At 43.2% G+C, this 101565-nt stretch overlaps 5 protein-coding genes across 7 annotated transcripts; 2 read left to right on the top strand and 3 right to left on the bottom strand.

Moving 5' to 3' along the window:
- The first annotated feature begins 13469 nt into the window (after positions 1 to 13469).
- Positions 13470 to 18788, top strand: LOC110505560 (iron-sulfur cluster assembly 2 homolog, mitochondrial). The gene is made up of 4 exons (XM_021584858.3): positions 13470 to 14172; positions 16651 to 16825; positions 17038 to 17153; positions 18188 to 18788. The coding sequence occupies exons 1-4, from the start codon at positions 14069 to 14071 to the stop codon at positions 18360 to 18362; spliced, it is 570 nt and encodes a 189-aa protein (XP_021440533.3). The 5' UTR covers positions 13470 to 14068; the 3' UTR covers positions 18363 to 18788.
- Positions 18789 to 20206: 1418 nt separating this feature from the next.
- On the bottom strand, positions 20207 to 85917 carry LOC110505559 (echinoderm microtubule-associated protein-like 5). The gene is made up of 44 exons (XM_090220800.1): positions 85360 to 85917; positions 64646 to 64805; positions 59944 to 60042; positions 59443 to 59511; positions 52752 to 52937; positions 51024 to 51159; positions 50176 to 50377; positions 45924 to 46061; positions 45451 to 45707; positions 44777 to 44989; positions 44514 to 44681; positions 43749 to 43855; positions 43487 to 43605; positions 43110 to 43296; positions 42747 to 42852; positions 42234 to 42327; positions 39969 to 40069; positions 39676 to 39869; positions 39293 to 39404; positions 38966 to 39093; positions 38061 to 38202; positions 37786 to 37938; positions 37133 to 37264; positions 34742 to 34830; positions 34208 to 34384; positions 33564 to 33765; positions 33141 to 33267; positions 32749 to 32763; positions 32253 to 32261; positions 31972 to 32050; positions 31544 to 31673; positions 31237 to 31335; positions 30775 to 30795; positions 29725 to 29898; positions 29386 to 29594; positions 28796 to 28953; positions 28484 to 28598; positions 28180 to 28368; positions 27864 to 28036; positions 27568 to 27730; positions 27354 to 27457; positions 26552 to 26705; positions 25924 to 26024; positions 20207 to 25719 (listed from the first exon to the last, which is right to left on the bottom strand). Exons 1-44 carry the CDS (start codon positions 85554 to 85556, stop codon positions 25683 to 25685), a joined length of 5925 nt encoding a protein of 1974 aa, XP_090076926.1. The 5' UTR covers positions 85557 to 85917; the 3' UTR covers positions 20207 to 25682.
- Positions 85918 to 86522: 605 nt separating this feature from the next.
- LOC110505556 (tetratricopeptide repeat protein 8) lies at positions 86523 to 92791 on the top strand. 2 transcript variants are annotated; one of them, XM_021584853.3, is made up of 14 exons: positions 86592 to 86891; positions 87293 to 87322; positions 87506 to 87626; positions 87850 to 87913; positions 88094 to 88343; positions 88485 to 88529; positions 88751 to 88836; positions 88932 to 89019; positions 89743 to 89853; positions 90108 to 90247; positions 90419 to 90593; positions 90784 to 90906; positions 91200 to 91283; positions 91438 to 92791. In XM_021584853.3, exons 1-14 carry the CDS (start codon positions 86778 to 86780, stop codon positions 91552 to 91554), a joined length of 1548 nt encoding a protein of 515 aa, XP_021440528.2. In that variant the 5' UTR covers positions 86592 to 86777; the 3' UTR covers positions 91555 to 92791. The 2 variants fall into 2 exon arrangements, with proteins under 2 accessions (XP_036818574.1, XP_021440528.2); XM_036962679.2 differs by lacking the exon at positions 87293 to 87322 and having other exon boundaries at positions 86523 to 86891.
- A 3896-nt stretch (positions 92792 to 96687) lies between these two features.
- Positions 96688 to 99052, bottom strand: LOC110505557 (asialoglycoprotein receptor 1). The gene is made up of 6 exons (XM_021584854.3): positions 98831 to 99052; positions 98531 to 98647; positions 98166 to 98429; positions 97796 to 97959; positions 97169 to 97308; positions 96688 to 96973 (listed from the first exon to the last, which is right to left on the bottom strand). The coding sequence occupies exons 1-6, from the start codon at positions 98955 to 98957 to the stop codon at positions 96805 to 96807; spliced, it is 981 nt and encodes a 326-aa protein (XP_021440529.3). The 5' UTR covers positions 98958 to 99052; the 3' UTR covers positions 96688 to 96804.
- Positions 99053 to 99166: 114 nt separating this feature from the next.
- LOC110505558 (C-type lectin domain family 12 member B) lies at positions 99167 to 101294 on the bottom strand. 2 transcript variants are annotated; one of them, XM_021584855.3, is made up of 6 exons: positions 101057 to 101294; positions 100614 to 100730; positions 100161 to 100424; positions 99912 to 100075; positions 99554 to 99693; positions 99167 to 99434 (listed from the first exon to the last, which is right to left on the bottom strand). In XM_021584855.3, exons 1-6 carry the CDS (start codon positions 101211 to 101213, stop codon positions 99269 to 99271), a joined length of 1008 nt encoding a protein of 335 aa, XP_021440530.3. In that variant the 5' UTR covers positions 101214 to 101294; the 3' UTR covers positions 99167 to 99268. The 2 variants fall into 2 exon arrangements, with proteins under 2 accessions (XP_021440530.3, XP_021440531.3); XM_021584856.3 differs by having other exon boundaries at positions 99167 to 99423; positions 101057 to 101228.
- Between the last annotated feature and the right edge of the window lie 271 nt (positions 101295 to 101565).

Below are 101565 nucleotides of genomic sequence, written 5' to 3'. Positions count from 1 at the left end.
AATGTCTCGATCACACCGACAGCATCATTGCGTTTTGGTACACCAGAAGTACATTTATTTCCAATGGAACGCTGCGTTTGCCTTGAAGCATCGCGTTAGAGAGGCAGTTGCCATGCGTTCTGTGTGGTGCATACATTGGATTTATCGAGTGTATGCGTCAAACTGTACGTACAGTAGTTGAATGTTGAACTTTTGTTACACACACAGAGATGAGGCTGCATACCATTTTGCACAATAACGCTGTATGTTTGATCGAGGTGTAAACTACTTCTTTGAGGTTTATTGGCAGACTACATAAGGTGTATTGGCACAATCTAATGTAGAGGTAGTAAAAAAGGTTAAACCTTTATTACGCAATACTAACTATATTTGTAAGTACATTGTCCAGTAGAGGTCAGTGTTTGAAAGTAGTTTGGAATCGAAGAAAGCACCAGAACCACAGTGAAATCAGTGGGATCTCGTGTTTTGCAACACATGGTTGTCGGTGTGATCGAGGCGTTAGCTGCTTAGTGATTTCAACTCATGCCTCAGCTCCGATATCAAACGTAAAATCACTAGTGAACAGTAGTAACTATGGTATGAGATGCTAGTCATACTCTGGTCTCAGTAGTTATCACATGATTCATGAATGAATTCCAAACCATCACAACACACCAGGCTTTAAATCAAATTAAATGTTATTTGTCACATGAGCCGACAACAGTGAAATGCTTACTTACAAGCCCTTAAACAACAATGCATTTTTAAGAAAAATAAGTGTGGGGGGGTAGTCCGTGTAGCCATTTGATTAGCTGTTCAGGAGTCTTATTGCTTGGGGGTAGAAGCTGTTAAGAAGCCTTTTGGACCTAGACGTGGCGCTCCGGTACCATTTGCCGTGTGGTTGCAGAGAGAACAGTCTATGACTAGAGTGGCTGGAGTCTTTGGCAATTTTTAGGGCCTTCCTCTGACACCACCTGGTAATAGAGGTCCTGGATGGCAGGAAGCTTGGCCCCAGTGATGTACTGGGCCATACGCACTAGAGGTTGACCGATTCTGATTTTTCAACGCCGATACCGATTATTGGAGGACCAAAAAAGCCGATACCGATTAATCGGCCGATTTTAACATTTTTACATATATTAAAAAATATATATATGTGTGTAATAATGACAATTACAACAATACTGAATGAACACTTATTTTAACTTAATATAATACATCAATAAAATCAATTTAGCCTCAAATAAAGAAACATGTTCAATTTGGTTTAAATAACGAAGAGCTGCTGGCAAAACGCAGGAAAGTGCTGTTTGAACTAATGTTTACGAGCCTGCTTCTGCCTACCTGCTTCTGCCTACCACCGCTCAGTCAGATACTTAGATACTTGTATGCTTGTATGCTCAGTCAGATTAGCATGACACGCTAGATAATATCTAGTAATATCATCAACCATGTGTAATTAACTAGTGATTTTGATTGATTGTTTTTTATAAGATAAGTTTAATGCTAGCTAGCAACTTACCTTGGCTTACTGCATTCGGTAACAGGCAGTCTCCTTGTGGAGTGCAACAGGTCGTTATTGCGTTGGACTAGTTAACTGTAAGGTTGCAAGATTGGATCCCCCGAGATGACAAGGTGAAAATCTGTCATTCTGCCCCTGAACGAGGCAGTTAACCCACCGTTCCTAGGTCGTCATTGAAAATAAGAATGTGTTTTTAACTGTCTTGCCTAGTTAAATATAGGTGTAAAACATTTGGGGGGCAAAATCGGTGTCCAAAAATACCTCTTTCCGATTGTTATGAAAACTTGAAATCGGCCCTAATTAATCGGCCATTCCGATTAATCGGTCGACCTCTAGTACGCACTACCCTCTGTAGTTCCTTGCGATCGGAGGCCAAGCAGTTGCCATACCAGGCGGTGATGCAACCAGTCAGGATGCTCTCGATGGTGCAACTGTAAAGCTTTTTGAGGATCTGAGGATCCATGCCAAAGCTCTAATGTAATATTGTTTACAGTCAGTCAAACAAGGAAACAGGTGAGTCCTCTAGTTGGTAGTGTATCTCCATCCCCTACACCAGACACATACAAAACCACTGGACAACTGATGTTAAAGGTGCAATAAGTAATACAATTGTGTAGTAAATGCAAGCTAAGTGCAAAAAAAAAGAAAAAAGTTGTGTTTCACCATATAATAAATGTGTTTTGTCATCATAGGAAAGTTTGTAAACTAAGATGTAAGGTTTTTTTTTAGGGCCTTCCTCTGACACCACCTGGTAATAGAGGTCCTGGATGGTACAAGCAAGTCCAAAGTTCCAAACATCCGAATGCACCTAACTCCAGGGTTTATGTTTTTGTGGATGGATCCAGGTCCATTTTGTGGATGGACCCATGGACCCATGTTCATCATACTTTTTGGAGAAATATCCTCTGGTCTGATGAAACAAAAATAGAACTGTTTGGCCATAATGACCATTGTTATGTTTGGAGGAAAAAGGGGGAGGCTGGCAAGCTGAAGAACACCATCCCAACCGTGAAGCACGGGGGTGGCAGCATCATGTTGTGGGGGTGCTTTGCTGCAGGAGGGACAGGTGCACTTCACAAAATAGATGGCATCATGAGATAGGAAAATTATGTGGATATATTTAAGCAACATCTCAAGACATCAGTCAGGAAGTTAAAGCTTGGTTGCAAATGGGTCTTCCAAATGGACAACAAAGTCAAGGTATTAGAGTGGCCATCACAAAGCCCTGACCTCAATCCTATGGAAAATGTGTGGGCAGAACTGAAAAGGCGTGTGTGAGCAAGGAGGCCTACAAACCTGACTCAATTACAACAGCTCTGTCAGGAGGAATGGGCCGAAATTCACCCAACTTATTTTGGGAACCTTGTGGAAGGCTACCCGAAACGTTTGACACAAGTTAAACAGTTTAAAGGCAATGCTACCAAATACATCTTACACCCATAACACCGCTCTCTACAGGTGGTGAGGGATTCATTTTCCAGCAAAGCTGCATGTTCATCACATCAGCATGACAAAAGTCTTCACCAAGCCGAAGAGGCTGCAACCTACTTATCAAAACTACAGCAAACCCTCTGAACGGGTGAAATCACTCGCCACACCTTTCTGGGATATTGACTGAGCAAACAGTGGATTCTATGTTTATTCATAAGCGGTAACTTATTCATTTGTTTTCCAATAACCGCGGAGAGGGCAGTTTAGGTTACTAGCATAGTATTGGGTCTGTTCTAGCCATCATGCCCGGCGGTCCTCAATTACGTGAGATGGGGAGAACAGTGTTTCATTTGGGGAAGACGTGAGGAGGGCAGGTTTCTCTGGGGAAGCCGTGGTGGGAGTGAGGGGGGTTCTCTGGGGTCTGTTACCCTGTTTGGTTTTTGTTTTCTGCTGCCAGGCAAGTTTTATTTTAATTTGTACATGCTTAAGATGTTTTATGTTAAATGCTCTTGGATATAAATGTCAGGAAACGATCTCGGGAATCAGTCAGATGTTAAGGCTGTGTCTCATGGAACGTGAACGGTCTCGCTCGCAAAAGGGGCATGGTATTTAAGCGCTTGAAATTACTTGGTGCTGACAATTTTCCTGCAAGAAATGCACATAAAAGCCACTGTGCAGCGGCATCTGAGATCCAACTGGATTTCTCAAGTGTATCAATCACCCAAAGCTAGAGGTGTCACTATTCTCTTTCGTGAAAACATCAATTTTCAACTCTCCTCCATGTCTACAGACCCACACGGTAGGTATATCATTGTACCAGGGAACATTCATTATTTCCCTGTCACCCAATTGAACGTTTATGGCCCTAACATTGACAACCCACATTTCTTTCCTAATGTTTTTGATTTGCTCCCAGATCTTAGTACTACTAATCTAATAATTGGAGGAGATTTGAATTGTTACCTGGATTCGTATCTTGACAGACTGTCTACAGTCTACACACACTCCTTCTAAAATCACTTCTGTCCAGGTTCTAAATAATCAAATCAAATCCAGGAATCTAGTGAACATCTGGAGATCGCAACATCCCACAGACAAAGACGACTCATTCTACTCTTATGTTCACAAGCCTTATTCTAGAATCGACTACTTTCTAATAGATTCAAAACTGATACCCAAAACTGAGGACCAAAAAAGCCGATACCGATTAATCGGCCGATTTTAACATTTTTACATATATTAAAAAATATATATATGTGTGTAATAATGACAATTACAACAATACTGAATGAACACTTATTTTAACTTAATATAATACATCAATAAAATCAATTTAGCCTCAAATAAAGAAACATGTTCAATTTGGTTTAAATAACGAAGAGCTGCTGGCAAAACGCAGGAAAGTGCTGTTTGAACTAATGTTTACGAGCCTGCTTCTGCCTACCTGCTTCTGCCTACCACCGCTCAGTCAGATACTTAGATACTTGTATGCTTGTATGCTCAGTCAGATTAGCATGACACGCTAGATAATATCTAGTAATATCATCAACCATGTGTAATTAACTAGTGATTTTGATTGATTGTTTTTTATAAGATAAGTTTAATGCTAGCTAGCAACTTACCTTGGCTTACTGCATTCGGTAACAGGCAGTCTCCTTGTGGAGTGCAACAGGTCGTTATTGCGTTGGACTAGTTAACTGTAAGGTTGCAAGATTGGATCCCCCGAGATGACAAGGTGAAAATCTGTCATTCTGCCCCTGAACGAGGCAGTTAACCCACCGTTCCTAGGTCGTCATTGAAAATAAGAATGTGTTTTTAACTGTCTTGCCTAGTTAAATATAGGTGTAAAACATTTGGGGGGCAAAATCGGTGTCCAAAAATACCTCTTTCCGATTGTTATGAAAACTTGAAATCGGCCCTAATTAATCGGCCATTCCGATTAATCGGTCGACCTCTAGTACGCACTACCCTCTGTAGTTCCTTGCGATCGGAGGCCAAGCAGTTGCCATACCAGGCGGTGATGCAACCAGTCAGGATGCTCTCGATGGTGCAACTGTAAAGCTTTTTGAGGATCTGAGGATCCATGCCAAAGCTCTAATGTAATATTGTTTACAGTCAGTCAAACAAGGAAACAGGTGAGTCCTCTAGTTGGTAGTGTATCTCCATCCCCTACACCAGACACATACAAAACCACTGGACAACTGATGTTAAAGGTGCAATAAGTAATACAATTGTGTAGTAAATGCAAGCTAAGTGCAAAAAAAAAGAAAAAAGTTGTGTTTCACCATATAATAAATGTGTTTTGTCATCATAGGAAAGTTTGTAAACTAAGATGTAAGGTTTTTTTTTAGGGCCTTCCTCTGACACCACCTGGTAATAGAGGTCCTGGATGGTACAAGCAAGTCCAAAGTTCCAAACATCCGAATGCACCTAACTCCAGGGTTTATGTTTTTGTGGATGGATCCAGGTCCATTTTGTGGATGGACCCATGGACCCATGTTCATCATACTTTTTGGAGAAATATCCTCTGGTCTGATGAAACAAAAATAGAACTGTTTGGCCATAATGACCATTGTTATGTTTGGAGGAAAAAGGGGGAGGCTGGCAAGCTGAAGAACACCATCCCAACCGTGAAGCACGGGGGTGGCAGCATCATGTTGTGGGGGTGCTTTGCTGCAGGAGGGACAGGTGCACTTCACAAAATAGATGGCATCATGAGATAGGAAAATTATGTGGATATATTTAAGCAACATCTCAAGACATCAGTCAGGAAGTTAAAGCTTGGTTGCAAATGGGTCTTCCAAATGGACAACAAAGTCAAGGTATTAGAGTGGCCATCACAAAGCCCTGACCTCAATCCTATGGAAAATGTGTGGGCAGAACTGAAAAGGCGTGTGTGAGCAAGGAGGCCTACAAACCTGACTCAATTACAACAGCTCTGTCAGGAGGAATGGGCCGAAATTCACCCAACTTATTTTGGGAACCTTGTGGAAGGCTACCCGAAACGTTTGACACAAGTTAAACAGTTTAAAGGCAATGCTACCAAATACATCTTACACCCATAACACCGCTCTCTACAGGTGGTGAGGGATTCATTTTCCAGCAAAGCTGCATGTTCATCACATCAGCATGACAAAAGTCTTCACCAAGCCGAAGAGGCTGCAACCTACTTATCAAAACTACAGCAAACCCTCTGAACGGGTGAAATCACTCGCCACACCTTTCTGGGATATTGACTGAGCAAACAGTGGATTCTATGTTTATTCATAAGCGGTAACTTATTCATTTGTTTTCCAATAACCGCGGAGAGGGCAGTTTAGGTTACTAGCATAGTATTGGGTCTGTTCTAGCCATCATGCCCGGCGGTCCTCAATTACGTGAGATGGGGAGAACAGTGTTTCATTTGGGGAAGACGTGAGGAGGGCAGGTTTCTCTGGGGAAGCCGTGGTGGGAGTGAGGGGGGTTCTCTGGGGTCTGTTACCCTGTTTGGTTTTTGTTTTCTGCTGCCAGGCAAGTTTTATTTTAATTTGTACATGCTTAAGATGTTTTATGTTAAATGCTCTTGGATATAAATGTCAGGAAACGATCTCGGGAATCAGTCAGATGTTAAGGCTGTGTCTCATGGAACGTGAACGGTCTCGCTCGCAAAAGGGGCATGGTATTTAAGCGCTTGAAATTACTTGGTGCTGACAATTTTCCTGCAAGAAATGCACATAAAAGCCACTGTGCAGCGGCATCTGAGATCCAACTGGATTTCTCAAGTGTATCAATCACCCAAAGCTAGAGGTGTCACTATTCTCTTTCGTGAAAACATCAATTTTCAACTCTCCTCCATGTCTACAGACCCACACGGTAGGTATATCATTGTACCAGGGAACATTCATTATTTCCCTGTCACCCAATTGAACGTTTATGGCCCTAACATTGACAACCCACATTTCTTTCCTAATGTTTTTGATTTGCTCCCAGATCTTAGTACTACTAATCTAATAATTGGAGGAGATTTGAATTGTTACCTGGATTCGTATCTTGACAGACTGTCTACAGTCTACACACACTCCTTCTAAAATCACTTCTGTCCAGGTTCTAAATAATCAAATCAAATCCAGGAATCTAGTGAACATCTGGAGATCGCAACATCCCACAGACAAAGACGACTCATTCTACTCTTATGTTCACAAGCCTTATTCTAGAATCGACTACTTTCTAATAGATTCAAAACTGATACCCAATGTGCTTAATTCGAAAAACCATAGCATCTTAATAAGTGACCACAGTCCAATGATGTTGTCCCTCAATCTTTCTTTACCAATACTTTATTACAGTTGGAGTTTTAACCCCTCCTTGCTCACAGACCAAGCATTCATTGACAGCATGACATCCAAGTTGAATGAGTTCCTCAAGACTAGTGACACAGGAGTGGTATCTGATTCTACACTATGGGAAACTTTTTAAGTGGTTATGAGAGGTCATATTTCATATGAGTCTGCCCAAAAAAAAGTGAATCGCAGTCGGTTGGAGGAGACAGCTTTGGAGGAGACACACATCATTTCACTCTCAGGTTGACTACAATAATATTTTGAAATGTAAAATATGAATACAATTCTATTATTGGTTCACAGGTCACTAACCTCCTCCTAATGCTGAGACAAAAACAATTTGAACTAGGGGACAAACCGGTAAGGTTACTGGCTAGACAACTAAAGGGTGCACAGGCATATAGAGCAATCCATAACATCCGGTCTAATGCAGGCACTTTGCTGACATACCCTAAAAGGATAAACAACTGCTTCAAAGAATTTTACTCTGTTACATTAGAACAGAAGCATCTGGAAGAATATATCAGCCTTCTTTGATTCCATCAGCCTTCCAAAACTTGATGATAGCGCCAAAAAAGAATTGAACTCAAATTTCACAACTGCGGAAATAATCGAGGCAATAAAAGCTTTCCCAACTGGAAAGGCTGCAGGCCCTAATGGTTTTGGCTGTGAATGTTATAAAACCTTCAGTGAAGCTCTCACTCCCCTCTTACTCAGGATGATCACTGATTCAACAGAAAATAATATTTTGCCGAAATCATTGTATGAAGCCAATATTTGCCTTCTGTTAAAAAAAAGGCAGAGGCAACATGTCCTGCAAAGTATAAACCGATAGCATTGCTTAATTTCGATTTAAAAAAATATCACAAGTGCTTGCTAATAGGTTGAACAAACATGTAACAACCATTATTCCTTGGATCAGGCAGGGTTTATCCCCGGCAGGTTCTCTTTTTCTAATGTGCGCAGGCTGCTGAACATTCGTTGTGCAAATCAGGGGAGGGGCTTCAAGGCGGATGTTATATCGCTAGATGCTCTAAACGCGTTTGACCAAATAGAATGGTCATATCTTTGAAGTACTCACTAGATTTGGCGACTCATTTATCACCTAGGTCAAAATGCTCTACGCCTGCCCAACATCCACTATTCTGACCAACAGCGACACATCCAGTCCCTTTGAACTACATCGTCCAACAGGGGTACCCACTCAGTTCTCTGCTCTTCGCTGTCGCCCTTGAACCCCTGGTGATACAAATAAGGGATCATCTTAATATCCCAGGTCTTAAAGTAGGAAACATAGAAAGCAGCATTTCGTTATATGCAGACGATGTACTTTTATACCTCTCCGACCCAGTAGCCAATGTCCCTAAACTACTAGACTTAATCAATTAATTTCGCAAACTATCTGTCTATTCAATACATTGGGGAATAGTGATCTCATGTGTATCGCAGATAATTTGACAACAAGGGAGCTAGAGAGGATACCATTTAAAGTGGTGCATGACCACTTAATTTACCTGGGACTAAAAATACCTAGAAATCCAAAGCTCCTCTTCAAGCTAAACTACAGTGAACTGGTTGCAAAGCTAAATCAAAACATGGAGAGCTGGAGAATCCTGCCTCTTTCTATGATGGGGCGCATTAATGCCATAGCAATGGTTTCTCCCCCCAGGTTCCTTTATCTTGGCCAGAATCTCCCGATTTTTCTTACCTCATCATTTTTTAAAGACTTTGGACTGGACAATCTCTTGTAATTTGTCTAAGGATACAAAAAACACCGTATTCGTAAAGCGCACTAGGAAAAGCCCAAGGAAAGTGGCAATTTAGGCCTACCCATCTTTAAGCATTATTACTGGGCTGCAAATGACAGGGCATTACCGCACTGGCCACTGGGTTTCCCTGATAGTTGGACACTGTTGCCCCCTGTGGCTAAATATGGAACTCAAGTCTATCACAAACTCCTCTCTTCCAGTCTTGCTTTTCTCCAAAGCAGAGTTCCATATTCCATACAAACTGACAGGCAACAATTTGGGTTTGAGAAATTCTTTAAGAATTTTAAACCAGATTAAGCATGTTTGTAAGGTGCCTGATACTTCTGTATACACCCCGATATGCTTTAATCATTATTTTGTTCCATCTCGGTCTGATAAAGTGTTTCTTGAATGGAGAGAGAAGGGACTGGCCACAATGGAAGACTTCTATATAGATAGGCAATTAGTATCATTCATCCAATTAGAATAAATTCAATCTCTCCCATTCACATTTTTTCTGTTACTTACATGTCAGACACTATATCAAAGGGGAAATTCAAAATGCTGACACCCTCCCTGAACAACATTAGTTTTATGATTTGTTACAGCGCCCTCCCAATTCAAAACACCTCATCTCACAGATTGTCTCCTTTTTTCTCCAACTACACAGAAGCCTCTACTAGCCATCTCAAGGAGACCTGGGGTAAAGAGTTAAATATTGAGATCTCAGATGATCTATGGGGAGAAGCCCTGTCAAGAATTCCCTCCTGTTCCATCAATGCCAGATATCAATTCTACAGGTGCTTCTACACCTGCATTGCTTGCTGTTTGGGGTTTTAGGCTGGGTTTCTGTACAGCACTTTGAGATATCAGCTGATGTACGAAGGGCTATATAAATAAATTTGATTTGATCAATTGATACAATACAAAGTCGTGCATAGACTTCATTACTCCAAAACCAAATGACATAGAATTTACCCCCAGGTCACCCCACTGTGACAAGTGTAAAGCCTCAGAGGGTTCCTTAACTCATCTTTTTTGGCTCTGCCCCATACCATACTCAATAATTATTGGAGGAACATCTTTGATTGGTACTCAAAGGCATATGAGAGGGCCATTGACCCTGAAGCAGAACTCGCTCTCTTTGGCTGCTCAGAGTCAGTTTTAAGCTCGTCCTATGAGGAACAACAGGCTCTGATGTTTGGAATGGTGGCTGCTAAAAAAATGATCCCCACAGAATGGAAGTAACCCTGCTTTAGTAGGTGGCTAGTAGAAATGATTAACACCATTTACTTGGAAAATATTTGTTTTTTTTAGGACCAACTCCTCAAAGTTTGGGGTCCGTTTCTGGACAGAGACTGACTGTGAAAACTGACTAGGATCACTTACTGTGTTGTGACTCATTGTTACTCAATTCTTGTCCCATGTCTTGCCTAAGCAATACTAGCAGCTGTGTTTTTATTTTATTAGTATTTTTTTCATGTGTTTTTGTTTTGTACACAATTGTAAAAGAAATTCCTTTAAAATAAAATATATTAAATGTAAAAATTCAAATAAAAAAATAAATAAAATAATGATGTAGGCCACTATGTTCTTGGGTACCTTCAATGCTGCAGACATTTTTTGGTACCATTCTCCAGATCTGCGCCTTGACACAATCCTATCTCTGAGCTCTACGGACAATTCCTTCGACCTTATGGCTTGGTTTTTGCCCTGACATGCACTGCCAACTGTGGGACCTTATATAGACAGGTGTGTGCCTTTCCAAATCATGTCGCGATGTCATTAACAAAATAGCCTCCAATACCCTACTCAATAAATTGGATGCAGTCTATCACAGTGCCATCCGTTTTGTCACCAAAGCCCCATATACTACCCACCACTACGACCTGTACGCTCTCGTTGGCTGGCCCTTGCTTCATACTTGTCGCCAAACCCACTGGCTCCAGGTCATCTACAAGAACCTGCTAGGTAAAGTCACCCCTTATCTCAGCTCGCTGGTCACCATAGCAGCACCCACCTGTAGCACGCACTCCAGAAGGTATATCTCTCTGGTCACCCCCAAAACCAATTCTTCCTTTGGCCCCTCTCCTTCCAGTTCTCTGCTGCCAATGACTGGAACGAACTACACAAATCTCTGAAACTGGAAACAATTTTCTCCCTCACTAGCTTTAAGCACCAGCTGTCAGAGCAGCTCACAGATTACTGCACCTGTACATAGCCCATCTATAATTTAGCCCAAACAACTACCTCTTTCCCTACTGTATTTATTTATTTTGCTCCTTTGCACTCCATTATTTATATCTCTACTTTGCACATTCTTCCACTGCAAATCAACCATTCCAGTGTTTTACTTGCTATATTGTATTTAGTTCGCCACCATGGTCATTTTTTGCCTTTACCTCACTTATCTCACCTCACTTGCTCACATTGTATATAGACTTATTTTTCTACTGTATTATTGACTGTATGTTTGTTTTACTCCATGTGTAACTCTGTGTTGTTGTATGTGTCGAACTGCTTTGCTTTATCTTGGCCTTGTCGCAATTGTAAATGAGAACTTGTTCTCAACTTGCCTACCTGGTTAAATAAAGGTGAAATAAATAAATAAAAATGTCCAATCAATTGAATTTACCACTGGTGGATCCAATCAAGTTGTAGAAACATCTCAAGGATGATCAATGCAAACAGGATGCACCTCAGCTCAATTTCGAGTCTCACAGCAAAGGGTTTGAATACTTATTTACATAAGGTATTTCTGTTTAAAAAAATGTATACATTTGTAAACATTTCTAAAAACCTGTTTTCGCTTTGTCATTATTGGGCATTGTGTGTAGATTGATGATAAAAAAAAATATTTTATCAATGTTAGAATAAGGCTGTAACGTTACAAAATGCGGAAAAAGTCAAGTGGTCTGAATACTTTCCGAAAACACTTCAGAAAGTATTCATACATACATACATACAAGTATTAATTTTGTTACGTTACAGCCTTATTCTAAAATTGATTAAATAAAAAAAATCCTCAATCTGTATTACAGTCTGAATTCAAAATGGATTAAATAAATAAAAAACACCTATCTACACCCAATACCCCATAATGACAAAGTGAAAACATTTTTTTAGACATTTTTACAAATGTATTGAAAATAAGAATACAGAAATATCTCCTGGGATGCTGGCCTTCTAGGCAGAGTTCCTCTGTCCAGTCTCTGTTATTTTGCCCATCTTAATCTTTTATTGGCCAGTCTGAGATATGGCTTTTTCTTTGCAACTCTGCCTATAAAGCCAGCATCCCGGAGTCGCATCTTCAATGTTGACGTTGAGACTGGTGTTTTGCAGGTACTATTTAATGAAGCTGCCAGTTGAGGACTTGTAAGGCATCTGTTTCATAAACTAGACACTCTAATGTACTTGTCCTCCTGCTCAGTTGTGCACCGGGGCCTCCCGCTCCTCTTTCTATTCTGGTTAGGGCCAGTTTGCGCTGTTCTGTGAAGGGAGTAGTACACAGCGTTGTACGAGATATTCAGTTTCTTGGCAATTTCTTGCATGGAATAGCCTTTTTCTCAGAACAAGAATAGACTGACGAGTTTCAGAAGAAAGTTCTTTGTTTCTGGCCATTTTGAGCCTGTAATCGAACCCACAAATGCTGATGCTCCAGATACTCAACTAGTCTAAAGAAGGCCAGTTTTTTTGGCTTCTTTAATCAGTACAACAGTTTTCAGCTGTGTTAACATAATTGCAAAAGGGTTTTCTAATGATCAATTAACCTTTTAAAATGATAAACTTGGATTAGCTAAAACAATGTGCCATTGGAACACAGGAGTGATGGTTGCTGATAATGGGCCTCTGTACGCCTGTGTAGATATTCCATTTAAAAAAATCAGCCGTTTCCAGCTACAACAGTCATTTATAACATTAACAACGTCTACACTGTATTTCTGATCAACTTTATGTAATTTTAATGGACAGAAAATGTGACCCCAAACTTTTGAACGTATATAAATATATATACACAATACCATTTAAACGTGTGGACACACCTACTCATTCCAGGGTTTTCTTTATTTTTACTATTTTCTACTGTTAGAATGTTTTGCAATTGCCTGCCATAGCCCCAAATAAAATGTAAACATTGGCTGGTTGGGGTCGCGAGAATTTTCAGATATCCAAATGAGGTCGTGGACGAAAAAAAAGTTTGGTAACCCTTAGACTACAGTAACAAATCCATCAATCCAACGTTCACGTGTTAACTACTTTCTATCTTCGTTTGAATATACACCGATATAACAAGTTGTGAAAAATATATATTAGGCGAACAAAACAACTTTTTAAAACACACCGCTTGGGTCCTTCAGGCACAGTTAGAATAAGCCAGATATTTCACCGGATGTATTAATGTGAAGCATTCCAGCCAGCATCTGGTTGGCGTTTCCACTCACTACCAAATATGGTGATGAGAGGAAGCCCAGTTGCCGGAGGTGGGAGAAGATTGAGCAATATGGATTTTGGCCGAAATTCTGCACATTTTCTCATCGATTAAACATTTGATCACCATACAGTTTTTTGTTGTTGCCAAAACTGGAATCGGTGTTTTGTAGACTACCCTTTGTCAACGTTTCTAAAAGGTGCGTTGTTTGGGAGTGCAAGGGCGAATTGCGTTACTGCACACGCGCACTTCACAGAGTAGGTATTCCCTAACAGAAATATGCAAATAAATGCTAGAACGCGACAATAGGATCTCACTAGCTCGTTCTTGGCTCTGTCCACCTCCTTGCTTGTTCTGCCCACGATGATTAATTTTCTCCCATTAGAAACGACAGGCTCTGGTCTATCTTGGGTTACTTATAAAACATCTTCTCTTCGCTTCGCTTCGCTTCGCTTCGCTTCAGGTGCAGGTGCAGGCCGACAGACACTCCTTGTCACAGGAAAATGTCGCGAATCTACAAGGTCCGCTGACTGGCGTTGAATGTAACGAATCAGATATTTTATATATTGCACGGTAGGCGTTTCTTGTGACGTAGTGACCAATCGTTTTCCGTCACTTGATCTGACGCCGCAGTTTCTCCATGTTGGGGGTGGGCTTTCTAGCTACAGTGTTATGGAAGATGTCATTCCTACTTCGAGGAGCTATGTTGAGTGCGACAAAGACAAGAGCATGGACCCTTGCTAGGTATACAATAAGCAATTATATGGGTATTGAAATATACGGGAATTGTTTAAGAAGGCATATAAACAACTTAATTCTGTCCATTCCGCTCTCTTAACATTACAGCATTGGTTATCATTTTGTGTCAGTCAAGCTTTCGTCATCTAGCTACGTAAAAGTTTGATTGCTGTTAATAAAACATCCTACCATCTAATCAGACAAATACTGGACTTAGTCAACGTTGTGTGTCTTGATCTAGCTACACATGGGTCTAGCCAGCTCTCATGATCCACTGAGCCTTTATACATGACCCCAAGGCTGGACCCATCCCTATAGGCTTTGGGACACAGGTTGGACTCCCAGAGTTGTGCATCGTTCAGATGGGTGGCGATGGAAAAAAATAACCTTACCACAATAGTAACCAACAGACTCCCGATGTTGTGTTCCAAAGCTAATGCCTCGATCACACCAACAGTGTATTTGCATTTTGGTACTCCGGAAATACATGAATTTCCAATGGAACGCTGCGTTTGCCTCGCAAGAGCAGTTGCAGTGTGTTCTCTGGTGCCTATGTTGGATTTATCCAACGTATGTGTAGACTGCTTGACAGAAATGGTAGCAGAAGGTGAATGTTGAACTTCTGATGATGCTGTCTACTATTTTACGCGAAAACTCAATTGGTGTGATCAAGGGATCACACTGACAGTGTTTTCACATTTTGGTACGCCAGAAGTACATTGATTTCCAATAGAATGCTGTGTTTGCCTTGTAGAATTGCGTTCTATGTGGTACCTACATTGGATTTATCAACAAATGCGTCAAACTGTAAGCATAGAATTTTGCACAAACGCCCTTTTTAAAATATATATATTTTTTAACCTTTATTTAACTAGACAAGTCAGTTAAGAACATACTCTTATTTATAATGACAGCCTACCAGGGAACAGTGGGTTAACTGCCTTGTTCAGGGGCAGAACAACAGATTTTTACCTTGTCAGCTCGGGCATTTGATCCAGCAACCTTCCAGTTACTGGCCCAACGCTCTAACCACTAGGCTACCTGCCACCCCTTCCCTGCAGCGAACGCCTCGATTACACCGATAGCGGCTTTGTGAAAAATGGTACGCAGCATCATCTGGATATGTGTGCAACAAAAGTTAAACATTCACCTTCTGCTACCATTTCTGTCAAGCATACAGGTTGACGCATAAGGGTTCCATTGGAAATGAATGTACTTCTGGTGTACCAAAATGCCATAACACTATCGGTGTGATCGAGGCGTAAGTAGTAGTAACTAGTAGACTGCACTGCTGTCAGTGTCACGTTAGGCCTTATATGTCAGTAGTATAGGCATAGAGTTGCATTAATTTGTACTTAGTTGGTCAGCATTAACTAGTTGATTCGTTTTTATTTGGATGAAGAAATATTTACAAATGAGTGGATTTGGCTATTTCAGCCACACCTGTTGCTGACAGGTTTATAAGATTTGAGCACATAGCCATGCAGTCTCCATAGACAGATATTGGCAGTAGAATGGCCTTACTGAAGAGCTCAGTGACTTTCAACGTGGCATCGTCATAGGATGCCACCTTTCCAGCAAGTCAGTTCGTAAAAATGTTGCCCTGCTAGATCTGCCCAGGTCAACTGTAAGTGCTGTTATTCTGAAGTGGAAATGTCTAAGAGCCGCGAAGTGGTAGGCCACACAAGCTCACAGAATGGGAACCCCGAGTGCTGTCCTCTGTTGCAACACTCACTACCGAGTTACAAACTGCCCTGGAAGCAACGTCAGCACAAGAACTGTTCGTCGGGAGCTTCATGAAATGAGCAACCATGGAAGCGCCGGCTGGAGTGGTGTAAAGCTCACCGCAATTGGACTACGCCCCCTGCCCGAATGGATAGTGCCAACTGTAAAGTTTGGTGGAAGAGGAATAATGGTCTCGGGCTGTTTTTCATGATTTGAGTTAGGACTCTTAGTTCCAGTGAAGGGAAATATTAACACTACAGCATACAGTGACATTCTAGATGATTATGTGCTTCCAACTTTATGGAAACACTTTGGGGAAGGGCCTTCCTGTTCCAGCATGACAATGCCCCCGTGCACAAAGCAAGGTCCATACAGAAATGGTTTGTCGAGATCGGTGTGGAAGAACTTGACTGGCCTGCACAGAGCCCTGACCGCAACCCTGCCAAACACCTTTGGGATGAAATGGAACCCCGACTGCGAGCCAACATCAGTGCCCGACCTCACTAATGCTCTTGTGACTGAATGGACGCAAGTCCCTGCAGCAATGTTCCAACATCTAGTGGAAAGCCTTCCCAGAAGAGTGGAGGCTGTTATAGCAGCAAAGGGGGACCAACTCCATATTAATGCCCATGATTTTAGAATGAGATGTTTGACGAGCAGGTGTCCACATACCTTTGGTCATATATTCAAAGTGAGTGATGTGTATGTCTTGAGCATCTTTGGTACTCTGATTTGACTGAATAATTGTATTTATTTTAGGGCCTCTGCTCCCCTTGTCACCAATGTGGGCCAACCAATATTACTGAGATGTTCCCAAAGGTCACAACCCCTCTACACAGATTTCTCTCGATTAAGCAGCACATCAGCCGAAGAGGAACCAGCAGAGTCCAGTCCAGTTGAAGAGAAAGTATACCTCAGTGCATCATGTGTTAAGGTTAGGGCAATTATTCACTCAAATTGCTTACATGTCATGTACAGTATATCATGTAGCTTCTCATTTGAAATAATTCCCATATGTGTGGGCTGTAAAGCTATGTTTTTATCGAGCACTCACTTTCACTTTCATCAACACTGATCAAGTGATACAAGGACACTCCACAATGTCAAGGACTGACATAATTACCCTTTTCTCTGTGTGTTGTTCAGAGGTTAGGAGAGATCATGGATAAGGGAGAGTACCTGAGAATACAGGTGGAAGGGGGAGGCTGCTCTGGGTTCCAGTACAAGTTTATCGTTGACAGTACTAGGAACGAGGATGACAGGTAATTGTCATTGATTGATTGTACCTCTGTAATCATTCAAGAAGACCTCATTATGAATGAACTATTTAATGTATTGAATGGCATGCAGCAGTAACACAATTATTTGTGCTAACACAATCATCATCTCAAATCAAATTTTATTGGTCACATACACATGGTTAGCAATGTTATTGCGAGTGTAGCAAAATGCTTGTGCTTCTAGTTCCAACAGTGCAGCAATATCTAACATGTAATCTAACAATTCCACAACAAATACCTACTACACACACATCTAAGTAAAGAAATGGAATAAGAATATATACATATATGGATGGGCAATGACAGAGTGGCATAGGCAAGATGCAATAGATGGTATAAAATACAGTATATACATATGAGTGATGCAAGGTATGTAAACATTATTAAAGTAGAATTATTAAAGTGGCTAGTGATCCATTTATTAAAGTGGCCAATGATTTCAAGTCTGTATGTAGGCAGCAGCCTCTCTGTGTTAGGGATGGCTGTTTAACAGTCTGATGGCCTTGAAATAGAAACTGTTTTTCAGTCTCTCGGTCCCAGCTTTGATGCACCTGTACTGACCTTGACTTCTGGATGTTAGTGTGGTGAACGGGCAGGGGCTTGGGTGGTTGTTGTCCTTGATCTTTTTGCCATTCCTGTGACATTGGGTGCTGTAGGTGTCCTTGAAGGCAGATAGTTTGCCCCCGGTGATGCGTTGTGCGGACTGCACTACCCTCTGGAGAGCCTTGCGGTTGTGGGCGGTGCAGTTGCCGTACCAGGCCTGACAGGCCTGACAGGATGCTCTCAATTATGCATCTGTAAAAGTTTGTGAGGGTTTTAGGTGACAAGCCAAATTTCTTCAGCGTCCTGAGGTTGAAGAGGCGCTGTTGCGCTTTCTTCACCACACAGTCTGTGGGTTTGTATAGCTGATCATTACACTGTGTTACATGCTATCGCTCTGTCCTCAATCCCTTCGAATTCTCCTTTTTTTAAATTCCATTCTAAACTCTTTCTACTGCACCCCATTCTTTTCTCAGGGTGTTTGAGCAGGGAGGGGTAGGGATCATTGTGGACCAAGATAGCCTGGAGTTTGTGAAAGGCTCGACACTGGACTATACTCATGAGCTGATCCGCTCCTCCTTCCAGATGCTGAAGAACCCCCAGGCAGACCACGGCTGCTCCTGCGGAACCTCCTTCTCAGTCAAGTTATGAGTCTCGGCCTGAGGCTTTCAGCTCTCAAACCCTCATCCCCTACATCCTTCACTAAGTCATAAAATTATATATTCAGAGACCGCGTTCTCATGGTTGCATAAATTATTACACAATTCACAGACGATACTTGTAGCAACTCAGCAACTAAAAACATTGACAGACTGGTGTATCTTTAGGTAAAGTATGCTTGATTACACATTAAACTAAGTGGATGAGAATGTGAGATTTTCTTGGATACAAATAGATGGATTAGTGTTACATTTCATTACAATATAAAACACTGTCTTATTGATTCATTATACATTTATACTAAATGAAGAATATGCTTTGGAGTGGTTTGAATGCGCAAGAGTGTATCCCGTACCTAGATGTGCTTGTATATATAAAAATGGGTCATATCTCTAACAATAAAATGTGTTAAAAGGATGTTACATGGATTTTTTATTTGGGATCAAATTGATGTTGGTGTATGTAAACTGGTCATAGAGTATACCACAGTATGAGTCATAATACCCATAAAACCTAGCAGTCAAACAGGGAAATGATTCCAATAGTTTTTCCACCATTCATTATTCCCATAGGGGATTTTAGAAACACTTAAAATAAAGTCTGTGTTTCATGTAGGCTTACCCTCTCATGAAGTTTTGATAACTGCAAATCCCACTAGGACAAGGTGATTTATCAATATATTTGCCTGGATTAACCACGCAAAAATTAAATGCAAATTAGCTGCTAATATGGCTATCATAAAGAACAACAAATACCATGATGATCTGGACGAGACTGCCGAATTGAGGCAAAGGTAAGAATCTCTGGATTAACTATCTGTTAGTTAAATGTAATAATGAATAAATTGGCAAAATATCTTTAAATTGACAATTATGTGAACTATCTTGTGCTAGTTTTAAATTGACACAATACCTGTTACCAAAAGTGTCAGCTAGAGATGACGTGCAGGATCTTGCAGCGATTTATAGTTTTGCATCATGCAAATGTTATTCACACCAGATACTGACAGATTTTCTGATCCAGACCCTACCTTTTTTTAGGTATCTGTGACCAACAGATTCACATCTGTATTCCCTGTCATGTGAAATCCATAGGTTAGGGCCTAATGAATTCCTTTGAATTGACTGATTTCCTTATGAACTATATGAACTCAGTTAAATCTTTGAAATTGTTTCATGTTGTGTTTATGTTTTTGTTTAGTGTAATTACCCATTGAATTGGGAGCTTTCTGATTCTGTCATGATGATGATTGAGTAGCTAGGAAGTGTGGTCAGTCAATCACAGATAGGTCTATCAATCAGCACTAGGTAACTACAGTACAGGAGTTCAAGTTTTCCATCACTGCGAAGGATTTCCATCATATGGATTTGTTTATAAAGGTTTTCAATTTTTTAAATATAAAACAATATTAAAAAGGAGGAATTAGTCAAACTCACAGTTTAAATGTACAAAATGATAATCTTTCCCGAAAATCATGATGGTCATGACTTTTTACATGAAAGGGGAAGTTAACTTGGCCCCTCAAACAATCTATCTGAGATTGACAGTTTTAGTCATGAGATTTTGTTGTTGTTGCTTTAACCCCTGCAACTACCATTAGGACAATACCATTTTAAATAGTCTTCTCTGTTTCGGAACATTAACGTCATTTTGTGAATGATAAGGGAATAATTTTTTCTGAACAGACTATCATCTCAACATTTTATTATTAGTTCAGCAAACCATCACATTTACATATCTTAGATCACTGCTGTATGCAAATAGTTACTGGATTGATATACCTTTTTGGTTGAGTTAGTACCCCTCTGCCTGATAAAGAACTTATGTTGTTGTCTTTTCATTTTCTTTATTAAAATGTGATTTAAGAAACATTTCACAAAAAATATACAAAATAATATTTACAAACTATATTTACATTGATGTAATGTAAATCAAATATGCAGTAAACATGTCATCTATTTAACAACATAATTAAAACAAGAGGGAAAACATTCTGCACATTTCATATTTTCAATTTACTCTGTTAGGTGTATCATATCTGGTTACAAGAAACATACACCTATATCCTTGTAAAAAATAGCCACTCACTTTTAAACATACAGTGCCTACAGGAAGTATTCATACCCCTTGACTTATTCCAGATTTTGTTGTGTTCCAGCCTGAATTAAAAATGTATTATATTATTATTTTCTCACCCATATACACATATTGACAAAGTGAAAACATGTTATTAAATGTATTGAAAATGAAATACAGAAATATCTAATTGACATAAGTATTCACACCCCTGAGTCAATACTTTGTAGAAGCACCTTTGGTGGCGATTATATTTTTGAGTCGTCTTTGGTACGCCTGTATCAGCTTTGCACATCTAGATTTGTGGATTTTCTCCCATTCTTCTTTGCAGATTTTCTCAAGCTCATAAATTAGATGGGGAGCGGCAGTGAACAGCAATCTTCAAGTCTTTCCACAGATTTTCAATGTGATTCAAGTGCGGGTTTTGACAATGCCACTCAAGGACTTTCACATTCTTGTTCTGAAGCCATTCCAGCATTGCTTTGGCTGTATGCTTGAGGTCATTTTCCTGTTGGAACATAAATATTTGCCTCAGTCTAAGATTGTTTGCACTCTGAAGCAGGTTCTCATCAAGGATTTGCCTGCATTTGGCTCCATTCATTGTTCCCTCTATCCTTACCAGTCTCCCAGTCGCTGCTGCTGAAAAGCATTCCCATAGCATAATGCTGCCACCACTGTTCTTCACAGTAGGGATGGTGCTAGAAGGGTGTTGAGCTGTGCCTGGTTTTCTCCAGACATAGTGCTTTGCATTCAGGCCTAAGAGTTACATTTTCATATCATCAGACCACATAATATTTTGCCTTATGCTCTCAGAGTCTTTCACATGCCTCTTTGCAAACTCCAGGCGCTCGGTCATGTGCCTTTTTTTGCTTCCATCTGGCCACTCCCATAAAGCCCATTTGTGAAGTGCATTTGTGAAGTGCTGTACAGACTGCTGTCCTTTTGATGGGTTCTCCCATCTCAGCCAAGGAACTCTGTAGTTCTGTCAAATTGATCATTGGGTTCTTGGTCAAATCAAATCAAAGTTTATTTGTCACGTGCGCTGAATACAACAGGTGTAGTAGACCTTACAGTGAAATCCTTATTTGTAAGTACAAGCCCTAACCAACAGTAGAATTTTTAAACAAAAAAATAGGTTTAAGTTAAACAATAGATAAGTAAAGAAATACTAAATAAAAAAACAGTAAAATGACAGTGAAAATAACAGTAGTGAGGCTATATACAGGTGGTACCGGTACAGAGTCAATGTGCGGGGGCACAAGTTAGTCGGGCTAATTGAGGTAATATGCACATGTGGATATAGTTAAAAAGCTACTATGCATAGATGATCAACAGAGAGTAGCAGCAGAGTAAAAGAAGGGGTTGGCGGTTGGGGGGGGGGGGACGACGACGACACAATGCAAATAGTCCGTATAGCCAATGTGCGGGGGCACCGGTTAATCGGGCTAATTGAGGTAATTAATATGTACATGAATGTATAGTTAAAGTGACTATGCATAGATGATAAACAAAGAGTAGCAACAGCGTAAAAGAGGGGTTGGGGGGGGGGTAGCCATTTGATTACCTGTTCAGCAGTCTTATGGCGTGGGGGTAAAAGCTTTTGAGAAGCCTTTTGGTCCTAGAGTTGGCACTCCGGTACCGCTTGCCATGCGGTAGTAGAGAGAACAGTCTATGGCTGGGGTCTTTGAACATTTTTAGGGCCTTCCTCTGACACCGCCTGGTATAGAGGTCCTGGATGGCAGACAGCTTAGTCCCAGTGATGTACTGGGCTGTACGCACTACCCTCTGTAGTGCCTTGCGGTCGGAGGCCGAGCAGTTGCCGTACCAGGCAGTGATGCAACCATGCTCTCAATGTTGCAGTTGTAGAAACTTTTGAGGATCTGAGGATCTGATAACAAATCTTTTCAGTCTTCTGAGGGGGGAATAGATTTTGTCGAGCCCTCTTCGCAACTGTCTTGATGTGTTTGGACCATTCTAGATTGTTGGTGATGTGGACACCAAGGAACTTGAAGCTCTCAACCTGCTCCACTACAGCCCTGTCGATGAGAATGGGTGCGTGCTCGGTCCTCCTTTTCCTGTCATCCACAATCATCTTTGTCTTGATTACATTGAGGGATAGGTTGTTATTCTGGTACCACCCGGCCAGGTCTCTAACCTCCTCCCTATAGGCTGTCTTGTCATTGTCGGTAATCAGGCCTACCACTGTTGTGTCGTCTGGAAACTTAATGGTGTTGTAGTCGTGCCTGGTCATGCAGTCGTGCGTGGACAGGGAGTACAGGAGGGGACTGAACATGCACCCCTGAGGTGCTCCAGTGTTGAGGATCAGCGTGGCAGATGTGTTGCTACCTACCCTCACCACCTGGGGGCGGCCCGTCAGGAAGTCCAGGATCCAGTTGCAGAGGGAGGTGTTTAGTCCCAGGATCCTTAGCTTAGTGATGAGCTTTGAGGGCACTATGGTGTTGAACGCTGAGATGTAGTCAATGAATAACATTCTCACGTAGGTGTTCCTTTTGTCCAGGTGAGAAAGGGCAGTGGAGTGCAATAGAGATTGCATCATCTGTTTATCTGTTTGAGCGGTATGCAAATTGAGGTGGGTCTAGGGTGTCTGGGATAATGGTGTTAATGTGAGCCATTACCAGCCTTTCAAAGCACTTCATGGCTACAGATGTGAGTGCTATGGGTTGGTAGTCATTTGGGCAGGTTACCTTAGTGCTCTTGGGCACAGGGACTATGGTGGTCTGCTTGAAGCATGTTGGTATTACAGACTCAATCAGGAACATGTTGAAAATGTCAGTGAAGACACCTGCCAGTTGGTAAGCACATGCCCGGAGCACACGTCCTGGTAATCCATCTGGCCCAGCGGCCTTGTGAATGTTAACCTGTTTAAAGGTCTTACATCGGCTACGGAGAGCGTGATCACACAGTCGTCCCGGAACTGCTGATGCTCTTGTGCATGTCTCAGTGTTTCTAGCATCGAAGCGAGCATAGAAGTGATTTAGCTCGTCTGCTAGGCTCGTGTCACTGTGCAGCTCGCGGCTGTGCTTCCCTTTGTAGTCTGTAATAGTTTGCAGGCCCTGCCACATCCGATGAGCATAGGAGCCGGTGTAGTACGATTCAATCTTAGTCCTGTATTGGCACTTTGCCTGTTTGATGGTTTGTCAGAGGGCATAGCAGGATTTCTTATAAACTTCCGGGTTAGAGTCCCACAACTTGAAAGCGGCAGCTCTAACCTTTAGCTCAGTGTGAATGTTGCCTGTAATCCATGGCTTCTGGTTAGGGTATGTACGCACAGTCACTGTAGGGACAACATCATCGATGCACTTATTGATAAAGCCAGTGACTGATGTGGTGTACTCCTCAATGCCATCGGAAGAATCCGAGAACATATTCCAGTCTGTGCTAGCAAAACAGCCCTGTAGCTTAGCATCTGCTTCATCTGACCACTTTTTTATAGACCGAGTCATTGGTGCTTCCTGCTTTAAGTTTTGCTCGTAAGCAGGAATCAGGAGGATATAGTTATGGTCAGATTTTCCCAATGGAGGGCGAGGGAGAGCTTTGTATGCGTCTCTGTGTGTGGAGTAAAGGTGGTCTAGAGTTTTTTTTCTCCTCTGGTTGCACATGTGACATGCTGGTAGAAATTAAGTAAAAACTGATTTAAGTCACCCCCCTGACCAAGGTCCTTCTTTCCTGGTTGCTCAGTTTGGTCAGACAGCAAGCTCTAGGCATAGTCGGGGTAGTTCCTTCTTTTTTAAATTTCCCAATGATGGACACCACTGTATTCTTGGAAATGTTCAACACCCTAGAAATGGTTTTATATCCTTCCCCAGATATATGCCTCATCACAATGCTATCTTGGCGCTCTACGGGCAGTTCCTTGGACTTCATGGTAGTTTCTGCTGTGACATTCTCTGTCAACTATGGGACCTTACATAGACATGTGTTTCTTTACAAATCAGGTCCAAACAATGGAATTGGCCACAGGTGGAATCCAATCAAGTTGTAGTGACAGCTGAAAGGAATGATCAAAGGAAATTGGATGCACCTGAGCTCAATTTGGAGTGTCATAGCAAATGTGTGTGAATACTTATGTAAATTAGATATTTCTGTATTAAATTTTCAATACAGTGCAAAACAAACATGTTTTCACCGTCATTATGGGCTATTGTGTGTAGATGGGTGAGAAAAAAACATTTAATCCATTTTGAATTCAGATTAATGAAACAAAATGTGGAATAAGTCAAGGGGTAGGAATACTTTCTGAAGGCACTGTATATCAATATGTATGCTCTTAATAATGTATCATAGCAGCACACTGAAAAATGATGAAAGGAAATATGCAACAGTGCATTGAAACATCAATTTTTAGCCTTTTTCCTTATCTGAGGAATTTGGTTGGACATGGAATCCGGTATTGTCTTTCGATAAGCCATACACTCCCATTGCACACATACACAAAGCCTCAAACAAGTATACACACACACAACATGTTATGAAGGGTTACAGCACAACCTAAAAGATCGCTACAACATGGTCACACACTGCTGGGGTTTTGAGGTTCAACCAGTGGACAACACGGTCACATACACAAATCATTAGGGTAACACAGTGACCAGGTCGGGTGTACAGTGCATAGTATGCTTTGGCATGCTGACATCCAGATCGTAACTGTGGATGTTACATTCAGGAGGAAGGCCACAGGAGTTTAAATCATTGGTAAAAAAAAATAAAACTAGAATTAGTCAAAAGAAAACCTCTGAAATTATGTAAAACAAACATCAAACCACTCCAAACCTCATCAGTCACTCCAGTAGATTAAGGCTAAGATAGTTTGTTACACGTCTTTAAAAATGGCATTTTCATCAGTCACATTTACTCGTACTAACTGGCAAAACTGCAATTTAGAATGTTGACACAGAAACACTCCACAATGACCATCAAAATCATGTGCAGGTGATATGAAAGGACGTTTTACAACTGTGATGTGATGTTTTGGAGGGATATTTTGCAACGGTCGTGACTCAATGTCCTCTACCTCAGGGCTTCTGAAAATGAGGCTCACGCAGACGATTGCACCTAGTGTTGAGGCAGTGAGTCATGATTACTAGCTGCCAGGTGCGTTGTCCGTTTTGACATGCTTGCCCCACAGCGAAGCGGGTTCTTCTCTCTGAATAGCCATGCTGGGAAAAGCCCATGCAGCCCCCTGGACTGGATGATGTGTCACTCCAGTTATGCATCTCAGTGTGGAGCATGGACGCACCTCCAGACAAACAGGCTGCAGAGGACACCGGAAAGGAAGACGCAAAACACACTTATTACTGTAACAGTTAGACAGCAGTCTAACCTACAGTATTTCATACACCATTACAATGTTTATTTAATTGTTAATTGCTGCAATGAACCAAAAACACTACTAATGACAATGTTGTAAATTGAGACTTTCAGAGGAATATTATACGAATAGAGATGGGAGTTCTACCTTCTATCGTCCCCGCCAGCACTAATGACGAAGCGATCCCCACTTGTGAAGCGAATATTAGTCAAGTGGGCTGAGTGGCCCAGAAAGCGTTTATGTTTGGCCTGCAGGGAACAAGAAGTGTTTTAACAAAATGGCTACCGCAAAATACCAGTAGCTGAGCTAAATTTAGACTGAATTTAGAATAGATGCATACTGTAGGTTAGGTGGCACTGTTATTATGTCATCCTGGTCAACCACAGGCACAATAACATCACACAGACACATGAATGGTACACATTGAAACCACAAACATAAGCCCGGAACACATTAGTGGAAGTTCACCAGCAAAATAAATAACTCCATTCAAATCAATGTCGAAAGCTACTATTTTATTTAAGTCAAAGTAAATCATGTAGACTACTGTCCAACATGATACAATTAATGAGTAGTCATTCAACAAGTATTAGCAGTTGTAAAAAATGTGCAGTATTACATTTTTGTAAGTGATGTAAATAAAGAAATATATTCTATTCTATAACTGTAAATGTATACATTTCTGCCATCTTGGATTCATAAGGTACAATTCAACCAGAATTCAATATTTACACAGAGACACAGATCAGCATCATAGAACACAGATTATACTTACAAACTTTTCTGGACATGGAAAGTCAAACAGCTTTACCATTCCAAAGTCATCGCCTGTGACGATGTTCAGGCCAGAGTGGGACACACAGGCACAGGTGACGTCTGCTTTGTCAGTGTTACGGGACCAGATCCCCACAACCTCGTCCCCCAGGACACTGACCAGACAGTGAAACATCACACGTTAGACAGGAAGTAACTCCAATGATCATGTGGTGCTTTGACGGGCCTTTTCTAAATGTTGAATTTGCTCAACTACTGTGTCCTCTTTCCTCAGTCCTCTCTCGCCCCCTTATGAAAAAGGTCAAAAGGTAATCGAGGAAAGGCGGCGAGGAGAAGGAACATGGACGAAAATGCGCTTGTATTAAATGAGACTCTACTCACACATCAACAGGCAAATGATGTTTACAGGGAAGGAATCCCTAAATAAATGCAAAGTGAGGATAAGTAGCATATCGTTTAACTGTTGCATGTTTTTCTCCTTTGAGAAAACAACAACTGCTTTAAACGGGATGTGACAGATATCACAACTCTTCCACGAAGAACTCAGGTAGGATACACATGACTGTCCTCGATGAAAGGTGGCTAACGAGGAGGCGAGGACACTCTTCCGTTCGCCTACTAACTAATTGCCACTCTCTTTGACCACTTGACCAATTATCGGTTTCCAGGTCACAGAGGAGAGAACAGACTTTTTCCCAAATGAGAAAAGGCCAGGGTGTAACCCCTGTGTCCTCAGTATGGATTACTTCATATGGCCACGTCAGTAGTGTGATTACTATGGCCTTAACATAACACACACTCACCTTGTCCATGTGGCCCAGGTTATCCTGTCTATGACTGCCTGCTCTGTGGCCTGCTTCCCAGATGGTACCTCATACACCAGCCGCTTGTAAGCACCAGTAGATATCTGTTTGGGTAATAGCAAATAATAATGCAGTCTGAATATTGTGAGAGTTTCATATTGGAGAGTTAGTACACATTTGCACAATCCTAGATACACAGATCTTGTGCCTCTACCTGAACATAGCAGCTGTCTGCAGAGAAGTCCATCTGCATGACAAAGCTGGGGATGTCCCTGCAGCAGTTAATACGGTTGAGTTGTGGTCCAAGCGTCAGGTCGTAGAAGTCAACCGCACTCTCACTGGAGCCCACTGCCAAGTAGCGTGAATCTGGACTGAACCTGAGGAAGAAACATGTTCAGTTGAAAATGTGTCCTCTGACACTTGTTCCAACACAGAGAAGAATACTCAGTACACTTGGGACAGGTTTCCCCATAATAATCACTGTGATTTTTTTATAGGGATCCCCCCCACCTGATATCTTGGATGGGGGAGCGGCGGTCCCTTTTCTTGCCCCAGATCTTGAGTGAGGTGACCAGCAGGATAATGAACTCTCCGTTCTTCATGCCGATGGCCACCATGTCCCCCTCAGGGCTGTAGGCCACCGTACGTGCTGGGTGGCCCAGGTTCACCTTGTTCAGCATCTTCTGTTACCCCCCAAAAGATTCAACACAGAGAAAGTCAACACACAAGGTTCTTATAGTGCCTCACTCACAACACATGAGTTGTACAATACATCTGTAAGAAAGATTCCATCAAAAAGCTAACAGGACACACAGAGGCTCCTGACCTTCTCTGGGATGTCCCACAGCCTCACAGTGCCATCCTCTGCAGCGGACAGGAACACATCCCGAGTGGGATGGGTGCCCACACCCCAGATCGGTCCATCCATGTGGCCGTTCACCAGGATGTTGCACGCCGCGTTCTTCTCCCCCACCTCAATGATCTCAGCATTCCTCGTTCCTACAAGGATTTTACCCTTCAACAGAAACAAGGGAAATGTGGATGAAAAATCCAGATGTGGACTTGATCCTTAACCAAAGCATGACCCATTACCATATTCTTCATTCCCAGTGGATGGTGGAGAGCCTTACCTTTCCTCTGCATACGGAGCGCACACAGTCTATGATCTGTCCGGTCTCCAGGCGAAAGGCTCTGCAACGCTTCAGCTCCTGGTCCCACAGCTTCAGAGCACCTCCTTCCTTTGACCTATAGGGGGCACCAAAACACAACACCATTGTGACTACTGTAAACCATTCAGGTTTCTTACAAAAACATATTTAGGAATGAGAGTAAGAAACCGTATTAAATAGCATACTTAGATGAATTAATCCAAATCAGTTTATTGAGTTCAGAGGGCTAACAATAGTGGTAGCTGGTACAGTGAGGAGAGGAGCAGTACTCACGGCCTTTCCTTGCCTCCTGTAACGATGAGGCCATCTCTTAGTGTGGTGTACATGGTGAATACAGGCCCTGTGTGGGCCTTAGCCACTACTCTCACTAGAATGTGCTCCTTCCACACACACACATCCCCACTAATAGTACCTGTAAATGTCAAGTTATTCTGAAACAAAAAACAAAAACTGCACTTATCTAGTGATCTGAAAGAGCAGAGGATCATTGCACAGACAATCAAGCAGTACAAGAACCAATTACATGGCATGTTATCAGTTGTTATCCGTATCATCGTTGTTAACCATAGCCAAGTATATTCAATAGGCTTTTATATGCATGTAATTATTTCTACATTTATCATATCATACTACACACCATTGTCATGCCTTTGAAATGAAAGGTAGGTTATATTCATATGTTTTCAACATGAATTCAAGTCATTAGGAAATAAATGAAATAAGTATAGTATGTCTTAACAATAAGCAAAATGTCAAAAATATTAACGCTGATTATACATATTCCATAGGGGAAATTGCATATGCGGTAACTGTATTGTCCGATTAGGTATCATATGGCCATAGAGAGTGGGGAATGGACTTACAGCCCCAAATGCCACAGAGAGCATGGTCTGCATGCGGGCGTCCTCTATGTTACTCATCATGCCCTTCTTACTGAGCAGAGCCCGGCCCGCCAGCGTCCAGAACCTCACATGCTTGACACCCACAGACACAAACTGGGTGTCCGAGTCTGGACGGAACTCCGCCACAAAGATCCGCTGAATGTGGCCCGACCGACTGGCCACGTTGGCACCTTGAGAAGAATGATTTATTAGAACAAGCTCTGTAGGTGATACATTGACCTGTATTAATTCCAGCTGGGCACTAACAGGTGCACCGTGATGAGGTGAATAGCCTCTACTGAGTTAGTGTCAGGTGTTTACCTTCTTGCCACTTCCAGATGGTGATGGTGTGTTCTGGGTCCAGACCCACAGAGAGCAACAGCTTCCCAGTGGCACTGAAGCTGACCGAGCAGACCCCCCGCGAGTGGAAACAGCGCAGGACAGACAGCGTCTGCTTGTTCATGGCGTCCCACACGTGAATGGAGGGCGACGTGGCTGAAGGAGGGAACAAGACAATTGTAGATTCAAGCTTCATGTATGCTGACTGAGAAGAGGACAGAAACGTTTGCCCCAAACTAAATCCACAAATGAAATGATTATGTGATTGTGACTTTTTGATTAAAAATAGTTGATCATGGATATTAAATATCAATGGTACATTCATATAAAAATGTGCCTTGAATAAAGTAGCCTACTAATGTAAGTGGGGGTCAAACAAGAGCTGCAAAGACTTCAAAGCAAGCAAGTTTGTGTGAGGTGCACATTTGACCTTCCCATCTAACCTACTAGGTGGCAGTGTATCAATATAATACATTGTGGATGTAGCAGAACAGGGTTCCCCAACTGGCGGCCCGTGGGCCAAATTTGACCCACGGGTGGTTTGATTTGGCCCCCCCAGGTTTTCTGAGAAATAATTTTGAAAAAAAATTCAATGTTGGACATAGAAGTCTGTAAAAACACCAGTTATTAGAATTTTAAAAATCTGTTCCCAAGTATTCCCACACTTAATAGAGAGACACGTGATCGTGTACTAATGTAAGCAAGGTTTGAAATGATCATGTTTTTGTCAAATATTATATCTGTTTGGGATTCGTGAGGTCAAATTGCAGTCTACAAATGATTTGTAATTATGTTCCAGCTCCCTGACCGTCCGCTCAATAAAACAAAAAATGCCCGTGGCTGAATCTAGTTGATGATCCCTGTAGTAGAAGGTATCTGGGTAGCTGTCGATCAATTAAACCATGCTCTGTATGAAGAAGATTAGGATATTCTCAATCTACCATAAGAAACACATCTTCATATTTTCCCTCAGAACAACATTCTCTGCTGTCTGGAACAAACCAAAACTATTGAACCAAAACTAGTTCTTACCTGACATATCACCAGTATCACCTGTAAGGAAAAATCAATATTTCAAAAATACTACTAAGATCAATGGCACCACTACAACTCTATGACACTATTTTACACAGTCCAAGTGTTAATACGACTTTTGTCAGCATACTGTATTGTAGTAGTCTTCCTCATTAAGAGCCAATAGGCACATGGGAAATGTACGAGGAGATCCTACATGCAGCTTTTGATTCTCTCTTTCCAGACAAATAACAGTTGTTTACAGACCAAGTGTGTTTGATAGGTTTCTGTGGATTGCGAGGCACGGAGCATGCGTGACAATTATTATTTTTATTCAACCGTGTGAATATTGCGATTATACAGGTTAGCTGCTTCAGAGCACAGATAAGAGAGGGGAGGGGAGCACAGTAGTCCCCCAGCAGAACACACAGTTACAACACATAGGGAGAAAAACACGAGGTCAACCTCTCACAAACATACCTACTTGGCCAGTTGCTACCACGTTGGGGAATTTGGGGTGTTGATTGATAGTCAGGCACAGAATGTCATCACTATGTTCTATATAGAAGCTTTGGCAGGCTGCAAGGAAGCACACACACACACACGCACACGCACACACACGCACACGCACACAAAGATATTCATGAATTGACAGTTATCGTAAGAACATGAAAGAACATATTTAGGATCTGAAAGAACAGCATTAAGACTCATTCAACAGAACTGTAAAACTCTGTTCAGATGAACACAGCTCTGCCCATCCCTTCTTTACTCTAACCCCCCCCACCTGTGGTTAGGTTGAGGACGATGCCAACAGAAGCTGTGTGGTAGATGATATCTGCCCCCTCATTCAGGTAGTGGACGTTGTTGCGGCAGTCATTGCCACGGTAACCAAAAACCAGATCCAGCACCAGGTCCTGTGGGAGAGTCGTGAAAGGGCCAGGGTCAGAGGTAATGGCAGAACAGCAGGAGCATGTACTTCCTCAAGATGAAATTAGGATTAAATCAGGGTCCCTGAAGAGGAGGTCTGGAGTGGACAAAGATGAACACTTGATTCTAAAGGATTGCATTACCAAAACAATGACCAACCCATTTGCTGGATGACAAACGCTAATGTAAAGATCTCATTTGATGAAATAGGTGGGTTGCAATAGTCAACATCCATAAAACATGATTTGGACGTGTGTATTTGTCCTGAGGTAACACAAGTCTCACCTCGATGGGCCTCTTCTTCTTGCCCACGTTGTTGGTCTGCAGCTTCTCAGGCTGTGGCAGCGCCCTGCTAACAGGAGGTCTGACACAGAATAAGAGGAGCTGCTGTGTATGATCCCATCGACCAATCTTTCTCAAGTCAAAGACCCAAAATACAAGTCAAGACATTCATGAAACACGTATTTCCAGAAGACCTTTCTTGAGCTGTGAGTGCTCAACAAGTTAAATTCGGGTCTGAAATATTTAATCAGAACTTAATATGGACCAGAGGAGATGTGTCTTACCTTGACCCTCTTCCATGGCAGCGATAACAAAGGGAAAAGGAACATTAGAACAGGGGTTCTGACAGCACAGCGTTCACAGCTGCCCCACCGACTCAGCAGCGTAACACAACACTGACACTGCAGCCACTGAGGACATAAAATACACCATATTCAGCGCCACGGAGTATCCATAACAACCAGCATCTTCAGAATCTCTATGACAACCACTAACCAGCACCCACAGATGCTGCACGGGTTGTCCAACCATAGACTGAAGCAGACATGATTTTTTATTATAACCGGAAACCAAAAACATTTCCAAAACCCAAATAAAGACCTTATGTACAGCTTATTTGGACAATAGGTTATGTGAAATACATATATTAACATCCTTTAACAATCGATACTTGAGATAGCTGAAACTGAGATACTGTATCTCAGGGTTTACAGTATATTGTGCCTAGCAAGAGGTACTTTTCCCTAAAGTAATAGTTATGTCTTGTGTAAAATCTCTTACCTGACTACCCCCTGCCTTCAAGTAGAAAGAGGAGAGCAGGACAGACAGAGACAGATGGACAGACATTGAAGAGAGAAGAAGAGAGAGGTGAGGTTATCCTCAAATGGGCAGTATGAATTCACGTAAAGGCAAAAAATAAACGTGATTGAGTAAATTTGAATTTACACAAATTGAGTTGGTGGACCGTTTGGTCTCACTTTGATACATTCACTATGAGTCCCCAATTGGCTGTGCTTTCACTACATCTCGTTTCACTTTCAACTGATTGGCTCAAAGTATTTTGACTGTTCAAGATTTGTCCATCATGTGTCCAATAAAGAAAGCTCAAAAGAAAAAGAAAAGAAACAGATTTGATCCCTTGGGTGTCTCTCCACAGTCCTGTGGTTTGTTACCTCTCGTCCACAGACGGCTCCTTCAGCTGCAGGTGGGGTTTGACCCCAGTCATGGGACGCATGTTGGTGGATAAGGCCTTGATGGTGTAGTTGATCTCATTCTCCCTCGTCACATCACTGTCATAACCTGGCCAATGACAGAAAATATCACACAGCCTTTTTACCATCTACGGGAGGCTACATAGAATGACATATGAGAGGGAGGCTACATAGAATGACATATGAGAGGGAGGCTACATAGAATGACATATGAGAGGGAGGCTACATAGAATGACATATGAGAGGGAGGCTACATAGAATGACATATGAGAGGGAGGCTACATAGAATGACATATGAGAGGGAGGCTAAATATATCCGTAGATAGTGACTCTGTGATGACTTCAGACTAAAGCCCCAGGTTCAGCTTGGGGTGTATTTCTCACCCCCATCATCCTCGCTCTCGATGTCCGACTCTTCACTGTCACAATGTCTGGCCTCCCGGTGCCCCTCTGCCTCGTGGGTCCAGATCATGAGGCACGTGTCACCCCCGCCGACCGTCACCAGGAGACCATCATCATGCGTCCAACGCACGTTAGTCACATGGGTACTATGGGCCACGTAGCGCTTGAACTTTGCATACTTTCCCTGTGGGCAGAAGAAGCATTAACTTAAAATAAAATTGTTTTAACATTAGCATAGAATTAACATTACATTAGTGTAAATGTTACAATTTTATAATTAAAATTAAATAGTCATTTAGCTTTTATCCAGAGCGACCTACAGTTAGTGCATTCATCTTAAAACAGCTAGGTGGGACAACCACATACAAGCATCTCAGTCACAGTAAGTCGTTTTTTCTTCAATAAAGTAACTATCCACAAAGTCAGTGCTAGTAGGAAAAAGTAAAGTGCGAGTCTGTGCAAGGGTGTTTATATTTCTGCTTTTTTAGAGGGGTATGGTGGGGGGGGCTTGGGTGCTGTGTGATTATTTAAGATATTTAAGAGGGTTTACATTCCAGTAAGGGCAAGAGGACATTAAAATATAATATTTATTATATTATAATAAAATATTTTTAACAGTGTCTTACCTTGACAGGATACCTGAATAGCTTGACGTATCCCAGATCATCCCCCGTTGCTAACACCTTTCTGTCGTTGCTAAGGCAGGCAGCAGTCACCTCGGTAACCTCACTGACCACAGGCCAGATCCCCTCACAGGACGTCCCGAGCACACAGGTCCATGTGCTCCAGTCTATCTTCTCCACCTGAAGGAGAGGAGGAGTGAGGAGAAGTGCGAGAAAGGAGGACACCAGTGGTTCCTATGAGATTTGACACAGCACCAGCCTGACAGACTCTATCATCTCTAACCCCTATCTTCTTAGTGCCCCCCGCTCTCTGCGTCTCACAAGGTGTCTGAATGTCACACAGTATAAGGCCCTACAAACACTATCCCCCATTGAAATTGCCAGAATAAGAACGATGCTGGTGAAAAGTGGGCCGTGTTAATGCTTGAATGCCCTTTCCACGCCGTCCTGTGACATCCCAGGGGGGGAAGTAGGCCAGCCCCGCTATACCCACCACAAAGCCATGTGCCATGGCAGCAGTGTCTGTGCTGTGCTTACCTCGGTAGCAGGAATGGTCTGCTTCTTCCCCCGTGGAGCTTCGAAAAATAACTGCTCTTTAGCACCAGTGTTTACTTGAAGTAGTTTTCCTGTGAATGAGAGAACACAGTTAAGATTGAATCAGATTACAAATTAAACACATTTGTAGCATTATCATTCAGTTTTATACTTGGAATAACACAAAACAACTATTTATTTACCCAGGATTTCAACACATTGTGAATGAGCCAACAGTAACAATTGCCTGAAATACAATGGCTTTGGTTCAAGTCCACAGTCAGTGTCACGCCCTGACCATAGTTTACTTTGTATTTTCTATGTTTTGATTGGTCAGGGTGTGATCTGAGTGGGTATTCTATGTTTCATGTCTTGTTTGTCTATTTCTATGTTCAGCCTGATATGGTTCTCAGTCAGAGGCAGGTGTTCGTCATTGTCTCTGATTGGGAACCATATTTAGGTAGCCTGGGTTTCACTGTGTGTTTGTGGGTGATTGTTCCTGTCCTATGTGTCCCTGTGTTCACACTATATAGGCTGTTAGGGTTTCGTTACGTTTTGTAGTATTGTATTGGAGATTCGTGTTTCGTATTATTAATAAACATGGATCGTAAACCACACGCTGCATTTTGGTCCGACTCTCCTTCGTATGAAGACGAAACTCATTACAGTCAGTGTAGATGTTAAACCAACATGTTTACCTCTCTTGTCCCAGTCCAGATGGGTGATATAGATGTTAAACCAACATGTTTACCTCTCTTGTCCCAGTCCAGATGGGTGATATAGATGTTAAACCAACATGTTTACCTCTCTTGTCCCAGTCCAGATGGGTGATATAGATGTTAAACTAACATGTTTACCTCTCTTGTCCCAGTCCAGATGGGTGGTGTAGGTGTTAAACCAACATGTTTACCTCTCTTGTCCCAGTCCAGATGGGTGATGTAGGTGTTAAACCAACATGTTTACCTCTCTTGTCCCAGTCCAGATGGGTGATGTAGATGTTAAACCAACATGTTTACCTCTCTTGTCCCAGTCCAGATGGGTGATGTAGGTGTTAAACCAACATGTTTACCTCTCTTGTCCCAGTCCAGATGGGTGATGTAGATGTTAAACCAACATGTTTACCTCTCTTGTCCCAGTCCAGATGGGTGATGCAGATGTTAAACCAACATGTTTACCTCTCTTGTCCCAGTCCAGATGGGTGATGTAGATGTTAAACCAACATGTTTACCTCTCTTGTCCCAGTCCAGATGGGTGGTGTAGATGTTAAACCAACATGTTTACCTCTCTTGTCCCAGTCCAGATGGGTGATGTAGGTGTTAAACCAACATGTTTACCTCTCTTGTCCCAGTCCAGATGGGTGATGTAGATGTTAAACCAACATGTTTACCTCTCTTGTCCCAGTCCAGATGGGTGATGTAGGTGTTAAACCAACATGTTTACCTCTCTTGTCCCAGTCCAGATGGGTGATGTAGATGTTAAACCAACATGTTTACCTCTCTTGTCCCAGTCCAGATGGGTGATGTAGATGTTAAACCAACATGTTTACCTCTCTTGTCCCAGTCCAGATGGGTGATGTAGATGTTAAACCAACATGTTTACCTCTCTTGTCTCAGTCCAGATGGGTGATGTAGATGTTAAACCAACATGTTTACCTCTCTTGTCCCAGTCCAGATGGGTGATGTAGGTGTTAAACCAACATGTTTACCTCTCTTGTCTCAGTCCAGATGGGTGATGTAGGTGTTAAACCAACATGTTTACCTCTCTTGTCCCAGTCCAGATGGGTGATGTAGGTGTTAAACCAACATGTTTACCTCTCTTGTCCCAGTCCAGATGGGTGATGTAGATGTTAAACCAACATGTTTACCTCTCTTGTCCCAGTCCAGATGGGTGATATAGATGTTAAACCAACATGTTTACCTCTCTTGTCCCAGTCCAGATGGGTGATGTAGATGTTAAACCAACATGTTTACCTCTCTTGTCCCAGTCCAGATGGGTGATGTAGGTGTTAAACTAACATGTTTACCTCTCTTGTCCCAGTCCAGATGGGTGATGTAGATGTTAAACCAACATGTTTACCTCTCTTGTCCCAGTCCAGATGGGTGATGTAGATGTTAAACCAACATGTTTACCTCTCTTGTTCCAGTCCAGATGGGTGGTGTAGGTGTTAAACCAACATGTTTACCTCTCTTGTCCCAGTCCAGATGGGTGATGTAGATGTTAAACCAACATGTTTACCTCTCTTGTTCCAGTCCAGATGGGTGGTGTAGGTGTTAAACCAACATGTTTACCTCTCTTGTTCCAGTCCAGATGGGTGATGTAGATGTTAAACCAACATGTTTACCTCTCTTGTCCCAGTCCAGATGGGTGATATAGATGTTAAACCAACATGTTTACCTCTCTTGTCCCAGTCCAGATGGGTGATGTAGATTAGGGACCCCTTGCACACCCCCACCCTCTTGCTGCTCATCACATTATAGATGTCCACAAAGCTGTCGCCCGACGCCACCGCCAGGTACTTCCCTGCACCTGAATAAACACAGCAGCCATGTTTCAAAAGGGTTTCCTCATGTGTTTCACAAGACTGACCTTCTGATCAGCAGCCAAGACAACAACACAAATAAAATAAACTCTGACTCCATATCTACAGTATGTGGTCACAATTCTTTATAACAAAAACAACTATCTTCGAACCCTTTTAAGTTACTATCGGTGATGTGTTGGGAAACTGGATCGAGAGTTTAGTTTCTAGCTCTCACTTTATCCTCCCCCACTACTCTCTTCCCACTCAGACAGACTTTGTCTCTCCCTGCCTGGCCTTGTTACATACAGTAGTGTATTTGGGTCAAGCCTGCAGCAATACCTCTTCTCCTCACAGCAGGGGGAAATATGAATACCTGGCCACATCTCTGCTTATTTTAAATTTTTTTTTAAAGAAAGTTCACTTTTAAACTGTCTTTCTTTCCTCAGGGAAGAATATCTGGATGGGGTTTATAGGGAGGGAGGGAGGGATGAAGAGAGGGAGAGGTGGAGGGAGGCGGGCATCTGACCTGGTGAGAAGCGTATGTCTGAGATTATGTCCTTGCGGTGGTGGAAGGACACGAGGTCCTCCAGGGTGTCTGCGTTGACGATGAGGAAGCTGCCGTCGTTCAGGCCCACCGCCAGGGCCTTGCCCTCAGGGGAGAAGCAGCAGCAGCGCCCCCCTATGGAGGACGTCAGTTAGTACCAATGCACCTAATAACTGTAAGAATGCACCACAGAAAGAAAGGAAGGAGGTGAATGAATGTAGCATAGACTTCTCTATTTTGAGGGTTGAGTGACTCACCTTTCTTGAGTTTGCGTACAGCCAGCATACAGTGGCTGGGGGACAGGTCCCATATACGCAGGGTTTTGTCATCGCTGACAGTGGCACAGAGAGGGAGATGAGGATGAGTGGCCAGGCCCCACACCTCACCCTCCATGTGACCCTGTGGACCCATCAAATATCATTGAATTCATTGAATTCAGTGCAGCTCAGTTCAACCTAATCAAGGTCAGAGAGAAAGGAGTAAGGAACCACATTTTATAGGGTGAACCATCTTCTGACCCCTACATAAAATATTTTATATACTTAGTTAAATGAATACATGTCTAGCACAGCCTTGTATTTGGCAAGCACACATCCACAGATTTATTGTTAGAATTATTAAGTGCATCATGAAAATCAATGGAGGAGCCATAGCTTCTGTTGCTTGGCTTCACCCATAAGAAATTGCTCATTTGCTCTAGAGCATTTAACAAAATAAATCAATAGCATTAGTTCTGGGTTTCCTCTGGGTCAAAGGAGGCCTGGGGAATTTGAATTTACAACATTAAAAGTCTGCAGTGCAAATGTATCAGTCTTGTAAAATAGTCGCCTAACTTTTTCTGCAACATTATTGCAGGTAAAGGGAAGTGGGGATACCTAGTCAGTTGTACAACTGAATGCCTTCAACTGTAGTGTACAGTAGTTTTACAATGGTTTCCAAAGTGATGGGACAGTTCCCCTCACTGCCAGTCTGTTTGCAGGCTTTAAACCCCAAAATAATGTACCCCCAGCTGACCCCTTCATTACTGACATCTCACTGGCTCCCACAAAACCAAACGGCAAAAACCTGGCTGACACATCCCTGCTGGCCGGAGTTACAGCTGGAGCACTGCAGACAGTTGACTTTTTAATTACACTGTATGTAACTCTGTGTAACCGCTCACCTGGACCAGCAAGGTGATGGGTCCACTCTTATCCACCTCCAGAATCTCGCCATTCTTTGTCCCCACCAGTATATAACCATGACCAAGAGATATGGCACGTATGGAAGGGTTGTCCTCCAACAGCAACCCTATAGCGTGAATTATAGGATAACGTCAAAGACCTTCACTTTAACCAGGGGCAGAGGAAGCAATCTTCATTAAAGCTAAACGGATTGAGTGTTTAAATGGATTTCCACTGACTGATTCCATTGGCGTTGGAGCTATGAGCCCAGTATGTAATGTGATTGGCTCCACGGCGGCGGTATGAGAGAACGGTGGTCTTTTTACCTTTGGAGCCTGGAGCGAGGACTGCTCTCTTGATGGCGTACGTCTTGAGGCATCTCTCAAAGGTGTTGTCCCACAGAGCCACTATGCCGTCCTTCCCTCCGGTCACAAATCCCTACAGAGTGGAACATCACGAGAGAACAGGAGATAGATTAGAATCTCTCTTCTTTAATCACTCACATAGCATCTTTGTATAAAACTGACAACTGAAATAATACAATCCTAGTACTCTCTTCATTGACAATACTACACCATCAGAATTGTAATGGCACAAACAAAGAGAGAAACAGATATAGCGAGAGAGGAAGAAAGAGATAGAAACAGAGAGAGCCGTCTCTATTTGACATTTCAAATGGCCAGTGTGTTAACCCCTTCCCTTCCAGTACCTTCTCCAGGGCGTGCATACTGAAGACTGGGCCATCATGGGCTTTGACTGTCTTCACCAGGAACATGTCTCTCCAGATACAGATGTCTCCTGTGCACGTCCCCGAGAACACCATCTCCTCTGTCCAGCCATACACAGCACACATCATCGTCTCGGTCTTCCCCATGTTGCCCTTACGCCCGATCAGACCACCACCTGAAAGAAAGGTTGTGTCAGTAACTCACATGACAACACATCACACCGTTCCTCGAGACACTGCCGAGTCAACTCTCGTCTGACTTTGGGGTCTCTTACCTGTTTTATGCCAGAACTTCATATGCTTTATTCCTGCTGTGATGAGCTTGTCAGGACAGTATGGATTCACTTTGATGACGAAAATCTTATCCTTGCTTCCCCTGAAAAATGATTGCATTAATTCCATTCACACAAAAATACTGTGGATCTGAAATGGAAGAGGAATACACTTAGAAGGCAGTTAGTATACTGTGCATCTGCATAGTGTTCCTGCCACCCTCCCTAAGGGCTCTTAATCACTTCACATATGAACAATAAGGATCAGTGGCCTTTCCTGTCTGATCCAATGGAGCGTAGTGCACTCTGGGATGGCTCCTAATCACTGGCCTTTCCTGTCTGATCCAATGGAGCGTAGTGCACTCTGGGATGGCTCCTAATCACTGGCCTTTCCTGTCTGATCCAATGGAGCGTAGTGCACTCTGGGATGGCTCCCTAATCACTGGCCTTTCCTGTCTGATCCAATGGAGCGTAGTGCACTCTGGGATGGCTCCCTAATCACTGGCCTTTCCTGTCTGATCCAATGGAGCGTAGTGCACTCTGGGATGGCTCCCTAATCACTGGCCTTTCCTGTCTGGTCCAATGGAGCGTAGTGCACTCTGGGATGGCTTCCTAATCACTGGCCTTTCCTGTCTGATCCAATGGAGCGTAGTGCACTCTGGGATGGCTCCCTAATCACTGGCATTTGTGCTGCTGCATCACTACATGGCCCTCACTGAGGCCAGAGTTGTACTGATACCTACTTCATCTCTCGGTCCCTTTCAAGCTCACTGAGGCCAGAGCTGTACTGATACCTACTTCATCTCTCGATCCCTTTCAAGCTCACTGAGGCCAGAGCTGTACTGACACCTACTTCATCTCTCGATCCCTTTCAAGCTCACTGAGGCCAGAGCTGTACTGACACCTACTTCATCTCTCGATCCCTTTCAAGCTCACTGAGGCCAGAGCTGTACTGACACCTACTTCATCTCTCGATCCCTTTCAAGCTCACTGAGGCCAGAGCAGAACTGACACCTACTTCATCTCTCAATCCCTTTCAAGCCTTCTCACTCACTTCCTTCCATCCCTCTCTCTCTCTCTTTTTCCTCCCTCTACTCTATCTCTTCCCCTCACCATGCTCCTCTCCCAGCTGAGGACTAGGCAGTGCAGTGCACAAGGCAGGCTCTGTCAGGCCCCATTTCCCTCTGTCCGCCTCACTGCACTGCCCACCAGGGCCTGCAAAGGAGATTAGTGCAGCTCCAAGCTGTCTCTGAGCTGCCACGGGAGCACAGTACACAACAGCTACGGCACGCAGGCTCTAACCAGCCTGATGGAATTCCAATAGACTGTATTAAAGCTATGAATATCAAGTGCAAAGCCATAGAGGAACAAGACCAGCAAAGACTGGGAGAAATGGGGGTGTCCATATAGATGCTAGATTACTATTTTGAGGTCCTGGATATTGGATATTTGCTTGTTTGAATTGCCATTTTGATTTTACATAATTGTCTATTTCTAAACGGGCACTTTTAATTTGAGATTAGCGCCCACGGTGAATGTAGTCTGAACCCAGGTAAGATGGATTCAGGTTAAGATGGATCCGGGTTAAGATGGATCCGGGTTAAGATGGATGGGCAGGAGATCTGCTCCAGACATACACTTTAATCATTCAACTGTGAGTTGGCAGGGCCAAGTGTTCTCTATTCAGAAAGTCTGCAGGGTGGTTCCCCTCCCTCCTCTCTTTATCAATCAACCAGTGAACCCTCCTATATAAATGTCCACATTTAAAGTGGCGGTGCTCAAGTTGTCTAGAGAATTAAAGGGAAGGTTTAGATAGAGAGCATTGATGTACTTGTTGTTGTTCTCTCAGCTCTGGAGCCTGTACTGTACAATGGCCAGGGGATGGTTGAGATGCTCGACATTGCATGGCTGGACACGTATCTGTGAATCAGTGGGGCTGGATGACTAATTTATCCTGCAGGGACTACTGACCGAGTTATAGCCTGTGGACAAAGATCTCACATTTCCATGAATACAACCAAACTGAATCTGCACCAAAACTAGTATTATGAGATCAACATGTATAACACGAGATAACTCACAGAGAAAACAGAAAACCTTCTCTGTTCTTGTTTTTCATCAGTAAGAGTGCAGTGTTCCTAAATCATGTCAACCCCCTAGGACTTATCTTGACCTTTGACCTCTCTAGTCTCTGCCTATCAAGGAGACGGCTGTTGAGATCTGAATGGCTCATCTGAGATGCCATAACAGCCACTGTACTGTACCAACCTGATGGCTGAGAGCTTCTCCCCCTTCCTCCAGTCCCAAAGGACAATGGTGTGGTTGTCATCCAGCCCCACCGAGGCCAGTCGCTTGCCATCCGCTGAGGAAGAACAACAAAACACAACTTCATTCAATGCAAAATTCACAGGGAGGCTTCTTATTTACTCTTGTTTTGTGAGGAACAGTAAACTAGCCTGCTCCCTGGTATGATCCATGGCATGTAATGGCAGCTATGCCTCGGTCTGTGGCCAATTAGTGGGAGAGAGATGAGCGCCGTTTCCTTGATGTGCCAGCCTGCCAGAGTACACTATCTCTGTAACATGTTTGTTCAGAGCGATGCTCTTAAATTGGCACAGATTTTAACTCGCCCCTCCTGTGTGAAGGAAGAGTTATTTTTCTTCATGGCTGACTGAGAATGTCAGGTTAGATTAAAGCAAAAATGGATCGTTGTTGTGTTCAATGTGTTACATTATCTGGAGAGTGTATGGAAAGCAGCTGTAAACAACTCTGGGATATTACCTGAGAAGTCCAAGGCACACACTCCCAGTTGGTGGAATCCTTTCAACACAGACAGGGGTGTCATAACCTCTGTGTCCCATACGTGGATGGAAGAGTCTCGCCCCACCTGGACAGACAGAAGAATACAATTAGCTTCCACATAATGCTTCCACTCATCCACAGCAACTTCCACACCCATTCATGACAATTCAATCGTTTTTAGCACAGTCTTGGCAGTAGGAAATCATCTTTGGTTACTCTGCACTATAAGCCTCCATCTCCCAAAGGCACCCTCAGAGGTCAGCCTCTCTACCCTTAGGCCCTGAGAAGGGTTGCTACTCTATCCCTGTCTCTGAATAGTTCATTGGTAGCAGTTCTACCTACCTGGCCTGTTGCTACATAGTCCTTGAGGGGGTGGATGGCCAGGCACAGGATGTCGTCGTCATGGCCCATGTAGAAGCGCTGGGTGTTCTGCTGTCGGTTGTACACCACCCCCACGGCCGCCACGTGGTACACCATCTCCCCTGTCTGGGTGTAGAACAGGTTGTTCCTGCAGTCGTAGCCTCTGTAGCTGGAGCACCACAACACAGGGAGCAATTATTGAGCTCGATAATAATGAATGATTCATATCAGTCACAATCTATCTCTTGCTTGTGTGATGTTTGATGGTACGTGGTGCTGCCATGGATGATGGTACGTGGTGCTGCCATGGATGATGGTATGTGGTGCTGCCATGGATGATGGTAATGAGGTGTCCTAACCCGTGGATGAAGTGTAGCTTCAACCCGCTCCCTGGTGCTCTCTCCCTCTTCTTCATGGCCACCGCACGGTGCTTCTCCTTGGACAGCTCTTTGAGCTGAGGTAGATCTTCTTTGTAAATCTGGACATGGAAACACAACATGAGGAATCTGTTAAGGTTTTTACTCAATGTAACAGCAATTGTTTTTCATATGCAATGTTCATAAATGTGTCATTTTCAAAGGCAAAGCCATCTGAGAGGAGAGCAGGTGTTGTGTCACTAACCTGCCGCCGATATGTGAGGTGTGTCTCCTGCTCGATCTCGGAGTCCATCTCAGGCACGTCTGACTGGTCCGAGTCCGACTCCTCACTGTTGGAGTCGCCCAACGTCTCTGCGGGAGAGAAGAAGACTACATCATTTCTATTCTACCACCCAGCTGCTCCCACATCAGTCTGTTCAATAGGGTTAAACACACTAATCCAGAACTAGCAGACAACCAGTATTGAGTACCATTTTAGCCAACACCAAAGTGGATCACAGAGCAATTAGTTTGCTGGGTGAAGATGACATCTCATATTCATCAAGCAAGCCTTTGAAAAGTCTTAAGTGGTGGACTGCTTGCCCTGTTCCACAGCCCTATTACTCAGACTGAGACATAAAAATGCTGATGCAGAGAGACTCGGTTGGCCGTGCCAAGACCAGGCAGTGAGTAGCCCTGGCACTGCCAGGCCGGTACCCGCTGGTCCATTAGGAAAATTAAATGGAAAGGCAGTTAGTGTGTGGTTTCACTTGACAAAGCGCAGCGCAGCTCTGAGACCATTTAGTTGAGAAACATGACTTACAAACGAGGACAAGGTTGTAGGAGCTGTACACAAACACAAAAGTGCTCGTCTATGAGCTGATGTGGAAAGCTTTTAGCTGGGATAAGGAACATCATTCAAGGGGAAGGGTCACAGACTTCGCTGCACTTCAGAGTCATATTCACATTGAGCCGGAGTGATGTTCTAGAATAGAACAGGGGCAGTAATAGAAATGGGACAGCGACGTACCTTGAGGTGCTATGTGAAGAGCTTCCTTCGACTTTCTGTCTGTGATAAACTTCCACTGGAAAACTGAGTGGTCAGCTCCACCAATGGTTATCACCCACTGGTAGTCATGTGACCACCTGGCATTGGTTATATGGGCAGAGTGACCTAAATACTTTTTAAACTTTGCACCTGGGATAGAGAGAAGAGTAGTTCCAGGTTAATTGGTGAATGCATGAACTGACAACGTCACATCAACGAATAGAGGAACTCATGGAAATCCTCACCTTTTCTTACACACGGGTACCGTAATAGTTTCACTAGTCCATAATCATCTGCGGTTACTAAAACTTGATTATTAAAGTTGGCGTCAACAGAGTTGATGTCATTGATCTCTGAGTATTTGGGCCATATTCCGTTGACCTCGGGGCCCAGCACACACGTCCACGAGGACCACTGAACCAGCTTCAGCTCTTCCCTGTTGGTGACCTCTTTACCACCTGTGCAGAAAGACAGTAATAACTCCATCGTGTGCAACTAAAGCATCAAATGAGCAGCACATTAGTCATCATGACAATGTTGTCTCATGGCCATATGTAGGGCTGGCACAATTATCGTATAACTGTGTAACCGTCAATTATGGACAAAAGTTCCAAGCAGTCAAAACCATTTGTTTTTGAGCCAGGGGTGTCACCAAGGCTGTGTTATATGTACTAGCTCATTGTCAAAGATGGCCAATTGAATGACAATTAACCGTTACCCAAAACTCCACAATCGTCACAACCCTAGCCCTACAACAAGGCATACATGACACGTATAGCTGTTGAATATCATTAATAACAGTGTAGAAACGACACAAGAGACATCCTGTCTTAGCCGGTGCATTTTCCTTCCCATAGAGAACAAGGCTCTTCACAGTGTCATTTATCGACATGCTGAGACGTCTCATCGACAGACTTACTTGGCATCCTGTAGAAGAGCCTCTTTCTGTTGCCGTCATTGGTCTGCAGATACTTGCTGTCTGTGGACCAGTCCATGTGTGTGATGAAGCTAGTGGAGCCGATGCACTCTCCCACCTTCTTGTACCTCTGCACCACGCCGTAGATGTCTACAGAGTTATCATTGGAGCCCACGGCCAGGTGAGCTCCGTCAGGAGAGTACTTCAGCTCATGGATGGCCTCCTTCCTGTCTTTGATGTGGACCACCTCTGTCATATCTCTGTGGAGTGGGAGGACGTTACTGGAAAGGTCATTCACTATATTCTTTAAATAAGAAACAACCATTCTCTAATCACATTGAGTATCCAAGCATCCACTAACTTGTCATATTGTTCATGAGTAATGAAATTGCAAAAAAAGGAAGTTAACATGAAGTTCATACCAAGCTAATCAGAAAAAAATCTGATGTGCCCTTTGACCTCTGCCCTGTACTCACCTGACCCGTAGGACGGTGAAGGAGCCGTCCTTCATGCCCAGCGCCAGGTGAATGCCGTCCGTGCTCACAGCTGCACAGCGGATAGGTTCCTCCATATTACAGCGAGCTATCAGCGCATGATCTATAAGGCTCCATATTCTACAGAGACAGAGACAGAGGGAGAGATAGAGGGAGAGACAGAGAGAGGGAGAAACAGAGAGAGGGAGAGCCAGAGACAGAGGGAGAGACAGAGAGAGGGAGAGCCAGAGACAGAGGGAGAGACAGAGGGAGAGACAGAGAAAAAGACAGGGAGAGACAGAGGGAGAGACAGAGAGAGGGAGAGACAGAGGGAGAGACAGAGAGAGGGAGAGACAGAGAAAAAGACAGGGAGAGACAGAGGGAGAGACAGAGAGAGGGAGAGACAGAGAAAAAGACAGGGGGAGAGAGGGAGAGACAGAGAGAGAGAGAGACAGAGAAAAAGACAGGGAGAGACAGAGGGAGAGACAGAGAGAGGGAGAGACAAAGACAGGGAGAGACATATGGAGAGATAGAGGGAGAGACAGAGACAAAGACAGGGAGAGACAGAGGGAGCGACAGAGAAAAAGACAGGGAGAGACAGAGGGAGAGACAGAGAGAGGGAGAGACAGAGACAGAGACAACGGGAGAGACAGAGGGAGAGACAGAGAAAAAGACAGGGAGAGACAGAGAGAGGGAGAGACAGAGAGAGGGAGAGACAGAGAGAGAGAGAGACAGAGACAGAGAGAGGGAGAGACAGAGACAGAGAGAGGGAGAGACAGAGAGAGGGAGAGACAGAGAAAAAGACAGGGAGAGACAGAGGGAGAGACGGAGAGAGGGAGAGACAAAGACAGGGAGAGACATAGGGAGAGATAGAGGGAGAGACAGAGAGAGGGAGAGACAGAGACAGGGAGAGACAGAGACAGGGAGAGACATAGGGAGAGATAGAGGAAGCGACAGAGAGAGGGAGAGACAGAGGGAGCGACAGAGAAAAAGACAGGGAGAGACAGAGGGAGAGACAGAGAGAGGGAGAGACAGAGATAAAGGGAGAGACAGAGACAGAGACAACGGGAGAGACAGAGGGAGAGACAGAGAAAACGACAGGGAGAGACCGAGAGAGGGAGAGACAGAGAGAGGGTGAGACAGAGAGAGGGTGAGACAGAGAGAGAGAGAGAGACAGAGGGAGAGGGAGAGACAGAGGGAGACGGAGAGATAGAGGGAGAGACAGAGAGTGGGAGAGACAGAGAGAGGGAGAGACAGAGACAGATGGAGAGACAGAGAGGGGTAGAGACAGAGACAAAGGGAGAGACAGAGACAAAGGGAGAGACAGAAGGAGAGACAGCGGGAGAGAGAGAGGGGTGGAGACAGAGAGAGGGAGAGACTGAGACAGAGGGAGGGAGGGAGAGAGGGGAGACAGAGGAAGAGACAAAGGGAGAGACAGAGACAGAGGAAGAGACAAAGGGAGAGAGAGGGAGAGACAGAGACAGAGGGAGAGACAGAGGCAGAGGAAGAGACAAAGGGAGAGACAGAGACATAGGGAGAGACAGAGACAGAGGGAGAGACAGAGGGAGAGGGAGAGACAGAGGGAGAGGGAGAGACAGAGGGAGAGGGAGAGATAGAGGGAGAGACAGAGAGAGACAGAGAGTGGGAGAGACAGAGAGAGGGAGAGACAGAGGGAGAGACAGAGACAGAGGGAGAGACAGAGAGAGAGAGTGACAGAGAGAGACAGAGGGAGAGACAGAGACAAAGACAGGGAGAGAGAGACAGAGACAGAGGGAGAGACAGAGACAGATGGAGAGACAGAGAGGGGTAGAGACAGAGATAAAGGGAGAGACAGAGACAAAGGGAGAGACAGAGACAAAGGGAGAGACAGAAGGAGAGACAGCAGGAGAGAGAGAGGGGTGGAGACAGAGAGAGGGAGAGACTGAGACAGAGGGAGGGAGGGAGAGAGGGGGAGACAGAGGAAGAGACAAAGGGAGAGACAGAGACAGAGGGAGAGACAGAGACGGAGGAAGAGACAAAGGGAGAGACAGAGACAAAGGGAGAGACAGAGACAGAGGGAGAGACAGAGACAGAGGGAGAGACAGAGACAGAGGGAGAGACAGAGACAGAGGGAGAGACAGAGACAAAGGGAGAGACAGAGGGAGGGAGAGAGGGAGAGACAGAGGAAGAGACAAAGGGAGAGACAGAGACAGAGGGAGAGACAGAGACAGAGGGAGAGACAGAGACAGAGACAGAGACAGAGGGAGAGGGAGAGACAGATACAAAGGGAAGACAGGGGGAGAGACAGAGACAGAGGGAGAGACAGGGGGAGAGACAGGGGGAGAGAGAGACAGAGGGAGAGGCAGACAGAGACAGAGGGAGAGACAGATGGAGAGACAGACAGAGGGAGAGACAGAGGGAGAGACAGAGACAGAGGGAGAGGCAGAGACAGAGACAGAGGAAGAGACAGAGACAGAGGGAGAGGAAGACAGAGACAGAGGGAGAGACAGAGGGAGAGATAGAGACAGAGGGAGAGACAGAGACAGAGGGAGAGGCAGACAGAGACAGAGGGAGAGACAGATGGAGAGACAGAGACAGAGGGAGAGGCAGAGACAGAGACAGAGGAAGAGACAGAGACAGAGGGAGAGGCAGACAGAGACAGAGGGAGAGACAGAGGGAGAGACAGAGACAGAGGGAGAGACAGAGACAGAGGCAGAAAGAGACAGAGGGAGAGACAGATGGAAAGACAGACAGAGGGAGAGACAGAGGGAGAGAGAGAGGGAGAGAGAGACAGAGGGAGAGGCAGAGACAGAGGCAGAGACAGAGAGGGGTAGAGACAGAGATAAAGGGAGAGACAGAGACAAAGGGAGAGACAGAGACAAAGGGAGAGACAGAAGGAGAGACAGCAGGAGAGAGAGAGGGGTGGAGACAGAGAGAGGGAGAGACTGAGACAGAGGGAGGGAGGGAGAGAGGGGGAGACAGAGGAAGAGACAAAGGGAGAGACAGAGACAGAGGGAGAGACAGAGACGGAGGAAGAGACAAAGGGAGAGACAGAGACAAAGGGAGAGACAGAGACAGAGGGAGAGACAGAGACAGAGGGAGAGACAGAGACAGAGGGAGAGACAGAGACAGAGGGAGAGACAGAGACAAAGGGAGAGACAGAGGGAGGGAGAGAGGGAGAGACAGAGGAAGAGACAAAGGGAGAGACAGAGACAGAGGGAGAGACAGAGACAGAGGGAGAGACAGAGACAGAGACAGAGACAGAGGGAGAGGGAGAGACAGATACAAAGGGAAGACAGGGGGAGAGACAGAGACAGAGGGAGAGACAGGGGGAGAGACAGGGGGAGAGAGAGACAGAGGGAGAGGCAGACAGAGACAGAGGGAGAGACAGATGGAGAGACAGACAGAGGGAGAGACAGAGGGAGAGACAGAGACAGAGGGAGAGGCAGAGACAGAGACAGAGGAAGAGACAGAGACAGAGGGAGAGGAAGACAGAGACAGAGGGAGAGACAGAGGGAGAGATAGAGACAGAGGGAGAGACAGAGACAGAGGGAGAGGCAGACAGAGACAGAGGGAGAGACAGATGGAGAGACAGAGACAGAGGGAGAGGCAGAGACAGAGACAGAGGAAGAGACAGAGACAGAGGGAGAGGCAGACAGAGACAGAGGGAGAGACAGAGGGAGAGACAGAGACAGAGGGAGAGACAGAGACAGAGGCAGAAAGAGACAGAGGGAGAGACAGATGGAAAGACAGACAGAGGGAGAGACAGAGGGAGAGAGAGAGGGAGAGAGAGACAGAGGGAGAGGCAGAGACAGAGGCAGAGACAGAGGCAGAGACAGAGACAGAGGAAGAGACAGAGGAAGAGACAGAGACAGAGGGAGAGACAGCTTTGTAAGTACTCATGTGGGTCCAATTCCTTAATGAACCATATAAGTACCTGAATATGTGTACCTGCATATACAGTGCCCAATTTTTCAGTTTTTGATTTGTTCAAAAAGTTTGAAATATCAAATAAATGTCGTTCCACTTCATGATTGTGTCCCACTTGTTGTTGATTCTTCACAAAAAAAAACTGTTTTATATCTTTATGTTTGAAGCCTGAAATGTGGCAAAAGGTCGCAAAGTTCAAAGGGGCCGAATACTTTTGCACGGCACTGTACATTGCTTTGGACACACCAGATCATTGAGGGTAACTGCATTTGTGGGAGGGATACTGTAGTTCTAATGAGCATAAACTAATCCTAGGGTTTGACAGTGGTTGTGCTTGGTCACCCACCTGACTGAACGGTCATCGCTGCCGGTCATGGCCAGGGGCTTGGTGGGGTGCACTGCCAGCGCCCACAGCTCCCCCTCACAGTGACCCTGCATGATGAGGAAGGGCTTGGTGCGATCGTGGACCACCACCTCAAAGATCTCACTGTCCTGGGTGCCCACCAAGATGTGATCTCCTCGCCAACACACGCTGCGCACTGACAACCCTGCCAACACACACACACACACACACACACACACACACACACATGCACAAACAGTTAATAAATAAAAACATTCAGACAGACACCTACACACAGAGTGGCTGTTAGAAACAGAACAGGACAGAAGGAATACAAGAGGACTACACAGTCTATTAGTTGTTATGGAGACAGTGTAGTTGGCGGTCTCTGGGGTAAGAAGGAATTGAGGTAGCTATATACAGTATATTCATACATATTCATATACTGTACATACATAAATATGTATACGAGTAATAGAATAAGACTTTGGACTGAATAACCAACAGGGGGAATGGAACAACACAACACATAAGAACAGAGGTAGTACTCTGATTGTCCAGTGCCCTGCTCACTGTTACCCACCTCCACTATTTTCACCTCTAGCTACAGTTAGGCCCAAGACCACAAATCAAGCGAAAGAAGGAAGAAAGGAAACAACTATTAGTCCCTAGAATACATCCTCTAGATGTAATAGAAAGGGCTCTAGAGGCATACAAAAAGGCCTGTACTATCAAACAGCATGAGAAGAACACACGGGTTCATTTAACGACTCAGTGCACATTGGCATCCTGTGGACTGGCTCTGTGTGGGGTTAGAGAAGAGGAGAGTAGATGAGGGAGTTGTATGTCACCTTTATATCCCTGGTCTGTTTCCCTGAGATCGATAACAGTGATGGGTTTGAAGTTGAGATCCCACAGCCGGACACAGCCGTCCCGGCCCCCCGTGGCAAAGCCCTCCTCACAGGCATTCATGCTGAAAATCCCAGACTGGAAGAAAAGACAGTCTGTCAGTGGGGATGTGCACCACAAATGAACAAGACAGCCCAGCGGTACAGCAGCTAGCGACAGCCCTGCTGCAGCCGACACGTGTCTGACAAGGCTTTCACAATTAGAAACTAGCCGCTGCGTGAAGAGATAACACAACGGTGCGTTACAGTTAGAAACTAGCCGCTGCGCGAAGAGATAACACAACGGTGCGTTACAGTTAGAAACTAGCCGCTGCGTGAAGAGATAACACAACGGTGCGTTACAGTTAGAAACTAGCCGCTGCGTGAAGCGATAACACAACGGTGCGTTACAGTTAGAAACTAGCCGCTGCGTGAAGAGATAACACAACGGTGCATCACAGTTAGAAACTAGCCGCTGCGTGAAGAGATAACACAACGGTGCGTCACAGTTAGAAACTAGCCGCTGCGCGAAGAGATAACACAACGGTGCGTTACAGTTAGAAACTAGCCGCTGCGTGAAGAGATAACACAACGGTGCGTTACAGTTAGAAACTAGCCGCTGCGTGAAGAGATAACACAACGGTGCGTCACAGTTAGAAACTAGCCGCTGCGCGAAGAGATAACACAACGGTGCGTTACAGTTAGAAACTAGCCGCTGAGCGAAGAGATAACACAACGGTGCGTTACAGTTAGAAACTAGCCGCTGCGTGAAGAGATAACACAACGGTGCGTCACAGTTAGAAACTAGCCGCTGCGTGAAGAGATAACACAACGGTGCGTTACAGTTAGAAACTGGCCGCTGCGTGAAGAGATAACACAACGGTGCGTCACAGTTAGAAACTAGCCGCTGCGCGAAGAGATAACACAACGGTGCGTTACAGTTAGAAACTAGCCGCTGCGTGAAGAGATAACACAACGGTGCGTTACATCAAGCGCTAGAACCATTGTTTTTTTCCCAACTTATTGGCAGGCTCCGGGGGCCACCTGCTGTGCAACACAGTGACTGAAGCAGACTGTGTGGAGTGTAGAGGACAGACATGGACCAACGTAGAGGGCCCTTCCCCCACCCCTCCAGACCTGCATGCAGCTGTTGAACTCACAGATATCATTTCATCCCGAGAAGTAAACGGCTGATTCATTTCACTGAGGAAAATAAGAGAGAGCCAAAGAGGCTACATGACATGGTGTCACCCTGCTAAACCGGTCCTCTTGTATGCTGGCATCAGGCTAAATAAACCATGCTGTATAGACGGAGGAGTTGATCAGTCGCATGTTGGACATGGATGATGACCGGTTTAATCATCCACTGGTCAGCACTAAGGTGGGTGTAGGCAGGCAGGCAGGCAGGCAGGCAGGCAGGCAGGCAGGCAGGCAGGCAGGCAGGCAGGCAGGTAGGCAGGCAGACAGGCAGGCAGGCAGGCAGACAGACAGACACATGTGGGGGCTGTAGCAGAATGCAAGCCTGAGCTGCATAGCATGACATCTCTTGATTTGAGAAGAGTCTGCTGCTTAGCATTCCCCAAACTACATCCCACTACTGACAGGGGTGACACATAAACAAGAGACACCACCAGGAAGTGAGGCAGAACTAAAGCTGATTTGAAGTTAGAACCAACAACCACACACACTTACTCCATGGGCTCCTTGGACTGTCCGGATCAGGTTGATGCCCTTCCAGACGTAGATGTCACCGTTCAAGGCACCTGAATATGTGACCTCATCTCTGGCACAGGCCAGACAGAGGATGGTTTGGAGATCTCCCGTTTTGCCAAAAACTCCTCGCTTAGGGGTCAGGGCGTTGCCACATAAGCTCCAAAACTGAACGCAGAAACAAACAGGGGAGACAGGAGAGAAGACTGAGTTTAACGGGTGGCTAATAAATAAATCAACCAACTCATTCTACCTGAGAGTCATACATTAATAATAACAAGGCTGCAGCATTTTAACTTGTGAACATTAGTTTAATGTTGTAAAGTAAAGTACAAGGTCTATACAAAATGACAAAGACAAACACTGGGATCACATGTAACATCTCAATTTGCATGCGCACCCACCCAGACACACACACACACAGATCCATCTCCATACACAAACTAAAATCTAACCTTACACACAAAGGCTCAAATCTAAATCCCTCACCAAGTCCACAGTGGTGAACCCACGCTGGAGGTCAGAGCTGTAATCAGCTGATCAGCATGCAGACACACCCTGCCTCAGGGCAGGTATCACCATCACACACAGTCTCCACCACCACTGGTCACTATCAAGCCCAGGCCCACCATAGTTCATGAACAAGGTCATTGGGATGCACGGGCACATTCCAAACCGCGGAGAGCCGCTTTGTCTGCTTTGACGAGGAGATGAAAGGAAAAAGTTGAGTGTGTGTTGGGTTTCCTATGCCCAGACACTGGCACCGTGACACGTGTCAGAGCACAGAGAGATGCACTCGTCAAAGGGAGCAGCTGGAACATGACAGCCTTTTTCATTTCCTGCCTTAGGAGGATGTCTCTCATGCCAATGTTTATCCCCCTAGCTTTAGCTAGAGCTTGGATCTCTGTTCATTTGTAAAATGCCTACAGGTGTAATCATGATGCATTATACATGCCGGCTTTAAGTAAACCAACTTCCAAACAACCTTTGAGTTTGATGTAGATAGTAGCAATATCCCAACACTGAGGGTACTAAGTGCAGTGTAGTGTGTCCTACGTATCAGACGAGAAGAGAGCTGTACGTCTGTAGAGCTAAGATAGGATCCAGGGATGAGCTCTGGTACCAGCCCAGCCGGTGAGAGCATCACTAACACTGTTGAGGGAGAGAGGGCCAGTGTGTTAATAGGAGGGATTGATTATCACAGGCCAGCATCATCAGCTCCACTACACAGCCTGAGGTCCTGGGACACCACAGGGGAGGATGTTCTTAATCCTGTTGAGGAAGTCAAGCCAGAAAGTTGTTCCCAGGAAGAGAGTGGGTGCTTGGCGTGAGGGCAGGTCGTGTTGAGTTGTGTGGTCATAATGGTGCCGCTCAGCCTCAGCCTGTTGTGGAGGCAGGCAGTGGGAATGGAGGCGGCGCGAGTGGGCGCCTGGCTGGCCCTGCCTGCCTGGGTCTGATAAGACAGGGACACGCAGGCCGCGGCTAATCCCCTCACTGCTCTAAATTACTGCTGAGAGGAGACGAGAGGCTGGAGGGTTTATAATGAGACCAAAGGAGGGGGGGGAGGGAGAGAGAGAGAGAGAGAGAGAGACTGAGCTAGTGAGAGAGAGTGTGAGTGAGAGAGAGAGAGGGAGAGAGAGACTGAGCTAGTGAGAGAGAGTATGAGTGAGAGAGAGCCGCAGTGACAGCGGAAACACTTCAATTCTGCTAAAGAATAACAAGTAAAACCACTCTCTTTAAAAGCAGAGATAGCAGCAAGACCAGACGATCCTCCCCAGCCAGGACTTAGGCTGGCCACAATGAGTCATAAAGAAGATGAAGGGAAAAGAGAGGAGGATGCTCTAGCTAACAGTGCCCAGCCCAGGATCTGCAGAATGTCAGTAATCAGTAACATGGCCACGTGCACAACAGAACCTTCCTGCACAACTTCTCCAGGGAAAACCTTTTAATGTTATCAAAGTTGAGAGGGTGTAATCCATCAGTCAGGGCAGGCAGGCACCAAACTCCACCCCCCCCTCACCACACCATTCCCCCTCTCTGCTTGCCGCTCATAACCACCACAGTGACTCTCAATGTCATGGCATTGAGGCCTTGACTGAGCATTATAGAACTGATTGACTGACTGGCTTATTATTCATTTTACAGCAATGACTGACTCAGTGTAATGATACTTGCTGACTGAGTTGTGTCAGGGCAGTGGTGTAAAGTAAGTACTACTTAAGAAGTTGTTGGGGGTATCTGTTCTATTTTTGACTACTTTTACTTCACTACATTCCTTAAGATTATTGTACTTTTTAACTCCATACATTTCACGGACAGCCAAAAGTACTAGTTACATTTTGAACGTAACTAGAAAAATAGTCCAATTCATGCAATTATCAAGAGAACATCCCTGGTCATCTCTACTGCCTGTGATCTGGCGGACTCACTAAACACACATGCTTGGTTTGTAAATGATATCTGAGTGTTGGAGTGTGCCCCTGGCTTTCTGTAAATAAAATAAATTCAATTAAAAATGGTGCCATCTGGTTTGCTTGATACTTAAGTATATTTTAAACCAAATACTTTCAGACTTTTCCTTAAGTAGAATTTTACTGGGTGACTTTTACTTGAGTCATTTTCTATTAAGGTATCTTTACTTTTACTCAAGTATGACAGTTGGGTACTTTTTCCACCACTATGTCAGGGTCCTGCCGGAGGAGGCTCTGAAATCATCCCACCCTACTGCTTAACATCCCTCTTCACATGACTGCCTCTCTTTTCTGCCTGTCTAGATCTTTAACATTTCAAGTTCTCCTTCAATCAATCAAATGTATTTATAAAGCCCTTTTTACATCAGCCGATGTCAAAGTGATGTACAGAAACCCAGCCTAAACAATGCAGATGTAGAAGCACAGTGGCAAGGAAAATCTCCCTAGAAAGGCCGGAACATAGGAAGAAACCTAGAGAGGAACCAGGCTCTGGAGGGGTGGCAAGTCCTCTTCTGGCTGTACCGGGTAGAGATTATAACAGTACATGGCCAAGATGTTCAAACGTTCATAGATGACCAGCAAGGTCAAATAATAATAATAATCACAGTGGTTGTAGAGGGTGCAACAGGTCAGCTCCTTAACAGCTCAGCGCAGAATGGGTGTGTTAGTGTGCTCATGTGTATAGGAATGTGTGTATGTGCACATTGGATGCCACCCTCATGAAGGGAAAACAGAGTGCAAATGATGAAAGACACGGCAGGATCTCCTTAAATCAACAGTAAACATGTCGTCCCTCACAAATGTCAAAATCAGGCCAGTGGTGTCTGTAATATTGCGTGTGACTAGCATACATACAGTTGATTACCACAGCACCCCCCTTTGGCCAATCAGTGTAATTATGTCTCTATGACAAGATGCATCATTCACCCAAATCTTGTTAAAATCGGGCCAGCGGTGTCTGAGATATTGTGTTGGTTAGCTAGATTAATATCCCTGAACATGTGTACCAAATTTCATCACTCTGAGTCAAACAGATCAAGAGATATAAACATGTGTCCGTTATAGCACCACCGTGTTGTCAATATGAATGTTGTTGCATATGCAACAAGTCTAAACAGTGTTTGCAACATGTGTACACATTTATGTTACAATACAAATATCCTTGACTGATTTATATGCATTTATGTGCCAGACCACACCCACATGAATGTTTATTGGTCAATAGCGTTTTAGGTACTCGTCTGGAAAATATTGCCTTGAGAGACCTTTGTCCAGATGCCACATATCAAGATTTGTGCCAGAAAACAATCACAAAATTCTGAATAGCAGAAAGTCAATCATGGTGGACCTGAGGGATCCCTGAGGGAAATGTGTTCCTTGTGAGGAGAGGGACCTACGTACCAAATTACTTTAGGTCAAATGGGGTGGGGAGCGTGATCTTTATAGCGCCACCTTCTGGCCAATCAGTATAATTGTGTAAATGCCAGATCTCTACAGCAAGAAGCATCATTCACCCAAGTTTTGTCAAAATTGGGCCAGTGTTGTCTGTGACTAACGTACGAATGTACTAATGTACCAAGGGACGGAGACAGATACACAGTCCCCTCCCAGACTTCATCGTGGGGGACAACTAATCATCTAACAGCCAGACGTGTGCGTGTCTGCAAGTCCCAGGCACAGGGCTGCTAAGCAAATGTCACAGTCAAAGCCAAATCAAATGACCTTTTGATCGCAAAAGGATTTTAGCTAATGGTGGATCCTCTTGCTTCCCTCTTGTCTTTTGTGTTGAAGTGGGGGCAGCAGACAGTCCCAGAGACTGTGTTTTTCTGGGACTATAGTGAGGGGATTATTGGGGCTAAATCTGCTGGATGCATTGAGTGCTATAATCGCTGAGTGAGCACAGGGCTGGGGAGCAGATGTCACACGGTCCGCAGGGTAAAGGCTCGGGAATTATGTGGGACGATTGCTGGATTGCCTTGGCATCATGAGATAGAAAGAGAGGGAGAGAAAGACAAAGAGAGAGAGAGAGAGACATGGAAAGGGAAAAAGAGTGAGAGGGGGAAGGGAGAGAAAGAGCATGGGCGCGTGCGCGCGAGAGAGAGAGAGAGAGAGAGAGAGAGAGAGAGAGAGAGAGAGGATTGGTTTGCTGCACTGGGGTCCGTGCATGGGGTTGTGAGAGAGTAGAGGTATTATCATGAGGGAAGGGGGTGGGGGAGACACCAGGCAAAGAGGGTGGAGAGTCATCATTGAGATCCACGTCTCATAAGAAATACTAAACATATGTCAAAGAGGATAGCACCTCCATATTACAGATAAGGTAGATCAATTCCTATCCCAATGATGAACACACAATCGAACACAGAAGCACACTGAACTAAATGAAAAATATTTTATGAACGCAGAAGTTCCCTGTGATAGGATACCTATCTCAAGACAACAATTTGGTCTAAATTTCATCTGGGGAATAGTGTTTAATGACCATTCAAGGGGAACACCGTGAATCTAATGCAAGGTGTTTGCAGAGATATGAGTGCTTCATTGAAGACAGTAGTTTGTATAGAGAAATGTAAAGCTGAATGTGGAGAACTGAAAGGGAAACATGTCCATATAGCCACGGCTGAATTCTCCTTTAAAAATAAGAAATTGTTCCTCCTCTGCAGTCCACATTAATAGAGATGAACTTGAAAAGAGAGAATTCTATGAGTCATTGCCTGTCCTACTTACGTTATGGATTAATAGTCATAAACTCCAGAATAAAAGTCATTTGCATATATCACTTAGGGCTTTGATATGATCATGATACAGCAAAGAAGATAGAGAGAAAAGGAGAGCATTACCGTTAAATTCTTTGCCAAACTTTTTGAAAACATTATGCTAGTAAGACATCATACCTTTTGAAAATCAGACTAGTTATGTGCAACATACACGACCAAAAGTATGTGGACACCCGCTCGTCGAAAACATCTCATTCCAAAATCATGGACATTAACATAGAGTTGGTCTCCCCTTTGCTGCTATAACAGCCTCCACTCTTCTGGGAAGGCTTTACACTAGATGTTGGAACATTCCTGCGGGGACTTGCTTCCATTCAGCCAAGAGCATTAGTGAGGTCAGGCACTGATGTTGGGCGATAGGCCTGGCTCACAGTCGGCGTTCCAATCCATCCCAAAGGTGTTCGATGGGGTTGAGGTCAAGGCTCTGTGCAGGCCAGTCAAGTTCTTCCACACCAATCTCGACAAACCATTTCTGTATGGACCTCGCTTTGTGCAGGGAGGCATTGTGATGCTAAAACAGGATAGGGGCATTCCCCAAACTGTTGCCACAAAGAAGGAAGCATAGAATCGTCTAGAATGTCATTGTATGCTGTAGCGTTAAGATTTCCCTTCACTGGAACTAAGGGGCATAGCCCGAACCATGAAAAACAGTCCCAGACCATTATTCCTCATCCACCAAACATTACAGTCGGCACTACGCATTGGGGCAGGTAGCGTTCTCCTGGCATCCGCCAAACCCAGATTTGTCCGTCAGACTGCTAGATGGTGAAGCGTGATTTATCACTCGAGAGAACGTGTTTCTACTGCTCCAGAGTCCAATGGCGGCAAGCTTTACCTCTCCAGCCGACAATACCTCTCCAGCCGATGCTTGGCATTGTGCATGGTGATCTTAGGCTTGTGTGCGGCTGCTTGTCCATGGAAACACATTTCATGAAGCTCCCGACAAACAGTTATTGTGCTGAAGATGTTCCAAACTGCCTCTGGAAGCTCGGTAGTGAGTGTTGCAAACGAGGACAGATGCTTTAGCTTGTGTGGCCTACTACATTTCCACTTCACAATAACAGCACTTACAGTTGACCAGCGCAGCTCTAACAGGGCAGAAATGTAATTAACTAACTTGTTGAAAAGGTGGCATCCTATGAAAGCGCCACGTTGAAAGTTACTGAGCTCTTCATTAAGGCCAATCTACAGGCAATGTATGTCTATGGAGATTGCATGGCGGTGTGCTCAATTTTATACACCTGTCAGCAACGGGTTTGGCTGAAATAGCCGAATCCACCCATTTGAAGGGGTGTCCACATACTTTCCTATATATAGTGTATCTGTGTGTGCTAAATATCCAACCAATTCTAGATCCAAACACACCTTGACAGCTGAGGGCCTTGAGTAAGCCAGTTTTGTAAGGTATGACCTTGATTTAAACAGTACCTTGATATGTTTGACACCACAGCTAACAAGCTTGCTTGGCTGGTACAAGTCCCATGATATGTCAAATATCTGTGGGAAAGATGACATGGTAAGTTTAACTATGTACAATTAAATGCATAACATACCGTGCAACAAATTAGTTTACAACACTTTTGATGTCATCTTCAATTAACATCATTGTACAAGGCTTCACACAAAAACTTAAGGTGTGGCAGTGTGTGTATGCCTTTGTCTGTGTGAGTCTTTGTGTGTTGGTTGAGTAAAAAAATAACACAGCAGCATACATATCTTCTTAAAATTCTACTCCATTAGATTAGCGTCTCTTCAGACAGAGTCTGGAATGCTAACGGTCAATCAGGCCTAACGTGTTCATGTGCGTCTCCTTCGGGCTGCCGCTCCTTCCTGCTCCTTCCTGGCTGCATTTCTAACTACAGTAATTGAAGAGATTGATCTAGGCCTGGTGCCTGGGACAGAGAGGGGAGGATGGTGTTTTATAGTTACCCTGTCGGTGTGGCCAGGAGCCGCTGCCAGCACCTTGCCCCTCCTCCAGTCCCACACACAGATCGTGTTTTTGGAGTCCAGACCCACCGAGACCAAACACTGCAAAGGAAACAGCATTTTATGAAAACAGAATGACGACTACAATTAAAGAAAAGAGAACATTGGCTGACAACAGTAAAAACACCCGTTTTCATGCCTCTGTCTCTGGCTGGGAGCCCATCTGTATGAGTCTGCTGGAAGGGGCTCCTATAGCCTAGTGAGTAGGCAACACCAGGAGAGGGGATGCTTATGGAAATCCAGCTCTACTCTGCTGCACGTTGCTGTGTGTGGTGGTGAGAGGCCACTTCCATCTGCCATTGAATTAATGTCTGAGCATGGAGAGAATCCATGGGAGGGGAGGAGAACTACTTTAACTGTGTTTGAGAAGAAAGAAGGGTAAAGCTCCACCCCACGATGAAACATTGTGGAACTGGGGGTATTCATTCAGCAAAGAATGCAGAGATGATCTGGATCGAAAAGTCTACATGAAGAAATGTACTGACATGATTCAGAAGGTTTAGGCATGTGGATATAGGGCTCTAACTTCTGCCATTGAGGGGATTCGATTAAGCTGGGTCGGGTTGCACCGAGCTATGACTCGCCATGGGACCGGGCGAAGCCGGTGTGGGAGGCGCTCCCTGCTCAAATCGAACCGTAATCTACGGCGCTCTATAATATTGGTCAACAAGGCAGGAAGATGCATCATTCAGAAACATACAACATCTCTTTTCCATGAAATACCCTCTGGGGAAAGGGTTCCACATGGGACCCAATAGGGTTCTACCTGGAACCAAAAAGTGGTCTTCAAAGGGTTCTTCCATGTGGACAGCTGAAGAACCCTTTTAGGTTCTACAGAGCACCTTTTTTTCTAAGACTGTAGTTTTAATTGGGAACGTTGCTATTATCATCTGGCCAAATTGTTTTCTGCGCATACTGGTGCTAGTCTGGTTGCAAGTCTTCGAAGCTAACATTTCACTCCTTTTATGGCACATGACACAGAGTACAAGGAGTGGCATAAAAAGACTGACAAACAGACTACACTGGTGCAACCAAATCAACATTCCAGGACGCACAGCAAAGATATTTAGTGGCGTATGTGACCAACTGGTTGCAATTAAGAGCCCTATGTGGATATTAAGGCTACTATACAGAGTTAGAGCAATGTTGTTTAGCCAATAAATATGTCAAATGTCTTAGATAAAACGTTAAATCAATTAGACATGGTTGCTTCATTTATTTTTCTGGAAGGGGCAACATAACACAGAATTCATCCACACAATGTTGACTTGAACATAGACATGACCAGATAAGTAGACGACAGAAAGAGATCAGGAGACCCAGTGAACACAGAAGCATTCCGAGCCAGAGCCGGTTATAGTTTTACAACTGTCACATCCTATCTCAATCCCTAGATGACTCTGTCCAACCAGGAAAATGTATGAGGTCATTTCCATGGTCTAGCTCTGTAAACAGCGGCGGTAGAACCACTGAGGGGCCCTGTGGGAAACTCAGAGATAAAAATGAGTCCTTGAGCCATGACATATAGATTTTTGAAATATGAGAACTCCAGCAAACACTAGACAACAAACGACTGTACATAAACCCTGATTGTCCATAAGCCCTAAGTATTACTCTGTGGAGAGTTGGCAAAGAAGCTAACATTTCAGTGGAAGGATATACAGTGGGGAGAACAAGTATTTGATACACTTGTCGATTTTGCAGGTTTTCCTACTTACAAAGCATGTAGAGGTCTGTAATTTTTATCATAGGTACACTTCAACTGTGAAAGACGGAATCTAAAACAAAAATCCAGAAAATCACATTGTATGATTTTTAAGTAATTCATTTGCATTTTATTGCATGACATAAGTATTTGATACATCAGAAAAGCAGAACTTAATATTTGGTACAGAAACCATTGTTTGCAATTACAGAGATCATACATTTCCTGTAGTTCTTGACCAGGTTTGCACACACTGCAGCAGGGATTTTGGCACACTCCTCCATACAGACCTTCTCCAGATTCTTCAGGTTTCGGGGCTGTTGCTGGGCAATACGGACTTTCAGCTCCCTCCAAAGATTTTCTATTGGGTTCAGGTCTGAAGACTGGCTAGGCCACTCCAGGACCTTGAGATGCTTCTTACGGAGCCACTCCTTAGTTGCCCTGGCTGTGTGTTTCGGGTCGTTGTCATGCTGGAAGACCCAGCCACGAACCATCTTCAATGCTCTTACTGAGGGAAGGAGGTTGTTGGCCAAGATCTCACGATACATGGCCCCATCCATCCTCCCCTCAATACGGTGCAGTCGTCCTGTCCCCTTTGCAGAAAATCATCCCCAAAGAATGATGTTTCCACCTCCATGCTTCACGGTTGGTATGGTGTTCTTGGGGTTGTACTCATCCTTCTTCTTCCTCCAATCACAGCGAGTGGAGTTTAGACCAAAAAGCTCTATTTTTGTCTCATCAGACCACATGACCTTCTCCCATTCCTCCTCTGGATCATCCAGATGGTCATTGGCAAACTTCAGATGGGCCTGGACATGCGCTGGCTTGAGCAAGGGAACCTTGCGTGCGCTGCAGGATTGTAATCCATGACGGTGTAGTGTGTTACTAATGGTTTTCTTTGACACTGTGGTCCCAGCTCTCTTCAGGTCATTGACCAGGTCCTGCCGTGTAGTTCTGGGCTGATCCCTCACCTTCCTCATGATCATTGATGCCCCACGAGGTGAGATCTGCATGGAGCCCCAGACCGAGGGTGATTGACATCTTGAACTTCTTCCATTTTCTAATAATTACGCCAACAGTTGTTGACTTCTCACCAAGCTGCGTGCCTATTGTCCTGTAGCCCATCCCAGCCTTGTGCAGGTCTACAATTTTATCCCTGATGTCCTTACACAGCTCCCTGGTCTTGGCCATTGTGGAGATGTTGGAGTCTGCTTGATTGAGTGTGTGGACAGGTGTCTTTTATACAGGTAACGAGTTCAAACAGGTGCAGTTAATACAGGTAATGAGTGGAGAACAGGAGGGCTTCTTAAAGAAAAACGAACAGGTCTGTGAGAGCTGGAATTCTTACTGGTTGGTAGGTGATCAAACACTTATGTCATGCAATAAAATGCGAATGAATTACTTAAAAATCATACAATGTGATTTTCAGGATTTTTGTTTTAGATTCCGTCTCTCACAGTTGAAGTGTACCTATGATAAAAATTACAGACCTCTACATGCTTTGTAAGTAGGAAAACCTGCAAAATTGGCAGTATATCAAATACTTGTTCTCCCCACTGTTACAAGAAACTGTTATAATGCCTAATGCATATTTACAGCACAATGGTAATAAAGAGGAAACAATTACAGTTACATAAGTAACCTTCATTAAAATGCAATGGACTCGGGGGGGCGGGGGGGGGCGGACTTACACTTTAACACTAAGTAAATGGACATGAACAGTAATATTTAATAATTTGGTGCTTATATTTGTCCTATTTCACACAGAAATAGAATTGGAAATGGTTTTTTTTTTTCATTTCACACTCTCTCTGAGACAGCCTCGGAGAGTTGGGTCACGGCCAGGGTCTGCCATTATCAATGGCGACCCTGAAGCAATTAGGGTTAAGTGCCTTGCTCAAGGGCACATCGACATGAGTTTCACCTTGTCAGCTCGGTGATTCAAACCTTTCGGTTACTGGCCTAATGCTCTAACCGCTAGCCTACCTGCCACCCCTTTAGTTTCATATTACAATATGTAGGTGTTGTGAAGGTCTTCAACTGTCTCAGAACACTCCCCAAAAGACCTTTAGTCATTTATAAATTGGGGAACATGTGCATGAAGCTCTGCAATATTATAGCAAGAGTTTGCACAAAGAAAACAACCCCATAAGTAACTACTGTAGTACAGTTGTCAAAGCTCAGGGCCCTATACTGTTCGGTAGGCTCACCGTAACTTCACAACATCCTGTCAAACTCTGAGTCAGTGGATGTAAGTCAGTAACTACTGTAGTACAGTCGTCAAAGCTCAGGGCCCTATACTGTTCGGTTGGCTCACCGTAACTTCACAACATCCTGTCAAACTCTGAGTCAGTGGATGAAAAAGATTCCAGCCGACTCTTAAAGTTAAACCTCTCTCTCACGCTCTCGCTCTCTCCCTCTCTCCCTCTGTATAGCTGTCCTGCTAATACCGCTGGTCTAATCCCAGATGTGTCATTAAGAAACACAAGCCAGCAGGCGAGCCGAGTGGGATCGCTACTGCCATCCCACAGCAGAGACAACAATCATGTAGCTGTTATATTCATCTCTTACTGAACTATTCCTGTTCATCTACAACTGTCTGCAGGGTTTTCACTTTATCTGTCACTTGATGTGGTACAATAACATGGAAATATAGCAAAGCACAGTAAAAATAGTTTGTACAACAGGAGGGATCGGTGGGATGTGGAAGGTTTACAGTGACCACTGCAGCTCAATATTGGATCCTACATTCTCTTTGAAAAATCCACATTTTACATAGAATTCACTCTGTCAATACTGATTCATGAGTAGCCATATGTGTCACTGTTTTTGTATGAGCACACAGCATGGTTACGCATATATGCGGAAGACACATTTCGGTTGGATGCATTCAGTTGTGCAACTGACTTGGTATCCCCTTTCCCTTTCCCAGAACTGTACCTGTCCATCGAGGTCGAAGGCTAGGCAGGCGATGCCGTGTGTGTGAGTGTCCTTGAGGATGGACACGGTCTGTACGGTGTAGGAATCCCACACACAGATGTAAGGCTCCTTGCCCACCTGTCCCGTGGCTACCAGCACACGCTCCGGATGCAGAGCTAAACTGTAAGGAGAGCGAGAGAGATACAGTCAGAGAAAGAAAAAAGCAGAGTGACAGAGAGTGGGGAAGAGAAAGAGAGAACTCAAAGAACCCAGCTGCACCCTCCAAAAAGAGACCAGTGAGATGATTCACAGTCTATAGGCCTAATGATCAGTGATTATCCCCCTCAGATAGCCTGGGTAAAAATAGAACGAAAAAAAGACAGAGCAGAGGAAGGCCTTGCATTATCAGAGAGTGGAAGCTATTAGCCTGAGTTGCCACGTTGGATCTGTGATAGGCCAAGGCAGGAACATGGTGAATCAGAATGGTAGCTTTAGCCCTCCTTTCGATATTATACACACACAGGGCACGGCAGGAAATAGCCTACCCAAATTCAGGATTTCTCATCCTCTAAGCTCTGCCCTTTGCCCCCTTTACAACATCATCTGGGGCTCCCAAGCACAGATACTGTAGGCATCAAAAGCAGACACTCTTTGCTCCCCCTGCTCTCCCCCTCTTCCACCGGGAAACGCTCTACATCTGAGCAACAGCCTGCAGTCTGATGCATGTAGCATCCCCCATACAGCAGCTGCCAGTCAACTTCCAGGTACGTCTGAATGATTCACAGGGCAATTCTTCCCCTGCGTTGGCCTGTTATATATTTCATAATGTGACGGAGCTCCCACCATTATAATCAGGGCACCTGTTTTGCCAACTGCCCTCCACAACTTCTAATCCTGTGTCTGTGTATTCAGAGAGCAGGCCAGAGATCAACATTCATCAGCATGCTGGGGGGTTTCTCTGGGAAACCAGCCTTCCCAGGGTCAGGAGTTTTTCATATTTTATTGTGACACTCAATTTGCATTTGAAATGCGCTTCAGAATTATTCTGCTCGCTCTGTCACAGCTCCGGAAATGGCTTTTTAGCCTGGTGGTGTAATTCCTCTATTCAGCCGTGGTGCTTTGTTAGCGATACAGATGTAGGATCTTAATCTGATCACTCTTTTGTTGCTGAGAATTTTCCTGCACCGCAGGAAATACAGATGAGCTTTGTGATTTACATAAATTCACTGAAAACCCACACTAACACATGGTGATAGTGACAGTATTGCACGTTGGGGTATGATAGTAGATGTCAGGCGCACCAGTTTGAGTGTGTCAAGAACTGCAATGCTGCTGGGTTTTTCATGCTCAACTGTTTCCAGTATGTATCAAAAATGGTCCACCATCCAAAAGACATCCAGCCAACTTGACACAACTGTGGGTAGCATTGAAGTCAATATGGGCTAGCATCCCTGTTGAACACTTTCGACACCTTGTAGAGTCCATGCCCCGACGAATTGAGGCTTTTCTGAGGGCTGAAGGGTTGTAAACTCAATATTAGGAAGGTGTTCCTAATGTTTTGTACACTCAGTGTAGTTCAAATTAAGATCATACATCTATCTGTAAGTCTGAGATGGGCTAATAGGCTTGAAGAACAGGGCTATCGCCCCACATCTCCACGTCGCCTTCACTCACTCACGAGAGGTTTACTCTTTATCTCACCCCTCGCCCTCCCTGTCATCTCCCCCCCCCAACTTCTCATCACCTCTTGTATGAATTACATAATCATATCCAATCAGCTAAAAATAGTAGTCAGAGGAAGAGAATATGATTGGTGCTCCTTGGGATAGAGGAGATGAAAATGCTTTTCAAACTGTGTAATAGTCATCAGGTCAAGAGCACACTGATACCAATAGCATACATTCAGCAGCTTTATTCAGTACACAGATGAAACAACGAGAAGGACAACGGATCAATGAACCTTTGTATAAACATTGCACTTTGCATTGCTGAGTACAAACTCTGTGCAGGTCAGAAACAGACAAAAAACATTTGACTGTGACTCAGAATAAACTCTACATTTCCTGCAGAGAGGTTGCATTACTCTAGCCAAATAGCACTATGAATTTTACTGTCTTTGTACACAACAGACTCAGAGAATGCCAGCTGCAGGGACAGGGGACTTTCCTTTCTAAATCCGAGGGTAGAGAAACATCCTTATTAAGGAAATTCCAAGCAGTGGTCTGTGTTCTCCTCAGAGCAGCTGGAGAGTGTGTGGAGAGATGGGGAACCCGTTTACTTTTTCATTAACAGTGACAGTGAGGGTTGAGACAAGGGCATTAACCTCTCCTCCTCTCAACTCAAGCCCGTGAAGGCAGGGCTAAGCTGGGGCACACCACATCAATCAAGACTCAGCCGCTCTACTAGTTTATAAAGATAGTACATCTCTCGACTCGTAGAGTCAGTTTTTTTCTTTACTCGATGTCCAGTCAAACCTCTCTCTTGGAGTTTTCCTTTTCCTGTACTGACATAATGTGACAAACAACTACAGACAGTAAAATAGCAACACTCCTCCCAGTCCTTCCGTCACAATGACGTCACTGCTTCTATTACATTTCTATCAGCTAATGAGATTGGGAAATCTCTGGGCTGGAGGGGTGCTGCGGTGCTCTGGTTTGATAAACGGCTGTTTGATGTGGCTGGCTTCCACCTGCCAAGAGCACTCGGAGTCCTGGCAGGCAGGCGTGTTGGGCTGGATAACTCTGCAGTCATGGAGGGTGGTGCTGGATGCCACTGCTATACAGATGTAGGATCTTCATTTTGTTGCTAAGAATTTTCCTGCTAGGCAAGAAATGCAAAAGTGTAGTGTATTTAAGTTTTAAAAAGGCTTCTAAAGTTTGTAATTTCCACTTTGAAATTTCAGACTTGATTTGACCCCCCCCCCCCCCCCCCCCCAAAAAAAAAAAAAAAAAACTAAACCCCTACAAGAATTTCCATTAATTATAATCCACATAATAATTCACATTTCCTGTTGATCAAATTAAGATCGTACATCTGTACTGTTGGGAAGAGGAAGTGAATTGGGCATGTTCAGATGAAGCAATGTAAAGCCCAGGGACAGGGACAGTGGCTCAGGGACTTGGCATGGATTATGGCCCATCATCATGGTGACAGAGCCATGGCAGGAGAAACGTCATTCAGGGCAAAGACATGGAACCATTTAACTAAAGTGTTCGATCAATGGAGTCATTAGGAAAAAGCGTTTCACTGAAGCCTGGTGTGCGTGCTTGCATGCGTGTGTGTTTATTTCGTTTCACAGTAAGTCTGATAATTGTATAAATCTTAATTGATCCCTCTCAAACAAGAATTGTTGCAACTCAATTATATTGACATGGCTACTAAAGGAACAAATTATGCTTTCAAAAATCGGCAACTACATCAGCCTATCTTTCTTGAATCCAAGTCCCTACATTTGTAATGACTTCACTCAACAACAAAAAAATCAAATACAAACATATGTCTCTTGATTGATAGAGTAGAAAATGCATGTTAAAGGTCTATTAAAAAGGGATATGATGACGTTTCACAGCCAAACACACACACACACACACACACTCACTCACAGACACATCACTTGTCACAACATGGCTAGCTTCCAAGTCAGTTTTGATCCACACTAATGCAGCAGTCACCTTGTCTGCTCTTGTTCAGGATTATAAGGAAGTATAAGATTAGCACATTTTTAAAAAGTATTTATCTTTCTTGGCTTTTAGAAAGCTTATTTAATCTGTCCGCCAATATTACACCATGGCTGTGTTTACACAGGCAGCCCAATTCTAATATTTGTTCCCCTAATTCACATATGTCAGAGTCAAGGCCCGCGGGCCACATCCGGCCCGCAAGAAGGTTTTTTACGGCCCCTGGGATGATCTTGATTTATTATTAGAACCGGCCCGCAGCAAGCCGGCAGCCCGCAGATCTTTTACACGCACCAATACTACATTTCCCACAATGCAAAGGTGACGCACCGAGCAGTAGGCTGCTTCATTTCAATATTTATTGGCACAGCAGTCGTCAGCATCACAGTAAAATTAACTTTCAGATACCCATCAAAAATGGCAAAACGGAAGGTGGATACTGAGAACCGGGGGTTTCAAACAAGGTGGGAGTCGGAGTATATGTTCACGAAGGTAGCTGGAAAACCTGTGTGTCTTCTGTGTGGAGAAAGTGTGGCGGTACTGAAAGAGTATAATCTGAGACGACATTATGAAACGAAACACGCGGACAAAAACAAGAATATGGACATGGAACAAAGGCTACAAAAGGCAGAGGAATTAAAACGAGGCCTCAAATCTCGACAGGCTCTGTTCAAAAAAGCCAAATCACAAGGCCAGGCTGCTGTCAAGGCCAGTTTTATTTTGGCAGAAGAGATCGCTAAATCAGCCCGGCCATTTACGGAGGGGGATTTCATCAAAAACTGCATGATTAAAGTTTGTGACGAAGTTTGCCCAGAAAAAAGGCAACTCTTTTTAAATGTGAGTCTGAGCAGAAACACCATTGCCGAGAGAGTAGACCAGTTGTCCATCAATCTAAAAGAGCAGCTTGTGAAAAAGGGAAAAGATTTTATTGCATATTCCTTGGCTGTGGATGAGAGCACCGACATTTCTGACATTGCCCAGTTGTCAATTTTCATCCGCGGAGTGGACTCCAACCTAAGCGTGACAGAGGAGTTTTTGGCTTTACGTCCTATGCATGGCACAACTACGGGGCATGATTTGTATGAAGAGGTGTCAAGATGTGTAAATGAGATGGAGCTGCCTTGGGAAAAACTTGTGGGTTTGACAACCGACGGAGCACCTGCGATGTGTGGACACAGGAGCGGACTGGTGGCGAAGATACGGGAAAAGATGCAAGAGGAAAACGCGACAGGTGAGCTGACAGCTTATCATTGTATCATACACCAGGAAGCGTTGTGCGGTAAAGCCTTGAAAATGGAGCATGTAATGAGCATCATCACGCGCACAGTTAACTTTATCAGAGCCAAAGGTTTGAATCACCGCCAGTTCAAGGCATTTCTGACGGAGTTAGAAACGGAGCATGGTGATTTGCCTTATCACACAGAGGTGCGATGGCTAAGCCAGGGAAAGGTGCTTCAAAGATGTTTCGAGCTTCGTGAGGAGATTTGTCTGTTCTTGGACAGCAAAGGGAAAGACACAACACAACTCCGAGACGAAATGTTTCTGTGTGAAATGGCTTTTCTGTGTGACATTACGAGTCATCTGAATGCAATAAACTTGCAGCTGCAGGGTCGGGATCGTGTCATCTCTGATATGTACAGTACAGTGAAGGCATTTAAAACCAAACTGACTCTGTGGGAGACGCAGATGCGGAAAGAAAATTTGAGCCACTTTCCCAGCTGCCAGACCATGAAAGAGAAGCTCTCTACCAGTGCGTTCCCGAGCACACAGTTGGCTGATAAAATAGGTATGCTTGCCGCTGACTTTCGACGCCGATTTGCTGACTTTGAAGCACAAAAAAGCAGGTTGGAACTGCTCGGTAACCCATTTGCTGTTGACGTGGAAAGCTCACCACCAAACCTCCAAATGGAGTTGATTGACCTCCAATGCAATGATGCACTGAGGGCAAAATATGCGGCAGTGGGTGCTGCGGAGTTCGCCCGTTTCCTCCCCGGCACAATGCCCCAGCTGCGCATCCAGGCTGCTCAAACGTTGTCTATGTTTGGCAGCACATACCTGTGTGAACAACTGTTTTCTTTGATGAACCTGAACAAAACATCACACAGAAGTCGACTTACTGCTGAACACCTCCACTCAATTCTGAGGATTTCTTCAGCTCAGAGCCTTACCCCGAACATTGATGAACTTGTGGAAAAGATGGGACACCACCAAGTATCACCCTCAACCTCAAACAAGTGAACATTACTGTGCAATCACATATTTAGAGTTTTTACTCAGTTCAAGTTTAAAAGTTAAAATTTAATATTTGTTTTCACTGCATGTTACTTCTCCTTAAACAAAGTGTTGTTTTTGTTAATAGATTTTTGCACTTTATTTTTTTGTATTTCAATCCAATTATATTTTAAAAATATTTCAGTTGAGTGGATGATAGAAAATTGCTATTATTGTTTTTTCTTTTAAGTAAATTTAGCCCACTTTTGCTAAAATAGAAAATATAGTCTACTGATGGTGCCTTGAATACCGGTTTCTTTCATTTAATGTTCATGTTATGGGGATATTTATATAAAGGAAATTTGTCTTTTGTGTCTGTTGAAAATTAAAGATTACTGACAGAGCCATAAGAAAATATTGCTTTATTTATCTGATCATATTGTAATATATTTGTTAGGTTTTCAGTAGGTTCAATTAGGTTCACTAGACTATATGCGTCATTTAAAAATGTTTCAATGAACATTCGAACAGTCCGGCCCTCGTCTTGTAGCTGATTTTTTTATTTGGCCCTCCGTCCATTTGACTTTGACACCCCTGCCCTAATTGGTCTTTTGACCAATTAGATCAGCACTAAAAAAGATCTGCTGTGAAAAGATCGGATGTGATTGGTCAACAGACCAATTAGTAGAACAAATATCAGATTTTGGCTGCCTGTGTAAACACAGCCAATGTACTGCACCTGTCTGTCAGTGGCGAGGCAGCTCCAACCTATAAATACAAAAGTGGCAAAATTGAGTTTTTCCTATTAATTGAGATCACAGTTTGTTATGCTATTATCTGGAACCAAGACCATATTTGAGCTTTGTAGCAGCACTAACCAAGATAAGCAGCTTTGGATAATGAATGAATGGATGACTGTAGTACTAGTGTACTCATTGGGATTTTGAACAGGAGTGTGCCAACCAGGATGCAGAAATGAATAGCCAAGCTGATGAGTGTGTGCTGGAAAACCATGAGCAAAAGGCTTATCCCCAGCTATTATCGTCACAGTAATAAGCTAAACCGCATGCATGACTTCACACTGACAACATGTTCATGCCGTGTTTGACCGAGCATAGGTTCACCACATGTTACACACACACTATGCCCTGCAAACAAAAGGTATCAATAAGACGTCCCCGGAACGTCAGGAGATGTGTCATGGTCCCCTGTTTTCTTGGATGTGTGGTTTGTGTGTGTGTGTGTGTAATATATATATATATATATATATATATAGCACACCAACCCTAATAACACATTACATTTCTACTGCACAACTACATCTCTATAACCTAGATACAACACAGTGCACATTCATTACCAATGAAGACTAGGGACCTCATCTTAAAAGAGCACAGCAAGCAAATGTCTCAGAGTGCACGAAATCGAGTGTGGCTGGATCAACTGTCACTGTGTGAGCATACTTAAAATCTGCATCTCATCATATCAATAACAGGGACAACCCATCTGAAGTCAGAGAGAAGTGTTAGACAGATGTGTCAGACATTCCTGCTTTCAAGCGAACGCTTGCGTCTAAAGGAGGGAACAGCCTCACGCAAAGTCCTGCTAATAAGATCAGGGATTCCAGAAGAGTTGAAATAGATCGCTGGTTTGGTGAAACAGAGAAATGAGGCAAAGCGAGAGTGAGTAGGTTGCTTAGAAAGGCTATAAATACTACACATCCTCAGACAGACGCAAGCAGTCCTGCTGCACCCTCTCATTGATACTATTAGAATAAAGAACATCACGAATCAACACAGATTTGGTGTTACATGAGAAACTAGTGAATCCAGGTGCACATGGTTTACATATGGACATGGCCACACAGAGCACAGAGAGTAGGGATGAATAGGAACGTAGAGAGAAAGAGAGGAAGAATTACAGCAAGACAAGACAGAAAGACAACAAGTAACAGTGGTGATTTGTTTTGAAACTTCATTTAAGCTGGGGGTCATGCTGATGTAATAGGGTAATATTCAACAAATATTCATATTATATACAGTTGATGTCGGAAGTTTACATACACTTAGGTTGGAGTCATTAAAACTCGTTTTTCAACCACTCCACAAATTTCTTGTTAACAAACTCTAGTTTTGGCAAGTCGGTTCGGACATCTACTTTGTGCATGACACAAGTCATTTTTACCACAATTGTTTACAGACACATTATTTCATGTATAATTCACTGTATCACAATTACAGTGGGTCAGAGGTTTGCATACACTAAGTTGACTCTGCTTTTAAACAGCTTGGAAAATTCCAGAAAATTATGTCATGGCTTTAGAAGCTTCTGATAGGCTAATTGACATAATTTGAGTCAATTGGAGGTGTACCTTCAAAATCAGTGCCTCTTTGCTTGACATCATGGGAAAATCAAAAGAAATCAGCCAAGACCTCAGAAAAGAAATTGTAGACCTCCACAAGTCAATTTCAAACGCCTGAAGGTACCACGTTCATCTGTACAAACAAAAGAACGCTAGTATAAACACCATGGGACCACGCAGCCGTCAGACCGCTCTCCTAAAGATGAACGTACTTTGGTGCGAAAAGTGCAAATCAATCCCAGAACAACAGCAAAGGATCTTGTGAAGATGCTGGAGGAAACAGGTACAAAAGTATCTATATCCACAGTAAAACGAGTCCTATATTGACATAACCTGAAAGGCCACTCAGCGAGGAAGTAGCCACTGGTCCAAAACCGCCATAAAAAAGCCAGACTACAGTTTGCAACTGCACATGGGGACAAAGATCGTACTTTTTGGAGAAATGTCCTCTGGTCTGATGAAACAAAAATAGAACTGTTTGGCCATACTGACCATCATATGTTTGGAGGAAAAGGGGGAGGCTTGCCAGCCGAAGAACACATCCCAACTGTGAAGCACGGGGGTGGCAGCATCATGTTGTGGGGGTGCTGTGCTGCAGGAGGGACTGGTGCACTTCACAAAATAGATTGCATCATCAGGTAGGAAAATGATGTGGATATATTGAAGCAACATCAAGACATCAGTCTGGAAGTTAAAGCTTGGTCGCAAATGGGTCTTCTAAATGGACAATGACCCCAAGCATACTTCCAAAGTTGTGGCAAAATGGCTTAAGGACAACAAAGTCAAGGTATTGGAGTGCTCATCACAAAGCCCTGACCTCAAACCTATAGATAATTTGTGGGCAGAACTGAAAAAGCCTGTGCGAGTAGGGGGCCTACAAACCTGACTCAGTTACACCAGCTCTGTCAGGAGGAATGGGCCAAAATTCACCCAACTTATTGTGGGAAGCTTGTGGAAGCCTACCCAAAACATTTTACCTAACTTAAACAATTTAAAAGGCAATGCTACCAAATACTAATTGAGTGTATGTAAACTTCTGACCCACTAATGTGATGAAAGAAATAAAAGCTGAAATAAATAATTCTCTCTGACATTATTCTGACATTTCACATTCTTAAAATAAAGTGGTGATCCTGTCTAACCTAAGACAGGGAATTTTTACTAGGATTAAATGTCAGGAATTGTGAAAAACTGAGTTTAAATGTATTTGGCTAAGGTGTATGTAAACTTCTGACTTCAACTGTGTACCTGACTCCATTTTAAGGATATGCATATTATTGTTACCATTTGAAAGGAAACACTCTGAGGTTTGTGGAAATGTGAAAGGAATGTAGGAGAATATAACACAATAGATCTGGTAAAATATTATTTTTGTCTTTTTATGTACCATCATCTTTGAAATGCAAGAGAAAGGCCATAATGTATTATTCCCATCCCAGCTGCAATTTAGATTTTGGCCACTAGATGGCAGCAGTGTATGTGCAAAGTTTTAGACTGATTCAGTGAACCATTGCATTTCTGTTCAAAATTAATAACTTTTCATGTTCAAAACTGTGCACTCTCCTCAAACAATAGCATGGTATTCTTTCACTGTAATAGCTACTATAAATTGGACCAATGCGTTAGATTAACAAGAATTTAAGCTTCTGCCAATATCAGATAGATCTATGTCCAGGGAAATTTTCTTGTTACTTACTTAATCATGCTAATTGCATTAGACTACGTTAGCTCAACCCTCCCTTGGACGGGACACCGATCCCGAAGATTAAGTTACAAGGCAATACTAACATTAACAAAGCATACTTATAGGCATATTCTGTAGATCCCAAGGTTAATTTACAAGACAAAGTATGGACAAAGACATGCCTATTAGACCAGAGAACTAGAAGTCTAGGAAATGAGAATTGATCATACAACCTTCCTCCATGGACAGGATACAAGAGAGAACAACAGACCTTCATATCTGAAGGTGTAAAACCAACCACCATTGACCAATCAAACGATACTAAGTTTACAGTAACCTAATCACCCACGCCCAATCTCCACAAGGTGTCACAGCATCTAAAGGCCTGTGTGCTTGATTAGACCACTGTAAATAAGATGTGGTGTCCACATCACCAACAAACTATCATGGTCCAAACACACCTAGACAGTCGTGAAGAGGGCACGACAACACCTTTTTCCCCTCAGAGACTGAAAGGATTTGGCATGGGTCCCCAGATCCTCAAAAAGTTCTACAGCTGCACCATCAAGAACATCCTGACTGGTTGCGTCACCGCCTGGTATGGCAACTGCTCGGCATCCGACCGCAAGGCGCTACAGAGGGTAGTGCATACGGCCCAGTACATCACTGGGGCCAAGCTTCCTGCCATCCAGGACCTATATACTAGGTGGTGTCAGAGGATGGCCCCAAAAAATTGTCAAAGACCCCAGTCACCCAAGTCATAGACTGTTCTCTCTGCTACCACATGGCAAGCGGTACCGGTGCACCAAGTCTAGGTCCAAAAGGATCCATAACAGCTTCTACCCCCAAGCCATAAGACTGCTGAACAACTAATCAAATGGCTACCCAGACTATTTACATTGAATCCCCCCCCCCCCCCGCTACTCACTGTTTATTATCTATGCATAGTCACTTTACCCCTACCTACATATACAAATAGCCTCGACTAACCTGTACCAATGCACATTGACTCAGTACCGGTACCCCCATACATTGACTCAGTACCGGTACCCCCTGCACATTGACTCAGTACCGGTAGCCCCTGCACATTGACTCAGTACCGGTAGCCCCTGCACATTGACTCAGTACCGGTACCCCCTGCACATTGACGCAGTACCGGTAGCCCCTGCACATTGACTCAGTACCGGTACCCCCTGCACATTGACTCAGTACCGGTAGCCCCTGCACATTGACTCAGTACCGGTACCCCCTGCACATTGACTCAGTACCGGTAGCCCCTGCACATTGACTCAGTACCGGTACCCCCTGCACATTGACTCAGTACCGGTACCCCCTGCACATTGACTCAGTACCGGTACCCCCTGCACATTGACTCAGTACCGGTACCCCCTGCATATAGCCTCATTACTGTTTTTTTATTGTGTTCTTTTTTTACTTTAGTTTATTTAGTAAATATTTTCTTAACTCTATTTTCTTAAAACTGAATTGTTGGTTAAGGACTTTCACGGTAAGATCTACACCTGTTGTATTCGGCGCATATGACAATATAATTTGATTTTATATTTTAATTTAAAGTTCACCTTGTACAGATACAAGTTACCATCAGAGTTCAACTCAGAGGACAATAATATATATATATATAAATCAATTACACAATACATGAATGGCAAACACAAAAATAGAAAAACACAATCATATGAAATGTTGTGGAAACACTTCTTAAAAATATCTCTTAGACACCGGAGCTTGTAAATTCAATCTAGACTTTATTACAAAGTAACAAGCCGAGCTGGACCATGGAACAACTGTTGGTCCCAGACTAAGAGATCCCTTTATATACCGTTTCAGTTTGACACAACATACATAGTCATCCTCTTTATGTATATGATCCCCGTATTTTGGTATTCTGCCACTTATTCTTTCCTAATATTACTTCTAGTCTGTCTACGACCATCTTTACTTGGTTTCTCTTCCCCTTCTTGGCACATACTTCAGGGCATTAACGATATTGGTGGCGTAACCATAGCAATGACACATGAAAAAATACAGACATTCAAAATGCAGGTGTATGCCCAAGGACACCCACAGGACTAGGCAAAGGCCTCCCTCAAGCCCACAATGGCCCAGTCACACACACACACACACAATGGCCTCCCCCCAAGCCCACACTGATTGTGCTCACCATTCTGAGATGCACATCACATGCACCGGAAAATCCCTCATAGAAACAAACCCATTCTTCAGTAAAAAGGCCCTCTAACATCCACCTGAATTGCCCTGGAGGAACCAACTCCACCAACTTGAAAAAGAGTTTTGGAGATCATTCCACATGAGAGGCACAAAAAAAAGAAGCAAATTTACCTAACTCGGTGGAAATTGAAGGCATCTCCAGGGTTAGCCATCATGACGTAAAAACATTAACCTAATAAAAATGGTTCTGTAGGAATGAGGTTTGTGCCGTAGGCCTAATACATAATCACAGCATATTGGCTATATGACTGGCCTGCCAATATTGTTCTTCTCAGACCATTATTAGCTTTGACAACAAAATAGATCAGTTGGTGTAGCACTTACAAGGCACAGCTGAGCAGAAATTGAAATAATTTGCTGTTTTATTTGATTGGACTGATGGTACCTGCATATGATGGTAATGGTGTTTTCAAGACAACTGGGAACTCGGCAAAAACGAGATCAAATCATGATGTCAGTGAACTTCAGTTCGGAAAGTCGGAGCTCTAAAAATATGCCCGAGTTTCCGAGTTGGATGACCGTTCAAAACAATTTTACCCAGTCTGATCTCGTTTTTTTCAGAGTTCCCAGTTGTCTTGAACGCATTGAAGTTGGAGATTTTTGAGTTCCCAGTTGTTCTGAACACGGCATTAGTCTCAGCGGTGGGAGGGACAGAGCAGCACAGGGTCCGCCTCTCATCGTCCCTGCTCTCTCCTTTCTTTCCTCCGATGAGACTGACCAGAGAGAGGACTTCCACCTGATGGCGAAACTCGAGTCGCACCGCATCTGCCTCAGGCACAAATTCATGTAGTTTTGTATCCATTTAATCTAAAATATTATATTAGAGGTTTTAAATCCAGAGCATTCAGCCCTCCCTCACCTTGGGTGCTGCATATTACCGCTTTTCTTAAATAATGAGGTTTATTCCTCCATATGAAGTTAAATAATTTAGTATCAACCATTTTAGTTACTGACAGAGGAACATCCAAGGCAAGGGAGCTAACCAACAATTGTAACGATGTATTTCAAATCAAAGGTTATTTGACACCTGCTTCGTAAACAATAGGTGTAAACTAACAGTGAAATGCTTTCTTACTGGCCCTTCCCAACAAGGCATAGTAAAATTGTGAAAAATAATAAAATAAATATAATAACACGCGGAATAACTCCAAAATAACTACAACTTTCCTATATAGAGGGTACCTGTATCTAGTCTATGTGCAGGGGTATGAGGTAATTGAGGTAGATATGTACATGTGGGTAGAGGTAAAGTGACTATGCAACAGGATATATAATAAGCAGTAGCAGCAGCATATGTATGAGTCAAAAGAGTTAGCGCAAAGAGGGGTCAATGAGGATAGTCTGGGCAGATCGTCCGACAGAAAACACATACTGTAGTTACTGTAGACAGAAAACATACTGTAGACTAGAGGACAGCAAATACTTACACTGTAGTTACTGTAGACTAGAGGACAGAAAACACATACTGTAGTTACTGTAGACTAGAGGACAGCAAATACTTATACTGTAGTTACTGTAGACTAGATGACAGAAAACACATACTGTAGTTATTGTAGACAGAAAACATACTGTAGTTACTGTAGACTAGAGGACAGAAAATACTTATACTGTAGTTACTGTAGACTAGAGGACAGAAAACACATACTGTAGTTACTGTAGACAGAAAACATACTGTAGTTACTGTAGACTAGAGGACAGAAAACACATACTGTAGTTACTGCAGACTAGAGGACAGAAAACACATACTGTTGTTACTGTAGACTAGAGGACAGAAAACACATACTGTAGTTACTGTAGACAGAAAACATACTGTAGTTACTGTAGACAGAAAACATACTGTAGTTACTGTAGACTAGAGGACAGAAAACACATACTGTAGTTACTGCAGACTAGAGGACAGAAAACACATAGTGTAGTTACTGTAGACAGAAAACATACTGTAGTTACTGTAGACTAGAGGACAGAAAACACATACTGTAGTTACTGTAGACTAGAGGACAGAAAACACATACTGCAGTTACTGTAGACAGAAAACATACTGTAGTTACTGCAGACTAGAGGACAGAAAACACATACTGTAGTTACTGCAGACTAGAGGACAGAAAACACATACTGTAGTTACTGTAGACGAGAGGACAGAAAACACTTATACTGTAGTTACTGTAGACTAGAGGACAGAAAACACATATACTGTAGTTACTGTAGACTAGAGGACAGAAAACACATACTGTAGTTACTGTAGACGAGAGGACAGAAAACACTTATACTGTAGTTACTGTAGACTAGAGGACAGAAAACACATATACTGTAGTTACTGTAGACTAGAGGACAGAAAACACATACTGTAGTTACTGTAGACTAGAGGACAGAAAACACATACTGTAGTTACTGTAGACTAGAGGACAGAAAACACATACTGTAGTTACTGCAGACTAGAGGACAGAAAACACATACTGTAGTTACTGTAGACTAGAGGACAGACAACACTTATACTGTAGTTACTGTAGACTAGAGGACAGGAAACACATATACTGTAGTTACTGTAGACAGAAAACACATACTGTAGTTACTGCAGACTAGAGGACAGAAAACACATACTGTAGTTACTGTAGACTAGAGGACAGAAAACACATACTGTAGTTACTGTAGACTAGAGGACAGAAAACACATACTGTAGTTACTGTAGACAGAAAACATACTGTAGTTACTGTAGACTAGAGGACAGACAACACTTATACTGTAGTTACTGTAGACTAGAGGACAGAAAACACATACTGTAGTTACTGTAGACGAGAGGACAGAAAACACTTATACTGTAGTTACTGTAGACTAGAGGACAGAAAACACATACTGTAGTTACTGTAGACTAGAGGACAGAAAACACATACTGTAGTTACTGTAGACAGAAAACATACTGTAGTTACTGTAGACTAGAGGACAGAAAACACATACTGTAGTTACTGCAGACTAGAGGACAGAAAACACATAGTGTAGTTACTGTAGACAGAAAACATACTGTAGTTACTGTAGACTAGAGGACAGAAAACACATACTGTAGTTACTGTAGACTAGAGGACAGAAAACACATACTGCAGTTACTGTAGACAGAAAACATACTGTAGTTACTGCAGACTAGAGGACAGAAAACACATACTGTAGTTACTGCAGACTAGAGGACAGAAAACACATACTGTAGTTACTGTAGACGAGAGGACAGAAAACACTTATACTGTAGTTACTGTAGACTAGAGGACAGAAAACACATATACTGTAGTTACTGTAGACTAGAGGACAGAAAACACATACTGTAGTTACTGTAGACGAGAGGACAGAAAACACTTATACTGTAGTTACTGTAGACTAGAGGACAGAAAACACATATACTGTAGTTACTGTAGACTAGAGGACAGAAAACACATACTGTAGTTACTGTAGACTAGAGGACAGAAAACACATACTGTAGTTACTGTAGACTAGAGGACAGAAAACACATACTGTAGTTACTGCAGACTAGAGGACAGAAAACACATACTGTAGTTACTGTAGACTAGAGGACAGACAACACTTATACTGTAGTTACTGTAGACTAGAGGACAGGAAACACATATACTGTAGTTACTGTAGACAGAAAACACATACTGTAGTTACTGCAGACTAGAGGACAGAAAACACATACTGTAGTTACTGTAGACTAGAGGACAGAAAACACATACTGTAGTTACTGTAGACTAGAGGACAGAAAACACATACTGTAGTTACTGTAGACAGAAAACATACTGTAGTTACTGTAGACTAGAGGACAGACAACACTTATACTGTAGTTACTGTAGACTAGAGGACAGAAAACACATACTGTAGTTACTGTAGACGAGAGGACAGAAAACACTTATACTGTAGTTACTGTAGACTAGAGGACAGAAAACGCATATACTGTAGTTACTGTAGACTAGAGGACAGAAAACACATACTGTAGTTACTGTAGACTAGAGGACAGAAAACACATACTGTAGTTACTGCAGACTAGAGGACAGAAAACACATACTGTAGTTACTGCAGACTAGAGGACAGAAAACACATACTGTAGTTACTGTAGACTAGAGGACAGAAAACACATACTGTAGTTACTGTAGACTAGAGGACAGAAAACACATACTGTAGTTACTGTAGACTAGAGGACAGAAAACACATACTGTAGTTACTGCAGACTAGAGGACAGAAAACACATACTGTAGTTACTGTAGACTAGAGGACAGACAACACTTATACTGTAGTTACTGCAGACTAGAGGACAGAAAACACATACTGTTGTCATGACTTGACTTTAACATGAATCTGAAGACTGTTATTTATCTAGTTACCTAAATAGGTTTAATTGTTACCGATTAAATTAATCATGGAACAATTAACTCATTAGGATCTGGGGCCCTGCGAGAGCAGTTCTTTGAAGAGTTACCATCTCCTGAATTAAACTACACAGATGTGATAGTTAAAGACCTTTAAACAGTCAACTTTTTAATCATAACCTTGTATCATCATTCTGAACCGTCATAACTTCCTTGCATCTGCAAAAACGTGAGTCAGTACTACACAAATTGGTTTAATTATTTATTTACTATCTAATTAAATGGGAACACAGGATAAACATACACACTTAATACATTAGAAACAGGTCCCTAGCGGACTGATACAATATGGCTGCTTGTTACAAAAGACATGGAAAGGGCGAGAAAGAGGGACAGAGACACTTAACGTTGGTACATTTAGAAGCTACTCACTTATAGTGACGCAGTGGTCTCCCAAGTGACGCAGTGGTCTAAGACACTGCATTTCAGTGCAAGAGGCATCACTGCAGTACCTGGTTCGAATCCAGGCTGCATCACATCCGGCTGTGAGTGGGAGTCCCATAGGGTGGCGTACAATTGGCCCAGCATTGTCTGGGTTTGGCTGAGTTTGGCTGGGGTAGGCTGTCATTGTAAATAAGAATTTGTTCTTAACTGACTTGCCTAGTTAAATGAAGGTAAAATAAAAATATTAATCTTATAATTGCACATGAACCGCTGCCTGCTTGGAGTAAGAAATCATGAATGTATTTATGTGAAATGCCTTGGTTCGCCATGTATCTCTTTCGGAACTTTGGAAAGGGGGTTGGGCCTTTTTGCGGCACGCTTGTAAGCCTTTGATTGTCCAAAAGGGAGTCTTCTACTGTTGTTCTCCTCTGCAGTCGTATGGTATCCGGTGATTTGTCGTGTAGTCCTGAACAGAACTACAGAGTTTATTCTCCATCCATTATCTCTGGAAGATGCTTCTTTGAAGATAAGCTAGCCAGCCGTGTTGATGGTTCCCAGTAAGAGTAGCGTAATAAGATGGTTTGAACAGAGTAGTAGAATGGTCCCACTTAAATAAGGACAGCTAATCAGCCGTACTAGTGATTGTCCGGGAGGTGAGTTCATCGTTTCAACCTCGTGTTGAGATTCAGAGTTCAGACAACTTTAAATGTAACCTGCAGCTCTACGTCTCTCTGGTCTGATGTGTTTTTTTCTTAACCCATCATTTTAAACAATTTGTTCAAAAGGGGCAGTTCCGTCAGGCTGACACGCTCTCTGACCTCACTCAGGGGCGTGACTTGTCACTGTGCAAAGCTTATGTAAAACAATTATCTCTTATAGCTTCAGAAATCACATCCCTCTCTTAACAAAAACACTTTCATAACGTTTCATATTTCATGCACAACGCATAGGATGGACACTTCATACATGTAATGGGTATACTTTCCAAGTTACAGTATTTCCTTTATACATTTTTGTATGACATCACAAAATAACAAAGAAAATGACATGAGTGTTCTATAGATCACCTCTGACCATTCCCCACGTTCTACGTTAGAAATATTGTTCCAGTATTCACTTTTGAACGTGTTAGAGTTTCAGCGGGAAAAGGTCTGATGAAACAAAGGACATTCCTTGTGTCCTAGGGTGAACCTTAGAGAGGGAGAGCTGAATGTTCTCTCCTTGATTTACAACAGGGCATGAGTTGTTAACCCCCACCAGTTCTTTCTCCCCCCCCCTGCGGGTGAGAGGGGATCTGAATGAAGTTATTCATTGCAAACCTGATCTGACCTAATTGGATTCTCGTGGACAGCCATGACACTGTAGTGGAGTGGATAGACAAGACAGTACCACAAAGTACAATGCTGGGCGCGACTCAATGAGAATGAACAGGTCCTAGTCAGTCCAATGAAATGGCCTTTCATTCATGTTCCTAACCTGGCCATTAACTAGCTCTCCTCGGTCAGTCAGACAGTCAGACTGGAAAACTGGCAAACTGAGAACGCCACAGGGCAAAATAACATCAGCAGGGTGATATATTAGGATAGGAATGAATTCATCCAGCACACAAAACACTAACAAATCTAAACATAGTTACAAGACAAACTGAAGAACTGAATAAAGTCTGACTCTGACTGAATAAAACACAGACTGACTCTAAGAAATGAAAGTTAGACTCCATTCACTGCAGAGAGCTTTCCTCTGTGGCTGTTTCGTCATAGAAAATGTAATCACAGCACAGTGAGGAGGGAGATGACTGCACCTCCCACTGCTATTTGAGGCGGCTGCATCTTTTTCACATGACTTCGTGCAGCGTGAGCGAGAGCTGCCCGCCAAACAGCTGCAGTTCTGTCTTCTGTGCCTGCTCCGCACTGATTCCCCTGAGCCCTACCTCTGAGGTAACCCGAAACAGTAATCTGCACACCACAAGACTGTATTAGCTCACCAAGCTAAAGTCTAAGCATGGAGAGCCAACACAAGTCCTCAGGTCTCAGACAAGAACACTCATGGCATGAGATTCACTGAACTACCTCCACTACACATATGCTTCTGATACAGTACCAGTCAAAAGTTTGGACACACCTACTAATTCATGGGTTTTGTCTTATTTTTTATATCGTAGAATAATAGTGAAATCCTCCAAAATAGGAAATAACACATATGGAATCATGTAGTAACCAAAAAAGTGTTCAATCTAAATATATTTTAGATTTGAGATTCTTCAAAGTAGCCAACCTTCGCCTTGACTGCTTTGCACTCTTGGCTTCATGAGGAATGATTTTGAAACCATCTTGAAGGACTTCTCACATATGCTGAGCACTTGTTGGCTGCTTTTCCTTCACTCTGCGGTCCAACTCATCCCAAACCATCTCAATTGGGTTGAGGTCAGGTGATTGTGGAGGCCAGGTTACCTGATGCAGCACCATCACTGTCCTTGGTCAAATAGCCCTTACACAGCCTTGAGGTGTGTTTTGGGTCATTGTCCTGTTGAAAAACGAATGACTGTTCCACTAAGCGCAAACCAAATGGGGTGGCGTATCACTGCAGAATACTGTGGTAGCCATGCTGGTTAAGTGTGCCTAGAGTTCTAAATAAATCCCAGATAGTGTCACCAGCAAAGCACCTCCACACCATCACAACTCCTCCTCCATGCTTCATGGTGGGAATCACACATGCAGAGATCATCCTATGATATGTTACATTTCGTATTGTTACATGAGACAGATGGTTATGACAGGTGGTTGTATAATGTGAATGTCTCGCAACCCAAAGGTTGTGAGTTCGAATCTCATCACGGACAACATTAGAATTTTAGCTAATTAGCAACTTTTCAACTACTTACTACTTTTTATCTACTTTGTGTGGCTGATGTGAAATGGCTAGCTAGTTAGCGGTGGTGCGCGCTAAGAGTGTTTCAGTCGGTGACGTCACTCGCTCTGAGACCTAGACGTAGTTGTTCCCCTTGCAGAGGCTTTTGTGGCGCGATGGGTAACGATGCTTCGTGAGTGACTGTGGTTGATGTGTGCAGAGGAGCCCAGGTTGGGGTGAGGAGAGGGACGGAAGCTATACTGTTACATGTGCAACTACTTAGCATGTTAGCTAACCCTTCACCCGAACCTTAAGCTTTTTAGCTAACTCCTAAACTTAACCCTAACCCTTAGCCTAGCTAGAATTCGTAACATAGCATACGTTTTGTAAATTCGTAACATATCATATATTTAGCAAATTCGTAACATATTGTACATGGAATTGGAATCCTGTTCAGAATCCTTTGATAAAATGTCTCACCTTTTCCTCCTAAAAAAAACAACGGTATCAGAGATATGATACAGCAACTGCATCCTTCAAGACAACTAACACGTTGAAATCATTACTCCCTCCCCAAAGCCTCTACTTTGATCAAAGTCGCTCAATAGGTGCTGAAACGAAAGCTACTTTTAATGAAGTGGCTGTCCATCCAGTAGGTGCTGAAAGAGGTTAGTTAGCTCACAAGTTAGGACTCTGATATTTTCATAAACTATAACATTTTCACTCTTTGAAAGTGTATAACGTTAGTCACATATTACTACTCATAACCTCGATTCAATAGATACTTAGGCAAAGTATCTCCTCGCCAGAAATATAAACTTGATCATTTTCGTGTGTTTTTTGTTGGCCATGTCGTCGCGTTTTATTTTTAATCTCGGTATATCTGTGGATGAATGAGTTTCTGCAAATGGGATTACCTGATTATGTCATCGTTGTGTCCCAAGTAAAATTTTTGCTTGTGTTCCCGTGTGTTGTACACTACTCCGACACCGGCGACGAAGTAGACAATTTCCTTGGCCGCTGTGTAGTACAGGTTGTTGCGGCACTGATGTCCACGATACCCGTAAACCCACTCTAGTCGCAGGTGACAATTCGGAGCGGTCCTGTCAGCCATGTCCGTATTTCTTTTTTGTCGAGAGTTTTTTATATTTCTTCATTCACCAAGACGGATTTCATTCAATCCCGTATCCCTTAGTTCCACTGGAAATGCATCGTATCCGGTACAAGCGGTAACAGCGGGCATTCGAGTGCCATGTGCATAATAGTCTAACTGAATCTAGTTTTACTTCGAGATTATATGCTTATCTTTAATTAAAATGGTTAACTATGCCATCCTTTTCATAGTGAAAACCATATATCTACCTCTACTTCAGCCTTAGGCTAGCTGCCTCTCTTGAGAGTCGAGGCAGGTCGAAGCTCTTGTCAAATCCTATAAAGATGGAGTTTTCGCGTTTACTTACAAGCACCTCCCCCAAATGTTATCTACATTGGTGATAGATCAACAATCTGTCCAATCACATCCCCAAATATCTATTTAGCGTTTGAAGGGATGTTCACGGACCAATGGCAATCATTATAATTGGACATGAACTTCCTTCCATAAAGAATGTGCTCTAACCATGTTGTGAGGTCAATGACAGGAAGATTTTGACAGCTGTCAATCCAAGTATATGGCGTCACCGTTTAATATTTTACCCCATTGCACATTTCTTCAACATTCTGCAGTAGTTTTTCTATCTATGCAAAGGCTCTATCCCACGGGAAGTAGGTATACTTATATGTTTCAGAGACTATATCAATGGTGTTGAAAGTGACATTCAAAACATTAACTGGATTTTTTAAAATAAAACACGCATTCAGGTTCACATTATGATACTTTTGCCTCCTATGCTCACAGCTTCTACTTTAAATAAAGTCGCTGTCTACTCAGTGGGTGCTTAAATAAAGGTCACATTTTAGCGAATGAAACTCGAATACAAAAAAGCGCTCGAAAGGTTTTTGAGGAAAACCATTGAACATGCTTCACTTTAGAGAATACTATTTGTTCTCGCGGTAAATACCTAAAAAAAATAAATGCACCGGGTGGGGAGAGTTCGTGCTATACTGGATGGGATGGTCTTAAAAGCAGTGCCAGTGCACACCTCCATCCGGCATGCTGAGCGAGCTCAATCAAGTGCACATACAAGAGGACCTCCCCTCTCCTCGGTTGCTGGGAGTGACAGGACACTTGCTGCTCAAGCAACAAGCTTAGTGTTGATATCTAAGCTCTAATTTACCTGGCTAGCTAACTAGCTACCTCTTCATTAATTTTAGCACTACAAGCAGTTAAGACAAAATGGAGATACCTATGGATCCCTTGTTTCTTGCATGGAGCTACTTTAGAAGACGGAAGTTCCAACCATGTTCCAATATTTGTTCGAAGATATTGGAGGACAGTCCATACGACCAGGTAAACTGAACTTGCTAGCTAGCTAGTTATTTTAGCTCTGCTAGCCAGCTCCAAGCATTAATCCAATTTAACTAGCAGTAGCAAGCTAATGTTGATAGCATGCTTGCAAAATCTGCCATTGCTTGCTTGCTGGCTAACTAGCTGTTTTGCTAGCACATTGTTAGCTAGCTAGGTAGTATTGGTTGCAAGAAAAATCTACTTGTTAACTAGCTAGCTAGCCTTGCTATAATGTATGGCAAATTTAGAGACCTTAGCTAGTGCCCCGCTGTCAATTTCATCTCACTTTTAGTTAATCTAGCTACTCTTAGCTTCCTTTTTCTTGAAATGTGATTTCTATAATGTATGCATCAAATCTGTATTCACCTCTTCTCTCATAATTTCACTCACTGCTGTATTAAAAGGAACCTGACTCATCATCATATATCTCTGAGGTAACCTCTTCCTTGCCATGCTGATTCTAACCTGGCATGTTGAAATAGAATGGATAGCTAAATGAATTAAATATCTGTAGTACATCTGTACTGGAGTTCCATACCTTGTAACATCACATTGTAAAATAAAATCTGAATCCCTGTAAATATGCCTTCTAAACACGCCTGTTACTTCTTTGACAGGCTGCATGGAGTCTGAAGACCCGTGCTCTGACAGAGATGGTGTACATTGATGAGGTGGAGGTGGACCAGGAGGGGATCGCTGAGATGTTGCTGGATGAGAGCTCCATCGCACAGGTTGCTCGTAAGTCTGAACTCTGAACTGTCCCAGAGGGCCAAGAGTTTTTTTTCTTCTTTTTTTTTCTGGTCAGGCCAATTGGTCAGGAAAAACTCTTGACCATACCCACAGTACAGCCTACTGAATCTCAGTCTGTCTCAATCAGAAAAATATATTACCATTCTGATCTGGTAAAATCTGTCAAATGTTCTCAGCTCTTTGAATGTACTGTAATGAGGCTTTCTTTCAGGCCCTGGGACATCACTGAGGCTTCCAGGAACAAGCCATGGAGGTGGACCTACTCCAGCCATCAGGTATGTGACATTTTAGAATTCACAACTATCTTGTATGTGTTAAGTATCCCAAAGCATTTCCCCTACTGAAATTGTGTAATTACTGTAACAATGTTTCTGAAATTGAGTCATGGGGAGCCTTATGTTCCTTGAAAAGCATCAGATTAGTTCTGAACTGAGCTTTTTTTGTCCTGACTCTAGGCCCATGACCCAATCGGGACGTCCTATCACAGGGTTTGTGAGGCCCAGTACTCAGTCTGGCAGACCAGGGACGATGGAACAAGCCATCAGGACCCCTCGCACGGCACACACTGCCCGTCCTGTCACTAGTGCGTCTGGGAGATTTGTCCGGCTGGGAACAGCCTCCATGTTGACCAATCCTGAGGGACCATTTATAAACTTATCTAGACTCAACTTAGCTAAATATGCCCAGAAGCCCAATTTATCCAAGGTAAGAGTATTTTTATGAATGTAAGGCAATGAACATGGTCTCTCCAAAAATATTTTTGTCATTGTACTTGTATTTATTTGGGTTATTTGGGTTCAATACATGTTATGACAATTTCTGTTTTTTTTTTTTTTCTGCCCCCAGACCTTATTTGAGTACATCTTCCATCATGAAAATGATGTTAAAAATGTGAGTTACCAATACAGATATACACTGAGTTTACAAAACATTAGGAACACCTGCTCTTTCCATGACATAGACTGACCAGGTGAATCAAGATGAAAGCTAGGATCACCTATTGATGTCACTTGTTAAACCCACTCAATATTAGCGTGTGTCTTTGGCTTTCCATGTTGCTTTTGTTTGTAAGTTTCACTCTAAAGCCATTTGTACCTTTTGTTTGTGTACAGGCTTTAGACCTGGCTGCTCTGGCCACTGAGAATGCTCAGTTCAAAGACTGGTGGTGGAAAGTCCAGCTGGGGAAATGCTACTACAGGTAAAGCTTTAGATAATTACTTGGATCTCATACAACTGTTATTATACTATACTACCACTACAATTCTACTACATTGTGACTGCTTTCATTGACAGACTTGGTTTACACCGGGAATCAGAAAAACAGTTCCGATCTGCTCTCAATCATCAGGAGGTGGTGGACACGTACCTCTATCTGGCCAAGGTAACAACATACAACCTACAATGTCCCGAACACTGTAAATACTGTGTAGCTACAAGTGTAAAACCACTGTGTGTACAGTATGGATTAACCATGACACGAAGCTTCTCTGTAGCAGATAGCACGTGGTGCGTCACTCAACGGCGAGTTGTTTCTATAAGTCCAAATAGGTTTTTGTTTTTTATCAAATGTATTCATATAGCCCTTCTTACATCAGCTGATATATCAAAGTGCTGTACAGAAACCCAGCCTAAAACTCCAAACTGCAAGCAATGCAGGTGTAGAAGCACGGTGGCTAGGAAAAACTCCCTAGAAAGGCCAAACCTAGGAAGAAACCTAGAGAGGAACCAGGCTATGAGGGGTGGCCAGTTCTCTTCTGGCTGTGCCGGGTGGAGATTATAACAGAACATGGCCAAGATGTTCAAATGTTCATAGATGACCTGCAGGGTCAAATAATACGTGGTTGTGGTTGTCGAGGGTGCAACAGGTCAGCACCCCAGGAGTAAATGTCAGTTGGCTTTTCATAGCCGATCATTGAGAGTATCTCTACCTCTCCTGCTGTCTCTAGAGAGTTGAAAACAGCAGGTCTGGGACAGGTAGCACGTCCGTTGAACAGGTCAGGGTTCCATAGCCACAGGCAGAACATCGATCTACAGCGATCTACTACCCTATATTTGTCACAAATTATATAAAAATACTTATTGTTCTGTTTTGCCACTAAAACAGGTGTATCAGCGGCTTGATCAGCCTATAACTGCACTGAACCTCTTCAAGCAAGGTCTGGACCACTTTCCTGGGGAGGTCACTCTCTTAGCAGGAATTGCTCGCATTCACGAGGCACGTGACATGATTCCTTTTCTGTTGTTTGTTTGTGAAGCGTTCTCTTGCTTAAAGAAAGCACCAGTTGAAATAGGCATGTCAGATGTGTAATCTGAAATTATCAGCTGATTGCCTTGGAATTTGGAGCCTAATTGTTTTGCATCTCTTGTAGCTATTGAATAATTCTACTGTCAATTGAGAGAACAGATGCAGGTTGATCAGGAGGTCCAAAATCTGTCTTTAATAGTATCTGTTATCTGCGTCTCTCACAGGAGATGAATAACTTCACCTCAGCCACAGAGTACTACAAAGATGTCCTGAAGCAGGACAACACTCACGTTGAGGCTATCGCCTGCATAGGCAGCAATCACTTCTACACGGACCAGCCTGAGGTCGCCCTGCGCTTTTACAGGTTAGTCACGCACACACACACCACTCCCTTTAATTCCCTCATTTTACTCTGATTATTATGGCTATGCCAGTGCGATATTAAAGAATGTTGATCATGTCAGTGGATACACATGCCTTGTGTGGTTGCGTTGACTTTACAGTTGTTTTTCCTTCTAACCCTCCCTTCCTGTAGACGGCTGCTGCAGATGGGAGTATATAATTGCCAGCTGTATAACAACCTTGGACTGTGCTGCTTCTATGCCCAGCAGTATGACATGACCCTCTCCTCCTTCGAGAGGGCTCTGGCCCTAGTGGCCAACGATGAGGAGCAGGCTGACGTCTGGTACAACATTGGACACGTAGCTGTGGTGCGTTAGCTTGGCACACACAGATGTTATTGTTACTGCATGAAGTTACTCTACAGCACCCTCTTCTGTATGCCAACTGGTTTCTCTTGGACAGGATCCAAACTCTGGCTGCGTGCTTAGAACATATAGCATGCTATCACTTCTTCACATTTCTGTTTATGTTACATGCATCTTATGTTTCTCCCCACAGGGAATAGGAGACCTGACTCTGGCATACCAGTGTTTTAAACTGGCCTTGGCCTTCAACAACGACCATGCTGAGGCCTATAATAACCTGGCGGTGCTGGAGCTACGCAAGGGACACGTTGAGCAGGTGAGTGAACTGTGATTTCGAGATCCTAAAATATATCATATTTATCAAATGTTAGTTTTGGTAAGATAATTGAGAGAGTAAATCTGTTATAAATGACATACCTTCTTTCCAACTGGTGGAAGCTTCTTCCAGGCTTGCTCTTCTAAGGCATTATACCCAGTGGTTGTCTTCCATATAGTACAACACGTTATGTAAAAAGTCTTTAGGAACATCTACAGTAGTCGACTGTTTATCATGTTTTGATATAGTCTAATTCAGAATGGTTGTTTTTGATTTCCTCCTTTTTCTCACAGTCCAAAGCGTTCCTCCAGACCGCTGCATCACTCGCCCCTCACATGTATGAACCACACTTTAACTACTCCACTCTGTCAGACAAGGTAACGAGACACTTCATCAGCACTTTTTAAATCTACTTAACTATTGACATGCAGCCTGCACATTCATAGCATTGTTTTAAATTAAAAGGACAGACCGTTTTTAGTCATGAGGGATCATATTAATTGATGTGCTGTTGTCTTCTGCTGTGTCCAGATTGGAGATCTGCAGAGTAGCTATACTGCTGCCCAGAGGTCAGAGGATGCCTTCCCTGAGCATGTAGATACCCAAGAGATTTTGAAACACCTGCGCCAGCACTTTGCTGTGCTGTGAGCTACTAACCAACACACCTGACCTGAAAGTCCAGTCTACCTGTGCGATAGCTCACTTGTCAGAGTGTTGCTATTAAACAGTGACTGGCCTCCTCATGTAATGGTTAGACATCTTCACGATCTACAGACAAATATTTTTCCTGCGGGGACACAACTGTTACTTGATGGTGACATTATACAGGCTAAGTGATACCAAGGGCAATCTGGCTTGGGCAACTCACTGCACATAAATTATTGTAAAACAGTAGTTTACAACTGCCTAGCCCAATGTAGGTCTTGTTAGTTGTAATTTAAGTGTTTTATGTGCTTGTTTTTCTCTTCAATGGTTGGTTCACAGGCTTGTAGAATAGTGTAAGGTACTTTTAAGCACTGATTAGTAAATGTACATAGTAAAGTATGAACATGGAAGAAACACATATTTATAGTAAATGTATTTATACGGCTATCTTTTTATAGTGTATTTTTGTACTACCATTCCTCTTGTCACAATTGTTACGCGGAGTGGAACAGGGGAACCCTAGAGCAGACTCAGATGAGGAGACTGGGATGAAGTAACCAAGGTATTTATTGAAACATGGGGAGATGGAGTGCAGGTCAGGGGAAGCTCTGGCAGGTTGCTGGAAAAAAAATGCGGAGCCTGAGGCTGGAGCGAGAGGGGTTGAGACAGGGTGAGCAGGTCCGGAGGGGAATCCAAGGGACTAGTAAAGTGGGGAATCCAGGACAGAGTAGCAGGATGACGAGATGTTGGACTGGAGACGGACCAGAGTCAGAGCAGGCATAATGAGCAGAGATTACGATCTGGCAGTGAGGAAGTGGCAGGACTGAGTATTTGTAGAGGTCTTGATTATGAAACAGGTTGCAGCTGGTGGGGATCTGCTCTGACTCCAGCACACCTGACTCCAGCACACCTGTCTCCGCCCACACAATCACACACGCACACACACGGAGAGGGAGAGAGCACTGGGGGAGTGTTGGCAGGTCAAGGAGACACCGGATGAGCACTAGAGGGCGTGGCAGGAGCAGATGTGACAACAATTTGTAGTCTTGTTTGTTTTTGATTACTCGTTATAATCAAAGATACAGAACTCATTCATTTCTATGTGTTTAACTTTACAGTATGACAATTTATTTCAACAGATACAATCTTATGCTATGTACAACTTCAATTTACATTTGATTCCAATGCCTATTTTCAATGTATGTATTTACTTAATTAAATAATGGACATTTTACAGTCATTTATAAGCCTTCCTTGATTGCATTTCACTTGTACAAGTAGCACCATTCCAGAACTTCATGGGATTTATTTTGATGGCCGCAAAGTCCTCCATTCCATAGTGGTCATTGGGCTCTCCGTCTTCCCAGTACCTTTTTAAACCAAGTTAAAGGTTACTTTCTAGACGTTCTGGTATTATCCTGAATGATAATGGTACAGTGTCACAGGCAGTGGAAATACAAATACATAGAATATCATGATTAAACCTGTATCCAGTCCAAAGACTTGTGCAGCTCTTACCCCTGAGTCAGATCAGTCCCATCAAGCCATGTCCAGGTGCCCTCTGTATCCTCTTCCTCCTTCAGTCCTATCCAGAACCCTTTTTATGTGCATGGGTTCGGAGTTAAACTGCACTGTGTGCATCAACTTATAAATGCCTGAGCAAACAAACACAAGGCAGGAAATAAGCTTATTTAATCAGTGGTAACTGAATTTTGGACAATCTTTCTCTTATAGTGCTCTCAAACCATTACAATGTAAATGGGCCTACTCCATGGAGAAGAGCACTTACAGTATTCCACATAGAGAGACATTGCATAGAACTGATGGAAATGTTGGGGGAGGGGGTTCTACTAAGCTAACATATGGAATTGTTTTGACATGGTCATGGATCATTTAGCTATTTGATTTTGAATTTTAGGACCCCTGTAGTTATTTTATATATAAATGGAAAAACAAACAGTCAAAGAATAAATCATAAGGAATAAGGTTTTGAAGTGTCTGTCCTATATCTAGGAGATATTTACGAAAGCTCAGGAAATATTGTATATATTTTTTGGGGGACACATATTAAACCCTCTTTTTGTTGGCACAAAACTTCTATACGTTCATGAATTTCTTTAACCAGTACTGGGTTACTTTCAGACAACACTTGTGGAGAAGACTCGTGAGAGTCCGCTTTCCATAGTGTGGTCATATTAGTTTGTAGGACAAACCGTATCGTTCGGACGCTACAGTCATTTTTTGAGAAGACTGATTTTTGGGATGTCTCCTGGTCTGGCAAACAGCGCTGTAGATCTGCCATTTTCCATTGCAGGTGCGGAAGGCAGACCTAGGCGTATACGGTGGATTCAGACTCACCCCATACAAAAACATATCTCCAGCTTAAACAGACGAGTCAATCGACTCCTAAGAATTTACATTTATCAATGTCTGTTCTACATACATTGCATAGCATACAAAAGAGTCCCAAAAGTCTCACCAACTTCAGTGACGCTGGACTGCAATGCCACCTTCTGTTCCTGAAGGCTTTCAACCTGCCTCTGTAACTCCATGCCAGTGTGTTTGGCGCTGCCTGCTGGTTTTGTTCACCTTTTGGAGCTCTCGCAACCTGGTCTCAGAGCATTTCGTATTCTGTACCTAAAACCGGGGCACTCCATTTAGAATGATATGTTAAATTTGGCATGGTTTCATAAAACAGATGGTTACTTACGGCAAAAACGAAAGGAGGATGGTTAATCGAGGTGGGTGGATAACACGAACATCAAGCAAGCCATAAATTGCAAGTTTGAATCTCTAATTAGCAACATTGCTACTACTTAGCATGTTAGCTAACCCTTCCCCTAACCTTAACCCTTTTAGCTAACCCTAACCTTAACCCTTTAACCATAGCCCCTAAACCCTAGCCTAGCTAACGCTAGCGAGTTGCTACCATTAGCCACCTAGCTAGAATTTGGATGGAGCATTGGAAGTTAAGACCAGGTTTAGCCATTGTTCTCTCTCTTACATCTGGCCTTCACAAGAGAAGGTCACGGTTGTTTTATAGGGGTATCCTTTGTTTATTTGGTGTGGGCTACAGCCAAACAGTAGCCTGTGTGATTTTGGGTTAATGAACCGTAAATTCTTAAACTCAAACCTCTGTCTGGACAATTGTTCCTTTATGATCTAGTTAGGTCATTACAATACCAAATGAAATGTAACATATCAAACTAAATCGGATGTCTCAGATTTACATACAGAATAGTATGAAATTCTCTTAGACCAGGTTGCAACCTGTCAGGACCTCCTCTTTGGCATGGATCATATTGCTGTGGGTGGCTCTGAGTTGCTCCAGCTCACTGCTGCTCTGTGTCAAGTTCTGATATAGTGGACTGTAATTCTCACTGACTTTGCTGTCTGTGGGGACCAAAGAGAGACCTAACATCACTTGAGGAAGATGACAGAAGATCTTTCAATTAATGATTTAAAGCAGAGTGAAATGATGAAGGACACTACTCACATTGGACCCCTAGACCAATATAAATGACCAGTAGAAGAGCACTGAGCATGCCCAGACTCACTGCAACCAATCAGTAGAATCGAGAACTCTGCTCATCTCTCACCATGAATATGGACACTGGACAAGGGACAATTTTTATCAAGTATTACCGCAATAAGCTTTGGGTTAATCCACAGGATTGTTGTGACATACCTGTATTCAGAATTACATTCTCAAATCTACAATCTGTCACCAAGCTCCTGGATTGATATTTTAAATGACAGCAGTTAGTCTCTTGATTTTCCGAAAAGGTCACGTTTTCCTTGCGGTACCTTGTTGTTGGTCTTGTCTGTTATGGAGAGGATGTCCACCTGTGCTGAAATCATCCTGACATCAGCTCATTATATGTTCCCTTGAATCCCTCATGAAACTCTGGGGGCAGTATTTCATTTTTGGATGAAAAACGTTCCCGTTTTAAACAAGATATTTTGTCACGAAAAGATGCTCGACTATGCATATAATTGACAGCTTTGGAAAGAAAACACTCTGACGTTTCCAAAACTGCAAAGATATTGTCTGTGAGTGCCACAGAACTAATGCTACAGGCGAAACCAAGATGAAATTTCATACAGGAAGTGAGACAGATTTTTGAGGCGCTGTGTACCAATGTCTCCTTATATGGCTGTGAATGCGCTAGGAGAGAGCCTACACTTTCTGTCGTTTCCCCAAGGTGTTGGCAGCATTGTGACGTATTTGTAGGCATATCATTGGAAAATTGACCATAAGAGACTACATTTACCAGGTGTCCTCCATCGAAACTATTGCGCAATCTCCAGGTGCTCGCATTTTTCCATTTTGAACAGAGGAGAAACCAAACTGTCAGGAGTGACTTATCATCGAATAGATATGTGAAAAACACATTGAGGATTGATTCTAAACAACGTTTGCCATGTTTCTGTCGATATTATGGAGTTAATTTGGAAAAAAGTTCGTGTTGTTATGACTGAATTTTCGGTTTTTTTTCTCAGCCAAACGTGAAGAACAAAGCGGAGCGATTTCTCCTACACAAATAATCTTTTTGGAAAAACTGAACATTTGCTCTCTAACTGAGAGTCTGCTCATTGAAAACATCTGAAGTTCTTCAAAGGTAAATGATTTTATTTGAATGCTTTTCTTGTTTTTGTGAAAATGTTGCATGCTGAATGCCAGGCTTAATGGTATCAATACCCTTACACAAATGCTTGTTTAGCTATGGTTCAAAAGCACATTTTGAACATCTGAGATGACAGTGTTGTTAACAAAAGGCTAAGCTTGAGAGCTAATATATTTATTTCATTTCATTTGCGATTTTCATGAATAGTTAACGTTGCGTTATGGTAATGAGCTTGAGGCTATAAATAGGATCCCGGATCCGGGTTTGCTTGTAGCAACAGATTCCCTTAAACAGATCTTCTGATATGTCAGAATTCTCCATTGACTTGTCTGTCTGCTGTCTGCCAATATTGAACTAAAACAACTGTCTACTCATTCTCTCTGCCTGTGGATGATTTGTTTTGTCATTGCCCTATGTCAATGCTTCATGTGAATACTGTGAAGCCATTGGTGGTTTGAGTGGAGGGAGGTGTGTGTGTGTGACAGAAATATCCTCAAACAGCCAGTGATGTATTATAATTGCCCAATATTAATTGAATTTACTTTTGTTATAAACATTTTCATTTAACATGTAGTGTCTTTGCATATGACAACACTCATGAGACAAATTATTACAACTTTAATTCCTAGGCTGCCTTTGCTTTCATTTCACATATCCATTTCAGTGCATATCTACATGGGGCATCGTTCCAAGTCTTCATGGCATCCCAAGTCGCCTTGGGATGGTTTTTGGAGTAAATGGCTGCACAGTCCTCGTTATTCATATCGTCGTTAGGCTCCCCATCTGCCCAGTATCTTGAACAAAGGTCAAGGTACATTTTTATACAATTTGTCTATCTCCATACCATGCCACAGCAGATACGTTAAACTTATGTTAATCAGAGTCTACATGGCTCTGATATTAATTAATAGGTAATAGGACAGTAGTAATAGTCAATGGTAATACTAGCTACTAAACAAACCAATTCCAATAACTTGTGTAGCTCTTACCCCTGAGTCAGTTCAGTCCCATCAAGCCATGCCCAGGTTCCCTCTTTATCCTCTTCCTCCTTCAGTCCAATCCAGAACCCTGTTAGGTGCCAGGATCCTGAGCTGTATCGTAATGCTTGTATTGCCTTATTGATAAACTCCTGAGCAGACACACACCACACATACAGAGAGAGAGAGAGAGAGAGAGAGTGTCAAACCTTTACCATGTAAAGGGGTCTATTCCATGGAGTGGGACATTAACATAATTCCACTTAGAGAGACATTCCATAGAACTGATGAGAATGCTAGAATGTTCTACTCAATCTATGCTAACCTGGTATGTACTGTATATTTTCTTTAACACATTGTGGAAGTTACACCATATTTAAAAAAATATATATTTAACCTTCATTTAACTAGGCAAGTCAGTTAAGAACAAATTCTTATTTACAATGATGGCCTACCCCGGCCAAACCTGGACGACGCTGGGCCAATTGTACGCCACCCTATGGGACTCCCACTCACAGCCGGATGTGATGCAGCCTGGATTTGAATCAGGTACTGCAGTGACACGTCTTGCACTGAGATGCAGTGTCTTAGACCGCTGCGCCTATCCGGAGAAATACGGAACATATCCAAATAACTTACCTGCTTCTCTTCACTATTTATTATTGCCAGGTCAGCTCCTTTTTTAATGCAGCTATCTCTGCTTCTGTCCCACGTTTTCAGAGGAATGGAGTTCGACAAGGGAAAGTAGTAACACACCGAGTTGAGCAATTTCCATCCTGGCAAACAACGGCCACAGCTTTCCACTGTTATAAAATGAGATGGAAAATATTGAAACATTACTTTTGTTGTAACGTGACAAATGCAGGCCCCCATATAAGCATGCACTGCTGTTTCAGATCTCCAGAGTGGGATATTATCAAAGCAATTATTTTGTTATGAACATCTACCAATAATACATTCCTCAATGTCTCTTCTAGATACAATATTGCATAGGATACAAAAGTCTCACCAAATTCAGTGACGCTGGACTGCAACACCACTTTCTGTCCCTGAAGGCTTTCAACCTGCCTCTGTAACTCCATGCCAGTGTGTTTGGCACTCCCTAGCTGCCCGCTGGTTTTGTACACGTTTTGGAGCTCTTTCTGCAACAATGTCAAGGCCTCCTCTTTGGCATGGATCATGTTACTGTGGGTGGCTCTGAGTTGCTCCAGCTCACTGCTGATATGTGTCAAGTTCTGATATAGTGGACCGTACTTCTCACTGACTTTGCTGTCTGTGGGGACCAAAGAGAGACCTAACATCACTAGAGGAAGAGGACAGAATTATTCATTTAATTATTTAAAGCAGAGTGAAATGATAAAGGACACTACTCACATTGGACCCCCAGACCAATGTCAACGACCAGTAGAAGAGCACTGAGCATGCCCAGACTCACTGCAACCAATCGATAGAATTGAAAACTCTGCCCATCTCTCACCATGAATATGGACACTGGACAAGGGACAATTTTATCAAGTATTACCGCAATAAGCTTTGGGTTAATCCACAGGATTTTTGTGACATACCTGTATTCAGAATTACATTCTCAAATCTACAATCTGTCACCAAGCTCCTGGATTGATGTTTTATAGGAGAGCAGTTAGTCTCTTGATTTTCCGAAAAAGGTCACTGTACCTTGTTGTTGGTCTTGTCTGTTATGGAGAGGATGTCCATCTGTGCTGAAATCATCCTGACATATCAGCTCATTATATGTTCCCTTGAATCCTTCCAACACATTGTTTGATATGTCAGAATTCTCCATTGACTTGTCTGTCTGCTGTCTGCCAATATTGAACTAAAACAACTGTCTACTCATTCTCTCTGCCTGTGGATGATTTGTTTAGTCATTGCCCTATGTCAATGCTTCATGTGAATACTGTGAAGCCATTGGTGGTTTGAGTGGAGGGAGGAGTGTTTGTTTGTGTGTGTGTGTGTGTGTGTGTGACAGAAAGATCCTCAAACAATCAGAGATGTATTATAATTGCCCAATATTAATTTAATTTACTTTTGTTATATACATTTTCATTTAACATGTAGTGTCTTTGTATATGACAACACTCATGAGACAAATTATTACAACTTTAATTCCTGGGCTGCCTTTGCTTTCATTTCACATATCCATTTCAGTGCATGTGTACACGGGGCATCGTTCCAAGTCTTCCTGGGATAGGTTTTGGAGTAAATGGCTGCACAGTCCTCGGCTTTCTTATAATCATTCGGCTCCCCATCTGCCCAGTACCTTGAACAAAGGTCAAGGTTCATTTTTAGACTATGTAATAGGTAATAAGACAGTAGTAATAGACAATGGTAACACTAGCTACTGAACAAACCAATTCCAATGACTTGTGCAGTGCTTACCCCTGAGTCAGTTCAGTCCCATCCAGCCATGTCCAGCTCCCCTCTGTGTCCTCTTCTTCCTTCAGTCCAATCCAGAACCCTGTGTTGTACCTGACTATTGAACTGTATCTTAATGCTTGTATCGCCTTACTCATAAAGTCCTGAGAAAACACACACACACACAAACAAACACAGACAACGAGAGAGAGTCATGCACAAACAAGCTGTTGAACTAGGTTGGTTAAATTATCAATAATGCCAAGTTTGGAACAGTACTCACTTTCCCAATACAATGCCCTCAGAGTCACACAAAATATGATAATAAACATCACGCTCCCAGTTACAGGAACAAGATCCGCACTGCCGGTCCATGCCTTACCTGCTTCTCCCAGCTATCTAACACAACCAGGTCAGCTCCATAACTTAAACAGTCTTTTCTGGCCTCTCCCCAGCTTCTAGACTCAATGGCATCAGAAATGGCAAAGTAGTAACATGTTGAGTTCAGCAGATCCCATCCTGGCAAACATAGGCCACAGCTTACCTCTGTAAAGACACATTGGATGTTTTGTTTTTTGACTAGTCAGTAGATCAAATCCTAAATTGGGTGCCTCACAAAAAGTTATCTCACCAAGCGACGATATTTGGGACTGCAGCTGCGTCTTGTCCTTGCGAAGGCTCTCAATCTGCGCCTGAAAGTTATCGTTGCTGGCCGTCTGTTGCTGTAATGCTATCTCTAGTTGGTGGAGGCTAGTGAGCTCTCTGTGTAACTTTCTCTGGGTCTCCTCTTTATCGTGAATCACATTGTTCTGGACAGCTCTGAAGTGCTCCAGCTCACTGCTGATCTGTGTCAAATTCTGATAGAGTGGAAGATGACTCTCACTGACTTTATTACCTGTGGGGATCAAAGAGGAACCCAATATCACTAGGGAGAGACAAAAACGCCTTTCATAAACAAAGTAGTACGTTTAAGTTTTTTTCTATGTAAACAACAGGACATGCATGCTGCATTGACATGTACATCGAGAGTGAGAGATTACTATACTTAGTGTTGAGTCTTGTCTTTGGACATGGTTATACTCACAGAATACTCCCAGGACAATGGCAACAGCCAGTAGAAGAGCACTAAGTGGCCCCAAACATATTGTAATCAATCGGTAATGTGGAACACTGGGCCCATCTCGTACTGTGAATGTAGATACTGAAAGGGATCATTTCCGTCAGTATCAGAGTGTCGAGGTTATAAACGGTCCACAAAATAGTCATGTTTTCACTGAACGACTTCAGTGAAACATTCTAGACAGCTTACTAAAAGGTATGATTTGCACAAACTGGATCAGGGTTACACTTTTAGAGATGGGCAGTGTCAAAGTCCACATTGTCTCAAAGAGCTTTTCTAAAGCCAATTCAAAAACACACTAAAACAAAAATGTACAGTCACATTACGCTGAAGAAAAAGGTTAACACATTGACTTAATATCTAAATCCTATTATTTTATACTTGAAAATTGTATTTGTTTATGGTACCTGGTTTCTGGTCTTGGCTATGATAGAAGGGAGCTTCATCTGTGTCAAACCCATTTTCGGTATATTTCTCGTAATTCTCCATTGAATTGTCTGCCCTGTTAAAAATGTTCCAGTCAGTGGGGATGGTCGTATCTCTCTGTGGAGTTTGTTCAAACATTGGACTGTGTCAATATAGTGTGTGTGCTTGTTTGTGTGTGTGTGTGTGTGAGTGTGTGGACATGTCTATTTGCGCAATGACAGGATTGACTTCAGAGATACAGTGATTGTAGAAAGGGGTTACGTGATTTTGACAGTAGCTTACAGGCATCTCGGTGGCAAGTAAAATTCTATATTTCATATTAAAACACACCTACTGTAATATGAATACAGTATCAAAGCAAGTACTGTGTAGTGACACAGAGTACAATACCGTACTGTATTATAATACTGTAAAAAAGTAAATGCTACCGTAATCAAAATGAATGAAATCCATTGATGGCAGAGGTTTGTATTCCACAGTATTTTATTGT

The sequence above is a fragment of the Oncorhynchus mykiss genome, chromosome 25 (genome assembly GCF_057628025.1).
Source record: "Oncorhynchus mykiss isolate SJ-2025 chromosome 25, ASM5762802v1, whole genome shotgun sequence".
Classification (NCBI taxonomy): domain Eukaryota; kingdom Metazoa; phylum Chordata; class Actinopteri; order Salmoniformes; family Salmonidae; genus Oncorhynchus; species Oncorhynchus mykiss.
This window is presented reverse-complemented; position numbering and strand designations above follow the sequence as displayed.

What these genes read in the sequence shown, in the direction of transcription:
- LOC110505560 (XM_021584858.3), top strand. Translation starts at nt 14,069, where the DNA reads ATGTTGGGGGTGGGCTTTCTAGCTACAGTGTTATGGAAGATGTCATTC. An exon ending in TCAGTGCATCATGTGTTAAG is followed by an intron (nt 16,826 to 17,037) that starts GTTAGGGCAATT and finishes TGTGTTGTTCAG; the next exon opens with AGGTTAGGAGAGATCATGGA. An exon ending in ACTAGGAACGAGGATGACAG is followed by an intron (nt 17,154 to 18,187) that starts GTAATTGTCATT and finishes TTCTTTTCTCAG; the next exon opens with GGTGTTTGAGCAGGGAGGGG.
- LOC110505559 (XM_090220800.1), bottom strand. Translation starts at nt 85,556, where the DNA reads ATGGCTGACAGGACCGCTCCGAATTGTCACCTGCGACTAGAGTGGGTT. An exon ending in TTCACCGTCCTACGGGTCAG is followed by an intron (nt 45,708 to 45,923) that starts GTGAGTACAGGG and finishes CCCACTCCACAG; the next exon opens with AGATATGACAGAGGTGGTCC. An exon ending in TTCCATGTCCAGAAAAGTTT is followed by an intron (nt 26,025 to 26,551) that starts GTAAGTATAATC and finishes TGTTCCCTGCAG; the next exon opens with GCCAAACATAAACGCTTTCT.
- LOC110505556 (XM_021584853.3), top strand. Translation starts at nt 86,778, where the DNA reads ATGGAGATACCTATGGATCCCTTGTTTCTTGCATGGAGCTACTTTAGA. An exon ending in CATCATCATATATCTCTGAG is followed by an intron (nt 87,323 to 87,505) that starts GTAACCTCTTCC and finishes CTTCTTTGACAG; the next exon opens with GCTGCATGGAGTCTGAAGAC. An exon ending in CTGGGGAAATGCTACTACAG is followed by an intron (nt 88,837 to 88,931) that starts GTAAAGCTTTAG and finishes TTTCATTGACAG; the next exon opens with ACTTGGTTTACACCGGGAAT.
- LOC110505557 (XM_021584854.3), bottom strand. Translation starts at nt 98,957, where the DNA reads ATGGAGAATTCTGACATATCAAACAATGTGTTGGAAGGATTCAAGGGA. An exon ending in CATTGGTCTGGGGGTCCAAT is followed by an intron (nt 98,430 to 98,530) that starts GTGAGTAGTGTC and finishes TGGTCCCCACAG; the next exon opens with ACAGCAAAGTCAGTGAGAAG. An exon ending in GGGACTGAACTGACTCAGGG is followed by an intron (nt 96,974 to 97,168) that starts GTAAGAGCTACA and finishes CCTTTGTTCAAG; the next exon opens with ATACTGGGCAGATGGGGAGC.
- LOC110505558 (XM_021584855.3), bottom strand. Translation starts at nt 101,213, where the DNA reads ATGTTTGAACAAACTCCACAGAGAGATACGACCATCCCCACTGACTGG. An exon ending in GTCCCAAATATCGTCGCTTG is followed by an intron (nt 100,076 to 100,160) that starts GTGAGATAACTT and finishes GTGTCTTTACAG; the next exon opens with AGGTAAGCTGTGGCCTATGT. An exon ending in GGGACTGAACTGACTCAGGG is followed by an intron (nt 99,435 to 99,553) that starts GTAAGCACTGCA and finishes CCTTTGTTCAAG; the next exon opens with GTACTGGGCAGATGGGGAGC.